Here is a 144,179-nt window from a genome sequence, read left to right on the forward strand (position 1 = left end):
GAGCATAAGAGACTTCTTTTCAAAAACGTAACAAAATAGTAATGTTTCCAAACTCTTGACCGGTACTGCATGTTTATATGTAGGTGCTAATGTAAAATTTTTATAGAAATTGTACTTTTCTCTTTCTTCATAGTCATTGAATTAAAGGGATAGTTCACCCAAAAATGAAAATTTGACATTTATCTGCTTACCCCCAGGCCATCCAAGGTGTAGGTGTCTTTGTTTCTTCAGTAGAACAAAAATGGAGATTTTTAACTTCAACCGTTGCTGTGTGTCAGTCATAGAATGCATGTCAATGGGGTCTAATTCGATTAGGGTAAAAAAAAAAAACATGCACAGACAACTTCAAATTAATCCATGCGGCTCGTGACGACACATTAATGTCTTAAGACACGAAACGATCGGTTTGTGCGATAAACCGAACAGTATTTATATCATTTTTTACCTCAAATACAATACCATGTCCAACAGCTCTGAAAGCGCAGCACTTCCGGAAAGGAAGGTCAATGTACACAATCTAGGGTAGAGACCTCACACACAGGAAGTGAAAAATATGTAAAAAATTATAGAAATACTGTTCGGTTTATCGCACAAACCGATCGTTTCGTGTCTTAAGACATTAATGTGTCGCCACAAGCCATATGGATTAATTTGAAGTTGTCTGTGCATGTTTTTTTTTACCCTGATAGAATTAGACCCCATTGACATGCATTCTATGACTGACACACAGCAATGGTTGAAGTTAAAAATCTCCATTTGTGTTCTACTGAAGAAACAAAGACACCTACACATTGGATGGCCTGGGGGTAAGCAGATAAATGTCAAATTTTCATTTTTGGGTGAACTATCCCTTTAATATAACATAAACGTTATATCCCTTCTCTTTATATCTCACGACATGATGATATTTAAGGATTTCCTATGTGCTTTAAGCTATGGGAATTTTATTTATGTTTGTTTATTATTTTCCTCAGTTGAAGTCATCTGATAAGTGTGTATTGTTAGGTGTAGTGCTATAATAACAATACGGAATTGTTTAACACGGCCAATCAGACATATTTCTTTCTTTAGCCTATATCTTAATATATTATAAGCTTAATAAATTGTAGGGTAGAGCAAACTGATGTAGGCAAACAGATTATAAATCTTGAGAAGTACCATAACATCGCAGATGGAAAAAAAGAGAAAGGCTCGCACTTGTTTTGCGCTCACGCATAGTGTCACGTGAACTCCTGTAACCAATCCATTTCCACCTTTTCCTTCTCTCCTCTAGGGTCAGTCGAGTCGGAGGAGCGGAGAAGTGATGGCGGTGCACACATAAACTGACCGAACAAAGTTTTCGTAACCAAGAAAAAGTCTTTAGATCCACACGAAAGGGAAAAATCCGTCAAGTTTTGGAAAGCTGGCGGATGACTGAAGTGTTCGGGAGCCTGACTGCGGGGAATGTTTACTACTGTGCGCGCGCGACTTGTACTTGGCGACGGAAGAATTTTTGGGAGCCGCGGTTACTAGTTTGTGAACTTCGGAGAGAGAGCTAGCGCGTTAGCACAGCTCTTTAGCCTGCTCGTGTAAGGTGTTTTAACCAGCCGGAGAATGGCTATGTGGGGGTTTTGTACTAGTAGACACGTAAGTTAATAACTAACTTATCTTTGGTAGTGAAATAATCGTGTGTATATTTAGCTTGATTCATTCGCCTAGGATGAGCAGGTACTTTGCACCTGTAGCCTCACGGCTTGAAAACTCTCGACTTTCCTGGTTAGGTATGTTGTTTTACTTGTATATTTACAAAAAATAAATTAGTTTATGCCTTTAGTGGCGAATAAATCGACAGGCTGATGATGTAGTTTTTACTCTCTGAAGTAAACAAAGTTCGTGAAGCAAGTAACTTATTCAGGCTAACGCTGATGTCCGAGCTTCAGAGACACTTCGCATTCCCAGATTGGTTAGCTGGCTTACGTGGAAACAAAGCAATGTGTCTCTTAACCTCTACTAAGCCGGACTTGACCTGACCCACTCTCCATTAATGATATAAAGTGACCAGGCTGGGGTTGTTAGGAACTTTTTGTGTGTGCGTCATTGGGGAATACGAGTACTGGACTAGTTTACTTTGATTTGACATCACGACACCCTATGGTGCTCCTGCAGGCACCGAGACATGGATGTTCCCCAGGCCGTTTTCCCAAACGGCGAGGGGCGCCTGAGCCTCCAAGACCATGTCTGGACGGAGTCTTCCAACTCGAGGGCTTGGGCTCACTCTGCCCCCGTGTGTCCCCGCTCGCTCTGGACGGCGGTGTTTGATTACGAGGCCAGCGGGGAGGACGAGCTCAGCCTGCGGCGAGGAGACGTGGTGGAAGTCCTGTCTAAGGACGCTGCCATCTCGGGAGATGAAGGCTGGTGGACTGGTAAAATTAACCATCGCGTGGGTATCTTCCCATCTAATTATGTTACTTACCAACCAGCAATTTACAGGGCGGTAGGGGCTCGCGAGAGTGACCCGCCCGTCCCCGTTCGGATACCTTTTTCTGAACTCGTTCTACAAGAAATCATCGGCGTCGGAGGGTTTGGCAAAGTCTACCGGGGGACCTGGAATGACCAGGAGGTCGCGGTGAAGGCAGCTCGACAGGACCCCGACGAGGACATTAAAGCTACTGCAGACAGTGTTAAGCAAGAAGCCAAACTTTTCTCGATGCTTCAACATCCCAACATTATCAAATTGGAGGGGGTGTGTTTGGAGGAGCCCAACCTGTGCCTTGTCATGGAATATGCCCGAGGAGGGACTCTGAACCGCGCCTTGACGGGCAGGAGGATCCCCCCTCATATCCTCGTGAACTGGGCCGTCCAGATCGCCAGAGGCATGCAGTATCTCCACGAGGAGGCCGTGGTTCCCATTATCCATCGAGACCTGAAGTCCAGCAATAGTAAGAGAATTACCACACACACACACACACACACACACACACACACACACACACACACACACACACACTCCCACACTTTAATGCCTCCTTATCTTGACCAAGAATTGCTGGTATTTGCTCTACTGTAGAGAAACACACTTGTCACATTGGTATTTCCTTTCGCAATTAGCAGGTTAATCATTAATCCCCACCCTCTTTTACAAAGCTTTATCATTAGCACATCAACCTTTCCCATATAAGCCTGTGTTTGGACCTGAAAGGAGGGGAACAGAACACCACGTGCTCTTAAAAGACCTAGGTCATATAGGAATATCCTGCCAGTCTAACTCTGTTTAATGTAGCCTATATGTAGTCAAAGCAACCATGAACGCTATCTTCTAGATAAAAGCAATGTGATTCTCAAAGGAAGCAACTTGCTTGTGAAATCTAACCCTAGAAGAAAAGCTATAAAATTGATGGATGCTCTAAGATTGAATAGAGCCTTTGTAGTTAATGTTAAAGACACTGGATCCTTCCAAGTCCTTCTGGCAACTTCAGCATTCGCTTATCTCAGAGTACAACATTGGCTGCCAAACTTTTAAATATTTAATTTGTCACAAAAAAAAAAAAAACTTGCTTTCCATATTTCTTAAAACTCCCCCTGTTATTGCCTGTACTATTTTAAACAGTGTTTGAAATCTTGCTTGCATTTCTTGCATCTTTAATTGGGTAAAGCCTGACATATAATTTTTTTTTAAATGAAACTTAAATTTATGTCTAACAAGATGAATGATGATTTCTGATGGTTTGCAATGTAAATCAATGAGATCATTCTAATAGCATAACAGAATATTTTAAATGCAAATACATTTCTGTTGTCAATATATATTTTCCAATAAAATGTCTTTGTAAGATGATATTAAATGCTTTGTTTTTTATCAAATAAGCGTTTAGTATTACCTGCAATATGTCATGTAATGCAATAAAATGATGAATGAGAAATGTATAAATGAACGTTCCCTAAAAGCCTGATGTATCATATTTAAAACTTACATTTTAACACGATTTGAAACAAAATGATAAATATGGATAATCATGTAAACCTAAGCTGGTTCAGACCAGTAAGTGACACTACTAACAATATTAAAGTTATACTTGTTAATATAAAAATCTTTGAGTTCACTGCAAAAAGATTTGTACCAGGACCTGAAGGTGGACATTTTTACTATTTACAATTTTTTACTATTATATTAAAAAGCCTTTTACTTTCTAAAAATGTATAAACTATCAATCAGATGACTTGGACACCATTGTTGATCATTGAAAAATAGAGGCCTTTGTGTATCAAATATAATACAGTAGGCTTTATAGGGTTAAGATGAATCCTTCGTTGTATTGCTCATAAGTTATTGGATAAAAGCATCTGCTAAATGAATAAATGTAAATGTTAAATACTAATTTTTCCTTGAATGCACATTGAGTAGAAAATATGTGGTTAAACCATAATGTGTATGTAGTGAAAATGGTAGTCAACTACTAAACTAAGATGAAATTTCATTTTTAAATGTTGGCCCTACACTCAAGAGATTTTTAAGGTTGCTTTTTTTTTTTCTCCACACCCCAATTGTCCCTGACTGAAGAGAGCAGGATATTTGAAAACTGCACCTGCATTTCCACAGTGGATTTGAATCATGTGCTTCAGCAGAGTCTTGAGTCTAGAGTTGCACAGCCTAGAAGAAAAAAAAAAAAATACTGTCTATCTTCAAGCCTTTCAAAAGAGCTGTAGGAATGACGGCTTCTGAATGAGTGTGACCTTAGGCAGGTTGTGAAGTTAAGAGGTTAGAGTTTGAACAGCTGGTGTGCTCCTTGAGAAACCGGCTAACTGCTAACAAGGGTCAGAACTCTGGTCTGAAATTATGTCTGCATTAAGAAGCACCACGACACATCTGTATATAAATGTTTTTAATGATTAAATCATTTCTGTTATAAAGTCTATTTCACATACACTAGTGGTGTGTATTATTGTGTTGTATTGTTTTAGTTCTGCCAAGGACACATTCAGGACAATTAGACCATTTGAAATGGTGTGTAGTGGTTTTTTTTTTTGCCCTTCATTTTACAGAAGTTTAGGGAAAGAGTATCTTTCATGTAAATGGGGGTGTTTCTTTAAAACACTACTATAGCTGCAGGGGACACTGCATGGCTATGAGATTGTCCTATCGTGTTTCTCAGTCATAGGTGGAGTTGGGAAAGACCCTTACACTTGCCTCAGGTATGCTACTACACATTGTAACCAATACCTAAAAGAGGCATTTCAGATATTGCTTTCTGAAGTTTTTAACAGAATAGTTAAAATACAGTCTTTGTGCTGCTTAGTGGCTTAATTCAATGAATTTATAAACAAGCCGTTTTTATATATGCTACGCTACCATCCAAGTTTGGGGTTTCTCATGCTCACTCTGTTTGCATTTACTATCAAATATTAAATATTATTTATTATGCATTATTATATATCAAAAGTACAGTAAAAAACAGCATTATTGTGAGATTATTATATAAAATAACGGTTTTCTAATTTAATATATTTTAAAATGTAAGTTATTCCTGTGATGGCAAAGCTTCAGCATCATTACTCCAGTCTTCAGTGTCACATGATCCTTCAGAAATCATTCTAATATGCTGATTTGCTGCTCAAGAAACATTTTGTATAATCATTGGTTGAAAACAGTTGTGCGGTTTAGTATTTTTGTTTGAACCATGATATAATTCTTTGATGAATGGAAAGTTCAAAAGAACAGCATTTATTTGATATATATATATTTTTTGCAACATTCTTAGTGACTTTACTGTCACTTTTAATCAATTTAATGCATGAATTGCTGAAAAAATGATTAATTTCTTAAAAGAGATCATACTGACCGACCCCAAACAATAGTGTAGATGATTTCTGTCTGCGAACGCATTGTCATTATTATTACCGTCATTCTCTCTAGCATCCTACCATTTGTTAAATTAGCAGAGCATTTCCAGAGCAATAAAATAGACGGCATTCCACTATCAACAATAGACGCAATGTGGCACCCTGCCCCCGTTCAGCATGGCAGTGCTACTGTTAACGCAACTCAGTTTGTTCATCTCTCCACAGGATTGTGACAAACAACATTGGAAGCTTGCTGACCTTAATTGAAAAAATAACGTGTGTTTGCTCAGTGCTCTCAGAACACCCACCCATCATGAGCCAGACCCTTTCTGCTGTGTTTTTGAGGGGGACTCCTTACCCATTCAGGTTGCGGCGGCACATTGTTTAGCAGGTTAAAGGTGGAGGGTACATTTTTAGGGAGGCACAAACAGCAAAGTCAAATACTAGACTCTCAAAAATAAGAAATGAAATAAGATTTGCTTTGTGCCCAGCCTTGCTTATCTGATCAATGATTATCTTTAAGATGTAGCAAATAGTGAGTGAAATGATGTTTTTGTGCCCTAATCTTTTAATACCTCACTCAAAGGAATGTCGCTAACGAGGGGGCAAAAGCTTAACATAAGTTTGCACAATGGAATGGTCAAGCACTGGTTGCTAGGTGACTGCCAACCCGAGAATGCCCCGACTCCTGGGCCTGAAAGGCTTATTTTCATTATTTTTAATCTCCTCAATGGCTGCTGTTTTCTCTCCAAGACAGGGAGCTTCCCCTGATTGGGGGTAAAGAATATTGCAGAACTGTTGCCAGCAGTCCCTGTGAAACTCGGCACTGTGCCACGCTTCAAAACTCTGTTTTGCAATTTCAGGCACATGAAGCGTAATGTTAAGGAATCTCAAGCATGTGTGCTCTTTAAAAAAATCTCTCTCTCTCTCTCTCTCTCTCTCTCTCTCTCTCTCTCTCTCTCTCTCTCTCTCTCTCTCTCTCTGTCTCTCTCTTTCTCTCTCTCTCTCACACTCTGACTGACAGTGTAGAGAACAATAGGCCTCGTTTACTGATAATTGCGTGGATTATTTCGTATTTGTATGCACAGAACTTCTCACGAAAAATGTCCTAATTCACAACACGTGCGTACGCACATGAATTTGTTTTTAATCTCGGTCTAATGTTAGTGAATTTTAAAGTATTCTAAATGGGCGGCCACGTGTTTTGCATAAAACATGCTCAAACCATCTCCATATAAGGGCTTTCCGCACAACCTTTCCTTTAGTCTTTCTTCACTCTCGTCAAACATATGCCGCTCTCTGCAGACGTGCTCTCGCCCGATCCTCGAGCAATGCCAAGTGTGTCATTCTCAAAACCAGTTCAAACTACTTTTATACAGACCCAGATTACAGACCTCTCATTAGCCAGCTGGACATACCCGTACATACCTTTCACTGTAAATGATGAAATATATTTAAGATGAAATTAAAGTATTATTTATTCATATTAATTATATAATTTTATATAAAAGTTATATACTATAATCATATTCGTTGAAATATATAGATGAAATATAACTTCTTGACATGAGGCTGCACCAAGAAAATGCCTTTTGTGTGTGGTTTCGGTTGTTCCTGCATTTTTTCGTAAATGTAGAATACATTTTAGTATGAACGTTTTTGGCGAATCATGGTTTGTTCGTGAAAACGTTCAAACACAGATTTCACACACAATTTTGTGCATGTGTATGCACATGCTTGGTGAATGAGGCCCAATGGCCTTGTTGGAGAGATAGAGGACCGTGGCAAACATACTACAGGCAGTGGTTATTGTCTCGTGATCTAAAGGTGATTTTCTGCTCCATAAAATGGACACCATAGAAATCTGAGACTAGAAAAGATGTTACAAAAGTGGGAATGAATAAGAGCTAGATTGTAAGAAAAGTACTATTAGTTAAGAAGTTTATAATTAAAAAAAAAATGTTCTTTACTAATAAGACCACATTCATATCCAACTTGGCCTTTTGGTTTGGTAAAATGTATCCAATATTAAAACTGATTGTGTAATAGGTGTGGGCATGCAAAATTGTCTATTATTTGGTAGCTGTTGTTTGGTGTTGTGTTGTTACTTCATGGAAAGGAAACCTTAAAGTGCTAGAAACCTAGCCTGACTCCGGCCTCCTACGTACTTCCGCTCAATTTTCATTTTCCTCCAGTACTCCGTCAGGGTTTACGGTAGATTCTCTGGTTTTCTTCAAATTTTAACCTGTCCAATCAGCGAACAGAGGGAGTGGCTGAGAACGATGACGTTGATGTCGTGCACTAGTTTGAGATGACATAGGCCACGACCGAACGTTAGCGATTGGTTATGGGAGATCCAGAGTGGCTCTGGGCAGATCCAATAGTTTTAAACTTCAACAGAGTACCTGCCTTCAAAGAAGTTAAAGGGTTAGTTCACCCAAAAATTTAAATAATGTAATGTATTACTCACCCTCATGCCGTTCCACACCCGTAAGTCCTCCGTTCATCTTCGGAACACAAATTAAGATATGTTTGATGAAATCCGATGGCTCAGCGAGGCCTGCATAGCCAGCAATGACATTTCCTCTCTCAAGATCCATTAATGTATATTTAAATCAGTTCATGTGAGTACAGCGGTTCAGTAATAATATTCTAAAGCGACGAGAATATATTTGGTGCGCCAAAAAAAAACAGAAATAACAACTTGTATAGTGTGATAACCGATTTCAAAACACTGCTTCATGAAGCTTTGGAGCGTATCGAATCAGCATATCGATTTAGTGGTTCGGAGCGCCAATGTCACGTGATTTCAGCAGTTTGACACGCAATCCGAATCATGATTCAACTCTCTGATTCGATACGCTCCGAGTCTTCATGAAGCAGTGTTTTGAGTTATTTAGGTTTTTTTTTGCCACACCAAAAATGTTCTCGTCGCTTTATAATATTAATATTGAACCAATGTACTCATATGAACTGATTTAAATATGTTTAGTACATTAATGGATCTTGAGAGAGGAAATCAATACATTTCAACACAAATATCTTAATTTGTGTTCCGTAGATAAACGGAGGTCTTACAGGTGTGGAACGGCATGAGGGTGAGTAATAAATGACATTATTTTAATTTTTGGGTGAACTAACCCTTTAACAAATGAAATGTACGAGAGTCTGGTAGGACCACCAGGCTACTAGAAACCAACAGCTGAGATTAACCTGAAAGCGTTAAACAGGTGAAACCTGTTCAAAATGGAATCCCAATCTTCATGTTTGTCCCAAAATGAAAGTTTTGTCAATTTTGCCTGAGACTAGTGCTGGGCGGTATGACCAAAAATGTATATCACGGTATTTTTCTAAATTATATCGGTTTCACGGTATATGACGGTATTTTTTCCCCTATGCATGACAGGGTGTTAATCACATTTTCTACTGATTGAGAGAGGAAATACTGCAGGAGATTGACTAGAATGCCCTGTTTTACTGTCATGACGAGTGAATATTGTAGAAAAATTCTAATAGGTCTACAGGTTAACAAAATGATGCTGTGGAGAGACAACAAACAATAAAACACAGACCTGCAACACGCTCAGAATCATACTTACAGACACCTGAATATTAAAAGTTGAGTTGAGGGCACCTTAAGAATTTTAAAAATCTAACCCTCTATAACAACAAACTGCCAAAACGAAGAGAAATGAGGATATTAGCAATACATTTAACAGGACTCTCGGAACGAATGACACACATCAGTTTAACACAGAAAGAATAAAGAAGTTACTTTTTGGCCCATTCTTCTTTGAATTGTCAGTTTATTTATTAACTTACATCGTCTTTTGAATAATCCATCGTGTCAGCGCGTTCGTGATCAGACATAGGTTATCAGTGTAATCAGTGCATACATTTCATTTTAATAAGACGTGATGAAATATGCGCGCATACACACTTCTGGTTCATGTCTAGAGCACTAGAGTTTTTGAAATATGTCCATAAAAATTTTAAACGCACTCGCTCCGGTCTATTTCAGCGCTATATGATCCATGTGGTGAGCGTTGTTAAACTCATCGCAGCGCTCCGTGCAGAAACCGCGCTCTCTCGCGCGCCGCGTGTAGTTTGAATTCTCAACAATAATCAAGGGCTGAATCCGACATCGCTCCCATAACCTCAAATATAGCATTATTTGGAGGGCACAGAGCTTTGTAGTGGTGTCCGAAACCTTAGTGGACGTTATTGAGTGCACTCATTCTATCCCATTGCACCGCAATAACGAGTGTACAGCCGATGTACACACAACGGTTGTCCGATTTCACGCACGTTTTTATTCAATCCTTCAAATAAAGTGATAACGTAGGGAATAGTGAATGAGAGTATAGGATACAGCCATAGGCTGTGTGCTCTGACTGCTCTTACTACAGTGCATCAATTAAATGGGTCCCCTCTCAAACAATGACGCGCTGCGCCGCGTTCCGAACGTTGTTTATACACATAAGCGACATACACCGGTATTGCGGTATCATCAAAATTCATATCATAAAGAAAATTAATACCGGTATTCGGTATGAACCGGTATACCGCCCAGCACTACCTGAGACCTTGCTAACAAATTAAAAAAAGAGTTTTTTTTTCTTTTTTATTTCCGGTGTCCAGCATGCTTTAATAGAAATTAAGACAATTGTAAAGGATCAATCCTCATTATGGAACTGATAGTTTCGCCTTTCTCTGGTTGGTTGCATTAATAAATAAAAATGAGGATTTTCTTGCACTGAATGAATGAAAATGTTACAGTTATACTAAATGTCTTTAATTGTAACGGGTGCATAAACTGGGAGTGTAGTCAAGGCCAGTATTCTCCAATGAATGCTGGATGAAGCCTGGGAAAGTTAAAAGTGTTTCATGAAATGTGTCCACAAATATCACTACTTAGTTACCCCCCTCAGGTCATCGTGACGGGAAGGGAGTCAAGGTCAGATTAATCAGACATGTAGTTATCAACTGAGAACCTCCCTATTTATTACATACTGATGATGATAAAGGTCTCAAGTTGAAAAAATTGTCAAGGACTGAACCGGTGAGAAATAATACTGCTCCTGACCTCAGGATGTTCCTGACTTCAAAGAGAGCTGGCCTACATTCTCATGTTATTTGTCATTTGGTACGAGACTGTATTGTAAACTAGAGCGACTTGTATGTCGCTCTGAGTTCTTCATGTAGACCTGTGTCCTTGAAGATTCCACTTCATGATAAAAGCGAGGAAATATGATCACCCTCTTAGCATTCCTGTATTGTTGTTTATTGACAAATGCTCAAAGGCTAAGGCTCACGTGTTTAAAACATTCCCATCATATTTTAAAATAGCTGATCTGAATGGCCCAGTCGCCTCTCAATTTGTTTTTACGAGTTCATTATTACTTAATTCATAAGTAATATAGTACAAATGACTAAAACATTTCTCCTGTCTTTGTTCTTTTTTTAGTTTTATTACTTGAAACAATTGAGAATGATGACATTGGTCGAAAAATCCTGAAGATTACTGACTTTGGCCTTGCTCGTGAGTGGCACAAAACGACAAAAATGAGTGCTGCTGGCACTTATTCCTGGATGGCTCCTGAGGTCATCAAGTCCTCTCTGTTTTCCAAAGGGAGTGATGTCTGGAGGTAAGCTGTTATTTTAAGTTAATTGCAATGTTTGGCTCAAAGCCTGTTTTTAAAGCGAATTAGTTACTTGAGGATAGGCATCATTTTAAGCTTTTCCAAAATGCATAATTATACTTCTATGACACACACTTTTGGCCAAATTCTAAGTCAGTGTAACATGTAATATTGTTCATGGATACAGCATAGTTTAATATAATTACAGACTGAATATATGGGTGTGCCATGAATATTCAGAGGCATTAGAATATTTTGTCTATAGCTTGGTAACTCCAAACATTATTGGAATTGTTCCAAATCAGTTACTAAAGAGAAGCAGTTTCAGTTTGGATGCTGCTCCATATGTAGGCGATAGACTGCAAGGCAGCTCACTAGGGCCCTGCTTACACCTGGTGTTAAGATCGGTTTTAGTTGATCGGATGTTGGTGTTTTGATCTTTTGTTCACTTACAACCATTCTGTCCTGATTTCTTCGAGGGGAGGGTCTATGGGTGGGTTTTTTCAGATCTTTTGATCTTATGGACAAAATAAGCTTGCACAATTTTCATATGAACACGCACAGAGACGATAGTAAAACATACAGAGGGCAGCAGCTTTCGTTTCCACCAGACCACTCCAAACGTGTGTATTAGAAACCTTGTGGTTGCTACGTTTTTCGTCTTCAAACCAAACTTTGTTTTTTTAACACAGTAACTTAATCTCATGTTAAGTACCTATAGAGTAGTATTGCATCCTTCATATCTCCAAAGAGTCATCAATTTTATCATATTTATAAAGGACAGATACGTTGTACCGATTCTTTCTGAAAACAGCCGAACTCATAAAGATGTGCAGTGGGCGGAGCTAAAGAGTCACTCACAAGCACCTTTGACACACACACACAATACACCTGGATAACTTTCAATTACGTTTGTGTTGTTGACCATTATATGCACTTGTGTGCCGATTGCCAACAAAACAGACATTTGATGCAGTTTCGCTCACCGCCTCCGGTTTCGACTCATGAGCGGGAACAAACAAACACACTTGCAGAACTCCATTGCTGCTCCGGAAAAACAAACTGCATCCACTGTTTCTTTAACGCTGGGTTATTTGGGAAGCTAAAAAAGGTTATCTTTCCCTCACAACCATAAACACACTTCTTTAGTGACATTGTTGATTTCGCCGTCTAAATGACAGCGCTGCCGATGGCTCCCGTAACCCGAACAAAGCTCGTTGATGGGCGCACGCTCATCCGGAAGGAGTGCCCATACAAGAAATTCCATCCATTTCTTTGAAATTTTGTCCATGTTCAGCATGAGAATCCAACTCTTTAACAGTGTAAATAAGTCAGAACGCATGAAATGGCATTAGACCCTCCCTTTAAATCCCATCTGGCTAGTACACTTCCCATAATGTTTACACATTTGGTCAGTAGGCGGTCTCTTGTGGCTGTTTGAACACATTCAACCACATAAGCGTCTACACTACAAAAGCAATCTGGTCGAATGCATTTTCGACTCCCTCTGGAAATGTGGACAAGCTCAAAGTGCTTTAGACCTCGTTTACACCTGTATGTAGTCTCATCCACTTGGGATCTGATCAGCCAAAACGCATCTTAATATCCATTGTAAACAGGGTCTAGGTTTTTGAACAGAGCTTAAATGTAATGCCTAGTGTTTGATTTTTTTTTAATGAAAGCTAAATGTGAAGACTCATCCTTTTTCGAAATTTCTCATGCCACTTTGCTCAGACATTGCTTACTGCATGCCAACACATGATCGGTTTCACTTCTCACTTCTTTCCTAACATTGCTAAAACATCGTCTTTTCCTTTCTTTGCCTTTTCATTATCATGAGGTTAAGAAGGGAACTCAAGTAATGTTATTTTAGCGATCATAAAATGTTTGCTTTGGGATCGATTAAGAATTTGCCTCTGAGATGCTTGATGTATACATACTTTCATAATTTAAAAGTGCAATCAGTGTACAACCTTTGATTAGGGAAAAAGTTCACCAGAATTGCCTGCCTGGTTGATATTCTACATAAGCACTATTCTTTCAGCCAATTAGTGTGATTATTACCTACCCATACCCCACTGACAACTCCCTGTGTTCTGTTCTCTGTCCAGTTATGGAGTCCTCCTTTGGGAATTACTGACTGGAGAGGTTCCTTACCGTGGCATTGACGGTTTGGCAGTTGCCTATGGAGTTGCCGTCAACAAATTAACCCTTCCCATTCCATCTACCTGCCCCGAGCCTTTTGCCAAGCTCATGGAAGGTAGGTCTGCTAGTAGTGTACTGATATTACTCATTTGTTTATCCCATGGTTCACTATATGATATCAACACTCCATGAGATTGTTTGACATTTAGGCACTGATGTCCCATTCATAACCCAAGCAACTTTGGCGCTGCATGTGGCTTGTCTCCGTACTTCAAGTTGGTCTTGGGCGTTTCTAGTGCTGTCTCTATTGGTAGACTGCACATCTGGACATATCTTTTAAAAAGGCGATCATAGATTATGTATATTAAAGGAAAAACTAAGATATCTTTTCAATTTGACTAGTTTTCTTGCCACTAAAGGAATGTTCTGTAGTTTAATTGTTATATAAACTACAGTGGTGCTAGTGCCTTAAATCATTAACCAGATGAACAAGCTATCAAAATACCATTTAAACACTCATACCACCGGACAATTCCAAAATGTCATTCAAAGTTTTCTTGTCCCTAATAATGAACATTATGCAGTGGAACTGTTTTAATGAACTACATTAGTGCTAAACTAATCGTTACATCATTTCCACCTTATTTTGCAACAAGGAAGTAAGCTGTTTTTTTTTAATGTGCAAGACTTCTGATTCATTAGCAGCTATGGAAGAATAACAAAGTGCAAATCAGCATAATGGACGGTTTTTGTTCTGGTAAAATAACCGCAAGCGAATGACAATGGGAACCTTGCACACTCAAGTTACAAATGGCTACGTCCGCTATATTAACATAAGGCGGATAATCAACAAAAGCTATCAGTGTATGAATTCCCATGCAGTATTTTTTTTTTTTCTATAGAAAAGTGAATTATCTGTCCTGTCTTTACTGCACTCGAAGTGTGTGAATTCTACTGACACAGACCTCACTCCTGAAAGTCATTTTTCATTTGCATAAAGTTAACAATTTCTCAACTTTGTTGCTTTGCTGGACATGTCAACATCATGTCTCACAATGGTCCCTCATGAAAATTGTAAACTCATTGAAGTGAATGTTTAAGTTTAAGTTTAAGTGTGAACCAGTCCCACTGCAATCAGCAATTAATTAAAATGGCCCTGCATGGTCATTGTGATGATAACCTACATGAGTTCCTAAAAAAAAAAACCTTTATTCATAGAATGCTGGGAGCAGGATCCCCATATCCGTCCGACCTTTGCTTCCATTCTGGAGCAGCTGACTGCCATAGAGGAGGCTGTGATGGCCACCATGCCACAGGACTCCTTCCATTCAATGCAGGAGGACTGGAGAGTGGAGATCCAGGAAATGTTTGATGAGCTACGCACAAAAGAAAAGGTCAGTTGATAAAGATTTAATAGACTCGTCCGTTTCATTTCTGAGCTTGTTACACATTGAATTTATAGTTTAGACAGTGGGACTATATTGTTTTGCCATCAAAAAAGGTTCAGATTTTAACAGGTTAGCTGTATTTGGTTGAACTGATCCTCTTAACAAAGCCAGCTGTTAGCAATGAAATGGCTTTAAGTGTTCAGTGAAGTTAATATGATAAGCTGCTTCCGATCTTAGCTGCTTGTTATGTTGAAAAGGGTTTGCCATTGGTTCCTGCAAGTCAGCTAAAACTTCATGTAGAAATCCTGACATTGTGTTCCACGTACATTCTTTCAAGTCATTATTGGTCAGTGAATTTTTCCACTCCTTTAGATACAGTCCTGTCACATAAATATCTTCCTTGTTATGTGATGCACCAAGTTAACTTTTACTCGCTTATAAATAAACAAATAGTTTTTTTCAAGTGTGTTTTTTGGCAGAGTGCCCCAAAGCTTCTTATGGAAGTTATTCATGAGAGATTAGGCCAAACGGCTTTACTCCATGTGGGTGGAAAACTGTTTTGATTAATGCTTAACAATTCTTCGTTTTTTTATATGTGGATTATTCTGTTCAAAAGATATAGAGAATGAGTAAACTAACTATTTCACAAAGATGATTCTTATAAGGCAGGATTCATAGTATTTTGTTTGAAGTGTAAGCCAGAGCAGAAATGAAAAGTAGAGCAAGAGAAAAAAAAAGAAATTTGAGTTTTTATTTACTAGCTTATAAATGGTGCTGCTGTTTTGTGGATCAATCACTCACAGGTCTAGCGTTATTGTCGTGTTTGTGGTGCTCAAGGGTAAAACCAAGAACAGAAGGCTGATCTAAAATGAGCAGTTCATGGCAGAGAGGAATCTGAGCTCTGTTCTCCAAGGCCAAAGGAAGTGAAACTGCCATTCATACTATTGATGTCTTTTTTTTTGCTCATGGACATGGAGGTGTTTCATAAGCATGAGAACTATCCGATTTTGCTTCCTTAGGCTGTGATTCAGTATATCATAATATTTATTTTGTCATTGTTTGGCCATAGTTTAAAGTAATAGTTTATCCCAAAATGTAATTGTATCATCATTCACTCAACATCATGTCGTTTTTTGATAAACTCTTCCAATGTTAGATTTCTTACAAAATGTCCTTGATCTCAAATGTTCTCGACACCAACAGGAGCTTCGTTCTCGTGAGGAGGAGCTGACGCGGGCAGCCCTTCAACAGAAGTCTCATGAAGAGCTGTTGAAGAGGAGGGAACAGCAGCTGGCCGAGCGGGAAATTAACGTACTTGAGCGTGAGCTCAACATCCTCATATTCCAACTGAACAAGGACAAGCCCAATGTTAAGAAACGGAAGGGCAAGTTCAAACGCAGCCGCCTGAAGCTCAAAGATGGCAACCGCATCAGCTTACCCTCAGGTTAGAGATGTACTAGTCAGCTTATACATTTATTTATGAATTTGTAGCGTAGCATGAATATCACATTAATTAATCTCAGTCAAATGTTTATCATGACTGTTTACAGATTATTTTTTCTTGAAGTGTTAAAGTTGTGAAGAAGGTTTATCTGAAAAATGTAATTGTAAAATGTAGAAATATTCAAAGTGTTTTTAGTAAATATTACTTAGTGACCTTATTTGTGTTTAATAGATTTTCAGCATAAAATCACAGTTCAGGCATCTCCAACTATGGACAAGAGAAGAAGCCTCAATAGCACCAACTCCAGCCCTCCCAGCAGCCCTACACTGATCCCTCGCCTCCGAGCCATTCAGTGTAAGTGCCCACTCTCTTACACATCCCATACAGAATCTGAAACATTGTTATTTTACAGTTTACCCGTTTCCCAATATTTTTGGGTAAAAAAATAAACCCATCAGACATACGTTTTGTTTGTAAGTAGGTTTAGAAGTTTAAATATTATATAATTCCACCATTTATCTTCCAATTACAAGACATTTATCTTTAAATAATTAAACAAGGAACTGAAATTCTAACAGACTTCTATTGTGATAAGCTAATCTCAGGATTGGCCCATATCATTTCTGTTTAAATGTTTCAATACAGTAAAAATATTATGTTTCAAGGACAGTCATACTAATAAATCCCTTTGTGAGTAGCTCATCAGTGACAAAAAAATGGCATCCAGGTCATTGCCAATGGTTGCTGAATCCTGTGTCTGTCACACATTTATAACCTATGTTTTTCCCATTAGTGAGCCACCCAGGTGAGACTAGCCGAAGTGGCAGTATGTTTGTGTATCACCAGGATGTGGATATCACAAGCGAGTGTAAACCTCCTAGCGGGTTTAGGAAGAAAGGCAAGGACACTGTGGTCCTGTGAGACCAAAGCCGCCCCATCTAACTGTGTGTTGGTGTGATTGCTGATCACTATGGCTCTTACTTCATAACATCTGTTTGCTTTGATGCCTTTAGGATACAACTGGTTGTCGTAACACATTGCTTGAAGCTTATGAAGTTTTAATTGTTTGTAATGATTTTGCTTTGGGGATCAAGGACATTTTGGTTGACCTTGAGCTGGTGCTGCCAAACGCGGTCTGATGATTGCATCAATAGTAACACTTTTCAATGTATAAAATCTAAAAAGATTTAAAGGCACAGTATGTAAGTTTTAGCCACTAGAGGTCACTTATTCATAACAAAGGCGGAGCTTGATGATGCTGTGAGTGTGGGATCATGGGAGTTGTTGTCTTCAGCTCCACAGCCGATGGAAAGGACTCGGGCAGAAGTCATGTTCATGGATGAGCGAATGTATTAATTTTATTAACATCACGCTGGTATGAAGCAGGGCTGGCCGAGACCTGTGGGAGGGATTGCTAATGAAAGACACCTGCGTCAAACACTGGTCTTGAGACCAGCAGAGCTTTTATTATGCTTCTGCTGAAGTCGGCCGCTACCGCTTTTTTCGTTTGATGGTGAAAGCTCTCTCTGATTATGCTATGTTAGCCACTTGACAAAAATAGTGTTGTCTCTGAGGAATGGTAAAAACATGGTACTCGTGGAAAATCACTTCAGCGATTCAAACAATACATGGATTTCTCGGCGACGTCATCACTGCTTGCGCACGCACCCGAGAGGCAGAAAGAAGAAACCTCTCGTGTTGTAGGTTGGTAGCGGCGTGTCTGTAAGTCAAAATGCTAAGGAGTTGCTGCGTGTTTAATTGTACCAACAGAGCCAGTGCTGGGTGCCTGATGTTTAACATACCTAGGGGGAAGCATGCGTTTGCCAAAAAATTATTACCTAACATGATCATTCATACATGTATCACAGCAACACTGCAAAATTAAAGACAGACAAACAGATCCAACTAAAATCACGTTTTATTGAGTCAGCAGTTATATACAAACAATAAGGAAAGCTTCAATGTTGTTGCAGTAGCGGACCAGCGATCTGTCTTTCTGCCTCCAGGATGCGCACGCACCCTGTAATGTTTGTAAACAGGAAACCCGTGTATAAGACTAGCCATGTTAAGATGTATACCAACAATCAGTTTTCTGTTGATAAATATATTCAAACAGTTGCTCACCTGTCTTTATAAAACACATAATATATTAAAGCGTCTTTGGTGTTTCCATGGTTTCTATGGAAATCAAGGAAGTGCAGATATGATGTTATTGAAAAGCGACGCATGGACACGCTCCGTGTCCTGGTTAAATTAGATGATTTCTCTGGATTTAAACATGGATGGAAACTTTTAGGATACTGTAAGTGCACAAGTCAGCAAAATATATAACATTGTTCTAGTGGTTTTTGGATATTTCGATCCAAAAATCGTACATATTGTGCCTTTAAACCTAATGTTTTCACAATGTTCTTCCTGATGCTCCATGTTTTCTAGAATGATTGTAATGATCTAACACTTGTTCACCAGTGCTGATTGTGTTGCTGGGTGGTGGAGGTTGCCTTAATTGCCTAAAAACGCTGTTTCTGCTCTGCTGTGAAGGACTAATAGATTGAATCTCAGTCTGTGGTGTGGCAGATATTGGGATTGTCAGTCAAGAACGTTTCCATTATTTAAGTTCTATGTATCTTCATCTCTAGTGACCCTGGACGAGAGCAACAGGACATGGGGTCGAAGCACCAATTACAAACCGGAGGAGTTTGAAGATGTTAAGAAAGGGTTCAAGAAGAAGGGCCGCACATGGGGACCAAGCTCTGTGCAGACGAAGGAAAGAGGAAATTGTGCTGAAAGGTTGGAACAGTTTATTTTTGTGTGTCTGTGTGTTCCTTTTCTTAAAATGGAACATAAATGGTGCTTAAAGATAATATTTTTGTCTTGGCATTAATTATTCAACAAATGCATGTAGTTGCTTTAGTATGCATGCTTTAGTGTGTTCTCATGAGAACTGTGGGTGCCACTGTCATTTTGTCTTCAGAGTTCGACCTCTCTCAGATGGAAGCAGTCCCTGGTCCACTAGTCTTATGAAGTCCCAGAAATCTGTTCCATTGGCTGCATTATTTGCAGAGCAGGGTATGTAAAGATGGCTCCTCTTTCATTTACTTTTTCCATGTACTCAGTTTTCATCGCTCTTTGTTGTATCTTTAAATCATTTAACAAAGAAGTTCCCTGAAACCACCTTCTAATCACCTACATTAATCACTGTCTGCCCAGTTCATATTCTAAAGGTTTATTTTTTTATTTTGTTGTCAAATTGCTTATTCACTGCAGTCTTTTAGCATCTTTTATCGCTGCTTTATTTGAAAAAAGTAAAAAGGTTTTGGTCAATAAGAATGTGTTTGAAAGAAGTCTTTTATGCTCACCAAAGCTGCATTTATTTGGCAGTAATGATACATTGTTATATTGAGATATCTGTAAAAGATATGATTTGAGATATGGAGTTAGTTTTATCCAAGGCTTAGCTAACTGTATTTATAAGGTATAATTCACCCAAAAATGTAAATTCTGTCATGTACTCACCCTCATGTTGTTTTAAATCTATAAGATTTTTGTTTAACTTTCAAACACAAATGAATATGCAGGTAATCTGCCCCATTCATTCATTCATTCACACAGAGACAGAAGTACTGGTACTTTTGACATCCCTACTTAACAGGTCATGAAATGACACCATAAAGTGTAATAAAGATGTTTTTCATGGAACCTGAGAGATTTCTGCCCCTCCATTTAAAGTCTTCTAAAACTTAAAAGATCCAAAAAAATGCATCATAAAAAAGGCATCATAAAAATAATAAATCGAGTGGTCTAATCCAAATCCAAGTCTTCTGAAGAAACACAATGGCTTAATGAACAGTGCGAAAACAACATGAGAGTAAATGCAGAATACATTTTTTGGGATGAACTAATTTATTAGTTTTGACATGCTTTCTTGCGATTAGAACGGTGATTGATTGCATTGATCTTCATTGATCATCATGAAAGCGCTAACATCATTTAAATCACCAGATCACATTTAGTTTTAGTAGCATGATTATTCAAAGCATTTTAGATGGTTTATCCTTATATGTAAGCGTGAGAAAAGAAAAGGTTTACAGAGTTTCAGTAACATTACTACATCAAGCTATTATATATAATATTTAATATATAATAATAATAATGCAATGGGGGAATATTTGTGGGCCTTGATAATAATATAATAATAATAATAATAATATTTTAATAATGTAATGAATTCCGTGAACAACTTTAAATTGGACAAGATGCAAAGGAGCACAAATACACAAGCTAGAGCATTATTCCCCAGCTCCCCGGAAATTTCTAGACCGAGTTGCTTCTAAGTATTAATGCTATATGTGATTTTGTAAGTGACTATCTTCAATCAAAGTTTTCTGGTGAGGAAAGAGAGCAAAGTGTGCTTTGGCATAGACACGTGTAACTAATGGAATAGATTGGATTTAGGAATATTGAAACTACTTAACAGATCATGAAATGTCACAATAAATTGTCTAACCTAACATCTGTAGTTATACCTGTCTTGTGGTGTCCCCCCCCAGGAACCAATAAGGATGAAGTATGCTCTGCTGATGGATCTGACAACAAACCAAAGCAACTCAAGTTCCCCAACCAGGTGTATATCGATCTACCTCTGTGGAAAGATGAACAGGGGGAGAGCCAGGGGCCGGCTGGTGGAGGTGAGAGCCAGGAGGACCCAACTACATCCACAAGTTCCACTAGCACCACACCTCAGCACACACCCACCAACAGCCTAAAGCGCAGCTCCACATGCCGGCGCACAGACTCTGTTCTCTATGGCTGTGCCTCCATCCTGGCATCTGTTGCATTCGGCTTTGACCTGCGAGAGGTCTGTAAGGGTTCTATCAATGAGGAACCGGAGCCACGTGAGGAGAAGAAAAAACGGGAGGGCCTGTTTCAGCGTGCTACTCGCTTCCGGCGCAGCACCAGCCCCCCTGGTGGCCGTTCACGCAAGGACGAGGTTACCGCAGGGCCTGTAAACCTGCTCGCCATGTCATCGATTTCTGAGTGCAACTCCACCAAGTGCCTCCTGCAGTCTGATTTTGAGGGGTCTGTGTACAACATAATGAACGAGATACCAGCTAACAGTTCCCGGACACATCAGAAAACAGGCACTAGTGATGTTCTGCCCGCAACCCCTGTACAAGATCTCACTTCTGGATCCAGCTCTCGGCATAGGAGAAAGAAGTCCAGTCCTGCTGTGTGTCAGACCAGTGAGTTATGTGCTGATATTCTTAAGAGCTGATCACGATATTAGGATTTTTTCTGATTACCAATAAATGGATGATTTTAAATATCTATACTTTGTCTAAATAGTAAAAAAAAAAAACTTTTTAAAAACATACTAAAAATATTTAATCGATTATAAAATGTATTGTTTTAAATGCTACAAGTGAATTTATACAGTATGTAAAATGGACATTTTAGATAATTTACTTTAATAACAGTGGGTTTCATTCACTAATAATTGTGTGGATTATTTCATATTTGTACACACCGGAGAAAATCTCAGCCTATTTCGCAACACATGCTTTTCTTGCTCTTTCACTGTATATGATGAAAAATACTTAAGGTTAAATTGTATTATTTATTAATTTATTATATAATTTTATATATGATATAATGTAGGCTGTGATAAGATGAAATATAACCCGAATATAAGGCCACACATAAGGCTTTTTGCGTATATGTGGTTTCAGTCGTTCCTATTTTTTTTGTAAATTTAGAATAAATATGTTTACGTTTTTGGTGAGTCATCATTTGTTTGTGAAAACAATTGTGCGCAGATTTCACTCATAAATTTGTGCGTATGCATGCTTAATGAATGACACCCATTGTTCCTAATTTAGTTTTTTATCAGATGACAGCAAAAGTAATCTAAATGTAAAAATAGATTAGTATGTGTTTACACACAATTATACTCTGAAAAACGGCTGATACAGATACAGGGAGTTCAGAAACGGTGCTTACTGATATTAATAACTCCCTTTGGAGTGGACTTTGTGCTTTGTAACATTGCAGACCTTTTTCATGCTCAAACTGCAACTTTTCACACTAAAGAAAGCTGAAATAAAGCACCTTATGTTAAATGTTATCTGAAATATTCATTTTTCATGCTGTACATTATAGTGAATGTATAACTACTTGTGGCATTTAAAATGGTTTTATATTGATTATATATTTTATATGGGTTTTATCTTAATATAAAAATAGATGGAAACCAGTATGTAAAATTACACACTGGATATCGACCGATACACTTAAAATATCCAATATTTTTTACATATGCTGTCATCTAGGCCTAATAAAAACACTGCTAATTTAATAACACCCTTAACTGTTATCTAAAATATTACCTTTTCATGCTGTACATTATATTGTGAGGTATTTCACTCAGACCATTTAAAATGGCTTTATATCAATTGTATTTTATCTAAATGTAAAAATAGATGGGAATGAGTATATAAAATGAAACTGAATATTGTTTATTAATGATGTTACTCTCTTTGCTTTAGTTAACGGCAGCAGTAACTGCCAGGCCAGTCCAACTGATTCCTCCACCACTACCGCAAAAAAGAAGGCTGAGAGAGAGCCTGCTCAAGAGAAGGAACCAGTATCTAGACCCAGACCGCTTTCTCTAAGAGGCAAATCTCACTCCTGGGGTCTTCTAAAGAGTCGCAATAAGAGCTATTCACTCGGGCACTACTCTGGGGAAAAGAGTGCCCAAAACTTGGACGTGGTCCTCCCCTCAGAGGTCAAAATGGACTGCTCTTTACTGGACATGGACACAGAGGGTCAAAAACGAGACTCCACGGTTCCCCTCTGTCGAATACAGAGCACTCCAAGTCGGCCATCTGTCTTTGAACTGGAGAAAAAGTTTTTATCCTGAAATAAGCTGCATCTGGAACAAAATCTTACCTTCGTCTTAAATCTGCCTGTTCCACATGACATTTATTTAGTTGTTTTGTTTTTTCCAAGATTAACATCATGGCCTTTGATCAATATTTGAGCCATTGCTGCTGGAGATATTCTGTGGTACCTTTATTTATATGCTGTTTACTTTGATATGTAATTTAATATGAAGTGACATATATGAAGTGAATTCACTGAACTTACAGTAGAATTGCTGTTTTTTACGCAGTGATTTGATCAGTACACATGAACAAAATCTCAGATTCTGTTAGAAACTACTGATTTTTTTTTCTTCTCATTTGATTCTGTATCATGTAATGTCATATGAAAGGCATAAACAGGGCCCACAGTGTTTGTATAGTATAATTATTAATAGTTGTACAGATGAAGTTCTATCGCTGATGTGATTGACCAAACTAACAGACCTTATGTTGCTAGCTCAAACAGCGCTTTCAAGGGTCAACTTAGATTTTCCCTACATAGCTCATTATTTTTTCTATACTAATGCATTATATTTGAAAGGTTTTATTTTGAATGACCTTTTGAAATTGATTCCTGAACCATGCAGTGCACAATTTCTTTCTGCTCGTGTTTTTCCAACATTCCTTAAAGCTATATTGGATGCCAACCTCATGGACCCTGTCCTTTTTTAGCTTTAATTCCAATGCATTTGCTCTAATTATGTCTTTTAGTAGTGAATACATGTCTATATCTTTTAGGTTGCATAACAAATGATGGCAGTATTGTTGATCAAACCCAAATGGGAAGCAAAACAGTATATCTATTTATATATAAACATTGCATTATACCGCCAAGTAATGAATGAACTATATTGATTGTGTCTATCAATATTGCTACTGTTTTACAGATCATTCCCTGTCTCCACAAACCCTAAAAATTCAATTGTTAAATATCACATTATAAATTCATGGAAGCACCAGGGTGATATTTAAAACTGTTACCATCTGAGTAACTATTTGAGTTTATGCTGCAGACGGTTCACAGAATGAGTTCTAATTGAAATATACTTCAGCTTTATACTGTATCTGCTGCCACAAAACCCACTTGCTCTCTTAGCTGCTAGTCTTTATATTCCAACTGTTTTCTCAGTCATTGCCCTGTGTAGAAGACTGAATTATTAACTTGTTCATTGCCTATTATGGACTTAAGTAGTTCGGTATCTTGCTTTTCAGTGCTCTCTGTGTGACATTTAAAAATACTGTTTTGTATCTTCAAGATGTGGAGACTGTACCTTGGATGCACTATTGAACAAATTGAAACGTTATTGTGGTTATAGCCTGTCACATGGAAGAGTACTAAACTTTTATTTTGTTGAAAAACGAGATTGAGCAACAACTCGCATACAGTATTGAAAGGCTTTTCCTTGTAGTGTGGATTATTTACTGTATTTATGGTAATTATATCATTCAGAGTAAATGTGCTGTTTGTTCATAAATGATCACAGGTTTACTGGAGATCTTTTAGAGGAAGAACAAAATATGTTGTGTAGCACTGGAATTTTTGAGTCATGTAATGATTGTTCATTACATTTATGCTGTTATTATATTAAGGCGTGATGATTACTACTAGTTTAGATATACAGCTGCACATTAGAATTCATAAGAACAAAGGACTCGAGAGACATTGTGGTGCCTCTTTTTTATGTCTTGCAATGAACATTACTTTTAAGATGAAGTAACAATACGATGCCTGTTTTTGAGGAATTCATTTGGTGTTAATGTCTAAGCACAATCATTTCTCCTGTTATCGGAGAACTGCGGAGATCAACATTTTAAAGCAGTTTCATTCGGACCGATTCCCAATAATGAAGGACACAGACGTGTAAAAGATGGTTTGGAATTAAGCAACAGAATATATTCATGTTTTCACCAAAGTTGAAGTCTTGGATTGTGAAATGGTTTTGAAAGATTGTTACATGGTTCACATGCACTGCAAATAGTTTTACTGGTTTTGCTTTTTAGTGTCTGCACAGTGTATGTTGTATTGAGCTCTGTTTTTATCTAATGTTTTACCCATGTGACCAATTTAATGTTAAAAGCTGTTCAGTTCAGATGTGGACTGTTTTTTTTTGCTCCAGGAGGGCTCAAAAAAAGGGCTGAGCCCAGAATCATCTCATTTATATCAAATTCTACTATTTTACTTTACACAAGTGACCAATAAAAAAACCTTTATACAACATTTACGCATTGTTTTTCTTTCATAATTCCTTTACTTTTTCAATTCTCAGTCATGTGCTGTAAACATTTATTTGTTTTCCAACATTGTGTATCATACTTCTGTCTGGTATTTGTTTCTCAGCCCTAAACATGATTATTAGTTCATGTATGTATTTTCAACAGTCTTTAGTCTTAAAGCTGAAGTGTGTATGTTTTTTAGCGCACCCAAAAATGAATATTCTGTCATTAATTACTCACCTTCATGTTTTAAACCTGTAAGACCTCAGAACACAAATGAAGATATTTTTAATGAAATCTGAGAGCCTTCTGTCCCTCCATTGACAGCCTACGCAACTCCCCCAGAAAGGTAGTAAAGACATCATAAAAGTAATCCATGTGACTCCAGTGGTTTAACCTCAGTTTTATGAAGCGACAAAAAAACTTTGTTTACCAAATATCTCCAACAAGCGTTTATGAGAGCATTCACATGCGTGTTGTGTTGATGCGAGAGCCGGGGGGTATTCCAGAAAGCAGGTTATGTGACCGACCTGGGTATGTTTAAGAGTAAGCGGATAACCTTAGAAATTCATTAACTACGGATGCCTCAAATATATATCTCAACTCAACATTGTTCCACATCTTCTGTATTGCATGTCCAGTTGGTCTCAGGCATGTAAAACATCGTTAAAATTACTTGAATCATTGTATAAAAGGGCCATAAAAATACATGATAAGAAGCCTCGCCAGTACCATCACTGTAAAGTACAAAGTAAATATAACATCTTGAGTTTTGAAAATCTTATTAAATATAATCAAATTTCTGCTTTATTTAAAATTATCCATAACACTGTTGCTCCCCCATTGAGAAAATTTGTCACATTAAATTCGGAGAGAATTTCTAGAACCACACGGTCGACAGTCAGAGGAGAGTGCAGAGTTCCAAAATGTAGAACCACATATGGTCAACAATCGTTCTTTTATAAAGCAGCGAATCTTTGGAATATTCTTCCAAACGAAATTATTTCGTGCACAAACTATAGTACATTTACACGCCTGACCAAACAGTGGTTATTATTGAAGCAAATTTGTACGCACTAAATTGACTATTATATGAATGATGTATATTCTGAGTGAGTGAGTGAGTGATAGATTCCTGAAGTGGAGTGTGTTTTTATGATGTGAGGGAAGTAATGATTTTATGTATTATTCTGTATATGTTTTATGAACTTCTGTACATAGGGCCTATAACATCTACCTATCTATTCAGCTGTGTTAGCCTATATAATTAATAGAGTTATATTAATATAACTAAATGTGTTATATAGTTACAGTTATAATATACAATTATTATAGGCTATATTCATTTTAAAGCACTATTATAAAAAGGTAATGTTTAAATACTAATTAAATTCAAATATATAGTTTTATTGTCATCTCACACATGGATCTGCATTCAATTAATTAGCATCAAACAAACAATATAATACTTATTCTGAGTGAATAAAGATTACTTATTAAACGAAGAGATTGAAAAAATGATTGCACAACCACCAAATAGGTGGCGATGTGCACTAAGTAGGTTATGTAAATCGGCATTAAATAAAAGAAGAAGAAGGAAGTAGTATGCCCGTTTCCATGGTGAGTCATAGATTCGTTGCTCTGTTGAGAATGTCTTGTGTGTGTTAACTGTTAGCATACTCTGAGTTGTCTTGTGTGTATTAACTGTTAGCGTACTCTGAGTTGTCTAAACTTACTCCTGGACACGTTTTTGGAACCAGCATACCTCGAGTAAGCAAGGTTTGGGTAAAGTGGTATTTACGTAGACTGTCAATGGAGGGACCGAACGCTCTCAGAGTTCATTCAAAAGATCTTCATTTGTGTTCCGAAGATGAAAAAAGTCTTACGGGTTTGAAACGACATGAGGGTGAGTTATTAATGACAGAATTTTTTCATTTTTGGGTGAACTAACCCTTTAAAATACTATATAAAATCTTAATACCCTAACGTAATAATAAATAACTTCAAGTAAGCCATTTGTTGATTTCCCTGAGAGAGAGAGAGAGAGAGAGAGAGAGAGAGAGAGAGAGAGAGAGAGAGAGAGAGAGAGAGAGAGAGAGAGAGAGAGAGAGAGAGAGCAAACACTTTCCACACTGCTGTTGGCTAAATCCAGGGTGTGAATTGGGGGCAGGACTATCTGTCCGGCCAATAAAATATGAGTGTACGGGGAAACCCGTATGTAAACAGTCATTATTTTTTACATTCCCATTTGATTGTGCTAGTGACACACTTCAGCTTTAATGTAACCAAAAGCTAGGCCAGGCTTATAGTCTGTTTTATAGTAAATATGACCTTGATGAAAATTTGCAGACATTCCACTATGTAGTGTGCATGTGTGTAATTTTCATGTTGAAGAAAGGTCCAGAAACAGCCTCACCCTGCAGGCAGATAAAACAGAAATGTTATAATCGAAACTGGAACTAATACAAATACTCTAAAAATATTAGTGCATCTTGTATGTGGCAGAAGGGAACACTCAGAATTTAAACTCTTAGGAAAGTAGACAATCGCTCTAATTTATCCTTAGGGGGTTGGAACTTGATCTGAGGGTGTCTCAAGGGTGCAATCTCTGTCTCGAATGACAAGTAGCGTGTATGTGCTCACTTTGTCGTCTTTTTGTCTACCAACTATCAATGCCCTGAAGGCAACTTGGAGAAAGCACAAAGGCGGAAACTTGTCATGGACACCATCATTTATCTCAGGTGTTCCCCTTACTAAAGAAACCATATCACATGTTACGTAAGGCTTACCTGTGGGAGACACTAAAACTTTCAATGAGTGTTGACGCAGGTGCTGGAACTCCGTAAGCTTTTGCGGCCTGAGCGAGGAGTAATGGACAGAGCCTGAAGGCAATAGGTGGTTTTCGGACGTAGCCCCTCAATCACAAGGTCCTTGGAGCAACTGTCTGTTTCATGAATTTCCTATTTGGAAAAGACGTTTTTTGTGAAGGTTTAGCATTCTGAATTTTAAGAGTTTGGAGTCATTTATAAAAATTACAGGGATTATAATAACTGGGCTGTCAGCCAATTATTATTATTATTATCTAAAATAGGCTAAATGATGTGCAATTTGCTCTGCACATGTTCATTTTCCAATGCAGATTTTTCTCTTTTTTATGTAGCAAATTGTAAAAAAAAAATTGAAAGACAAAAGAAAAAAAGCAGCCAACTTAACTTATAACTGTCATTTGCTCTCTCAGAATATTAAATAGTTGTTTGTTTTGTTTAACAGGAAAAAAAATATATTTTGAGGAACCAAAACGTTTGGTGATCATTCCATTTCGACTTCCATTGTATGGACATTTTTTAAAATACCTTGTATGTTCCACAAGAAGAAAACAAGTCGTACAATTTGGGAACTAAACGAGGGTGAGCAAATAAAGAGAATTTTTACAGAATGATGACAATTCTGTTTGAAATGTTAATATTCAACAAGTAGTTCCGGTCCTTGAATCTGATTGGCTGAGAGGCAAAAGCTTTTCACTGCCTGGTTGTATCACTCTGCTTGTCAGTGTTTAAGTGTTCCAGACAAAGTGTCATTTTGTGTATTAGTGGTGAGGATATTACAGTATCTGTTTTTAAGAGTAAGTTATTGAATCGTTTACATAACCGGTTTGTTCATTTACTGTGTTGCTTGGAGAAGCGTGACTGTTTGTACTTTTGGTTACTTTTGGTTTGTTGGTACTGTATAAAATGTTAAGTTATTCAATATTAACATTTAGTTTATTGAACTAAAGTTGTGTATACACTCTAAAAAAAAAAAGGTTCTATATTGCACCAAAAATGGTTCTTGGCTCGTAATCATAGGGGAACCTTTTTAAGTGCTATATAGTGCCATATAGAACCTTTTTTTTTAGAGTGTATAATCTGAACAACACCACTCTTGACTGTGTGATATTGTTTAAATGTATAATTCCTTACCTCTTCTACACCATTGTGCATTAAGAATATCCTGAATGTCAGTTTCTGGAGTTTTGTCACTCGTATTCTAGAGCCCTTCTGTCCTCGCAGGGGTGTTCTCGGAGGTCTGATCTGAACTGTAATGGTCTGTCCTGTCACAGTCGGCTTTATCTGGGGTGGGCTGAAATTGGCTGTAATTTAGAGGAAGTTAGGTGAGAACTTCCACTGAAAAAAAGGCTATGCCACTGCCATCACAAAGTTCATTGTGTAATCTTTCTTCCTCTTTGATCGGCACCTCTAGGGGAGAGTGGGGTAAGTTGACCCACCTCCTTTATCTTGGCAACTGTACAATTTTCTTTCCATGTGACCATATATTTTGAAACCACGCACCATTTCTGACTGTGAAAATGAGAAGCACATGGGAGGAGTGGAAGGCACCCATTTACCAAACTTTTTTGGTTTGTCAAAGTACAATTTTAGCATAACAGATGTAATGTGTAGATGGCTCGCATCAAAGCAAATTTGTCCTGGTCTAAAATATTGATCCATATTAGTGATTTAGCAATGTATTAAACCATACAAATCATTTAGATAAATATTAGCCTGAATTGGTAAGCTAGCTAGTTTTATCCAAAATGGCATCTATGGGGCAAAGTGAGCCAAATGCAGTGGGATAAACTGAGCCAGCGTTTTAACCGACCCCATTATAAGGCACTGTAGTTAAGTTAAATCTCTGAAGTATTAATTTTTAATTTTACTCAACAAACTCTGTTTTTGGGAAGGTTACAACTTTTGTTCAACATATTGTTTCAGAAATGCATACAATTAAAGATATTGATTTGATTTAGTTTTATGCGCTTTAAGAAAATAAATATGAAAATTTATAAAAGGAAATTTGGTGTTTTTAAAATAGGCAAATTATCTTTAGAATTTCACATGGGTTTGATTCAGATTCAATTAGATGATCCGTTTACACCCAGATGGTGCAACTTACCTACTGACTCGGATCAACTTACTGGGGTAAATTGAGCCATAGGAACACTTTTTTTAAAAATGAGAACATATTTTTAGAACCCTTTGTCATAGATGTGTTCTGATCGTTTAAAATGATAGCAAACATCCTGAAATTACTTTAGATACTTTCATTGTACTTCTGCCTTATTTTCTCTTATCTTGAAGACCACATAAGTAAAAAATTGCTCATCTTACCCCACTCTCCCCTATACCAAAATCAACCATATTACGAGTATGGAAGATCATTTTAGATGTATACAATGTTTAAGCTTTTGTAAAATTAAAACAATGTAGCATACTCACTTTCCCACTGAGGGTAAAACCTGGGGCTAAGGACCCATGGTGAGAAGCCTTCAGAGGATAGGGAACGGACCCTGGCATAGTACCATTCTCTGGGATCTGATGTCACCTGGCTCAGGTCACACTCAAGCTTTTGGATGCCTTGACAGTGGTCAGAATCAGTCCACTCTTTGTCTCCGTATCTAAAATCAAGAAAGGTCATCAATATGAAAAGTTTCATTGCTACAAAGATGTGAGGATTCATCCATTTGGGTGGTGCTGATACTACAGAGTTTGCCGTGCATGCTTACATTTTATGCTGAACAAAATATTTCAGGTGTTTGGCAGCTTTGTGTGGCTGTTTCCAGTGTAAGACATTTCGGAAGTTCAAAGAATGGAATTGTACTTCGAGGGGAGCCAAATCATCCTGCTGAGAAGGGCTACCTTAAAAACAGTACAAGAGAAACTTCACATGGATGGTTTATTGTTTACATGCAGCCAATGCCTTAGTACCAATGTAGCCAAAGTAAAAAGCTTGCTTTGAAACAAAATAGTTGTTAAAAAAATGTTAACAGTGTCGTCATCGAATTTCACTGCAAGAGACAAGCTATTGAACTTACAGTCTGCCCAGCAGAGAAAGGCCATCGCAAAAACAAGGTCCATCCATTGAGGTCCAGTCAGGGCAAACATGTTAACAGATGAAAGGCATTTTTGTGGTGCATCTCTGATACCTTTAAACCTTACTGGTTCCTCTTTTTCACATACGTCACGGATGTTCCATTTTGCTAAAGGGGCAACTCTGTTCCCAGAATGTCATAATGTGTGTCATCCTGTACAGTGTATATCGTCATATTATTTTACTCAATATGTAAAATAAATGAATATCTTTTGTACATTATATTCAATATTAGATGTTATATATCATTATAAGAGTTGCCCATTGATCAAATAAGTTTAATGAGGATCCAAACCCACAACAATAGCGTCATAAAACCCTTGAAGAAATGCCTTTTTTTCCCATTTCATTTTAAATAGTTTCTCTGTAGGATGTGGACATCACGCTGAGGTCTTACAGGGAATACCTTACACAACCACTAACCACAGAAACCATGAGTTGACTGGAAACAAAAAATGTGGTTTCATCTTGTCTTGAGATGCACGTCTGTTCTTTAAAATATACATCAGAGCAATGCTGCTTTCACACCAGCTTTCAGCTCTGAACAGGAAAGGGAAATATACATGAACTATAAATTGTAATTAACTAGGATACCAAGACAAGATCAGTTGATACCTATTTTGGACATGGTGCAACCACATTTCCTCTTTCATATATGGTTTGAAAAGTATCCTGATATATAAGACTCTGACCTTTCACTTTGTTCCCTAGCCTTTGTTTTTCACTTTCTCACTTCACTTTTATTGGTAAAAGGGCATTTACATGTTTGATATGATGGGCAGTGTCACGTACCAGCTAAATACCAAATTTAACCTGATGCCATTTTCCACTGAAATTTGACAGTGGAAAATTATATAAATTGGTATGTAATTCCATGTATGTTAATTTCAATTAAATGAAAATGTTCTAGTTTAAATGTATATTAAGTGCAAATTTGTAATGATAAAGTTGCAATTTAGTACATTTAAAATATGTGGGGGGTGGGGGTCCAAAAACCAGTAAGTATCTGGTGTGACCACCATTTGCCTCACACGGTGCAACACATCTCCTTCGCATAGAGTTGATCAGGAATGTTGGTCCACTCCTCTTCAATGGCTGTGCGAAGTTACTGGATATTGGCAGGAACTGAAACACGCTGTCGTATACGCCAATCCAGAGCTTCCCAAACATGCTCAATGGGTGACATGTCTGGTGAGTATGCTGGCCATGCAAGAACTGGGATGTTTGTGATGGTCGTGGATGAATGGCACTACAATGGGGCTCAGGATCTCGTCACGGTATCTCTGTGCATTCAAAATGCCATCAATAAAATGCACCTGATGTGTTCATTGTCCATAACATACACCTGCCCATTCCATAATCCCACCTCCACCATGGGCCATTCAATCCACAACTTTGACATGAGCAAACCGCTCACCCACACAACGCCATACACGCCTGCCATCTGCCCTGTACCGTGAAAACCGGGATTCATCCAGGAAAAGAACACCTCTCAAAATGCCAGACGCCGTCGAATGTGAGCATTTTCCCAGCCAAGTCGGTTACGACGACGAACTGCAGTCAGGTCGAGACCCCGATGAGGACGACGAGCATGCAGATGAGCTTCCCTGAGATGGTTTCTGATAGTTTGAGCAGAAATTCTTTGGTTATGCAAACCGATTGTTGCAGCAGCTGTCCGGATGGGTGGTCTCAGACGATCTTGGAGGTGAAGATGCTGGATGTGGAGGTCCTGGGCTGGTGTGGTTACACGTGGTCTGCGATTGTGAGGCCGGTTGGATGTATTGCCAAATTCTCTGAAACGCCTTTGGAAATGGCATGACGCTCCCTAAAAACTTGCGACATCTGTGGCATTGTGCTGTGCAATAATCATGCTGTCTAATCAGCATCTTGATATGCCACACCTGTGAGGTGGATGGATTATCTTGGCGAAGGAGAAGTGCTCACTAACACAGATTTAGACAGATTTGTGAATGATATTTGAGAGAAATAGGCCTTTTGTGTACATAGAAAAAGTCTTAGATCGTTGAGTTCAGCTCATGAAAAATGGGGGCAAAAACAAAACAGTTGCGTTTATAATTTTGTTCAGTTTGGTATGTGAATTACTGTAAGTGCAATAAAAAATCATGCAAAAATGCAAATAGCAACTCTTTTCCTTACAAATAAGATATATTTGTATTCCAAGTATGCATGGCCTTATGCAATTCCATTACGGTACAACACAGTTTTTTGTAATGTCCTATGATACATTTGATGATAAATCATGTAAAGTTTTTGAAAATACTTCTTTACATACTAGTGAAGGTGATTATTTGGATGAAAATTAGTGACAAAATGCCATTTTCATTGGAGAAAATATGGAGCCATGTGACGTGTGCACGTCATGGGCTGAAAGAGGGAACAAAATGGACCCCTGTGGGGCATGTGACCACTCTTTTGCACTTTTATTGATTAGTATTTGAGTTGTCCTCCTCTGAGGAAAAAAAAGACAAAAACTAAAATAGGCTGTTTCACAACAAAAGATTATTAAAACTGATTTAAAAATGATTTAACATGTTACCCATCACCCCCTTTTTTTGAGCATAGATATGAACTTAAATGGTTGTAATTCATGAAATACAGACCTCAGGTTGGTCTCTTTTTAGAGACACTCAGCAGATTATTGCAGAAGCGAAATCACTTCAGAAAGTGAAAGTGCAAAAAAGTTTAAGTTTGCAAAATTATGTAGAACCTAAAATTACTAGAAAAGCATGCCAAGCGTCCCACTGTACACTGACAGGTAACAGGCTGTACTTTTAAATATTTTTTTTTCATTTGACATGATCACAAAGCACACCTCTTAAAAAGGTATTATAGGCCCGGTTTCACAGACAGGGCTTAGATTAAGCCAGGATTAGACTTTAGTTAAATTGGAACCGTTAAGTAGCTTTTATAAATGTGCCTTAGAAAAAAAAAAAAAACATTACTATTGTGCATCTTGAGACAAAACAATGGCACTGACATATTTTAAGATATGACTGTGCAAGTTTCTTTAAGTTAAAACAGCTCAAACATGCATTTTAGTGTGGGACTAGATTTAAGCCTTCTGTGAAACCGGGGGGAAGTGTAGAAGGAAATACACTTGTCATGAAAGTTCTTATTACACTTAAGTGAAAGTGAAATACACTACAAGTGCACATTCAATACAATAAAACACTGAAATATTAAAAGTTCATAGTATTTAGATTAAGCCATGCAGTACCAAATATGATCAAATAATGTACACCTTGCTGTATGATACTATACTTACTGGGGTAACATTTGCCTTCAAATCTCAGGTGTCTTTCAGCTCCTGTATGTCCACCATGTGCTCATTCACTGCGAATCTAAAGACTTCCAGATGGGAAGGGTCAAGACTCTTTTTGTTGGTCTGTCAAACTACCTTTGACCCAGTTGCCATGGTTTCATTATCATTCCTACAGCTCTTCAGAAGTCCCTGCCCCACGCTGTTGTTCTCCCCATCTGATTTACCCCCTCTCTTGTGAGCTCTGTGTACTCATGGTGAGCAGTTAGGCTTCCCTGACATCATTTCCCAGGAAGAACAAAGGCTATGCCCCCTCACCTTTAGTGAAAGAAAGCTCAAAAGAAAGCTCTTTTCCTGACAAAAAAATGATTTGTACACTGCGTGTGAGTCATTGCATTTTTAAAAAGTATTGCAGTAATGTGAAATCGCTTACACTTTAAGGTGTCATTGTTACAGTGTAATTATATATTAAGGTACTCATTAATAATTAACAACGTGTACTTACTAGGGTTATGGTAGGATTAGGATTGGTTGAGGGCATTAGTTGCATGTAATTATGCATAATTTAATGTTATTACTATGGTAAGTACATGTAACATATGTAAAAATGTAATAAAATAAAGTGTTACCATGAAATCTTTTGTCTCACTTTAGTGTCATGTGTTCTGTTACTTCCCTAACCCATAATCCAAAAATGCAAGTTCACCAAGTTCATTGAGCCAACAGATAATTATGTGATTGTTCATGGGAAATGCATGGATCAAATGAAAGCAAACTGGCTTCCATTTGATTAATTCACACTTTTATGAGTTACATTTACCATATGTGTGGAAATAAGAGTGAACATGTATAACGTAAGCCAATCTTTTCATCTGCATGCATGCATTTATCAACCGTCATGTGAGAACTAGTTAGAAAAGTGATTTTCAAATAATTTTGTCATTTATATTGCGCTATATCTGCATAAACATCCTTTACATCTTCGCATATCATCCTATCTTTAAAAGCCATGTGTTTTTTTTTCCCATGAATAATGAATGTGCAGTTTATAAAAAGGCTTTAGAAGTGCTTGACATTCAGAGACTTTTTTTGTGCTTGAACTTCCTTGTTCCATGGCCTTTCTCGCTGACCGACAGACAGGTGTAAAAAAAACGGACAAAATTAATGATACCTAAAAGAATGATTATATAGTTTCACAAAATACTGACTGTGACTATAGGGCTCGAGGACACACCATTTAAACTGAAATTTGTTCAATTATAAATTTCAGAAGCAAATGGTTTTAGTTAAGATTTGAGTAGTTAAAGACTGATTGTTGATCATGTTCACATCAAGTTTTTCCATCTTCGACAAAGTCTGTAATTAAAATATATAACTTTAGATCCGATTGTGTTGTGATGACTGGGTGAATGTCTCTACAAGGAGAAATGATGAATGAGTTGTGCCTAAAGTTTACAACGGAGTTCAGCTCGCAGTGCAATTTGATCAGATTGTTAGCTTAAAAGAGGAAAGATGACTTGCAACAAATTGTGAAATGGAAATGGAAATGCGTAAGAGTTCAGTATTCGGTTTCAATAGAACTTGAGTCAAGTACTTAATTCTCTAGAATAATACTTAAGCATAATGAAGTAAGTATTTACAACCCTGCTGTTTAGTCTTTTTAAAAAAAGAAATTAAGCAAGACTTCATAAAATGTATCACATTTTTAAATGTTACTAAAGATATATATTTTTTAAATAAATGCTGTTCCTTTAAAAGTTCTATCTATCAAAGAATCCTGAAAGAAATGTTATTTAAATTTGATAATAATAGATGTTTCTTGAGCAGCAAATCAGCATATTATAATGATTTCTGAAGGATCATGTGACTGAAGACTGAAGTAATGATGCTGAACAGTCAGCTTTGCTGTTGCAGAAATTATATTATATTCAAATACAAAAAAAAGTTATTTTAAAATGTAATACTATTTCACAATATTTCTGTTTTTATTGTATTTTTGATCACATAAAAGCAGCCTTGTTGAGCACAGCAGACTTTTAAAAACATTAAAAAAATCTTTAAAAACATTTGATGGTTAGTGTATTCTCAAGTTTCTCACCAGGTCCATGAAAGCTCTGAACATCCTGCTGGATATCTATGTAATCATTGTTGCCATAAACATATTCCAACAATGCCAGTATTCTCTTTTATTTCCTATCTTAATTAATGCTACATTTATTTTTCAAGAGGAGACCGTTTAAAGAAAACACTACTACTCTATAGCCAATGGAGGGCAGTCTAAGCCAAAAGCAACATCCCACTGAGCAAGTGTTCCTGCATGCTATCAAACAACTTGGGCACATGCAGGTATTTTAAGTTGGCTATCATTTATGAGCATACCGATCCATTTGTTTTTGGATCTTCAATAACATTAAAACGTCTAAACAAATAATTTCTGGACATAAACCTGCTGAGGGATCAGTTAATGTGGTTTAGAGCAGGGCCTGCTGGAAGAAAGCATCAAGCCGTTCTGCCTGAGAGGTGAAAGCACAATGAGTTCTCTCACAAGAACCCTTGATAAGATTGATACACTCAGCTGGTTTGGCTAGGTCACATGTTACAGAATGCCGTGTGTGGGTGGGATAAGGAAGTACAGTAAGTATCTCTTTGATCAGAATAAACAATCTGTTGCTAGTGTATTTTAGTGTAGAATTACGTGCTGTTCAAACCTGAAGCAACAAGCAGTAGGCCTATATTTTTTTCAGTGCAATACAATGCTACTCCTGGAATATGCCCAAACTTGATTACAATGATAGCAGACACACCATATGCATCATAAAACGTTGAGCAAAAATACGTCAGAGAGACATGAAGATAAAAAGAGCTAGAAAGAGCTTTGTGACCACAAAAAATAAAAAATAAAAATAAATAAAAAAATACATGAAAATGTCAAATGGATATGACAATTTTAGGCTTAAAACTTACTTAGAAAGTTATTGTGGGAATAAAATGGAACCACATATTATACAAACAAATCATTTTCAAATAGGCTAGCCAGTAGTGGCAACCCATATAGCATACATCCAGGCCTCATCTGGGTCAAATATGGCACATATGGTTCAGTTCTGGCAGCAACAATGTTCATATGGGCTGTATCTGGCCCATACACCGGTTGTAGTGTGAACTATGTCTTGCTGTGTGTGGCAGATGTGGCCCATGTGACCTTTGCTGTTGCCAGAGGTGAGCCATTCTGTATGTGCCTTGGCCCAGATGAGGCCTGGGTATTCTATTGCCAGCCACACTCAGGTTAAGTCTTGCCATCATTCCATGCAGTATGTGAGCCAGAAGAATGTGGGAGATGTGGGCCACAACTGGGCCAGATGTGATTTGCTATCTATCTAGGAAGGTATTCCTTATATAGCTGACATTAGTAGCTAAGAAAATTAAAAATGTATTTAGAACTAGCTTTCATACCAAATAATACATATATGTGTTCATAAAACAGTCATCAAAGTGAAGTTTTTGCTCACAACAAGACGGTAACAGCAAAATTATAGTCATGTAAACTATTACGAATTCAGACTAGGTCTCGGTTTAATGCACGTCTCATTTAATGGGTTCTCAAAAAACGCGTTCTTTTGATTCGAATCTTTTCAATGAATCATTCGAGTTTGTTACCAAAAAGTGATAATCCAAGTGAGTGGACAGTATATATTAGCATTTTGAACAGAGCATTTTACTGTTGGTGCGAAATGTAAGTTACTAACAGTTTTAGCAACACAAAAAGGTTTTAAGCCTAGATGAATTAATTGTATTACTGTTTAATATAATATATCCAAGTTCTAAATGACTAATGAAAAACACAAAACTCAATGAAGGTGCATAAATACGGCTTAATTGGAACGTCAGTGACCACGTGAAAAAGCAATATACCTCACGATAAAGAATTGTTGAAATGCTGGTTTGAGTCGGAATCTGCCACCTCTTTTAGCTAAATTTAGTATTCACAATTGTAAATTTGGGGGAAATAAGCCGTTGTTTTAATTATAAAATTAGAAGTTCTTTAAAAAAATATGAAAGCTGTAAAATGTGTTTCCATTTGTATACCATTTTTAAGTTTGTCACAGTTTTTTTTTATTTATGTATTTATCTTATTATAATTTTTTTTTTATTCAATGTTCCCCCTGACTGTAGTTGTAATTCTTTCAAACAAATAAGAAAAAAGTTTGAGTCGGTTCTCTGAAACGAGCTGTTCGAAAGAACCGATTCAGGGAAATGATTCAGACTTTCCTTCACCGCGAAGCACAGGGCAAAACTGCCCCCGGAAACAGCCTTTCGCGGTACATGATTGGCGAATTTTGAGAGTGACGTCATATACCCGCGCTTTGTTTGGAACGTCAGCTTGTTGGCGGGATTCAGGCTCCGGGAAGAGACAAGCAGCGATTGTTTTGAGATGTGAGTTTGTTATTCCTTGTCAATTATTAGTTTTTCGTAAACAACATCATATTATTGACATGCAAGTGTGTAACGTTAAATACGCATAAGGACTTTGACTGTTGACAGACAATAAATGATATTGCCTGTAAACTATGAACTTTGTTAGCTGGTTAACCTAGCGTGAATCAAGTTATAATTCATTACTCAAGTAAATTATTGTTACAGTTTATAAGCAGTTTATGTAACGCGAGCTGTACTGTAATGTGTGTCTGTTTCTGTGTGTATTTATCGTCGATCTCTTTTCTCATAATGGTTATGCTCAATCATTAATTTTTACATTGATCAGATAATAATAATGTTTATAAAAGACGTCATATTGTTGTCTAGAATTGCAATGCAGTTTTCAGGCAGAAGAAAGAAGCTGATCGGCAGCTCTCAGAATGATCTGTATGATCACTGTCTTCAGTTCTATGGACAGCCTCCACTGGACAACATCTCTCTCACTGAGTTTGAAACCTTTGCAGTGGAGAGGTTGAAATGTGAGTCACCTGCATGGGACAGATGTTTTTAAATGAGACTTATTTTTAATGTTCTACTAATATATTTTATATTATGAATGTGTTTTTCCCAGTGCTCAAGACTGTGGAAAATCTTGGGGTGAGCTATGTGAAAAATACAGATCCATACATCAAGAAATTGGAAGCTGAATTTTCGAGTCTGAACTTCCCACTCAGGGCAGAATTGGTGAGGACATTCTTCATCTACATGTGTATTTATTTATTTACTTACTTACCTATGGAGATACAGTTATGCTGAGATTTTGTGGTGCTGCATATGTCTAATGTTCATTGCATACATATTTGCAACACTACACTGGGCATTCAGCATTTGGCTGTTGTGAAGAAAAAATATTTAAAGAAATGTATTAATTGTGCAGGTATGCCATTGATGTTAGTTTTTAACAAATCTACCATGAAATTATCCCATACCCAATACAATGTTATACCTCCACAACTTAAGAAAAGAGGAAATTTGTTTTATGATGCTTTGGAGTGCACTCCATGTATTTTATATCTCTTTTTTCCCCTCAACAATCTGTCCTTATAATGCAGGATGACCGAAAGGTTCAGGGAGGCACATCTGAATATGAGAAACGAAGAAAAGACCATATCTCCCATTTCATTCTACGCTTGGCTTATTGCCAGACGTAAGTATTCTTAAAGTGCAATTGTCTTTTTTTTTTTTCTGTGTGACTCTAATCTGTCTTTGTTAGTGTGCTAAAATTAAAGCTATGAATATGCGTTTATGTAACATGAATAATCTTAAAGGGATAGTTCACCCAAAAATGAAAATTCTGTCATTTTACTCACCCTCAATTTGTTCCAAACTAGGGATGAAACGGTATGGAAATTTAACATCACGATTATTGTGACCCAAATTATCACGGTTATCAATATTATCACGGTTTTGTTCAAACGAGATGAAAGTATTCAAAAAGAACGAAGTTTTATATTTGAAAATCAACAAACAACAAATAACTAAAGCAGCTCTATGCATTTTTTTAAGCTTGATTCTGTGGGATTTCCTTCCTTAATGGCCGTCGTCAATAGCAACGCATAATGCATAAATAATAATAATTTGTCGTAAATATAATCTCTAATATTATCTCTGTAAATATATTCTCAAGCAATATTTCGCATCAGTGTTCAGCAATGATGCATTTAAATCTAGCATGTTTTGTGTGAAAGGCCAAACAGTATCCTAGTGAAATAATGCATATCCATATTTCCATATGATTTGACAGTTTATTTTATTAAATATCAAAATGTGTGCATCATACCTGACACTTAAATTATCACTTTACAGTCAGTTTGATGACAAAGTCGTTCTCTTCAAATGCTGAACTTTGAAACATGTATAACGTTACCAATGTTGTATGTAACTTTAGAGATGGTCCCTAAATTCGCCAGCGTTGTGCCAGTCATATCAGATATGCTGTGTTTTTTTAAAAACTATTTTCGCTGCTGAAATAGAACAAAAACAGTCGACCACGGCATGGTATGATGAGTGAAGCATACATCGCACGTTTATCTCTGCTCTGAGTGTAGATTACAGCAAGAGAGAGAGCGGCGCACTCTCAACAAAACTCTGGCTAATCTGAACGCCTCTGATTATGAGACATTGCATTCATTAACTCAATATAAACACGTGTGAGTGGTGTTGTGAACTTCAGTTGTTTCTTGAAGTATGGAGACCAGGAGACGTCGGATTTAAGACAGAAGTGATACATTTAATGAGAACTCTCTGTGCTGCAGGTCGTCCGAAAACAGTCTGATTTAACAGTACAAGATAATGCAATTTATCAACATTTCAAGGGGAGTGGTTATACAGCAGAGGAGGAGACATTCAAACAAAGGAATGCATATGTTGTGTAGGTAAAGGACACACCCTACATAACTGTGTCCCTCGTCCAGATTCAATCAGCATAACAGTGCCATTCAAATGCATAGATGCTAATCCAATCACTCAGGCAGTATTGCTTTAAACTTCATGGTAAATAGTCTGGAAATTTTATAGAGACAAAAGACTTAATGTCTCAACCACTTACACAGCCTGACGTCATCTCCTTAGAATTTCCTCAAGTTTACTTCAAAATGTAAAAGACAAATATAGATAATGTTTTCAGTTATATTCTATTACATTTGAACCTAGATATAACAATGTATAAATTTGTAATTCAACAGTGGTTAGAATGCGCAATGCGATTATAACAGACGGCTTTTGAGAAGACTATAATAAGTTCAACAGCCAGAGTGGCTAGTGTGCAGCCGAAATAACGTTACACCCGAAATGGCGGTTGTTAATGTCAAGCCCTGATTATTATCCCTTAAATGTCACCCTAGTCTTGTCTGAATTTGTTTGTTCGCTTCACGTTATAATTTGCCAGACGTAGTTTTGGTATTGAGGTCAAAGTCCACTTGCCTTGTGTTCGTAGTTTTGAAGTGTTTCCCCCTATTACAGTGACTTTCTTCTGGCATGTTCTGCAGACAGGGTGACCATCTTCGATTAAGTTTCCCTCAGGACTTTTGTAAAAGCCAAAATATGACCACACCTTAGATTTGGTCCTTTTAGAGGCTGAACAATCCCCAGAGTGCTGTCACTGCCTTCTTCCATTTCTTCTCATTCAAAAACAGCGGTGCGCTGCGTCAGACTGACGCTGACTGGACAAGATTTACCGCGAGTTTTCACAATCGTTAGCCTGACGTCGTCATACTCAATTCTAGTCAGAATTTGAGTCTGATACTGCTCCGTTGGGCTGTGATTATGGTGTCGTGCTTCAACCGAACCAGGAAAGACCTTAATTGGATAGACCTACAACCAATCAGAGTGACGCATAACGTTAGTTATCAAATGTCAACAGAACTCAACTGCACTTTGTTGCCATGTCCGCGGGTTGAAGCGACCCCAATTATGTGATATACAGACCCAGGAATGCGATTTTTAGCTGCCAGCTCTGCCAAAATAACACATATTTTACCCCCCAAATGCCTTTTTTCCCCGGAGAACCCCACCCGGAAAGCTATTGGGCTTGTTTTTTTGCTAGTTTTGAGGAACGTTAGCAATTGGGCGGGTTTTGTTGTAAAAACTTGGCAACCCTGTCTGCACGCACGCTGGAATAAGTAGTCTAACGTTAGAAGAAAAAGATGAGTGTAAACGATCGTTGCCGTGTTGTAAAAAAAGAATTTAAGGATACACAGAGTACTTACCAACACGATCATCATTTCTGAGAGAAATAGTAAAGGTGAATGCATATACGAACAAGTTCTCCGTTTAGGATTAGAACAAATTCAACCCCAGCGCCTTTGATGACGTGGATGATTACGTTACTGTTTATCATCTGTCCATCATCGTCTAAAGCCCGCCCTGACAATTTCATTGGTCCGAACAGTTTCTGTTCGGGCATAATTACTCCTCTACGGATCAAGTCCAGACCGAACTGCCCAAGTAAAAATGTTGTGGGCGGGGCTAAGTTCGGCTGGCATCCAGGCTACACAATCGTGATAATCATACGCGGTTTTAATGATAATTAAATTTTATACGATATTACTAACCGTCACAAAATTTTATCGTGGTTTTATCGTGAAACCGGTAATCGTTTCATCCCTATTCCAAACCTGTATGATGGTTTTGTCACAGGCCTCGGAAATCTGTCCACGACAGCAAAATCCATCCAAAAGTTATTTAGTGTGAGCTTACCTTTAGTTGAAGCTTAACATAATAAATACTTGCATGCTGGGTTTTTCTCACAAGCCCTATTCATTTCAAATGTAGGCCTATATATTTAAGATAATTTTATAGGCACATTTTTAAATGAACAGTGTCATTTTTTTTATTTTCTATTTTGTATCATGTTGGTTTGTATAAATTGAATTCTTTCCTTTTAGGGAGGACCTTAGGCGATGGTTTATCCAACAAGAAATGGATCTTTTCCGTTACCGGTTCAGTTGCCTTCCTTCAAAGCACAAGACTGACTTTTTGCATAAGAATAATTTGAAGTATGAGACGGTGAGGCTATTTTACATATTAATTTCACTGTTGAAACCTCAGCAATTCCCTTGCCTTTGATGTTATCAGAAAAAAAAATCAGTTCATTTAAAGGGTTACTTCACCCCAAAATGAAAAAATTCTCATCAATTATATCTGTCACCATCATGTCGTTCCAAACCCTTAAGACTTTCGTTCATCTTCGAAAAATGAAGATATTTTAAATGAAATTGAGAGCTTTTTGTTCCTTCATTGAAATTCCACTTTGTCGTTTCAAAAAGTTCACAAAGAGATTGTAAAACTAATCCATATGAATCAAGCAGTTTAGTCCAAATTTTCTGAAGAGACTTTATATGATGAACAGATTTGAATTTAGGCTTTTATTCACAAATAACATTCATCAGCGAACATAAACAGAAGTTTAACTGTACTTGCTTGACATGCAAGAACAAATTGGTCATTGGTTCTTGAGGACGCTCAAAAGCACTGTGTAACACAAGAAATAAACCTCATTGGTCATTTCGTTGATATATGTTTATATGTGAATAAAAGCCTAATTTCAATCTGTTCATATAAAGCACTCAAGTCTCTTCAGAAAGTTTGGACTAAACTGCTCCGTTCATATGGAATAGTTTTACGATCTGTTAATGAACTTTTTGAAATGACAAAGTGGTAGTTGTGTAGGCTGTCAATGGAACTAACTCACTAACTTTATCTATTTTCAGAATTTATACCTTTTAGAGTTGTTAAAGTGTGTATTTTTACAGACACAATATAATAGTTATTTCTCATCTGTAGGTGTTGTTTTCTGCCCTAAACAGATTCAGAATGCTTGTGATATTCCAGCTTCCCAACATATTGCTGACACATCTGTTTTGTAACTGAAACATGGGAATTGTTCAGTGCATGCACTTTCTAATTTGAAAGATGCCACCGTGTTCATTGATGAGACATGTACAGGGCCCAGGGAATGTTAAATGTGTTGTCACATACAGTCCTGTAGGGGGCAGTTGTTCTACACTTAAAACATAGCTCATCTTTCAGTTCCACTCTCTTTAACAATCCTAATATGATTTCAGAGTGGTTCCTGAATGCATGTTTTCTAAACGTAAATAAATGCTAAATGATATATTTTTTCATAACCTTTTTACATAATTTAATTGGCTGTTTTTCTTTCAAGTTGCTCTCTGAATAGTGGTGGGGAAATATTTTTTTTCTTTATCAAACGTTGTCCTTGCTCTATTTCTTATAGTTACTTGAAACTAAATGTCAGCTGTGCTATTTTTACCCTTTCACTTAACAGGTAAGTGCAGAGGAAAAGAAAATCTTGAAAGACAAGCTCATCAACTCCAGTTATGGATTAAGTGGAATCACAGTGGAAGAATATGATTTCTACAAAGTAAGATCATATGACTTTTTAATGATACAGAGTTTTTAATGATACAGAGTTATGAAAGTCTATTTCATGCTTCATTGAACTTTTTAAAAGTACAAAACGATATGCTGAAAGATTCACAGATTCATCATTAAATTAATTTACACCTTGTTAAAGTTTATAATGCATGTTCTATGGTTTGAGTGTCTAAACTAAAATTAACATTATTCATTGACCTGCGAATCCTTTGAAGTAAGCATAAGCTGTAACACTTCAATATTTCTGTGCTGTAGATTTAAAATATCTGTTATTAATAAAGTATTTAACTTTATTATTTTTCTGTGTCAAAGGTTCCATTTCAGGATGCCCTGGATTTAGTGCGCACAAGGAAAGTCTACCTGCTGGCTGGTAATGCCTACATTCCCCACCATGAAATCATCACGATTGTCCTGAATGACTTCCGCACAAGACTGTCCAAAGCACTTGCCGTAAGTAACTTGGTTATTTTGAGGACAATGTTATTGATGCTTCTTAAATGGTGCAATGACACACTGAGAAATTAAGTGATGATGTATGTAGTTACAAAATGTAGACCTTTCAGACAACAATCATTGATCACTAGAGGTTAATTTGTACGTGGCAGTTTGTCTAAGCTGACCGAGATGGATGTTGTAAGCAGGGCCTATGCTATGTTACTTTAAAAGAAGGCATTATTGGTAGGGATGTTACTGTATACCAGATTGGGAATGATTTGAGATTCACTCAATTCAATGATATAAACATCCCCACAATTAGCGTCCATTCCTTCACTAAAATTCAAAGGTTTCTGATTTTTGAAGGGTTCATGGGGAGTTATTGTAAGCTACAGAAATAAAGCTTGTAGCTCACAGTTCAAGTTGATGGGGGAGCTGTGTTAAGGTGATCTTGGATGACTAGAAAGGTAACGCGATGGAGAGGTTGTAGCAGTCATGAGATTGCTTTTTTTTTAAAGGTGTAGAAGAGTGGGCGTCAGAGATGATAGTTTGGAGAGGCTTAGCGTAAAGTGCTTGATGGCACACACTGAGAAGTCATGGGTCATTTCCACCCTCAGACGGAGATTAAAAGGCGGCTAGGAGACGGAGGAGGTCACAGGGAAGGGTTGTTGGGCAGGAAATCAAAAGCAGCTTTTCTGTTAGCTCCTGCCAAGATTGCTGTACCCACCGTGGAGGCGACTCGATTTTATTTATTTCCCCATCCTTGCCAAATGGCAGCAAAATGTGCTTCCCTGTGATATGCTATTATCCTTTGGAAAAACAACCCTTGTTTTTATATTCCTACTATTGAGTCCCCCCCCCCCTGCATCATATTTATAACGCATGTAAATGTAATGTGTGTCAGGAGATTCCCAACAGACGCCACATTGAGGGCTTTTCATGCTTGACGTGGAGCGTGAGCTTTGCTGCTCCCTTGTTGTCTTTAGTTCAGCAGTGCAAACATTAAAAAAATATACAGGGTCATACTGGCTTAATCTTTTCAATAGGAAAATGTTAGGCGCTGTACCTCAAAATGCTACATTTGTATGGATTTTATGTATGGAGTCTGTAAGATATTTTATTCAGCAAGGTTGCTTTAAATTAATCAAATGTGACAGTGAAGGCATTTGTAATGTTACAAAATATTTCTGCTTCAAATAAATGATGTTCTTTTGAACTTTTTTGTATTCATCAAATACAAGGCTTCTATGAGGCTTTCCTCCATTGCCCGTCAGTCATTTTTACCAGATTTGTACTAATTACTTATGTAGTAAGACGGTGATATTAAAAGACCAAATTCAGTGTAACTTTGTGTTTTTCACATCAAGCGTTTTTGAATGTCCACATGCAGCAGGTGCTGTATATGGATCATAAGTGCCTAAAACTTGTTTTTGTTTTTCTTCTTATGAGATGTACTGCAGTTCTATGGATGTTTTGCCTTCCAGGTCTGTGCCAGACACGTGACTGAAAACTATAAATTAGAGTGATTTCTGAAGGAACATGTGACACTTAAGTCTGGAGGAGGAAATCAAAGGAATAAATGCTATATTAAAATATATTAAAATAGAAAAGTTATTTTAAGTTTTAGTAATATTTCACAATATTACTGCTTTACTGTGTACTGTATTTGGCTTGGCTTGCTCAGTTGGGGACACTAAATATTCAACTAAATTTTCAACTAAATTACTCCGCATTGTCACTATATTATAATTGAAATGAGCTGGATGACATCACTGTTTTCTCCAGAGCGGCAGTACAGCCGAATTCAATTCTGTTGCATTATTTTCCTGTTTAACACTGTGAAGCTGCTTTGAAACAATCTGCATTGTAAAAAGCCCTATATAAATAAAGGTGACTTGACTTGGCTTATTTTTTATCATATAAATGTAGCCTTGTTGGGCATAAGAGAAAAAAATAATCTCCCTGAACCCAAATATTTCTATTTCTGTTTGTAAAGCAGTTAAAAGACCTTGAGTGCTCATGCTTATCAAAACCTTGATGGAAAAACAAGAGTTCAGCCATTATCTCATTGAGGTTATGTGTAAAATAACACTCTAAATATGAAGTGCAGTTTAAATATTTCATCCGTTGTGCGGAGCGATGTGGTGGCTGTTAAGGTAATAGTTGCCTGCTTGTCATCTTCACTCCATTAATATCTGAGATTTAAATGAGTGTTTCTGCGATGGTAAACAATGCAGCAGCAGGTTTAATTGCTGCTATAACTGGAGAAATTAAAATGTGCACAGTATATTGGGAACAATAATAAATCGGGCAGCTTTGTGAACTTGGATTACTTAACAACATTAGTCTGCCCAGCTTGGGTTTAATTGGGCATTTTAATTGAAACCGGGGAGCGGTTGTGTTCGGTTGATCACTGGTAAGTGGAGAAGAGACAGGCTTTGTGCATTTAGTGCTGGCGTAGCTTGCATAATTTTTTTTCTTGCACTTCTGGGATTGAACACTCTTTGTGTTAGTTGAAAATGTTTTATAGGAACATTCAGGAGTTTTGTGTCACACCTGAATGTTGGATATTATGATTGTCATAGATGGATGATGCAAAATTAAGAGGCTCTTCTCAGCACGGTAAATTCTTTCAGCTTGGCAGTTTTTTTTTTTTTTTTTTGTCATCTACATGCCATCTCGTCAAGGCTGGCCATCAGAGTGAGTCTGCCAGGCAGTTGGACAGCTGGTAGGATGGGTTTTATTTCAGCAGAACGTTCTCTGAGAAAAGTCATTTGAATTATTATTCGGTAAGCTCTTGTCCGACCGAAGCGGTGAACAGACACAGCTAGTAAACAATCTTCCTCCTGCCAGTATATTGAAGCTCTATAAGCTTGCGCATTAATCCATCCTGGCTAATGAAAACATATGCTGCCTGCACATTTTATTTTTGATGGCGTTCGGGATGGCCACGCTGGAAGAAAATGAAATGTGTCAATCTTCATATTCTCGCCGTCTCCATAAATCAGGCCTGGAATGAGTCTTTTATGATGCTCAAAATAATTTCCAGAGAGACTGTCTGAAATCAATTGCCTGGTTGAAAATCCTTTACCAAGGATCACCAAGTGTAGCACTGAAGGACCATTTTAGTAGAGCTGCCATTGACCAGCAATTGTTACAGGTGAATATTTACAAAAGTGAGAGTGCATTGATTAATTTCCACTTGTTTTTGTTTGTTTGTTTTTTAGTAACCACTTTTTTTCCCAGGTTGTTCTAACTTTGGCTCTAAACCAGAAATTTTGGTAATTACATGGACAAAATGGACAATTGAACCAGTTTCCTGCCCATATATGTTACATTCATTCACATTATACATCCATTTTTATACTTTCCAAACCAAAACGTGTTTTTTATGTTGGTTTGCACATATTGGCAAGATGACGTTATTTAGCAGGCTAACATACAGTAGATGAGGTTTTGTCAAAATTGAAAAAATGTCTTATGATAGTCTTCTAATTATAAGTAGGATTGTATTGAATACTATAAACTAGAGATGCACCGATTTGCAATTTTCTTGGCCGATTCAGATTGATTGATTGATTTATTTTTTGTGTGACTGACCTGTCGATTTTCCGATTTTCTTTTAAAGAACTATAATTGATATACAAACAAAAATCTACTATTCTTCAATGCAAAATTTTATTTTCATAAAAAAACTAGTAAAAAGATGGTAAAAAAAATAAGAACAGATAAACAAATTTCAAATAAATGCAATAGAATGTAGAGAGATATGAAATAAACATGGCTTAAAGTTTTTCGGGTGGGTCTAACAGTATATTCAGGTAAGAAATACTACAGAAATTAAAGTAATCAAATGTAAAATAACACTGGATAGTTTTCATTGTAAAAATTAAATGCAGATTAATGCTTACAATTAGGGCTGCACAATAAATCACAATAAAACTGCACACGATTTGGCAAAGGCTGCAATTATTGCATGCGCACAAAGTTCTCGTGCAGTGTACTCCAAATATGTGCCGCAGAAGTACGATAGTACATGCCATTCATGGAAATCTCTATGAACATCATACTATCGGTGAACTGAATAAACAGATTAAAACGCTTTGATTAAACATGACTAAATGCTTCTCATGTTTGGAAAGATGTTTGACGCATGTTGCTTTTTCAAATGCCATTAAGTGACGCAAACGCTATAAGTGACGCAAACTCGCAGTGCTTTCAGATGGAGCAGCATTTACTACTGATCACAGAGCTGTCCTGCACTGACAAACTGTGCATAAAAGATAATTGTAGCTAGGCCTGTCGCAATAATCAATATATCAATATATCGCACAATATACGTACATAACCTCAATAATTTTTTGTGATGCAATATATCGCCCATTATGTTTACATGATAATGAATGTCACCAACATTTTACTTGTTTGTGCTGTCATCTTTTATGTTTTCCGTGACGGAGGCGAAAGTGGTTCTTGGGCAGTTCCTTCATACACAGAGCAGTTATCGACAGGTGAAAAAAGGCGCCATTTGAGGCGTTATAGTGTTTTTCTGACAACTACTGACAGTTTGGAAGAATAAGCCCAAATGGACTCGATTTCAAAGCCGCAATCCCCTGTTCTGGTGCACATATAAATGTCAACGCAGAATGACGAGTGTTAAAGCCGTTTCACAAGGGAAAATATTTACTATTTATTCTTATTCTTATTTTTATTTTTTTTTATTTAGGATAATATATTTTTTACCATCAATTTCCATGATCTAAAGAGTTAAAAGGTTGTCATTTGAAAGTGTGTAGGTCTACTTTCATTATTATGCTGTTATATTAGGATTATATATTCAGTGGCATGAAATAGTCTTAAAATGACAATAATATCGTTTATCGCAATTATTTCTGGGACGATATATCGCAAAACAAAAAGTGGTTATTGTGATGGGCCTAATCGCAGCCTTTGCGATTACATAATGTAAATTATTATAAAGTAAATTGCGATTCATCGTGCAGCCCTACTTACAGTTCGTTACAAAAGTTATTCAGTCAAGAACGGCGTGATTTTCTTTTTGTTCTTTTATTAACATGACCGACGGCAGCAGGTTTATTAGGCTGCTGTCACTTTAGGAGTTTATGCACGGATCCAATATACTGTTACACAACTTATCTTTCTCAACTAATAAGGTTGCAAAACTGACTACGTTTAACTGAATACTTGCCAAGACGTGCATTTTAACAATTTTGTTTGTATTTGGCCGTTTAAGCGCAGTGAGCCACTCATTTTTGTACTTGCGGCTCACAAGCTGTTTGAGAGGCAGCTTGTGCGCTCCACTTATATAGAGGGGTGGTGTGAGCGTGAAACCAGGAATTGGTAAAATTATGCACAATACAAGCACTATTTAACCGGAGCGAGTGAGTAAGTGGAGGCTGGTGTGTGTCAGAATGTGCAGCTGATGTTATTGCCTGTGCTGCGGGCAAAACAAAATGGACCGGCTTGAAATCGGAAAGACGTGAGACTGGCCAACCAGTTAGGGCTGGGACGGTATGTATTTTTTCTTACCGCGGTTGAAAAGCAAGAAATTCCCGCGGTTCAGCGGTAAACCGCTTTAAATGGCTCCCGCTCGACTTTCGTGCACAGCCGCACACGCACACCCCAGCGCAGGCAATTGAACATAATAAGGAACATGTTTATTTTACATTTATTTTTTCACGTTTAGAACAGGAACAATTAGAACAGAAATGGAATGATATCTGGAAAAAAAAGTGCTGGCAAAACGAAATATAGACTAGGCTATGGTTTACATCCCAGCCTTCATATTTTTTCCTGAGAGAGCAGATCAGATCACGACTGAGAGATTTGATGATGGAACAGCATAAACAAAGACAAACAAACATTTTTATTTATCGGTATTGATCAGTAATAGGCCTATATATTTATTTGTTTATTTATTTCCCATATTTTTACTTTCAGATTACAGTCGTCGTCATTAAACAATCACTTAAACTATAACGACTTTTGCGCACACCCGCCCATATAATATAGCCTAATATATTATTTATATTTATAGTATTTATATTTTTATATTACATATTTTAAAATATTCAGGCTATTAATTTACATTTACAATTTACACCTCGTGTGCGCTTTTGTCTCAGTGGTTAATGAAGACTATAACGAAGGCTCAAGGCTATTTAATTTAACAAAGTGTAGTCACTCGCTGCTCACACTACCTTGATTGTATATTATGCTACTTTTATTATTTATATTTATTTTTTATATTTTATAACATTTACATATTTATATTATTTTACATATCTTGTGTGGTGTGCGCTTTTGTCTCAGTGGTTCAAGGCTATTTAACGAAGACTTTTAGGCTAATGATTGTATATCACATACATATATATTATTTATATTTGTTATTTATATTACATAAATAATTATATATATATATAATATGTATATATATAATTATTTATATTTGTTATTTATATTTCATAAATAATTTTTACATATTATATTATTATATTATATTAGGCCTATTATTACATATTTATATTAATTTATATATAGGCTATATACCTATCTCGTGTGCGCTTTTGTCTCAGTGGTGCTATTTAACGAAGACTATTTAATTTTACAAAGTGTCGCTGCTCACACTACCGTGATTGTATAGCCTATTACTTATTATTTATATTTATTTCATATTTTTACATATTCATATTAATTTATATATCTCGTGTGCGCTTTTGTCTCAGTGGTTCAAATATTTAACGAAGGCTATTTAATTTAGGCTTGCTAATTAAAAATTATGGATTAGTAAAATTAAATTCAAATTATAGGCTAAAAGACATTACACAGGTACAAATGCAATGTTATAATGGAACATTGCGCTCCCCAACTCGCGAAAGGTCGGATTTGCTCCATCTTTTATGTTTTGTTTAGAAAAACTTGAATCCATTTAAGACACACATGTCATTAGACACAGTCCATGTCATTAGAATCAATGAATCCATGGAATTAGACACAACGTGCACACATGGGCAGGCCAATGTTTTTTTTTTTTTTTTTTTTGCGGTGATGGCGGTGACGATCTCAGACCCGCGGTAGACGTCACGTGACCGCGGTATTGCGGTAATGCGGTAACCGTCCCAGCCCTACAACCAGTTACTGGCCCTGGTCGATCCATGCGGAAAATTATCTCATTACGGTCCCTGGCCGGTCGGTCGGTGCATCTTTACTACAAACCATGAATTTATGTAGATGCATCTTAAATTTCAAGCTACTAGAATCTAATAGGCCTAAACAAAGCTCTGTAAATGAATTTGATCTGTGTCTGGATGGTAGACAATGTAGTTTTAGTGTTTGTACCTAATGTTTCATTGACTTGCTGACAAAACTGCTGAAACTTAGTTTCGTCTGAAAGTTTCAAAGGTTCCCCTGGCAGGCAAGCTGCTACTTGCCAATTACAATTTAAAAGCCATGTGTCATGTTCGGTTTTTAAAAGAGCGCTCACCAGCCAGCAAAACGTGGTGAAATACAAAGGTAGTCATGTAGAGTTAATTGTGTCCATGACGAACAAACAGAACGTCTGGCATGGGAATCCATCCTTAATCAAAGCTGAGCTGCGGCTTATGGTCCGACATTTAAAGCGCTATTTCCATCAAAGTCAATGTAATTCCCTCTCGTTGTTCAAAAGTCATCATGGATGAAGCGGTTCGCTTGGCAAATTTTCAACACTTTTTGAAAATAAGACCTCCTAATATAATGAGACTGTCCATTGATTGAAATTATTATTAGCTGGAGCCTTATAAAGCATGTTAAAGACTTCCCCATCTCTCTAATTCTTTTTCTGTCATATTGGTAATGAGGTTTGGTTTAAAGCTTTTTGACTTTCACACTATTCCTATGATTCCTTTTTTCTAGTTTGCTGACTTGATCATGCAGTGTTCTTTTTCTCAATAAACAACTATTTTAATTATAAATCTAAAAATATCATAAGCGCCTCCTCTGTGCTGTCTGATCTTGTGTGTTTACCTTGATTTGCAAGATTTTGAATTCTAAAGCTAAACTTTCACTGAAACAGTGGGAAGTTTCACTAAGGAAGTTTCACATCTCAAAAATAGATACTGGCAATTTGGGGCATGCATAAATCTTTCATTGTTAGAAGTGTTTGTGAGAGGGAAACTTTGACACACAAGTTAGATTTGGGGTTCATTCGAGAGTTATTACTTTAATTAATTTGGCACGAAATAATGCTTGTTTAATTAACTCTGCTTAAATTCCTTGGAAGGGAATCAAATAAGTTCTAAATCATCTTTCCCCTTAAGATCTCAATTTTCTTTTTTTTTGTCTTTTATAAAACAAAGAGAACCTATGCACATACTCAAGACTGCTGGATGAATTCAGTTCTGTCATCTAGGGATGACAGAATGGGATTAACTTTTTTTCCCCCTCATTCAGTCTCTCAGGCTCTCATGTGGGTTGCTTTGTCTGCTGTAGTGTATATACACTACCGTTCAAAAGTTTGGGGTCAGTACGATTTAAAAAGGCACTTTTTTTTAATACTTTTATTTAGCAAGAATGCATTCAATTGACTTTTTTGCAATTTACAAGTAATACGATTGTATATGGCCTCCAAAGATACTCCACTGTTTAGCTGTTTTTCCACACAGAATGACTCTGTTTAAATTAACAAAAGTTTAAACTCTCTTTTATCTCCAGGTTGTGAAATATTACCTTGTCGCGAAGCACTTTTAGAAACTAAAGCTTGACCTAATTGAGTGCCACCAAGGTAGAGTAGAAAAACACAGGCACTTTCACTCTGACTACCAACTATTCAATTGAAGCTGTCAATCTAGAGCCTAATTTTAGCCATTTTGGCTGTTGCTGGCGTGTCTGGCTAGGACTGTGGAGGTGCCGATGGATGGACACATGCTGAAGAACATGGCAATGTCGAACTCTCAATCATGCTGGGTCCTTCCGTAACTGAAAGGCCATCTCGAACAGTTGAAGGTTTATTTTTCCCTTGTCCTCTTGGGTGATTAATGAGCAAGCATGGCTGTTGTGTGTCCAGACGTAGGGCTGATGCATTTCTCGCTTCATTATCTGATCAATTCGGAAGGGACTCTGATAACAACTAGAGTCAATAAAGCTTCGGGGATTGGCTCTGATTTACCTGTGTTTTTGTAGGTGTGTGTGTGTGTTCTTTTTTTAAGCGATTTGCGCTAGCGAGTCATTAGTATCTGTTTCACTCTGAATATACCAATATTTAACTGTATCTTAATTAAGTCAAGTATTTAAATGAAATTCCCTCATGGAAATTAATCAGTTGGCTTGTAAATGAACTTAAATGAACTATGCAGCCATGTGATAATGTTGTCTGCTAGTGCATTAAGCAGTAAATTATAACATGACTGTTAATGGATGGATAAATGCACTTAACGATTTTGAAAGGATACTTCAATGCAAATCAGCTTCAAATATGTAACTATGCATACACAAAAGACATTGCTGGACTATACATTGCTGGAGTGCAGATGTGAAGTGCGTGTGTAAATGTGTGTGCTTGCGTTAGGCTAGCTGCGATAATCGGTGTTACCAGTGTTACACAGTGTTCAGCCGCACACCGATTTCATCACTTGCCCACTGCGGCACCACTGTTTAGATTTTTTTTTTTTAGTAATAAAATAATTTAGTTCAGTTGGAGAACAGACGTTACAATTAAAAACTGAATGCATCTGCTCAAGTCAGCGTGAGCCGAACGAGAGTCGCAGATTTAGGAGTCAGATTTAATTTATCACGTGACAGGAGTGAGGCAAGCTGACTTTCAAGACGATGCCGGAAGATTTGGTTTCAAAGTGAAAAGTAAAAGTGCCTATTTTAGAGAGTTTGTCATTGTACTGGTTCGTTGTTGTGTTTTTCATTAAGAATAATACACAAACCATTCATACCATTAAATGCTGTTCCTGAATTGCCGTTAATTTGAATGTACCACACCAAGCCGATTAACCGGGGAACAAACATTTCCTCACCATCACATTCCTAGTGTGCATTTGTATGATTGTTACCTATAACATTTTTGAGTACTTTGGTCAAAGCCCTGTCATGGTTTCAGATACGAGAGTGAATAACAATGATGCCACCAAGTTCTATAGATGGTCTGGTGTTACAGATGTACAGTGATATTATTATTATTATTGTAATGTACCAGTAAGTGCAATTAACAATAATATTGCATAATGTAGTCCCAAAGAAATGCACATTTGACAGTAAAGAATTAAGTTATTGTTAAATATAGTTTATTATTATTATTATTAATAATAATTAACAAAAATGTATGTAGGGCTGTATATGAAGTCTTTCGTGAGGCTTTAATTTTTCAAATTTCATGAGGCTCTTATCTGTTATTGATTTATTATTTTTTATTTTTTCATCCTTTTGTAGTAATTCTATGGTAACCACAGGTAAAAACATCTGTGATATTTATGAAAAAAAGTATCCTATGCACATGTAGAAACTATAACTAGAACTGCCATAGTTGAAATTATATCACTCTCATGTACTACTGTTCAAAAACGAGTCATTAAGATTTTTTTTAAGTAAAAAATTGATCAAAAGTGGCAGTAAGGACAATTGTAATGTTACTAAAGATTTCCATTTCATAGAAAAGCTGTTCCCTTGAACTTTCTATTCATTGAAGAATCCTTATGAAATGATCACTTTTTCCACAAAATATTAAGCAGCACAATGGTTTTAAACATCGATGATAATAAGAAATGTTTCTTGCAGAGCAAATCAGCATATTATAATGACTTCTGAAGGATCATGTGACACTGAAGACTGGAGGAATTGCTGCTGAAAATTTAGCCAACAGACATCTTCCAAAAACATTCTGTTAGTCCGTGGAGCGCTGTTGTTGACAATTTATTCGTATTGCAGGTAAAAAGTGTACAAATTATATTTGTAAATAACGTTCATGGGGAAACTAGGAAGAAGGTTTTGCGTTTTATAGTGGCATCAAACTGGAAAATCAGCACTTGTATAAATTTAGACATTCCGGCACATTCCACCAAACATCATGAGGCATTGTGGAGGAAATATGTAATTGAAAACGTATCCACTTCTATATTTTTAATTCTTTCACGTTCCACCCACAAGTTCCCAGTCCAGTGGTGCTCTGCTGTTGATTTATGATTGTGTAATGCCAGGCTGGAGATCTCTCCCACTCTGCGCTGTGCCAAATGTCCTGATGAATGCTGGAGGAGAGAGATGACCTCCTCGTGGGATCCAGATAACAAGATTGATTTGGGTTTCTTGTCAGCAAGTCTTGTCTTGGATGTAATGATGTGAGCGCTCCATGCATTTATCAAAGCTCCACTTGTAGCCTTCAGTGTCTCCCCTCTCGCTTAAATGCAGAGCAGGGAGCACTTTAAGTAGTTTCCCATTTTTAGGGAAGAATGGAGACTTCAGGCGTGTTTTGTACAAACAAAAATTCCAAAGTACAAAAACAATTATTTTTTTATAAATATCTCTGGTGCAGTGCATACACGTCAGTGTCAAATCACAGATGTTTATGAGGAGCAGACGTTGACAATTAACAGGATTTTATTTGTGTGATGTATATTTCTTGTTTTGCCTGCACGCCATCGTAGCTGCAAATTAATTGTGAAACAGCATGATGCATTGGAAAGACTTTATTTATACCCATGTTATGTTTGTGCCATTATATACATATAAATGATCATAATTCGAAGATAATGGTAATGTGTGAACCGTGTACTATTAATTTTTTATAGACTGGACTGGACTAACATTTAAGTTTATTGCATACATTTTAAACAGATAATTTCTCAATTTAAGCTTTGAGTTGTTGTTAATGTGACGCATGATGGATGGTTAAAGAATGATGAAGTGGCAGCAAAAGTACAGAGTTGGGTCTTTCTCTTTTTGTGGAGGTGAAATGTTTCCAAGAAGAACGTTTCACACACTCTGCGCGCCTCTCAACACCGCCCACTTGTGAAATGCGGTTGTCGCTTCAATTTTCCAATTTTCCTCTCACAAAAAGCCAGGGCTTCTGAAAGGCACTTGAATATAAATATTTTAGAGTTGTAATTATTTGAGGGAGAAGCATTGATGTTTAAATATTAAAGGCTTCATCTCTCAGTATGCTGTGACAGTATTTAGATGGGCTCTCAAACTATCTTATTGCACAAAGTCTCAGACGTCTGCAGCATCAGATTATAGCTCAAGCATGGATGGGTAATTGTATTTTTAGCTGTTTTATTAGTATCTTTGTTTCTGGTTTGATGCTGGATCTACATTATTTACACTTTAGTAGAAGGATTTTGCAGTTTGTTGATGATAGGATAGTCATGTAATTTAGTTTATTTTTTTCACTCATAGTGATGGATGCAGCCAAGAAGATTGCTTTTAAGAATTGTATGTATCTTTTGCATTTATCTTTCTACTATTTCAGAAAAAGTCTGAATACAGAATATACACACATCAGATTTGGATCGTTCTCGTCTGGCAAAAATGGCAGTATTGGAGCCGATACCCGATCTGAGTATCGGATCGACACATCCCTAGCAAAAACAAATTTTCCCTATAAAAATGGAAATATTCTACTCTTATTAAATGTACCATTGTTGTTCTATAGCACGGGTGGTGAACTCTGGCCCTGGAGAGCCACAGTCCTGCAGAGTTTTGCTTCAACCCTAATCAAACACACCTGAACAAGTTCTGCAAGGTCTGCAGGGGTTACTAAGAAACTACAGGCAGGTGAGTTTTATCAGGGTTGAAACTGAACTCTGCAGGACTGAGGCTCTCCAGTACCGGAGTTCGCCACCCCTGTTCTATAGTATAATTCTGAACTGAATTATACTCGCTCTTTACTTACAATTTGAAGAAAAGTGTTTGTTTTTTTTCATGAGAATTTGTGACATCCTAATTTTTTCCATACATTAGTGAGTGGAAATGGCTAATAAGTCAATAAGTGCTCCTCTGCTGCCACCTACTGGTTATAGTTGTAATTTCATGTCTTTTTGCACTGCAGCGTGACGTGGAGCCATGGTATTAATCCCCGCCCACACTCCCCCAGAATCCCCCAGGGAATACTTCTGTACTTCATTATTTCTGTAACCCCTGTAATAATATACATAACTATGTTTTCAGTGGAGTATAAAGACCTTACATAATGTACTGTTATGTTTTTATTACCTTCGAATGAGCCATTAGGGGCACTGGGGCAGTAGTGGCTCGGCGGGTCCCCTTACTGTGAAATCGCCATTTTGCACCATCATGTTTCTACAGTAGCCCTTAACGGACAAACTGCTCCACAGAGCGCTAGCAACTCTCTGCTCTCTCCAACGACGACATTTTTGTCCTGTGTCGGCCCCGTAGCTTCTCTATGCACTCCGAAAGGGAGGGGTCAGGACTTGTGCAGCAAGCTTGGTCATAAACCGCTTATGCACAGTGATGCACTTGAAGCAACATAGTCACAACTAAATAATTGTATTACTTATTTTTGATAACAAAGGTATATAATAACAAAGATATTTAAATATATATTATTAATATTACTATTTTTTAAAAATCAAAACGACGGTGGGGGCGGTGCAGCGGTGGGCAAGTAATGTAATCGTTGTTGCGCCTGAACACCGGTAACGCCGGCAACACAGACTATTGCAGCAAGACCAGTGTGAAGCACTTAAAAAGTCCCTGAAAAGTGCTTGAATTTCACTCTCAAAAGGTTGTACAAACCCTGAGATGAATAATGTAAAAAAACAAAAACACTGAAAAAACATTTGACTATTTCTGCCACAATACCATGGTTACAGTTAGCGTTACTACATTAAATCCAACATTAAAATGTTGTTGATTTGTGAACTGGAAAGCCTTCTATAACTTGCCGAACTTGAAAGCTTCCCACTAGATCTTGCTGCGATTTGTTATTCATTTAGAGGCAAATTCAAACACTTTCTCACTAGATCTCCCAGCGATGTGTAGTAACGGTGTTACATGCTCGATCGGCCCACAAGTACCTGTTCTGAGCTTGTGCTGTCTTTTATTGCACCAAGCTGACAAATGGTCCGGGCAGCTCAAACGAGTAGTGTGGTTTCATTTCACTTCGTTTCGTTGGCCGTTTGATGTTTCTCATATGTAACCGAAATGGCAGCTCGTATTAGTTGGGCAACGTGTGGTGGCACCTCTAACCAACTTTAGTCACAGGAAAAAGGTTGCAAAATGGAATGGTCGCAGTCTTGAGCTTATGCATGCTGTTCTTAACTTCAGACTTCAGCCTGTCTGTTTTTCCATAAGTGAACAAGTCAGATCATGGCATCATGGGAAATGTAAAATTGACCTCTGGTGAGACATGACCTTAGAGTTTGCTCTGTCTGTTCATCCTTCAAGTACATCATTGCTCTGGTTGCACATTGAGTCAAGGCCACTGAACTGCACAGTGTAAGGAGGCTGGAATTGGATCACTGTTTGCTTTTCATATCACACTGAATATGTTTAAGGACAGAAGATAATGATGATGTTAGATAAATGCTCTGCTCTAACTCACCTCAGTACAAACTCTAGAGTACATGCCAGTGTGTACAAAATGCAGATTTAATTCAGTGGTAACCTTGGTGACCAGCATCACACTTGCTGTGCACTGCGAGTGCAACACCACACGCTTTTAAAATTTAAAAATGAGTTACTCTTAAGTGAAATTTTTTTTTTAAAGACTACAAAACTACGTGTAGTTTCAGAATTTAATTGCAAGGTGATCAACCTAGCCCTACATTCACAAAATCACATGAGCCATGGCGAAAACGGCATCATCATCAGGCTAAAGCATTTTTTTTTTCATAAATGTACATTTATTTTATACTTATAATAATACAATAACAAATTGCTATATTATAATTATAGGCTATATAGATCCGAACAGAACAATCAGTCAAAAAGTAAAAGCAGCTTTATTTCAAACGACTTAACAACTGAACAACAATGAACAAAAAATATTGCACATAGGCCGTTAAGATAAGATTTCTTGTTAAAGTGCAGTGAAATACTTAAATGTCAGTAGACAATGTATTTTTAGAGTAAAAAAAAAGTGGTCATTTGAACTACTTGAACGAACGTTTAAAAAACAATATGAAAAATCTAAATTGAATAGCTCCATAACGGATTGAGAAAAGTGCACGCAATGAGTAATTAGCTTAGAAAAATTAGAAAAATAACGAAATTATTGGGGTTTTTTTTAAGTAGAAAATAATATTTATGTAAAGAGATATATATTAAAATAAAAAGTGCTTAAAGGAACACAACTCTTCTTAAGTGGAAGGAAGCTTTTTTCCCTCACGTGGAATATAGAAAGCGCGGATGCATTAGTTGGGTTAGTAAAATAACGAAATTACAGTGTTTATATCGAGTCTATAAAACACGAAAGAACAACAAATATATCAGTGAGAACACTCGTTTTAAACAGCATACACACCGGGACATTTGACTGCAAATCACATTTTTCACAATATTGATTCTTCTTGCAATCGTAATGCAATGGACTGTGGCCTACATTAAATCTTTAAATAAAAGGTTAACACCGTCATATACAATAAACGAGCTTGTACAGCGACAGGAAATAAAAATTAACGCAAAAAACCTGCCTACCATGAGCTTCACTCATGAACCGCTCAGCGGTAAAATGGCGTGCGCTCAAATCACGCTCCGACATGACATTTCTCTGTAACCTACTATAGCTTACTTGTAGCCATTAAAACACGTAATTAGTTTCAGGTTAAATATGATAATGTTATTTTTTTATTTCATTTACGTTGAAAAGTGAACAGGACACATAAGATGCATGTCAGAAAATGCGGGGGTCTTCAATAAGTTCAATAACACTTTAAAGCCTTTCTTTAAAGTGAATTTCGTTTTGTATAAATTGTATCTTAATTATAATCTATGTTTTATCAACCAAATTGCCCGGATTTAATAAATAATAAGCAAATAGCCAATAACAGACAATGGAGGTGGAGGCGGACGCGCAGCGTGATCAACGGCTTAAATGGACAACTAGTACTAGAAAAAAAAAAACTTTAGTCAGGAGCAGTCCTTACTATTTATTTCAGATAGACCTATATTTGATCCAGCATGTCACAAAGAGTTTTGGGTTGAGCGGCGGTGCTGAGCGGAATGAGCTTCAGAAATGAAGAAAAGGTGCTCTCCACTGGAGAAAATTTTACCGCTCTTTCAACGCACACACCGCAACAGTCACAATATGACCTCATGTATGTTTTAAAAACATAATTCAACTTATAAATAATACTTTTTAATGGGCCACTTAAAATGTTTATTACAAATAAATTATTACATTCTAAAAATGTATCAAATAAACAAAAATTTGCATTGCATTTGCAATCCTTTGAAACCACCCCACTTCCCGCGCCCCTGATGATATCTGTCCTCTGGAACGCTATCGCTTTTCATTTAAAACGGTTTATTTAAAACAATTATTTTTTTCAAATAGATGGAATTCGAAATACAGGCCTGCCCCTAATAAAAGCCTGCCTCAAATAAAAGCCGGTGACCTTCTGCAGTTCAGGTAAATAAAGGCCCCGGCTTTTATTTGAGGGAATACGGTAATTGCTCCGCCCCGACGCGATAAGATCGTGTATCGGCGATCTCACAGGCTGACTATATGGCGATTGGAAAATTAGGCATATCGCCCAACACTAGCGCACACACACACATAAGCTGCCTTGAAGTTGGAAACAGCGTCTCTTGCGTGTATTATTGTGCATTTAATAGCTCTTTTTAGCAATATTCACTCATGTGAGCGAGCACCAATTTGCCTCAGATTTCAGGCTTTTGCCATCGATAGTGTGATCATATACTGTAAATATTTTATGCATTAAACTAAAAAAAAATTATCACAAAATTAAAGCATTAATTTTGACAGCCCTAGTCTTTATACATACATATGTTTATTTTTACGAAAGCGCATCTCCCGCAGAGCAATCATGGTATGCTGGAGATCTTGCCTTTTATAACCGTGGCATCTGTGCATCGTGTCAGCAGTCTTTGATAATTTCACAGTTTTTTATCATGCCTCCATATAAGAGAAATGACCTCTGATCTGAGTGTTCAGATGGCAGTGCTGGTCTCCTCATAAAATGTGAAAAGTTTTGAAAACCTTGAAGTGTCGACAAAGTATCTTTTGTGGTAAAATACTCTGGATCCTTTTTGGAAAGTCAGTCTGTGATCTATGCAGACCAAAGGAAAGTAAATGATCCTGCACCATGCATCAATTCACAGCAGTCAGCCGGCTGTGCGGTCTGCCAAGTTTTAACGCCAACTCTGCAACTCTGCCACTGTCCCTGAGCTCCGGTGAATTTGCATCGGATGACATTTTGCTGTAACGCTAACAAGAGAAGCCGGTGTTTTCAATCAATCAGCTTGTGAAAGGCTCTTGAAGTCAGCACAGGTATTCTGTAGAAAGTGCCTGAGATTATTGTGCTTGCACAGCAAGTGTGATGCTGGTCACCAAGGTTACCTCTGAATTAAATCTGCCTCTGTCTCAAGGACCCTGCAAAGCTTATTAAGATATACAGCTTGTAATTTTGGAGCTTGCCTTTTGGGTTAAAAGTTTCCTAGCTCATTTAAGCCAACTCATTTAATGAACTCATTGGAAAGTAATTCTTTAAAAAAAATAGCCTTTAATGGTCCATCTTTGCAGGCATTGTGAGTTTCCTGTGGTCTTGTGGTTTTATTTCCTTAGACTTTTTTTTTTATTAGGATGGGGAAGCAGAGGGCAAAATTCTCAGCTCACCTGTCAGACCTTGAAGCAAAATTCCCATCCAAATGCTGTTAGAGCTCGACAGGTATGAGTGAGTTCTCCAGACCATGTATTAAGCTGTTTCAAGTATTAATGTTTTGAGAGCTGAAGCAAGCACACAGTAGCAAGCTTTTGGCTTGCTGTTGCAACTTTGCTGCATCTAATGTAATGCTGGAAAAACATGTTTGGGGGTTCCTGCGGGACATTAAAAAGTCTGAAATTTGAAACTCTTGATTTTAAGGCCATTAAAAAGTTTTAAATATTGGTATTTTTTCAAATTTAACTCCCAATAGCTCGAAGATAACCGTTTCGGAGATGGTTGGCAACAACTAATGACTGAAATGAAGCCAAGCGTTTTATGCCGCAAGACATTTAAATTGGGTACTATGGGAATGAAGACGTATTATGAATTATTTTAATTTTTAGAATGCATTTTTATAATAGTTTTCCATCAGCTGGTTAAAATTTACAACATTTGCGTGTGCGATTTCCACATGTTATGACGGGTACATTTGAAATGATTTGAATATGCAAAACTGTTTTTCAAGCATAGCAGTGGGTGTTTACTTCCAAGTCTTTCATGTGTCAGGCCCATCAAAATGAGTGCTTTAAAGAGAGGGTAACAAAAACAGGGTTGAAAATGACTTATTACTTCTAAATTGAAGGTGAAAGATGTGAAAATCTTGATAGCATTGTAAGTTAACATCAGAGAACATTATACAATTTAAAATGAGCAGTACATGACCACTTTAAAAAGGTTTTAAAAAGTCCATGTAAAGTCAAAATTAAATATGTTCTGAGTTTGTCACACCACAGACAAATGTGTTATTAATAGGGCTGTAGCGATACACTTATCTCACGATACGATACGATACACGATATTCAGCTCACGATACGATATATATCACGATATTCAGCCAATGATACGATTCGATATAATTCAATACACTTACATCATTTTCTGAAAGATTTAAAGGGGACAGAGTGATTTTGGTGACATCTTGTGAGTGTTTCATTTACTTGGATTTAATTAACTGAACTGAAAACTAAAATCATCAATTACACAATATGTCTCTGACTGGACAGAGTCTACAGCTTGCAAATGCTGGACAAAATGAATCAAAGATGTGTTGAGAAAATTAGCTCCATTTATTGAAACAGTGCAAACTGTAGCTTACAAGCCTTTGAAAAGCAAATAAAGTGCAGTATTGCAATTAACAATGGAGTTTTAAAAATTGCAGCAAGTGGCCTGTTCTGAACAGTTTCTTTGACAGCTTTTTTAGCTTGACACTGACGTTTGGTAGTATTTCCAGAGTATTTCACGTTTGTGTCACACAGCTTGCAAACCAACCGCGATGCTTTGTCTAAGTCAAGGGTCTTTTTTTCATTTGAGAGCTACTTTTTTAAAAAGAAAGTCAAAGAGAGCTACTCATGTTATATAATACTTAAAACTCTTAAATAATGCATCATAATTCTCATATTAACAGCTATCCAAACTGTTTTACACCTGAAAGAGTATAGTAGTAGTTCCAGTAGTCGGTACAATACCACTATTTTTTTTTTAAATAAATGTTTTATTATATATGATGATAATCATAAGTAAATAATACATAAACATGTAAAGGCTGTATGCTGTTTAAAAGTAAACATTGTTTATAAATGAAAGATCAAGTGAAAAATAAGCAACCATTAATAATTATATAATTAGTATTATTTATTTCATAATTATTATTATTAGTAGAGACGTATTATTATTACATAGAGACGTAGCTTAATGTACTGTAGGTTACAATCTGTAGTCAATCTCTTCACGTTAAACCGAACTTTTATTTTGACGGGTTGCCGTGATTACCAGTGTCTGTGTTCATGATGATATGACAGTGGGTGCGCGTCTCAGTCATTCAGCTCCCTAGTTCAGTCAGGGATCAGATCAGGGATCAGCCCATTGACTCATGTCCTGATCAGTGCCCTGACTACTGAACCAGGAGCAGAATGAGACGCAGCCAGTTTTCTCAAATGAAACGGTAAATTCTCATGAAGTGACGGTTTATGCGTTCGTGTCGGCAGAGACTACAAGAGCGAGTGCGCGCGCGGCGCTCGTCATCCACACAGACGCAGAACATGCAGGAGTAATATTTAAATAGTATTTTGCAGTTTATCATTTACAGATACTAGTATATATTCGGCTTCGGTCTGGAGCCCTGCGCTTAAATGAACACGGAAGCGGCTGAACGCTATGGTGAGCTATTTTTAGAACAGACCCGCGGGCAACTCGTGTGGTCCTTGCGGGCAACTCGTGTTGTTGACCCCTGAGTCTAAGTCGTCGCTTTCCTTCTTCTTTTTAAACCCAAAGTGGTCCAACACATCTGCTTTTAAGCATGAAGGCGCTGGATTTATATTCGCCGCCATTTATTTAAATCTCCTCGCTCTGACTCCGTAAACAACAAGAGGTAGACGTCGGCGTAAAGTTAGTAGTACGAGTAACTTGCTCTACAGCGGTACTAGCGGCTGGCTGACCAAATCGCTCTTCCTGCAACGCAAATGGGGGTAAACACGGGGATTTGAATGGGACTTATGTATGTATCGATACTCGCGGCTTAAACATCGATACTTTCTTGGGAGAAAAAATATCGATTTATATCGCAGAATCGATTAAATTGCCCAGCCCTAGTTATTAACCACCCAGCCAAATTTGAATCATCATAAAATTAAATTTAAAAAAAATGTGCAGCAATTACACATTTGTAATATTTGCTAAAGAATCTATCATGATCATGTTGTTATTTTAGGCCAATGCTATGTTAATTTGTTCTCCCATTTGGGAAAAAATTACCCTTATTACTAGTCTTGAAAGAAACTACCGCTGAGATTCCATTTTAAAACATGTTTTGTGCCAATTCTGTTACATTCAAAATGGTTTGAGGTTGAATGTTCGACATCAAAAATGTCTAATAACATTCTTAGCTAAACAAATCATATTACATTTTAGTGTAGTTGTACTAGTTTCACCTACATTTTGTTTAAAAAAATAATTATATTGATCACTGTTTGAAAATGATAGATTGAACCGAAAGATTCAACCATTATTTATCTTTATTCTAATTTATTAAAGTCACAGCATAAAGGTGCGATTACACTAGCGAAATTAAGTGGGCAAAAAGGTCCCTTGTCTGTCAAATATATATGAAGCACAGCTCACAAAGAAGTCATTTTTAAACAATGCGGAAAAGTTGAACCCATTGCGTAATCTGCATTGGGAAATATTTCAGCTTCACATGAAAATTCCTGAAAGATTGATTCCTATTGAAATGACCCATGAAAATTGACTAAAATTCACTAATGGTAATTTAGACTGTACCTGAAGAGTGCAGGAAATAAAACAAATTCTGCATTTTCTCAAATGCATTTTTAAAGTACTAGACAGCTACAGCATTATATTTCGATACAAGTTACATTTAAGTAGAAATACTAATATATATTGTGTACATGACTTAATAAAATGTAATGGTGATTAATCTGCATTTGTTTTTAATGAATTACTTCGAAAAGATTTAGGCAAATAAAATATACAATTGTTTTATTGTAACAATGCTTAAATTATTTTGTTTTTGTTTGGGTTTTAAATCTTTTTCTAAGCTGCACACTATCTGCCTCATGTTAGACATGCATCCTGCATCTCTGTATCTTTGTTGGGCAGATTCCGCTCAGTGGTTCCAGTTAATCTTGTCAGTTTTGGTATTGCTGATTGCTTATCAAGATCCTGATGTCTCCACCAACAAAGGGGAGAGGACTTTTGTAGCCTTGCTCCAGACTATGCTAATCCAACACTCAATATGTCCAATCTGGGGATTTATGAAAGTAACAGTGGGCTTTCTGATTTACGGCTTTACATGGATCCAGCTTCAGGAACACGCGGAAAGGTCTGCTCAATATGTTATCATCGAATCCAAACATTTAAAGCTCATAGCATGGTTGTTCAGGATTTAAGCAGCTTGCAGGTTGTACAGAGGAGCCTGCCCGTTCACATAAATGTTATTGTTGTTGCGGGTTTATGGGTTTCGAGAGGTTTGTCTTCTCCAAGGTCTTTGACTCTTTCAGCTCTGCCACATAAAGATGTTTAGGACTCGAATTAAGCCATTCTCTCATGTGCTGAACCATGTGATTCCTTCATAAGGTTTGCTCTGAGTTTCTACTCTCAGTAATGTATTTTTGTAAGCTGCTTATAAAATTGTATGAAATGGCAGTTGTCCAATTGCTCCCCTTTAAACCCAAAGCAGAGTAAAATATGAGTACAAAATCTAAAAGTTGTGTGTATATATGTCATTTATATTTATATTTTAGTGCTGGGGAAAAATGAATTGTGATTAATCACATCCAAAATAAAAGTTTGTGTTTACAATATATGTGTGTGTGTGTGCTGTGTATAATTATGTATATATAAATACACACACATGCATGTATATATTTAAGAAATATTTGCACGTGTATATACTGTATAAATAATTTATCTTTAAAATGATCTCTTTTTTTTAATAAAAATATAACACATTTTTAATTATCAAATATATATATATGCATGTGTGTGTATGTATATATATATATATATATATATATATATATATATATATATATATATATATATATACATATATACATAATAATTATACACAGTACACACGCATATATTATGTAAACACAAACTTTTATTTTGGATCTGATTAATCACGATACATTTTTCCCCAGCACATGACATTGTTGGTAAAAAAAAAAGTGTGTGTGTGTGTGTGTGTGTGTGTGTGTGTGTGTGTGTGTGTGTGTGTGTGTATAGATCTTTGAACTCTTTTTTTATTTAAGTGAACTTAAAACAATCTTTACATAAACCCATTATAATAAATGTTATATTTACCCATGGCCTTCCCTGTTAGACATATACAGAAATGTAATAGTTATCAAACAGCTTTCTTTACTGCATAAATAATAAATTAAATCTAGATTAATCATCATTAAAGCTAGAATTTTCTCTGTTCCCGTTGTTCTTTGATGAACATTAATGACAGGCATCATCAGTGCTCCTGTCACTTTAAGAACGGCCGCTGACGAACATGACACGGATCTCACGCGCTGTCCCGCGCATCTCATTTCCTCACAACTCTTTAAGTTCATTTAAGACGTTATTTAACTAATTTAAAACTCCTAATATGAAAATACTCAAAATTCTCTGTGTTGTTGTTATTGTTTGTTCAAGAGCAAAAGAGAACTCGATGTGAGCACCGACGCGAGTCTGTCTGTGCGTTGTGTGTGTGTGTGTGTGTGTCAGAGTGTCCCTCGATTAGCTGACATGAGACGCAGCCACACAGGCAGGACATTGACATACAGCGCATTCTCTTGTGTCTTGTCGTGCTTGGAAGCATTTACATGAATAGGAGTGTGATCATGTAACGCTAGGCAAAAATTTATATAAAAACGGCCGCGGTGTTATTTGAGTTAAATATTTTTAATGCGTTAAGCTGAAAAAAATAATTGCCCGCGTTAACGCATTAATTTGCCCAGCCCTAATACATATACATATATACATACATACATACATACATACATACATACATATACACACACACAATATTAGGTCATAATGTTATGCCTGATCTGTGTGTGTGTGTGTGTGTGTGTCGCAGAGAATAGACTGGGCACGTGAAAAATTGCGGAAAACAACTCCTTGCAGTCTTGCGCTGTCTGACACACACCAGAAGTGCGTGCACAAACCGCCTCAATCGGACAGTGTGCAATTCCTTTCAATTCAAATCACATCAGGTCAAATACAAATCCTCTCTTGGCAAATATTCACGCAAACACAGTAGGGCTGCCAATAATGACTTTTTATAGCGGTTAATCTATCGACTAATTTATCACAATAATTTTCAACTATTTTACTTAACATTTAATTTACTTTGGCATTCAGTAGTGTACTATAAAAAAGTATAAATGTAAACAAGCCCTTTGACAAAATGTAAAACTAAAAGAGTAAAAATGTAAAAGGAAAAAAAAATTGTAAACCAACATAACAAAAAAAAAGAGAATATCAGCAAATACTTTTTATATAGAATAGTGTTGTCACAATACCAAAATTATCGCTTCGATACGCGACTATGCCTCAATACCGATACTGAATCGATACCATGGCAAAAAACTGTAAAAGTAATTGAATAATATGACCGAACTTACTATTCATTGTTTTATCAACAAAAAAAAATGAAACCCTAAAAACTCACTTGGCCAGCATGTTCTGCCCTGCCCTGCTTTACACAGAATATTAGGTCTGGCCCTTTAAGAGCTGCACGGACCAAATTCATTGTAACCTATCCGAGTCTGTATACGTTCACTAAAGACATATCCGACTGTGTTTACTTGAATACTCGGCAGGACGTGCATTTTTTCATATTTTTGACCATTTAAACTCAATACAATTTCATATCGTACCAACTTACCCAGTCGTCTAAAAATATTGACGTCTCAGACAATGTGCTAAAATACTAAATAGAATTCTCTTTCATGGCTTGTGCTTGAACGTACAAATCCACACAAAAATGTCCAAAACATGCCCGTCTTGGTGAGTATCCTAGCAAACATAGTTAGTTATGTCTTAACTGAACTTAAACAGTCGCAACAATGCATGTGTACAGTATTAGCAGGAGTGGAAAGAGTATTGAAAAATATTACTAAAGTAAAAGTACCATTACTTTCTTAAAAATTTTGAAAACTATTACCAAAAAACGACTTAGTTTTTATGTGTCACACACATAACTTGCATTAGAGTTTGTAGTCTAACTTTTGCTTGGGTTTAGAGGGGAGCATTTGGGATGACATTCATACAATTTCATATATGCCATACACAAATCTCTCCCCCATTTCATTTGTACACTTATTCAGTATGTTTAAGCCTGTGACTATCTCATCAGTGGTCTTTACATCGACACAACCTGCTCAGTATGGAGTATCAGTATGCGCTGTACATGCTGCTAATCTTGTTAAATTGGCCTCTTGCGCTCATAATGCAGTGCGGTGACTGTACCTTCCCTCCACTAAAGATCACCAGACTCCTTGTGCATAGAGATAGACTAAGCTGTTGGCGCTTTTGCTAACAAGCAAAATCCAGTGCCTAGGCACTCCTCAGAGTGTCCAACAAGCCTCCGTAGGACCTCAATGATGCCAATTAGCCGCATCGTCTTCTCGCCATTTTGCGTAGCCTCTAGCAGTGTGCACAAGGGCAAGGGAGATAAAGTCTGAAAAGCATGCCTCTCAATTATGTCTTGTATGTTTCATCACAGTTGAATCACCATCTGGACCAGTCCGCTCATTAGCTTTTCCTGTCTGGACAATTTCACATTTTCCTTTGCCAGCTCTAGTGTCAGTACGACATGTTCAGAGAGGAGGCTTGTTTTGATTTTTAAATTTTTTTTTATTTTTATTGGAGAACGTCAATTGATTTTGTGGTTGATACCAATTTTGATTTAACATAATACTTATTTGAGATTCAAAGTCGAGATGTTCAATGCAATTTGAGTTACCTATTTTTTTTGCTTATATTTCATAATATCAGGTAGTACTACACTCAAAAAATTATTTTATGATGCTGTTCACTTTATTTAAGCAATTCATCTTGATTTAACACAATTATATCAGGTTTCTGGTTCAGATGTAATTGATTCATGTTAAACTGACTTAAAACCGTTACTCTTTTACATAACTTGATGTTTTCATTTTGAAATAACATGTTTCAATCAAGTAACCCAATCAAACAAGACTTTCACTTCCCATCATGCTTTGCAAAGGGGCTGAATTCGGAGAGTAGATGTTTAAATAAAGTGCTATTTGATGTATTTTTAACAAGATGAGAAAATGGAGAGACTTTTTAATGCTTAATGTTTTATGTTAGTATTTAAAAGTTTTTGTTATGTTATTGTTTTTGGAGGTTACCATTGTGGTGAAGTGTAGAGCGTGTGCTTATGGTGGGGACCTGCAAATAACGATTAAAGTTGTTTTGATAATAATAAACTACTACTTTGGGCATGGCATGGATTTAAGAAAACCATCTTCTGGCCAGCCAATAAGACCTTGTAAAAGGTTATGTAAATGTTGTAAAATAGTATTTCACTAAATAAAAATAATCAATTAAACTGGATTAGTTGTTTTGATTTGTTTTTTATATTCATTTTAGAATAATTAAATTGAATAGTTTTGGACAAAATTAAGAATGTTAACCTGATTTAATAGCCTGACGTCGTCATACTCAATTCTAGTCAGAATATGAGTCTGATACTGCTCCGTTGGGCTGTGATTATGGGGCGTGTTTCAACCGAACCAGGAAAGACCTTAATTGGATAGACCTACAACCAATCAGAGCAACGGAGCGACGCATAACGTTAGTTGTCAAATATCAACAGAACTCAACTGAACTGTGTTGCCATGTCCGCGGGTTGAAGCCACCCCAATTATGTGACATACAGACCCAGGAATGCGATTTTTAGCTGCCAGCCCTGCCAAAATAACACATTTTATCCCCCAAATGCCCCCCCCCCACCCCCCGTTAGAAGAAAAAGATGAGTGTAAACGATCTTTGCCGTTGTTGTAGAAAAAGAATTAAGGATACACAGAGTACTTACCAACACGATCATCATTTCTGAGAGAAATAGTAAAGGTGAATGCATATACGAACAAGTTCTCCGTTTAGGATTAGAACAAATTCAACCCAAGCGCCTTTGACGTGGATGATTACGTTACTGTTTATCATCTGTCCATCATCATCTAAAGCCCGCCCTGACAATTTCATTGGTCCGAACAGTTTCTGTCCGGGCATAATTACTTCTCTACCGATCAAGTCCAGATCGAACTGCCCGAGTAAAAATTTTGTGGGCGGGGCTAAGTTCGGCTGGCATCCAGGCTACTGATTTAACTAAATGGCATTGAATTAACCTTACATACAAAACTTAAGTTAACTGAAATAAACAATTTTAATTAAATTTAACATAACCCAATTACGTGGAACCTGTTGACATAAAAAAGTTAAGTAAATCGAACGTATAATTTTTTTGAGTGTAATATGAATTGTTTATTAAAGAAAATATTAAATAGTAAAATTAGGTTTTATTTTTTAATGTTTTTGAAAGAATGCCCAATAAAACTACATGTATTTGATGTGTAATCAAATGCAGTAAAAACTTGTAAAAATTGTGAAATTACCATTTAAAATAACTGTTCTATTTGAATATATTTTAAAATATAATTAATTTTCCAGCATCATGTCACATCATGATCCTTCAGAAATAATTCTAATATGCTCAAGAAACATTTCTTCTTATTATCAAGGTTTAAAAAACCTTCCACTTAATATTTTTGTGGAAACTGTGATACTTTTTTCCCTCCATAATTTTTTTTAATAAATGAATGAACTTGAGCTGGTGTCACTTCAGTACGGAGCCACGGAGTAACATAATTGACTTTATCACACAATTCTGACTTCTTTTCTCACAATTGTGAGATAGAATTTCATTTTATAACTTGCAATTTTGCGAGTTTATGAGGGAAAAAAACACTCCCCCAGAATTGCGAGTTTATATCTCATATGTTTGTGACTTTATGATTTTTAATTGTTTGTCAGAATTGCAAAATGTGTACTTCTGAAACAACCAAGCCTGCCGCACCAGAGACCGTAAAAAAATATGGACGACACGACTTCATTCTCTTCCGCTGAAGAAAAGTGAAGCCTCCGGAGGTCTGAATTTGGCTCTGACATCTTGTGCAGATTTGGGACGAGTCTGTGCAGTAGAGAGCAGGAAGTAGAGGCGCGATATCAAAAGCCCGCCCATGCTCTCGCAGATGCAGAACAATTCATTATGTTGGTGTGAAATAAACAGTTGTGGAAATGTAGAAATTAAAGCTAAAGCTCCAATCTCCTCCCGAAAATCCCCCAAAAAGTTTGTTGGTGCATCAGTGACAACTTCACTCAGAGAAGCTGTCAATCATGACGTCACACCCCCCGTTTTTATAGCATCACATAACTAATACCAAACTTGTTTAAAAAACGAATTCTTGAAATGAAATCAACGTGATAAAAACTGCCTAAAATGAGAGAAACCAACTTTGGGGAAAAATTATATGAAGTGTAATTTGATTGTTTAGTTTATCTCCAGTCCATTAGAATTCAGGTTTTGAGCTATACTGGGACCAACCACCTGGGGGCGATCGAGGCGCGTAGGCTTCAGTTTGAGTGCCACACTCGTGTTAAAAACTGAAGCCAAAACGTCTCGATCGCATAATGAAGTCGTGCCGTTCATATTTTTTACGGCCTATGGAGACAACTTCTTCAAAAGAATTGTGAGATAAAAAGTCGCAATTACTTAAAAAAAAAAATATATATGTTTTACCCCGTGGCGGAAATAAGCTTCCATACTGAAGTGACACCAGCTCAAATTATAATTTTGCATATCAAGCTTAAAGCTTCAAGTTTAAACATGCTTCAAGCATGTTTGGTAAGGTTTTTTTCTTTTTTTTTTCTCCTGTCTCAGCAGCCTGTCAGATGACGATGCTGTATGGAGATAGAAAGTTAACAGATATGCTCTGTTTCTGTATGAATGGACACACTGTACTGTGTTTGCTCAGCTGGAGTTTGTTGTAAGGATGTCCTTGCATTACTTGCTTTCACCGGATGGGGGAGTTGTCTTTCCAGTTGTCCCATATTTGTCTCAGCAAGCATATTTTATTGCGACATCTGTTCCCTAGTAATGTGTCTTAAGCAACCAACATGATAATCAGTTAAAAAAGAAGTCTCGCCATACTCCCCACAAAGTGTTTAATTTGTACACATTGTGTTTCTGATTTGCTAGTCAAGTAACAGAAAATGAACAAATTAGGTTCTTGTTTTAAGGGGACTGACATTCATTTTATTCTTCGAGATGGTGTCCTGATTTCCTTGTAATGGTTAAGAATTCCCTTCAAAGAAGATGGAGATTTTGCAATTATCTCTCTGTGGAGGAATGTCTGCGCTTTTTTTTTTGTCATAGAATAATATCTTTATCCAGTATAGCAACACCATAACAAATGATGTGTTTAATCCAGACAGAAAGATGGTAAGCATATGTTTAGTCTGTTTCCTTTTAGTACCAAGAATATTCATAAACCACATGTTAGTCATCTCTGTTCATTATGGCCTCATCATTCATGTTATTGTATATATGGAATTGTTTTGCATCTGTTATTGTCCCCCCCCCCCCCCCCCAAAAAAAAGCAAAATTTCATATTTATTAATTTACACAATCTGCGTATCAATTAGCATTATGTGTGAGAAGTGTTGTTTACTAAATTATCAGAATTTCTTTATAAGGCTTTATAAGTATTTGTACAGTTAAGTACCAAGCTAATACTAAAAGTAAAAAAATACATAACCAATTGGCTTTTTTAAATTCATTTTTTTGTTGGATTATATTACATTAAGTTGTCCACTGTCAAAAAGACAATACATTTTTTTTTTCAAGTTCACAAGTTTAATTAAGTGGATGAGTAATCGTGTTAAATAATCATGATCTCAATATTAATCAAAGTAATCGTGCCATAACCGAGCGGCCCTACTATTGGTCATACATATTATTGGCTGACAGGCGGCTTTCAACCTTTCAAACACTCATGCTTGTGTGGTCTTTCTCTAATGCAGCAGCGTGTGTGAATAGTCAAAGGCACCTTTGGTGAACAATGAATGTAAACAGTCTTATGTGAATGTAAACTGGTGGGACTAAAACATTTGTGTCAAATATCATATCTGTTCAAACCTTGCATTGTGAATACAACTGAACAGCCTGCTTTTAAGACTGGCTAACAGACCTGTTAATTCATTTTTCTTTTTTTTTTGTTCTTTATTACTGAAAGTTTACTTGAATAATTTCCGTGAGAAATGAATGCAATAGCATTTAATTGGAAACTACTTAAAGGCTACACGCCAGTGTTACTTTCATTTGTTAATCTTTATGTAGATATTTCACTGAATATATACAGGAATGAGTTCATTAACATATGTTTTTGCTGTGGTATTACAATTTCAGGGTCATGATCTTAATAGTAATTATTTTAAACTACTGAATTTATGACTGCCGACACGGCAGCCATTTGTTTGCGTCATTTATTGCTGATGCGGTTTATTTTATGGGATACAGCAAGTTTACTTCAAGTTTAATTCAGTTGCTATGGAGTCAAGTCTTTGTTAGTGACCATGTGGCAGTGTATTCCACAGTACCATATGTTCAGGAACACGATTTAAAAAGATGTATTGTTTACATGAACTTTAGGATACAGAATTGGTTGCACGGCATGTATTTTAGCAACAAGTACAAGTTTTATATGCTTGCCTTTCTTTCATTGCTTTGCACTGCAGTAGTGAAGTGATGGGAACGACCTTGTGAAAATCACATCAGGCTCCAATCTAGCGTTCTATCAGCGTCTTGTATACCTGACAGGCTCAACTGAAAGTGATTGTCATGCTCAGAAATGGACAAAAGGGATCTGGCTCAGGGCTACCAACACCATGTTTCTCATCTCTCAGTTGGCTCTCTACAGTGCTGCACACTGACCCTCAGCACGGCGGCCCTCTACGCCACTTTCCTGCTTCTGACTTCTATTTCCTGCCAATTATCTGAATCACCAACATGGCTGTTGTGGAGTAATGACTGTGCCTCATTCTCTCTGCCGTTAGTGAGCTGTCGTGGCCGACGTGTGTTGCTGTATTGGCTTCTCATGGCCATGGAGGACAGAGAGGAGACATTACTGGGAGGGTCTCATTAAATGAGCATGAAATTGAAAGCTGCTTCCCATCTGACAAAGAGTTTGCCCTGAGCTTTTATCTCCAATTACATGTGTTTTGGATTTCACTTGATAATACAAAAGGACAAAATGATTCCTCAAAGTCTCTCTTATGGAGTTTGTATGTTCAATCGATTTGATTTTCAGAAGTGTCAGAATTGCACTAAAAAACTAAGATAATTGAGTACTTTCCTGGTTGTTTCATAATATTATTCCACAGTGTTTCCCCTAGAAATTTTTCCAGCAGCGGTGCTGTTACGTGCTGGAGGAGGTTACCAAGCCGCGCATGGGGGGGTCCGGGGGCATGCACCTCCGGAAGACATTTAAAAAAAAAAAATCCTTAAACCATTACTTCTGGCAAGTTTTTTGGATAGAAATGGACTTTTTGAACATTAAAATCCAAATTAAACTTTTAATTTGTTTAAAAGGTGAGCTTACATAGCCTATTTTACTATTAACCTCCAGGGACGTGCGGAAAGTTTGGATACTATTTTATGTTTTTGCAAAAAGTCTCTTATGCTTATCAAGCCTGCATTTATTTAATCAAAAATACAGAAAAAAAACTGTAGCCTAATATTGTGAAGTATTGTTACATAATGTTCTTTTTATAATTTTATTAATCAAATTTATATATATATATATATATATATATATATATTATATTATTATATTTTAAGAGCATCACATTATCATAAAAGAGCTGCAAGTAATTTTCTTTTTGCCTTGTGTTGTTTTATTCACATTAATGGCTCAATCGTCAGCAGCAGGTTTATTAGATGCTGCCCCTTTTAAGACCGAATGCAGATCTAATAATATCATTCTCCTATTGATTTCTCCTAACTATTTACACCCATTTAAGATAAACTGTGTGAATACCCATCAAGCCGGTCATTTTGAGATATAGGCTATTTGTCGTCCTGCAATTTAGCCAAAGTGGAGAGTGCATTTGACAACAATCACAGATTGTGCTGAATCTGACGTTAAAGGCATGTTTGGGGAGAAATGACAGCGCGCGCTGTGAAGGGAAGGAAGTCGTGCTAGACGGAACGTGGGTATAGTTTATAATAGTTTTACCTCATATCTTCTTTTTATAATCCTTGGGGAAAATAAAAATAAAGCGAATATAAAATAAGATTAATATTACATTGTAATATAAGTGTAAGCAGACAAAACTCTCCTCTCTCTCTCTCTCTCTCTCTCTCTCTCTTTCTCTAGTCTAGAGACTATTTTTAGAATCACTTTAGCTTATCTTCCTTACGCCGTTTAAAATTTACTACATTTGAATTTTTTTTATAACTCAATCGTTTACATTATATAAAGCATTAAAGTTCTGCATAATTAAGGGCGTGGCCACTTCTCATCTCGTCCCTACTTTGCACTTCAGAACGGCTCATAAGAATCCGATGGGTGACGTCACGGACACTACGTCCATATTTTTTTACAGTCTATGATTTTAACCCATCCAAGTTAGGGCACTCACATTAGGAGTAGTGAGTAGAGAACACACTCACTGCAAACCGTGGACACTCACACCTGGAGCAGTGGGCAGCCATTTTAATGCGGCGATTGTGGGTTAGGTGCCTTGCTCAAGTGTTTCATGTGTTTTTTGTGTTAACCGCAATTAACTTTTTTCATTTTACTTGTTTTTTGCATTACCTGTACATAGGTAATCATCACAAAAAAAAGGAAAATAAATTAAATGGTCAAGCTACCCCCGTTGGTCGCTTGAGATGGATTGAGCCACTTGACAGTTCTGAAAACCCTTGAAGTCTTGGTGCTTTTTCAGGGTTTTTACTTACTTTTTTCTCTACCCTGAGCTATTATCATTTTTATTCCTCTAAATCCATGAATGTCGTCCTTTGATATTTGATACATCTGTTTTAATGAAAGAGTGTTGTGGAGTTGGATGGTAGACAATCTAGTTTTAAAGGTTGTGTGTCAGTGGTCATTGGACTGGAAAGTTTGCTGCCTATGCTGCAGTTTCGCTGCAGTCTCAATAGCTTGATCATTCTCAGACCTCTACGTCTCTTCATCATTGTCTTCGTTTTGCTTCAGTTAACAGATATCCTGCCACTTTAGTGGCAAAGATGATTTATGATCTTGTGGTAAACATGTTTAAAAACATTATTTACTGAAAAAAACAGAGATTTGTTTTGACACAATTTCAACTAATAAAGACAACTTTTTTCACTTTTTTTCTTTTGTGTTCATTGTTAGTAATATTTTTCATGTATTTTTTGGGCATCTAAAAGACTTTCTGGTCATTGGGTGCTTTTTATTACACTAGGAATATTATTTATTATGCTATTATAATTTCATGTTATAACTATAATAAATTCAATATAATTATTATAAATTCATAGTTCATGCTCCAGTTATTGACCTTTTTTGAGTTTACTTTACTGCACTGCTGTAAAAATTACTTTAACCGCTGACCCTTAATTTATTTTTAATTGAAATTTTTTTTTCTTGTAGATGACTGCACGGTCCTTGCCAGCGGTACAGTCTGATGAACGACTCCAGCCTCTTTTGAGCCACCTCAGGTAATTGATGTCGTTAGAAATTGTTCATCTCTTCTGGCATAAAACTATATTCTTTATGGCATTGTGATTATTACTCCTGCTACATGAAAAGCAGCAACTTTATTCAAACATATCCACATGGGGCTTTTTTTTTGTTTTTTTGAAAAATTATTTAATTGAAAACATTCCCACAATAATCCTTATTTGTTGTTTTGCAATTTCCTTGGCCTACTGAGGACCGATCAAACCGGTCCACTCAAGTCTAGCCAGCACCGAAAGTGACTCCGACTGCTTTCCTTTATCTCTTGCTCGCTTCCATTCAGCCTATTTCATTAATGGTCTTGGCACAGGCCCATTATGATGCACCAAGTGTTTTCCACGAGTGAACCTGCGCTTGCATTTTGGCTGCAGCCAAGCGGGGATACCAATGTAGATAAAAGCTGGGACTCTCAGTCATTGGCCATGTTGCCTGCACGGACGACTGTGTCCCTCCACTTGCTCGCAGTGAAGGGAAACAATGGCAGCATTCCCAGCAGTCCATTCATTTGCTTTTTGATGGACTCTGAATGAGAGCATTTAATTGGATGTGTCTTTAGAGGCGACAGTTGTGGCTGCTGAGGATTGGCTAGTAGACTCTTTTAATTTTTGTCAACACTGGGCAGGCCAGATAAGAGGGTGTGAAGGGCTGGCGTGGAGCTGAACAGTAAGGGAATGTAGAGGAATAAGAAAGCAGGGCCTGGAAATGCTCAATTATTCATACCATCACACACAGCCTCAGCGGATGCGGCACTGTGGTAGGACCGAAAGGAATCTGTTTCTTTGCATCAGTCCCATTTCTTTATGTGCTTCTCATGTAAATGTCAAATGTTGTGTAGTATTTGCCATCATCATGATTTCAACATATCTGTTACTGGATTTCAGTGGATTCAGCTGAACAGTCTGTGACTTTATGAAATGACTGGGTGGCAAAATTATTTACTTTTTTCTATTTACATTTTCAAAGAGTCACTGAGAATTAATGAAAGTAATGTAATTTCTATTTTTGTCCCCAGTATTAAGATAAATACTATTGTTCAAAAGTGGTGTTGGTAAGATCTCTTGCTTACCAAAGCTGCCTTTATGCCATCAAAATACAGTAAAACAGTAATACTCTGAAATATTATAACTCTTTTTTTATATTAGAATATATTTTAAATTGGTTTACCGATATTTTTCCATTTTCTGATATCTGTTCAATTTGCAATAAACTTTTTTCAGTTGAACACAATATAAATATTAAACGCAATTATTAACGCAGCATCCATTGTTTTTTTTTCTGTCATCCTTTGGCTGCGCTACAGTATATGATCACTCTATCATTCACTCAATTGCTATTAAACCATTCAAGAGCGAAAAGACGCAAAAAAAAAACATTTGAAAATGTTGTATCCTCGTAAGAACAGTCTTAAATGAGTTGTTAAATGAATGTAAAGTATTGTGAGAAAATAGGATGTGTGTCAGTTCCACGTCATGTACGTCAGATCTTAAAGTGACAGCAGCCTAATAAACCTGCTGCTGTGTCATTGTCAATCAAAGAACAAAAGACATTGAATATAGATGAATCAAAATAGTGATTCATCTATATTCAATGTATAATTTATTCAGTGAATACTGTGTAGTGTTTGATTTATTCATTTTATGGATATTTACCTGTATTTACCTTTTAAGACCTACCTGAAAATCTTAAAGCACTGTTTACATGGTTCAAAAACTTTTTTGATCATTTTAGCAGAGCAGGTAAAAATCTGAACTGGCCAGCTTTCAAATATACTGTAATGTTGAATGGCTGTAATGAATGGCTAAAATTGATGCACATGTAAATAATTACAGCTATGGAAATCAATTATCTCCGCTTTATAAAAACGGCGTTCTGTCAGCACATATTTAATAATCTAGACCAAAAAAAACATTAATAATTCTGATAACATGCCAGATTAAATCTCTTCACTCTTTAGCCTATTAAACAACTCCTAAACCTTTTATGCTTGTATTTATGCAACATTGATAGAGTTCCTTGTCATTTTGAAAACATTAGATTTTGTACTTATTTTGCTTGTTGTTAATATTACTTCTGTTGTTATAAATAAGACTCATCTGGAAGTACTAAGTTTCACTAAAGTAGCAATGTTTTTTTTATTTAGAATGTTTGTGCTTTTAAAAAAAATTTAGAATAATTTTTACATGCTTTACCTGTTTTTTTACCTGATCAAAGCTTTTATTTTAAAAAAGACACTTTAGTGACCGTGCACTATATATATTTTTGTACTCTTTCAGACTCTATTTATTGATGTAGAAGTGTTCGGTTTTTGTGTGCAAGGAAGGAGTGAAATTAAATATAACTTTGTTTAGTTCAGTGCTGTTGTTATAATTTTCAAAATATAAATAAAACAATAAACAAATAAAGATGCATTAATTTCTTAAAAAAACAACAACTTTTGAGCGGTATAGTGTAGAGCCCGACCGATATGGGTTTTTGGGGGCCAATACCGATATTAGGGAGTAAAAAAGTTGTGATATCGATATATGTGTATTGTGTGTATATTATAGTACAGTACCAGTCAAAGGTTTGGACACATTTTCCCACTGATGTGTCCAAACGTTTGACTGGTACTGTATATACATAATATACATACATTGGGCCTCATTCATGAAACACGAGCAGAACAAATTTGTATGTAAATCGTTCGTAAAGTAGCTCTGACAGAAATTTTCGGATTCATGAAAATGTTCGTATTTTCAAAATGTTTGTTGGTACGAAAGAAATTTACACCTGCTCCCTACCACGGGTAAATGGTGCGTACAACATTTGAACATTCTATGTTCCAATTTAGGCAAACTGATGACAATGCATTTTGATGCACTATGTACCATAATAATATTTCAAGGGTTGATTTGCCCTGTCTTCTTTTTTTTTTTTTTTACTGTTCAATGTTGGGTAATAGGCAGCGCTCGTTACTCACTTTTTACCAGGCCGTCCAATCACAGTGGATGAGGGGTGGGACAAAAACTACACCGACCAATCATCCCACTTGTACACCGACTGAACAACAATAATGGAGAAGTTAATACTGCTTTTTACTGCATTTTTTATATTCAGTAATATTCTTCCAAATGAGACAACTGGTAGCACATTACTGCCATGGATATTCTGTATCATGGCAACCAAAGAATCTCAGCTGGAAAAACGCTGCGCTTGCAAAGCGCTTTCAAGCGCCACTAGCTGGCCGTTTTCAGAAGAGCACCAGACGTTTTTTAGCTGGCTAAAATGCTTTGGTGGACATATAATTTAATATTTATTGCTAGGCAATTGGTCAATTAGTCTCTTTAGCATTTATGCAAAGTACAGGAGCCAAACCTGAGAGAGAATTCCAGAAGATTCCACAGCGTTCCTGGCCACATTATTTGCAGTTGTAACTCATGGGCGGGGATAATGCTAATTATGAATGAATCCGTGGAATACGGAGCGTTTTTGAAATCTGGGGGAGAGTTTTCGTAAAGGTCCATTTTAAATTACTCAGAATTTGCTCATATATTTACGAAAGTTTAATGAATGAGGCCCATTGTACATAAATACAACAGAACAAACACGCAAATGAAAAAGTTATTTTCAGGTTTTTCATGTGGGTCTAAACTAGATTTTCTAGTAGGCTACAGAAATGGTAATCAAATATCACTTCATAGTCTTTACTGTATAAATATAGATTAACCCTTATTCAAATTATTCAGTCAAGAGCAGGGAGTGAATATTTTTTTTCCCTGTCTTTTGTTATCTCGTCTTTTATGAGAAAATGCTTCCCTGCCATTAACAAGATGTTCCTGCTTTCCATGTTTTCATTATACGGTAGGCGGCGCTATTACACATTTTCTGAACGAGTACTGAATCTACTGATCAAAACACAGGCGAAGAAGAAGCAGAAACAGCAGATGCATATGTAAAATAACGCTATTATCAACATTAAACAGCATATAAATCAAAACGGCTTTATTATTTAATGAAATGTTGACCCAAGACTGTGGAGCTTTGGTGGAGCTGATGAACTCAATCTACTCCATCTGTGTTTTGATCATCATTCTGAATCTCATCTCTATGTAGTCTTTGACAAAAAAATTATTTTTCTCAGCTTTTTGCTCAAAATGTTGATTAAAAAAAGAATGCATGAAGCTAGAATAAAACAGAGGGTTTGTTCTTTCTTTTGATATATTGCATGTTCAGATATTCACAATACATTCTGTGGGCCATGAAACTTGTGAAAATGACAAAAAACGCTGGAGGTGATGGCAAATTTCATGTTTACGTTCACTTGAGACATAACTGACTATGTTTATGATGATACGACAAGACAGGCATTTTGACATAATTTTGTGTGAATATTCATGCATTGTGAGACGCTGGACGCGCGTTCATATTGGTGCCATATCTGCGGCATATACACCGATGCCGATATATCTGCGACAGGCTCGTATTCGGCCGATAAAATCGGCAGACCGATAAATCAGTCGGGCTCTAGTATAGTGTATGTGTTCCAGTTAAAAAACATTTCTCCATTTGCTAAAATATATTTTGCAACATTCTTGTACACTTATACTTTGGGCCATATTAATTTCTTTATAGTTTTTTATTCCACAGCCAACAGCCTTCTAAATAAATATTTGTGTTTTGGTCCTAAATAGAGGATCTTAAATCTGTTGGGAATACAAAGGTCTAGGATTTATTTTTCTTCATAAATGTGTATGTTCCTTCAACAAAGTTGCCTCCAAAGTAGATTCATCGATTTTATAGCATTGTTAAGCAGACCTCGGGTCTGTGCCTTGCAGACTCTGTATTGTTTCGAGGTATGCCTTTTGCTTTGCAGTGTTCCTTCACCAGATTTATATCCCTTCACCTGAAAACAGGAATCCATTTGAATAATGTGCTTGTTAGTCAGTTTTCTACATTGACCTTGTGATTTCCACTGTGATTGGCTCTCATCATTCGTTCCCTTATTTTATTTTTTGTAGCCATGCCTATGTGGGTCAGGACTATAGCATTCAGAAGAACATTGGGAAAATTTCTCTGGAGCAGATTGATGCAGTAAGTACTAAAGTTATTGATATACTTAATATATTTAGCTATGTATATGTGTGTGTGTAGGCATGTATATGTATGCAAAGCAATATTTAGCAAACTTTTCCTATATAATTTTTATTGGGTAGCGTGTCCCGTTGCTTGCTTTATATTTGGCACTTGAGACTTGTGCTGATGTTAAAGTTTTCCTTTTCCTAAATTCTCAAGTTACTAGGACATTTAGCATGTCCTACTTTGGTGGTTGGAGTGCATGTACACAGATGTTTCTAAGGAAGAGAGCTGTCTGTGGAAAGATCTACTGTGTGTGTGTGTGTGTGTTTCTGTATTGTTAATGTCATCTCAGGGCCAGTTGCTGTTCCAATTAAGTGGCTCATCAGCACATGCAAATTTTGTCCTTCATTTTTTGCTTTTATTTGAACATTAACAAATTCATTGAAATCTCTTGTAATTAAAGCCTTTGCATTAAAACAAAGGCTTTTTTAATCAGTGCCTCTTTTTTGAATCCTCATATCAGTATTTTACCACTCCTAACCAGGTGCGATAAAGCTATTTCATGTAAATGTGAGTTTTTGTCCTTATCACTTGTGACACATAATTGTACATTTAAAATTTCTCTTGATTGACTGTGATTGTGTCATGGTCGTTTCGTGTTCACAGTGGACCTGTGATCTCTGTTTTTTGTATTTGAAGTGCATACAGCTATCAATCACCTAAAAGTTGGCTAATTTATAAAACAAACCATTTTCAATAGCCACTCTTCTTTTCTTCTCTTCCACCAGCTCTCGGGCAAGTCCTTTCCTCTGTGTATGAGGCATCTCCACAAGGCACTGAGAGAAAACCACCACCTCCGGCATGGTGGGCGCATGCAGTATGGCCTCTTCCTCAAGGGCATTGGTCTTTCTTTGGAACAGGCCCTGCAGTTCTGGAGATCAGAGTTTGTCAAAGGGAAAGTCGATGCAGACAAGGTAACTCTTCAACTTCAGCTCATACTTCACATTGTACTGGTTTTTCACAGGCTTTTATTTTACTTGAATATTTTTGTGTTTGTAGCAATTCTTTGGTATTGTACTTTTGATTCTGCTGATGTCATTCTCTTCTTCATCCCTCAACAACTCTTGAGAGGGTTACCCAAATGAACGAGAGATGATATTAGAAGGCCAAGTTATTCAGCTCTCTTATTCTGATACAGGAGATAATGTGCCACCCTTCCATCTAGTCTTTAATTACAATTCTAGAGGAACACGCCCGATCTTATTTTTTGCGCATGGTACATTAAACAAGAAAATTACATTCCCAATCTTAAACCGATGTTTCCCCCCCTCCTTGTGCTCTGCAAATGAATGCTTATTCCCAACTAATGCTCAATCAAGGAGAAACAAATGAATTTCATGTCCTTACCTGAGAATGGCTGTCCTGTCGGGCAAGCTTTTGATGCAATCATCACTCATGAGAGCTCCGTACCAGCTCAGAATTACTTATTACTAGGGCTGCACGATATATCGTTTTAGCATTGATATCGCAATGTGTGCATCTGCAGTAGTCACATCGCTGGATGTGCGATGTCAAGTATAGGGATCGTAGTTGATTCATTCAGACCTGAAAAGAATGTGATTCTTGGATTAATTGCAAAGTTTAACCATCATAGAGCAAAAGTTAATAATTTGCACGTGAGGTTTTAGGTCCTTTCAGTTCAAACATTCAAGCGATTTAAAAACATTGTAGTGCAAAAAGACGCAAAAGAAAACTCAATTTGGAACATGCATGCTGTTTTCTGTGGGCACGCACGGAGCAGTCAGAGCGCGAACTAGTGTTGTTTGTGGGGGCCTGTTTTAATTTTAGTTTAAGTCTAGTCTTTGTGTCAAGCTATCATTTTAGTTTTTATTAGTTTGTCACGTTCATACTCTTTAGTCTAGTCAAGTTTCAGTCGACTAAAAGTCGGAGCATTTTAGTCTTATTTTAGTCAGAATTATCCATGACTATTTTCGTCTAGTTTTAGTCAGTGAAAATTGTGTTTTAGTCTATTTTAGGGATGCAATTCTTTTTAACCCTTTCAATATAGTATAAGTACCTAGTAGTATAGACAAAACCAAAATTTTATTTTAACCAAACCCATTTCAAAAAAGGCTATTTTATCATATTATTGCTACCTCAAGAATACATAAATTCGGAAGACGCTCTGATTTGAATTTACAACATATTTATTTGACCAACTAAACATGTTAGAAGTACACACACATAAAATTTAAATAAAAACATTGAGATGTCTCTTAAGGTTCGTGGTGTTTTTATCTGTGATTTTGTGGCCGCATTTCTCCCGAACTTTTTCCACAGCACATTCAGTTTTCTTTTCCACTTCTATGTAATGAAAGTTTTTCCAAATGTCGGAACTTCTTTTTCTCCCTTACGAACCCCGGCTGGCCGGCCATCTGTCCCTTTCCCTGTGTCAGACTTAACTTTGTTGCCGTTTACGCTAACTCACTGCTGCTGCATCTTCTAAATAATGCCACGAGTAGGGCTTGAGGAAGTGAAGTGACTTCGCCTGCGTCTGCACAGTGCGACCTGATGCAGCCTCTGAAGTGAGACACACAGAAATACTGCAAAATAATAACAATAACGCGACAAAATAACGTTATAACATTTTGTCTCGTCTCGTTTTGGTCAGCGAAAATTAAGAGACATTTTATCATCGTTTTTATTTTGTAAACAACATTTAGTCTCGTTTTTATTCGTCAACAATATTGCATTATACATTTAATTCTAGTTATCATCACATGACCAGCATTTACATTGCGTCTCGTCTCGCTTTCGTCACATGATAAAGGTTCGTTGATGACGATATTTAGTCATAATTTTGGTTGACGAAAGCAACACTTAACGTGAACAAAGAATTCCATTCTTTTCTGCATCTATTTGTGCTTGAACGGACACATACACGCACAATTATGTCAAAATGCCCTTCTCAGTGAATATCCTTGTAAACACAGTCGCTTATGGCTTACGTGAACATAAACAATTGAGAAAGATAACCAATGCGTATTATATTGGATGCGTGCATTCTGTCTTTAAGTGACAGTAGCCTAATATTCCTGCTGCTGTGTCTGTATTTTGTTGTCTGATTAACATTAATGACAAAGAGAAAATCACGTTTGTAGCTTTAACAAAGATTAATTATATTTAATTTATACAGTAAATGCGATGCAGTGTTAATATACATTTGATTATTCAATTTCTGTCCCTGAATACTGTTAGACATACCTGAAAAACATAAAGCACTGTTTATTTCATTTGTATCTTTGTTCTATTGCATTTATCAATGCTTGCAATTCATTTTCTATGCAGATTCAATCCCTTACAAAATCACCCCAATCATTCTAGAATGATTCATTCTTTTCAAATAGAGCTCTTCAAGACATCTAGTGAAATTGTTTTTATCTCAATGTCAGTTTTTTCCAAAATCGTGCAGCCCTACTTATTACACACTCACTGGCTTCTTCTGCTGTTCTGGACCTCCTATAAAAAAGGTCTTAAATTTGTTTTTAAAAATTCTGGAGATACCTGGATTTATCTTCTGAAGATATATTTGTGAACATTTCAATATTATGGTTCATCTTTGTTTCTTATTTAGCATATTGATTCTTATTTATTTTCCTCTGAGAATAAGGAATATCTTATTTCTGTTATTGAGTTGATGAAATGCTTACCATTTGAGAATTTGTGCCTAACCATTGAGAATTTGTAGCCCCCCCCCAGCGTAGTAGGATTTATTAGACTGTATTTGTGTCAGCAGCTCCAATGTCGAATACGCAATTGATCTACTTTTGTGCACGTGTATGACTGTCCAAGAAATTTCAAATGGCGGAGCGTTGCTAAGCACTGACATATTTTTTGTGTCAATGACAGAACTTCAAGGGAAATTTCCTGATACTCCCTGAAGCTCTGCCTGTTTGGATGCTTTGGAAAGATGTAAAGTGTTCATGACTGTTACAGGACAGCATTTTGTTATGAATATAGTTCAGTTATACAGATTATACCATACATCTATACTTTTAATATTAGTTAGCAGTTAAAATTCAGTAAATATTTGGACTAAGGCATCATGATTCAATTGTAACACTACAATGAGTGCAAACAAATACCCTGAAATGGTTTTTGCCATGTTCTGATGAATGTATTATTCACAGCGGGTGAAGTACAGCCCATCCTGTGTGTTGAACAATACAGTACTTGCGACAACATGATAGTTTTTGATTCGTCTGCAATTGAGGTGAATATCAGGTTCTGAAGTAATCTAAAACTATTAAGCCGCACAATGGATTTGTCCCTTTCCGCATTCACTTGGTCACAGATGAATGGTGGGCAATATTCTGTGGCATCATTGTATAGCAGAGCAAGAGAAAAAATGTAGGTAATTTTCAATAGAGTGGAGCTTTTTGCATTTTGGAGGAAATAAGATGTTAAAGTTTACCTCGAAAAAGCAATGAAAGAAGATCTAGAGGGACAGACAAGATGGGAAATGTATTACCAAGCACCTCTACAAAGCCAAGTCCACAAATAACCACAAAGAATATAACCACATAGCTGTACTATCGTAATTTAGAGTGAAATTCTTACATTTTTCAGTCATGTTGACTTTTGACATTTATTGAAACATTTAATTTTTTCTGTGAAATTGTGAAAGTGTTCCTACCATCACCAAATAAAAACTTAATATAGTGACTAATTTTAAAATGAAAATGAGTAAGTTTCTTCAAATATTTATTCTATTGGCAAGATGTAATTGAGTACAACAGTTCCCATCCGCTTTTTACCAGCCTTGGTCCTGGAAATATTTTTCCCATAGAGATTTTAAACAATTTTTTGTTAAAGCCATTGGCGTACAGGGGTGTTCTGAAATGAGGAGACAAAGTCCTCACTGATTCACAGATCATGTTTTCAAGTAATTTCAAGTTTGAATGTGATGCGACCAAAAAGCAGTGATATCTAAGTGGGTAAGTTATTTAAGTACTTTTTTAATTAGTCTTTCCATTAACACCCTTTTCAATTAGACTGATTCGTGGATGCGGAACGCTCATGAAAACGAGGTGTTTTTTCCTATCCTAGTCCAATGGAGGCATTACCTCTTCTCGATTGACTTTTCCCCATTCATTCTCAGTTACCCCCCACCAAACCCACGGATGGGGTCTGTTAAAACTCAGGGAAGACTTTAATAAAAAAATAAAAATTTGAAAATCAAACACGAGAGAAAAGTACTTGACTGTGTAACAGCTTTAATAAAAGAAAGAACTACAATCAAATCAAAATGACATGCAATTGACTTGATCAAATGAAAAACAATGGAGAAATATATAACGGTTCATTTAAGATGTTGATTTTTAGATGTAGAGACATATTTTACATATACAAGGAATTCCGCTGTTAATCAATTATTAAATAAAAAAAAGTAGAAATAGAGAAGTAGATTGATGGCTTCAACAAAAGCATATGACACTGATTAACAACCTCAAAGCTCACAGCAGGTTTATCTTTGGTATTGTTAAAAATCAATTCCCCTATGGAGAATATGAAAGGGATTTTTACTTCCAGAACCCGACTGCTGCATATACCCACTGTATTGCATATATACTGTCTAAATTCATTATATTTTTTTAATTCATTTTTCTGACCTCTACACACCCTTTTTTTGGTCCCATTCCAGTATGTAGATTAAGTTAGTGGACACATGCCACCCTACATGTAAAGACCAGTGCCCCCATGCAAAGCAATTACATTTTCTTTTGATATAATGCCCTGGAGCTGTGTATTCAAGCGCCATCCCAGTTCTTGCTGCTTCGCTTCCACACTTGCCTCCACAGCTGTAGCTTAAAATAGGACTCGCAGGACAAGAATGGTTAGCACTGGCCGGCCTTCAGAAAATAAAATCCAGGCCAATTTTGTTATATTAAAAGTACTGTGGCACAAGACCATCTGAAATTTCTGTGCTCAGTAGAGCGGGAAAATCTAATATTCATATCCTTTGTGCCTTGTTCTTTGTTTTTGTCCTTGCTCTTAACATACTGCCTAATACAGCTATAGTGAGCATGGAAATTAGTAAATGTGGATGGGCCAAAGTAGTTGAACCCTGCGATGGGCCTGCCATCCGTCCGTTTCGCTTTCTGTGGCCAGTAGATTTGTATTTATTTATTTATTAAATAAATTGTTTCCACAAAAATATTAAGCAGCACAATCATTTTCAACATTGATAATAATAAAAATGTGTCTTGAGCACCAAATCAGCAGATTCGAATGATTTCTAAAGGATCATGTGACACTGAAGACTGGAGTAATGATGCTGAAAACTGAGCTTTGCCATCACTGGAATAATTTGTATTTTCTTATATATATATATATATATATATATATATATATATATATATATATATATATATATATATATATATATATATATATATATATATATATATATATATATATATATATATATATATATATATATATATATATATATATATATATATATATATATATATGTGTATGTATGTGTGTATGTATGTATGTGTGTGTGTATGTATATGTGTGTGTATGTATGTGTATGTATGTGTATGTATATGTGTGTGTATGTATGTGTATGTATATATGTATGTATATATGTATGTATATATGTATGTATGTATGTATGTATGTATGTATATATGTATGTATATATGTATATATATATATGTATGTATGTATGTATGTATGTGTATATGTATATGTACAAAGTATTAAGTATAAAAACTATAAAGTAGTTTATTATAATAATATTTCACATAAATACTGTTTTTGATTAAATAGTTTTACTGTTTTAAAACGGAAAACAATATATTGGGACTATTTTTTTTTATTAGTTGATATTTAAAAAAATGTATATTGGATATTTAATTGTGCATGCGTTTTTCTCCTTATTTCTTCATTTAGATTACTATTTATGTCATTTAACGTTCACTTAAGCTTTCGGAGATTCCAAAATATAATTCTTTTTTTACATTATTTTGTGATGCCTAAATTCACTCAGCATTTTAAATGGTTTTTAGTGCTTTATTTATTTATTTGAAAAAAAAATGGTATAGAATTTTTCAATGTATTACTTGGTGCAAATTGTTAAAATCTTTTTGGAAACAGTTCTTGTCGTTTAAGAAAGAGGCTTTCACAGTGTGCTGCCTCTGCTTAAAGATGAAGCAGCTCTCTTAAGCACCGAACATTTTGCCATGCTGCACTCTCAGACCAAACATGCTCGAGTTCAAAGAGGTGCTTTTACTTTTACTACAGCTAAGCCACTTTCACAGACTCAAAAGCAGTCAGAGGGTGTCCATTTACAAATATTCCTTCTCTTAGCCGCCAACCATTTCTCTGGAAGAAGTCAGGAGGTGGAAAAAATAAAAAATAAATAAAAGAACACATCCAGACAAACGCATTCTCTGGTGGTCACGCACCGCCACTCGCAAAAGTGCCCCATTTCCAGGGTGGCTGCGTCCCCCTCAGTCTGCCCTCTCAGGTGGAACTCAGTCCACCCACTCACAACGAACGCAGCCTTCCTTACGAACCAGAGGATGGCAGAGTCGGTGGGATGCAGGTCGCGGCTCTGTGAGTGATGTATGCAAGGTGTCAAGGATATCAGACTGCACAAAGCCCCCATTAGCATTTCACTTTCACTAGCAAATAAACAACCGTGGCAACATCTCAGTCTGGGCCACTTGTTTTGATTTGGTAGTTGGTGTGGGTGGTTGCAGATAACATCCAGAAGACTAATCTATGCGTTTCTTTATGAAGGAGTTGGTCCAATGATGTTTTGCCTTCCACAGCTTTCTGTTCCTTTCTGCTTTGGCATGCGTGAAGGAATGCTGCCATTTAGTACCTAATGTTCAGATACACTTCTTGTTAATGGTAGTTGTGCACTGTATATCCAGTTCAGCTTTTATGCACCCTGATGAGTAAAAAAGCACTGGTGGTTTGATTAAAAACTTGTATTTTTTTGCCTGATGATTTTTTTTTGTTGGCAAAAATAATCTCCTTTGGTCCAGGGTTAATAATACGCTGTATGTTGCTTTGCTCTTCAGTTGACAGTAAAGCAATAGTAATCATAATAAATAATGATGATAATTATAGTACAAGCGACTGCGCATTCACCTGTCAGTATTCTGCATGCAGCACCAAAATGGTTTACATGCAAAATATTGTCACGAGTCATTGATTTTTGGATGAATAAATTACTGTTTACCCCGTGGCTGATCCGTCTGATTGCTCCATGGAGCGAGGAACCCTGATGGCACCTGCTACATATCAGTGGCATGGACCTTGTTTGGTGTCTCATTCGTGCAGAGGGCAAGGACCAGCTGAGGACAGGCAGCCTTGGCCTTCCTTGCTCCTCTCTGGCTAAATGGTTGCTGTTAACACTCATTTTGATTGAGTGAGCACAATGTGAGGTGCACCAGGGTGACGCTCATTATACTTGCTCACACAGATCCACTCTCCACTGCCGAGGGACTTTTCTTGGGCACAAGATATTCTCCTGTTCAGCCATAAGGAAGAGTCTGGACACATGTATGTGGCTTTACAGGCTTATAATGTGTGTATTCAGCTATATTTGTCATATTTAAAGTCTGTTCACACCAACACATGATGTTCAGCATGTGCTTTTGTCTGTTCATAAAACGGCAGATGACCTGAATGCAATTCACTCTAACAGTACATGTTTTTAAACAGCTGTGCAGATTGTTGTATATCAATCAACACCAAATACAATAGTACAGAGAAAAGAGAGCCGGATTCTGGATTCTTTCTCTGCTATTTACTGTCCCTTGGAAAAAGTCATGGTTTTATTGTGGATCTTATTGGTTAGGCAGTTTTCTTTACGTGCGACTGTAAAATAGATAGGAATCATTGCATTAACAGCTGTTTATTCGAATTAAAATGTTTACTGCACTGAACATTTGTCTTAGTGGGAAAAATGTTGTGAATGGTTACCAGAGCATTGCTAAGAAGTTTCTGGGGTATTTTGCCAGGAGGCGGCTCGTGTTTGGCTGTGGAGTTGATTGACAGGCCATCGGGAGCACCTGAACTTCGCCCAAACTGATGCTTTTGCCACTCTATTGAAGCGATAACCAGCCTAAGTCGCTGGTCTAAATTGAATTTGACACAAGCACAACATCATATATGAACATTTAAAGGCTCTATGGGGAACCTAGCTGAAACCAGATCGAATAGCTCCATGTAAACTGAAGTGTAGAGGTAAACTGTACACCGCTTTTCAATATAGAGAGGCATTACTCAAATTACTCTATGCCTCTAGTTACTCAAGTTACTAATATAGTCCTATGTCGGAACTCATGGACGCACGTTACCGGAAGCTAGTGATTACAGTTTATATCGTTATAATTTATAGATTTGTACAGAAAATGTTTAAAAAATTTTTTTTTTTTACCAAAATGCATCACTTCGCTTCAGAAGGCCTTTTAGGCTATTAACCCCCACCAGCAGTATGGATTATGGTTGGATGAATGCGCTTTGGCTGAAAGAAGAATGTCATATACACCTAGGAAGGCTTGAGGATGAGTAAATTATGGGATAATTTTAATTTTGGGACCTTTAAGAGCTTTATAGCCTGGATGAATTATGGACAAAGCTATGATTTTTCTTCTTCTGTGTAGATCTGTTCAGTTCTAACAAACTTTAAAGGGTAACTTCAGTGATTTAGCATTAAGCTTTGTATCAGTAGAAACCCTGTAGTATATTTGAATTATGATACTTTCCCCTCTCATATCCCCCTGAGACGAGAGAATTATGCATTTTATTTCTGGAAAAAATCCTCCGGTGACGCAAATATCATAATTTTGCGTCATCGGAGGATTTTTTGGTCAGAGCCTAAAAACTACAGCCAGTAGAAGGAGCTGTTCCGCATGTTTTCAACCCGCCCTCTGGGGAGAGATCTCACGCACAGAATGTTAATGCGCTCGGCTCGGCCTTGGGCATCCATAACGGAGCGGTGTGGAGCAAAGTGAGTGTTTCAACTTTTCAATGAATTCCTATGAATGTTTAGCTTCCATATGCGATCAGAAAACTCGCCAGACTGTACACGCGCTGAGAATGACAGCCGCGCTTACCTCAGCTCTGCTCAGCGCTTACTTCCCTCTCGTGATGAGTGCAATCTGACTCCTGCTGCGTTTGTCCTGTGACTTTCGTTCGGCTCACTCACATCACGTTCAGTTTTTAATTGTAGTGTTTATTCTGTAACTGAACGAAATTATTGTATTACTATGAAGATCAAAACAATGTTGGGGGCGGTGTAGGGAGTGGCCTCGTAGGGCAGCTAAGCAAGTGCATTCTGGGAGTTGTTGTCTTTCATCCACATGACAAAAATGCATTTTCTGTCTTTTCTCAGTCTAGAAGGCACCAAATTCAAACATAATTTCACATTTCTACTACATAAATGACAGTTTAAATACACTTTCATCTTCCCAGCGCTGAAGTGCCCCTTTAACTTTAAAATATGAATTCAACAATTAAGAGCCCTGCAATATAATGCATTTATCTTTTATTAATATTGTTAAGCCGATTTGCAGTATATTTAAAAATATTTTTTTATTTGCTCATTCATTTATTTTGTTATTCTAATTTAAAGGACTTACCCCATCAAAACATTATTGGGAAAACCCATTTGAGCCCCCGTCCAGCCCTGATGATTCTCCTCTTCTAGGGCCAGAAAGAAGACATTCTAATGATAAAATTATTTTAAATAAACACCTGTTTGCTTTGACCTGATATTTGGTGTTTATGCATTTAAATCTGTTGTAGCCTGGGATATTTTCATATTTTATGTAGAGATACAATATATTGTATTTCTGTGTTGAAAATACAGAGAAAATAAAGACTTTTTTAAAATACAAATTATTTCTGCTGTAGAAAACATTGTTGCACCAGTGCTACCATGCAGGGGGCCCTTGGGTTTGCTATAGCCTCCAAGGGCCCTATGTGCCACAGAAATAGTCTAAACTTAACAAAATGTCCTGCCAAGGCTTGTTAGGACAGAAACTCAGATTTACTTGCAAAAATCTTTAACTCATAGCTTTACTGCATTGAACCTGGTTAGGATACACTATTATTATAAGGGTGTTGTTGTTGTTTTGCTCCCCTAAGTATGATTAAAGAACCTCATATTATATTTATTTATTTAATTAATTAAGTAACCTAATTGAAATATTCATCCCCTCACTAATTAGCAAGTTTCAAGTAGGTTTGTTTGTATTTTATTCTACAAACTTCAAAAAAGAAGGACAAAAGTGAGAAACATTTTAAGATTTAAAACAGGCTTTTGTTTTTCTCCAGAGATCTTCTGTCTTCTGATTATAGACTTTAATCAATAACAAAAAGCTTTTGCTGTGAATAATGCAGCCATGAGTTGCTTTAAGCATGCGTAACATTTAAAATAATTACATAGCAGGTCATCTCGATTCTCTCTAAAGTATGTCTAGTCATTTTTAGTCTTTACGCAGCACTGAATCATTTAACATTCGCATGGGGTGAATAATCTTCTTTAAAAGAGCATTAGAATGCAATATATTCTACGAAAAGACAAAGGTAATTACAATACGTTTGAGCATTTTGCCAGTAACCTTTAATGCGCATGAATCACTGTTTGACTTATTCACCCATGCTGAGGGGGCTTAAAGGATGGATGCTGGGAGCGGGGCATCTCACACCTCCCTATTTCTCTTTAATTGAACCATGATGCCTTTTTATTATTATTCTCCACCAGTGGCCTCCACCAGAAAGTCCAGCTTGTGGATTTGCAACACATGGGAACAATATCAAAGCGGCAGATTGGTTCTGACACTTGTGGGTTATTTCTATCCTGCAAACATTTGATTGTATTTTTTTCGAGTTAAACCCGTTTATTGTAATCGTAAAACAAAAGAAATCCTGTGGCCGGAAGTATCATTTAGTCTCAGATTGTGGTTTGCATCAAGGTGTTTTGTCAGGGAATAATGAGAATCTTTCTCAACCCTGTCTCAGTGCCTTTTTATGTGCTCACATTCTTTTCCTTACCTCCGTCTCTTAATGTTTCCCTCAGGGAGACTGAGCAGCATAATTTATGGAAAAAATTTGATTCCCCTTCCTAGTGTCAAAAAGGTAACTGCTCTACAAGGAACTATGATAGTGACAAAAGTGGCTGCGTTGTTTACCGGTCTGGCTGTCTGAAACATCCCCCACGCCCCCCTACAGCAGCTGCCTGTTTAATTAGAGTGCTAGGCCCCCGGGGGACCCGCAACTCCTCCTGCGCGCTGTATGGAGAAAACCAGACCCTCTCAATCACTCAGGCCCCTAAATGTTCACGCTGTTTATTCGGCCAAGTCTGCACGTGCCACAATAGCTTAAGTGCGCTAATTGACACAGAAAAAAAGCCAGTGAGTAACAGAGGAACATGCAGGACAGGAACTGTGAAAAGACATCATTATGCATGCATTCAAATGGTAGAGGACAGTAGGACTGGACCAGAATATTCGAATATTTGTTCGATGGGTTGGTATTCGATTTTCAAATTTGTGATTTGAATATTCGTTGTTGTTTTTTCCGTGAACACCTGGCATCCCGCTCAAATCGGGCTTGCATATGTTTACACTATAAAATCACTATAAAATACAAAACTTTTTTCAATTCTCTTATAGCCAAGCCATTTTTAATAGCCTCGTTATACTTAATAAATATATTTCCTTCTTCTTAGTAATCCCTGCAGCAGAGCGCACAACTGCATGAGCTCATATGGCAGAAGCCATGTCTGAGCTTGCATTTTGGGTTAAACTGCGTTCGTTTGACATTGTGGAAAATAGAATATTAGAATCAAAATGTATTATCCTTTTTACACGTTAGGGATGTGATGGTGAAAACATGTTCCCTCATTGTTGTGCTTGTGCACTGAGCGGCTGAATGCATGCAGCTGTGCGCAGTTTACTTTTGGTTTGTCAATTCAGGGGCGGGTCGCTTGAATTGTGGGTTCATTAGCTATTATTCTTAATGAAAAACATAGCAACAAAAGAGTACAATGACAAACTCCCTTAAATAGGCGCTTTTACATCGCTTTGAAACCAAATATTCCGTGATCATCTTGTAATTTAGCTCCTCGCTCTCATGAAGAATATGATCTGACTGCTGCTGATGTGCTGAGACGCCCATTAGTTTGGCTCAAGTGGCACGTTCAGTTTTTAAATTGTAGTTAGACTTAGAGCCCTGCACGGGCCTCACATCTAGGCCCTAGCCCGGCCGTGTCCGACAGCTTACCAAAACTATCGGCCCGAGTCCCGATTTTATTATTTTTTATTTTATTTTTTTGATCCTCCCCATTAGGTCTACACATCGTTGCAGCCATTAAAATAGTTCAGTTTTGTTTTTAATGTCAAAGTAGTTATATTTCGTTTCGTTTCTTTATTAAGTTAATTTAGAAAAATGTTTAAAGCATTTTTTTGTTTGTTAAATTAAAGTTTTTAATTTAATTTGTCGACCAAGCGGCCGACTGTGAGTTAACAACACATGTTTGATCCATTTATCCACTTAAATCAACACTTGACTTGTCTTGCTTATAATAAAATCCATAGATATAAAACACTTCAAGCATCACAATGTTGGTTTAAACGTTTAGCCTATACTATCACTTTTTTTAACCACTTTTAGTGCCATATAGAACCTTTTTTTTTTTTTTTTGGAGTGTTCAAAAATAAATAAATAAAAAACAGGCAGGTTGTCTTAACTTACTGCTCTCCACAAAATTAATATAAATCCGATCCTCAATTCTTGCGCTAGCCTGTGCACATTTAACAGAGTTCACGTCAACGCAATATCAGAACGAGTGACCTAAGCACTGTAAGAGCATTTAGTTTCATTGGTTTTAATGAAGATGATTGTGTTTTTGAGCATCTAAGACGTTCAGCAGTTTGCGTGTTGGCTTCCTTTACTCATTCGCGGCGCAACTCTTAACACTGTGCGAGTCGTCTTGATAGTCGTGGTGTCATGGTCTCATGTTGTTTCCACCAGCGCAGCACACCTCATTGTTTCTTTTTATTAATGAATGTCTAAAATATAAAATGAAGGAAAGCCCGCGTTTGAGGTATGACGTGAAAATTGGCCCAAAGCCCGGCCCCAGGGGCAGAAATGCAGGGCTCTAGTTAGTCTGTTCTATAACTGAACATAATTATTTTTACTAGCTACTATAATATATCAAAACTGGGATGTAACAGATCTGTGTGTTCTGTATCACTAGTTCATTGCCCGTTCGCGGAGCATATAAGCCCTGCCCGCGTGAGGCGCACCACTTCTCCAGATTCCAGCCTTTATTATACCCCTTTTCCACCAAGGCATTGCTAGAGCTAATTCAGAGCCAGTGCTAGTCCCAGTTCATAGTTGGTTCGACTAAGGAGCCTTCTAAGAACCGTTTGCTTTTCCACATGCTGAGAGCCACAACAGAGCCATGTCTTACGTCACTGTATACGTCTCATCTTTCTCAGCAACGCTAGCGAGGCAGCGGCAGTGTTGCCAAGTCTGTGGTTTTGCCGCGGACTGTTTTTTCATGTCCGCGGGTTGAAGCGACCCCAATTATGTGATATTTAGCCCCCCGGGAATGCGAGTAGGCAACCTTTTAGTAGGCAACCATGCCAAAAAACACATATTTTACCCCCAAATGTGATTTTTACTGGGGAATCCCCCCTGGAACTCGATTGGGCTTGTTTTGAGAAGCAATTGGGCGGGTTTCGTTGTGAAAACCTGGCAACCCTGGGCAGCGGGAAACACACACACACCAGGCTTGTTCGAGACGTATGATATATATAAAAAAAACCGCATGAGTGAATCAAAAGCATAAGGAGTTGTATGCTCTCGCTGGACTCGTTATCATAGGGCGATCGGTCTCTGCACAGCACCGCTGCGAAAAAGCCCTCCATCAACAAAGCAAACGTTGCGTTACTATTGACTCACGTGGCTTTACGATCCTACATCGGCATCAAAACACAACGAAAACACAGCGAATCCAACGCATTCATGCAGTTCGCCGTAATTTGTATAGACGGAGATTACAAACGAGCAGCAGCTGTTAGCTCCATCAGCTGCTATTTCAAAAATGGCGGATCTCAAGTTTGTGTTGGCCTTGTTGACCCCGCCCCCAGCGCCTGACGTAATCGGTTCTTACTTCTAGCTCTGTTCTAGCCCAGCAATGTTTTGGTGCTACTTAAGAACCACTTTTCCTGGCTCGGAGCTGGGGCTTTGGGTGTGGAAACACAAAGAACCGATTTGAAACTAGGCTCTGGCTCCGATCTAGCTCTAGCTCTAGCTCTGCTTTGGTGGAAAAGGGGTATTAGAGAGAAGGATATGTTCAGCTCCTTCCCTCCGAAGCTTTGAATATTCGATGTTGATTACTACCAAAGCTTCAAAGCTCAAAAAATGGTATTCGGACCAGCCCTAGAGGACCGTTATTATTTAGGATGTCACTCTGGTCCTTCTCTGCAAGATATCGCAGACATTGACACTATTGAGAAGTTCATGAGAAGTAAGAGTTTTTTTATTATGGGTAGGGCTACAATATGACAAAAAAATGTTATTTTTGATTATTGCTCTTGATATTGTTGTAGCGAATTAGCTCTGAGGGGAAATATTAATAATTATTCATAACTCATTATGATTATTCATTATGATTTAATTATGAATATTCAAATCAGTTAAATAGATTAACTTGATGTAGCTACATTAACATTACAATCAATCAATCAGTTCCTCCTATGAACGTTCAGTATTGATTATTCATTAATTCTAAGAAAATAATATTTTTCAGTGGAGCTCTAGAGTCTTTACTACAATTGTAATAAAACCAGCAGAACGGTAATGCACAATGCATCTTAAACGTAGGTCAAATTTCAGTCTTTATGGTCTTAAAATGTCTTAAAAAGGTCTTTAAATTTGACTCACTGAAACCTGCACGAACCCTGATTATAAAAATTTAAATCGTATTTTTTTCAGACAAACAGCTGTTGATGACTTGTCATGTTATACATTTCATGTAGACTTGATTTGGATGTCTACAGTGGTAATTTACATAGAGCCAACAACAAATTTCCTAACAAAAAAATTGTGGCCAGTGAAAATTCTGAGTGGCTGGTGAGCAAAAAAGTTAATGTCAAGCCCCCATAATATCGTACTATACAACAATTGTATGGGACAGCAAAAATTTTCAATCGTGCACTTTGTCAAGTGCATGTTAAAAGTACAGCAACAGTAAATCTATGGCATTTTAGTCATGGTTGTCATTGAGATTCAGAGCAAGTCCCAACCTCTCTTTTCATCTGGGTTTGTGCCTAATGCCTCTGCCAAGACATCCATCATTTGAACTCGCATTTTGTCTTCCTGTTCCTTTTACAGAGCAATCTTAAGAAATTGTAGGGGTTTTCACTCCCTTCCACACTCCATTCCTTAAGAATATAAAGTATTGCCTTTTGTCAGGGATATGAAATTCTGATTGTATCACCCTGAACAGTGATTTTGTACTTCAATAGGTTTATGTACATTTTTCACTGTTGTCAGATTCTCATTTTAGCAAGTCAGTTATTTGTATCATTCTTGCCACTCTTTGGCGTTAATGGTGTCAATTTAACATGGACTTTTACTGCAGTCACAAAAAAACGCCTTGCCGATGGCCCTGCATCTGTCTGCGGCCTATACATCTGTGTACTTGTGACAAAAAGAGAGAGAGAATTCCTGTGATGTTATCTGTAGTCCCGCAGGACACGATATGAATTCGGTGAGCTGTTTTTAGCAGCTTTGCCAGACTGTCTTTTTTTAATATAATCACCTACTCGACACTCTCCCTGAGCTCTTCAATACAGTGGGTGGACTGTCGCAGCTTAAATCGAGTTTTACTAGCCTTTTGTCGCAAAGTGCTTAAACTCCTTTTGGTTGGCCAGTTCATCTTTTTGTTGCTGATCCACTATAGAATAATGGCCGCAATAACTGCCCTTGGTGTGAGAGAACTGAAAAATTGTTAGACCATAAACATATATATATATTTTTTTTATTACAAAATCTAAATATATTATGTTTACATATACTATTGTTAATATAATTTGTAACATGTAATTAAAAAAGTAAACATTTTTGGATCAACCAAAATAATAACAATTGATTGACAGAGTCAGGAACTTTACTGTTTTAAATCCACTGGTAACACTTCAATGTTTCAAATGTTAGTATTAGTTAATGTATTAACTAACATGAACTAACAATGAACAAAACATTTGTTACAGTATTTATTCATCTTTGTTAATGTAGTTTACAAAGGAATTTCATTGACTTCATTGTTCATGTTAGCTCACATTGCATTAACTAATATTAATAAATACACATTTGATTTTAATAATGTATTTAGATTAATTTAGATTAATAAATGCCGTAGAAGTATTATTTATTCTCAATTCATGCTAACTAATGATACCTTATGTTACTAATTTACTTAATACATATCAATGTGAGAGGTACAATGAAACATTGGCTTGAACCTTTTGTATTTATAATATATTTTATTCATATTTAGCAAGAAAATGCAGGACAGACGCATTTCAAATTCCTCTTCCTGTTGCATCCAGTAAACAGCATTATGAAGCACCAGAGCTTTCAAGTGTAATAATGTTGCAGTCAATTTCCAGAAAAACATCTGGAATGAGATGAGCCTGAAACCATTGAGGAACAGGTCACACCAGGAGCCTGTTTTATAATCTGCAGCAAATGATGACTGATTAACTCACTGTTTATTTTAGCACCGATTTTTCTCCAGGTTTACTTTGGAACGGATATGAAATGGCTCAGATGCACATTTGCATACATTAATGAAGAGGCAGTTGACATTAATACAGTAATTAGTTGCATTCTAATGAGCTGACGGTGCAGCCAACAGCAGCGTCTGTCTGTTTACTGTAAGTGGGTTCTGTTAGGTGGGGGACCCTATATGATGATTGTTTTGTGTTCCGGTGTGTGAACATTTAAAGCGTGAAATCAAAACTGACCCCATTTAGGCCTACTTTAATGCACATTCATTACAACATTTCCGCTGACATCACTTAGGCCAGTGGTACTCAATCCTGGTCCTGACACCCCCTCTCCCTCCACTCTGCATATTTTGTATGTCTCTATTATTATCATTATTATTAATGCACCTGATTAGAAGCCCGTTAGAAGAGCATTTCAGTTGACACAGCATCGTTTTGGATGTTTGTGTTTTAAATGACAAGTGTATTTAAAAAACGTGCAGATCGCCAAATTGATTGTGCGCACCAAAAACAGCGCAGACATTTTGACTTAATTTTCTTTTGAGACACATGCACGCAAAAGTAAGTCAAAATGCCCATCTCGGTGATCATCCTCGCAAACACAGTCGGTTATATGAAATTGAAAACAATTGAGAAAGGAAACAGATTGCTTGTCATTTATAACAGGTCTGTGCATTTGTCTTAAAGGGACAGCAGACCAATGGTGATCAAACAATAAAAGAGAAAATTACTTTTGTAGCTTTAACAAAGATAAAAATGTATGAATAATTTAGTTATTTAATCACTAGTCAAAGAGCTATTCAGGGATTATTTGTTTTAGCAAACTCCAATTTAGCCCCATTCCTGTGTATGAGACAACAAAATTTTTTTTTTTTACTTTAGTGGTACTAATATGTACCTTTTAAAGGGTAGATAAGGTGCAAAGTTTTCCCTTTAAGGGTACTCCCCCAGTGACGATCTATTGTACCCATAAAGGTAAATGAAAAAAAATTAAAAAAATTCTGACAATGTAACAGCCACTTTTCACCACCAAATCCGTTCCCAAAAGATAAAATCAAGTCCCGCTCTACACCCCCCCCACCCCCCACCCCAATCACATATCCTGTTTTGCTCGAAAATACGTCACATTATATAAGTAAAGCAGGCTTCAAACTGCAATTCACATTGATTTTTTTTTTTTAAGTAAAACTATTTAACTTTAAGTGCAAATAGGGAGTATTTCCCCTCTGTAAAGGCAGATTAGATTTAGAGCTCACATTCAAAGCAGATCAAGCATGGCTCAGACTGTAGAGAGATTGAAATGTAAACCTGGATGGGATCTCAGTCAACCAAGACAAAAATAAATTTCATTTTGGACAATATGGATCACAAGAAGAGTTGTGGGTTACGGATATGATATCAAAACTGGAGGGGCTTCCTCAATCTATAGACCCATCATGTCATTAATTTGTGATTGGGTAAGTTGATTTTATGGCCTGTTTAATTGCAGCCTTGTAGATAGTCACCTTGTCAAGTTCACAGGTTTTATTACCATGGTAATGGCATCTGAGTGCTGTGGATAATTATTACTTGCTCTCTCTCTTTGTCTCCACATCCTCTCTTGCTCTCTTTACTCTCTCTCCTTCTATAAGCTGAGACATAACCAGCTCAGGAGGCTAGGTTACCCTTTTGGATAGTTACCAGAGTGTAGATGATTGGTGTATTGAGTTTAGCCCTAAGATTGAAAGCACTGACCCTCATCAAATGCAAACAGTGTAATGGTTTCCTAAGCATACGGCATATTTCTCAAGGTGGACGGTGATGTACACTGCAGCTCTCGCACAGAAAGAGCTGTGCAAAGCACAAATAGCATCCGGTAATGCTCTAAGGAGATTTCACGTCACTTTTAATTTGTATGATAATAGCCACATGAGATGATGTACATACAGTGCATACGGAAAGTATTCACAGCGCTTCACTTTTTCCACATTTTTGTTATTTTACAGCCTTATTCTAAAAATTAAATTCATTATTTTCCTCAAAATTGAAAAGAAGTTTGTTTGAAATCTTTGCAAATTTATTAAAAACGAAAAATCGCATGTACATAAGATATTCACAGACTTTGCTCAATACTTTGTTAAAGCCTACTTGGCACCAATTACAGCCTCAAGTCTTTTTGAGTATGATGCTACAAGCTTGGCACACCTATTTTTGGGATGTTTCTCCCATTGTTCTTTGCAGGACCTCTCAAGCTTCAACAAGTTGGATGAGGAGCATTGGTGCACAGCCATTTTCTCCAAAGATGTACAATCAGGGTTCAAGTCTGGGCTCTGGCTGGGCCACTCAAGGACATTCACAGAGTTGGAAGATGAACCTTCGCCACAGTCTGAGGTCCTGCCACTGAAAAACAGCCCCACAGCATGATGCTGCCACCATGCTTCACTGTAGGGATGGGATTGGCCAAGTGATGAGCTGTGCCTGGTTTCCTCCAGACATGACACTTGCCATTCAGGCCAAAGAGTTCAATCTTTGTTTCATCAGACCAGAGAATATTGTTTCTCATGGTCTGAGATTACTTCAGGTGCCTTTTGGCAAACTTCAGGCGGGCTGTCATGTGCCTTTTACTGACTGCCTTCCTGCCACTCTACCAAACAGGCTTGATTGGTGGAGTGCTGCAGAGATGGATGGTCTTCTGGAAGGTTCTCCTCTCTCCACAGAGAAACGCTGGAGCTCAGTCACTGACCATCGGGTTCTGGGTCACCTCCCTGAATAAAACAGTTGCATTTGCGACCAAAAATTATTAATTTGCAAGTGATATTTTTGCTGAGATTGCCACTGGCGACAATATAAATTGGCATGTTATGATTTAATAATTACGTGCATTGTTTCCTGCGTGTTCTGTGATGAGTAGCCCATCACATCTTCTGTTGTGTTCACAAAATGAAATGAGACGAAGCGCTGAAAAGTTGCAGTGGGGAAAAAAGCTGAGCGCCAAAATTACTAGAGGATCAGCTTTCTGTGTCAGAAATGCATGTCAAAACGAAACATTTTAGGCTTTTTCAAAGCCCTCGTCTTTATCGAGCAACAACACTGGTGGCTGTGCCAGCATGAGAGATATAAAAAGACGGACATGTGAACATCCAAGTACTGTAAAAGTTCAGGAAGGCAAGTGTCTATTTCCTGCACACAACGTGGATAAACTACAACCGATAAACATGTCAGCTGTGTGGACACGAACTAATCGTTAACAATTCTCGTTTTTAATTGATACTGATATGGATTCTTATTCTCAATATCTTTTCATCTTTGCTGTTTTCTGTTACTGCCTGAACTTCACGTTATTGTAGCGCAGCCATCCATAATTGCAGGAGGATTTGTACTTAACCGTCACCTTTAATATGTCATTTTAAATGTGTTTGTTTATTTTAATAAATAATTAATACAACTTTCAGCCTTCAAATTCTGTCGATTTTATCACAAAATACAAGCAATAAATGTTGTTTTGGCTCTTTAATGTTGCCTGACAGATCACTCAATCAGCATTTCGACCTTGAAAAGAGCTTGTATAAAACAGCTTGAGAACAATCATGTCAAATTTACCACAGAAAAGCCATTCAATTCTCATAAACTAGAAAAATAACTTTAAAAGGGGCATTTTGCTAAATAAATGCACTATCACATAATCCTTATATTTTTTTTAACCTGTTGTCTACTCGTGAAAGAATGGAAGGAGATAAAAATGAAATTCAACTCTGCCCATCTAACTGCATGTGTAGAGCTGCCTTTCACCAAATTTACCTCAAATATTACTAATAAAGAAAAATAGGCTTGGTGTGTGCAATATATACAACGTTTATAGGATGCATTAGGAGGCGGCCAAGCTAAAGTCATTGGCCAAGTGATACTGACAGACATTATGGTCTGTGACACTGGTGTGTAAAGAACAATTCTTTGTGACTGTATGTAGTTCTCAAGTTGGTAAAGCAATTCAATTCCAACTTTAAGTGAATCTTAGTTCCCAGGACATCCAAGATGGATGAAAATGCTGATGCTGTAAAAGGAGGGCTGGTGTTACAACACATGACAAAGTTGAAACCTGTTTATATGACCAATGGCTCCTGAAGTGAATTTTTTTGTTTTGTTTTTTTTTGTCTGGAGCCCTGCTTTAGTGCTGAAGAAGAACAAATATTATAATTCTTAAATCAACTTATTTTTTGTTTATTTTTTCAATAAAATGTTTCACTCATTGTTATACTCGTATAAACGACCATCTATTTTTATTCAGCACATTAAATTGATCAAATGTAACAGTAAAGACATTTTATAATGTTGTAAAGTTTTTTATTTCAAATAAATAGTTATTTTGAACTTTCTATTCATCAAACAATCCTGAGAAAAAGTGTATCACGGTTTCTCCAAATATTAAGCTGCACAACTGTTTTCAAAATTTATATGACATGTTTCTTGAGCACCAAATCAGCTAATAAGAATGATTTCTGAGGATCATGTGACACTGAAGACTGCTTTGCTATAAAATTTGTCTTTTAAATACACGTGTATACATCAGTGGTGAGCTGTGACTTTTTCACCCGGGTATGCTGGGTGACGTCTTCGGTCAAAAATGCAACTGCACGTTGGATGGGTTTATAATAAGCGCATTTGCTATAGACAGTGTTAGCTGCTCAGTTGTTTACTCTCATGACACATAGCAACACAGCTAAAAGTTTCCTAATATATTTGACCATTTATTGAAAGTAGCCTACATTTACCAGTTGATGCCTTCGCAAGCACCCATAAAAGCTGTTGAGTTGTGTTTGAGTTGAGTCAGGTGCAATGCGCGGAAGGTGCGTTTGCAAAATATGCAGTATTTTTGTAATTTTGCTAGGTGATGGCACTAATGTTGCTGAAATGGCATACTTCACTTTTAAATGGTACAGCACAATGGCTGAGGACACGCAACAAATATGCAAATTGATGACTTTAACAAACACATAGACAGACTACGATTAACAGCCTAGGATAGTTACAGTAGGCCTGCTTACAGTAGGTCTGTCTTTTATATGTTTTCGCTAAAAATAAATTTCCCTATGGAGAAAATAAAATACTATGGAAAAAAGTTTCAGTTATGGCTTGATTTAGTTTTGTATAAATTTTTTTCGTTGATCAAGGTCTAGCAGTGACAGCACATTTTTCCTCCTGGGCAAGCGCACAGCTTACCCTGCACATTCAATTCCTCATATGCCAGCAAACCAATGAGAACGCGGGACAGTGATGACGATACATAACAGAGCGTAGTGCCAAAGCTGCTGTGGAGGCGCTCGCCCGGAACTCTCAGTGAGTGGAATATTTGAAGAACATTACCGTTGTTTGGCAAATAAATAAATGACGAAGAGTTACATACGTATTACTAACATGTCGTCATGTAAGCTTTATGGTACACCTCAAACAAGGTAATATATTGTAATTTATAGAGTTAATACTAATCAGCGAGTCCACGAATGGCTTGGGTATGCACCGCGTTCTCCGCTTAAATGGACCGCACGCCACTGGTATATATTAATATTTCATGATACCACTGTTTTTACTGTATTAAATTAATTCAGCCTGGGTTAGTGCAACAGATTCAAAAACATACAAAATTTCCTGACCCCAAACATTTGAACGGTAGTTTAAATAAGAATTGTATATATTGAAATTCATTGTTGTTATTATAAATGTTAATTCCTTTGCTCTGTGAACATTTTAAACTGTTATTTTTATTTCTGCTTGAGGTAGTAGCTCTTCAACAGAATGGCTTTCCTTTGCATGTGTTAATTTTTTAATTTGGTTTGATGGCGATGCCTCAGAGACATGAGATTTGTGTGTAGAGAGTGAAATGGAGACTGGGGAGGGGAGAGGGAGAGAGCAGCCACATTATCCATAATCCAGTCACAGCTGTCTGCGGTTTGGCGACACTGCTACAGCAGGTCCCTGCTAATAGCTCTATATTTCATAGCGGAAAACGCCCTGCCACAACCCACTTGATGTACGACAATGTCTTAGTTTCACCCACAACCTCCCCACCGTTCCTACCCCTCTTCTCGCGCGCTTTACGGTCCTCTCCCTCAAACTCACAGTCTCTCTCTTTCTCTCTTGTCTTTGTCTTGCTCTGCAGTTTGATAAAGCATATGCCTACAGCGTCCGCCACATGTTTGGGAAGGAAGGCAAACGCACTGACTACACCCCCTACAGTTGCATGAAGGTGATTTTGTCAAACCCACCCAGCCAAGGCGACTACCATGGTGAGTCATACTGAGCCAGACTGTTGGTTTTATATGCGATCGGTCCCCCGAGGCCCGTGTTTAGTTCTGTAGTGAAGAGAATTAAAAGGCTGCTTAGTACGCAGGTGGTCTTGAATTAGTTATAAAACAATACCCAAGTCCATGCTGCCTAATTGATATCACCTGCTTTTCGCAATGCACATAATGGGTGAAATCCATTCAAAATTAAGCATCACTGTTCTGCTCACTATGAAGGCCTTAGAGCTTAAAGTTGAGTATGCCAAATGGTAGGGCATTACTGTCTAGTATGTGCGGGGTCAGTACACCGTCACAAAGCTATACCTCACTGGCACTTTATTCAAAAGTTAAATGTTACATTTTGATGTAGCATCAAAAGTTTTGTTATAAAAAGAATTTGTTTATAGCTGTTAAAGGGTTAGTTCACCCAAAAATGAAAATAATGTAATTTATTACACACCCTCATTCCGTTCCACACCCGTAAGACCTCCGTTCATCTTCGGAACACAAATGAAGATATTTTTGTTGAAATCTGAAGGCTCAGTGAGGCCTCCATAGAGAGCAAAGCAATTTCCTCTCTCAAGATCCATTAATGTACTAAAAACATATTTAAATCAGTCCATGTGAGTACAGTGGTTCAATATTAATATTATAAAGCGACAAGAATATTTTTGGTGCACCAAAAAAAAACTAAATAACGACTTATATAGTGATAACCGATTTCAAAACACTGCTTCATGAAGCTTCGGAGCTTATCGAATCCGCATATCGATTCAGAGCGCCAAAGTCACTTGATTTTAGCAGTTTTGCGGTTTGACACACGTTCCGAATCCTAATTCGACTCGCTGATTCGATACACTCCGAAGCTTCATGCAGCAGTGTTTTGAAATCCGTTATCACTATATGTCGTTATTTTTTTTAATAATATTAATTTTGAACCACTGTACTCACATGAACTGCTATAAATATGTTTTTAGTACATTAATGGATCTTGAGAGAGGAAATTGCTTTGCTTTACTTTATTCTATAAAATCTATTTAGTTTGAATTCATTTTTAGTACATTTAAATAATACATATTATTTTCACTTCACTACATGATTTTGATCAAGAACTATGCACTCTGGCTTTAATTCAGCATGAGCAGCGCTTCTGCTCCTGCGATGCGCCGCCTCTGCATGCAGTGTGAATGCTCTAATCTGTTAACATGGGCGCAGAAACACCTTTTTGAAGCTTTATTTGTCAATGACCTATATATATGTATTTAGAAAGATGTTAATACTTTTAGTCAACAAAGATTCAATAAATTGATCAAAAGTGACAGTGAAGACATTTAAACATTTATAATTTTACATAAGATTTCCATTTCAAATAAATGCTGTTGAACTTGAACATTAACATTTTATATATATATATATATATATATATATATATATATATATATATATATATATATATATATATAATATAATATAATATAATATAATATAATATAATATAATATAATATAATATAATATAATATAATATAATATAATAATGCAAATACCTGCTGTTAATCTTTGGGTGCATGAATTCAATTCAATTGATGGTTTTGTGAAAGGGCACTTGGTTAGATTTTGCTCCCTTTTTTTGGAAACAACCCCAAAAGTAGTACCCCCATCCTGCAGTGGCCTTCAAGGACACAAAAACATGTGGGTCGTGTTCCTACTGTCCAGTAGAACATATTGGTTTGTACCGTTTGTGATGCTTGTAAAATAATTTTCTCCATCTCTTCGCCTTCTTCCTCACAGGGTGTCCATTCCGCCACAGCGACCCTGAGCTACTGAAACAGAAGTTGCAGTCCTATAAAATCTCCCCTACTGGGATCAATCAGGTTTGTCCGACGACTAAAACACACACTTTAGCAGGCTCAGCACAATGTGCAAAGACAGAGGGGTGTGTCAACTGGGTTAAGGGGGGTCTGTTTTAAGCAAGGTGTCATTATTTGCATATATTCACCTCGACATAACCACAGACCAAACGAAATCTACCAAATATTGTGTAGAAAGGACATTAGCATGACAATTAAAATGATACGATTGTATAATAATCATAGAAAAATGATGCAATTCATTTTTAACATGGCATCCCTGAAAGCTCCATCCTGAAGTACTTTTGGAATATTAATGAATCTGATGTACTTCTGGAATATTAATGACAAAAAGAAATAACGCTCTGGATTCTCCAGTGTAATGACAGCTTCAGCTCTCTGTGTTGATTACTTTGACCTTTGCTGTATCCAGTGATTTGATGCGTTCTTTAAAGTACTCTTAAAAGTCATTTCAGCTGACTTAAATTTTTTTCACACATTAAAGCAGCTACAACGGGCCAGGCAGTGAAATGAGATAGACCAGCCTTGCTGTAATGTTCTCATGGAGTTATAATCTTTGGACGCTAATGTAATTAACGGGCTGGTTTTAATAAGGCCATTAATTTCAATGTTAAAAGGCTCTTAAAAAGAATATATTCATGAAGTCAAATGTTGCGCACTGTCTCTCTCTGGTTGTACTCTAAAGATTTCTAGCGGATATGACTGAAGGTAGCTATCAAAAATTAATATTTCATTTAAATACAATCGAAATATATATATATATATTTTTTTTTTTTTTGAAGGGGGTGGGGTGTTTGAACAGACAAATTATTATAATAATAGTTACTGAACATAATGTTGATGTACTTCTGAAAAATTATTTTCAACTTCAGGTATGTAAAGCATATATTTTGAAGTTCATGAAAATCATTCTTAACATGCTCCCACTGTAAAGGTGTGCTGGATTTTTCTCTCTCACATGGCTCATCCACTACCACCCATCGTGCGGTTGAGGGAAATGGCTGATGGCTGCCTAATGCAGTCCGACATGCCAGCCCAAGGGTAGCACATTTCCAATCCAATTAAATTCATAATTTCTTTGGAGACCCCAAGCAGTGTCCTTATACACTCTCAGTGTTCAGAGTCTTAGACCTGTGGGCGTGTGAAGCAACAGCTTGATGTTCACCCCAGGAGCTCTCGCAGCACGTGGCCCTTTCGCTGCAGAGCCAGCCCAGTGCGCTGGATAATTAAAAACCTCAGAAAATGTGGAAAGCCTGGGCAGTAGGGTGATTAAAATGCAGAACGTCAACCTTCTCAGTCAACCTGTCTATTGACAAAGTGACATTACAGTCAAAAGGGCGAGACTCCAGTCTGGAGGAGAGCTACAGTAGAAAACTCAGCTCACCTCTTTCACTCACAGTTAGAGCCCTTCACGGCATGGCTCATACCTCAGGAAGTGCAGATTAAAGGATTGCATGTTTGGTTCACAGTTCCAACAGTTCTAACAGTGCAAAAAACAGCGAGAACATGTAGAGTTCATGCGTTGCATGCATGTTATGAATTTAATCCCAATATTTTTTATGCCACCTCTTAATACTTAAAAATCCCCTAAGATTATAGTCTTATGTTGTGGCTGTCTGATCGTTTGGTATTAAGTTACTAAGTGACAGGTATGATAAAGCCGTCAGAACAAATTCAATGCGTGTTTATGATGCAGCTTCAAGTTCCAAGATTTACATTCAAGGAATTACATTTGTAGTGTGATGATTATTTGCATAGGTAGTAGGACGATACATAGGCGATGTATTGAATATTCATGTTATATCAACAATGATTTTACTAGAAATAATAAATTAAGTAACATCATGATTATTGCAATTTTAATGTGCTTTTTTGACCATTGAAAAGCCATTCATTATCTTTCCTTGACACACCAAGTGTTAAAATGTTTCTTTTCAAGAAAACTTAATTTTCAAGGAGGGTGCTCTAAGTTCAAGTCATTTATGAGAATCAATTCAATAAAACGTTTCAAAACTCTGATTCAGCGACTCATTTGTATTATCGCTAAGAAATATTCAAGGATGCCGTGTGCCATTTTTTTATAATATAATGTTTCTCCCACGATTCTGAAGAGAAAAAAAAGACAATTAAACAAAATAACATGCTATCTAGAGGTTCTGACAAAATTTTATATCTATTTATTATTAATTTGAACAAAATAAAAAATTATTTCAATGGACTCGATGTCTCATTCATCACGACTTTTTTCGTTATTGGATGAATCTGTTTGTGAATAATTTTTTTAAATGAATGATTCAATGACGAACACTTTTTTTTTAAAAACACTCACTGGTCGCCATTTCCTGGCATTACAATAAGCAATACCCATTCAAGTGTCAAAATACTTAAAAAAAAAAATATTTACTCTTATTTTGATCAAAACCATGTTTTATCCCCTGTTATTTAAATGTTTGTAACATAAATTTGTTAATTACAATTCATTTATTTAAATTAATTTGATGCCAATTTTAGTGGAAAACATTCCCCGATAAATTATTTTATTAAAAATTTTAAATCTATTTGGCAACGTGCTCTGTTTTTTTAAATTGTTTATTTTGATATTTTAAATTTAGATTTTGAACTGAAAAAAATTTAGTTTTTTATTGTCAGCCAATCATAGCAGCTAGCTAAATATGCAAAACTTATCTTTAGCTACCTGGGAAAAAAAAATGTTTTAAGACAAACTCACAAATTGCCACTAGTCAAAAGAGTGCTTTTTTAAATGTGCAATGCATGTTATTAGCTGTTCTTGGCTCTGTTATCCGCGGGCAATATGTAAACCAGTGATTTTATGTTTTTCACAGCATGCGTTGAACCCCTAGCTGGTGTCTTGCTGTATATTTTACCATTGCTTCCCAGTAGCGTTCGTCTCCAGAGCTTCGAGTTAGGTGTTGGATGGTGTTGTCTCTCACCTTTAAATCCATGTATTATGTATTTCTGCTCTTGCCGATGTTAGCTAAGGTGGAATGCCACACTTTACTACAGGGAATACACAGTGTTAAAAGCATCACCTGAGGGCGAGGTCTGAGCAAAAGGGAAGGAAAGAGAAGCAGACTAACCACCTCTCTCTTTGATGGCATTTTGCCTCGGTCTCTCACCTGAAACCTCATAAACGTGTGCTATCTCAGCGAAAATATCACAATGCATTGTTAACAGTCTTATTCATCTTTATTGCTCATCAAAGACTGCTTAGATATTGATTTGACATTTTGGCCCCCTTTGTCGCGCAGTCGGATGACACATGACCACATTAAAAGCCTGTTGTGAATGGCGTTTTCCATTTTGTGCTGATCTGGATCTAATCATGCTAGAGACACATTAGAATGAAGGTGTAAATAAAATGTACTCTCTGGATATGAAACGCACGTTAATAGCAGATGCTTTTCCCTGCTTTGTGGAGCCAAGTATATACTGAATATTTTGTCTTTAATAATGTAAGCAGATACCTTTTTGGAGTATACATGTAAATGTATTATTAATAACTAAGACTCTTTTGTTTCATTATCACTGTGGCCTTTTCCCACTTTTTTCCTATTGCTTTCAAACTCCCAATCACTCACCAATTTCCTCTCTTTCTCTCTGTTTTTTCACAGGTTCTGGAGCTGGTCAAGGGAATGCACTATCAGCTGGCCTGCCAGAAGTACTTTGAGCTGACACACAGTGTAAGGATGCTTTTCATTTTGGCCTGTTGTAATTGGACCTGCTTTTGTCAGCTCAGGGACAGCCCTGAAAAGTCTTTACCGAGCCCGACCATTGTAATCACATCTGCCATTAGCTGACCTCTAATAAAATATTAATTATTTATGTTTTGCAAAGCGATTTTAAGATTCATTATCCCTCTGATTCATGGTGTCCACCACTACAATGGATAGACCTTCTTTTTTTTTTTTCTTAAACTATTTATGAACAACATGGGTGATTACATTTGATCCTTAGCCATAATTCTGTATGACGGTCTGTTTTGGCTCTGTCCCAAATGGGGCACTTGATGTGAATTTGCACAATCCCGTAGGTTGTCCCATTTGACATTTGAGGGCTTAGGGTGGCATTTTGGACAGGGCCTTTATGTCATAGTGTTCCTTTATTTATAACATCAATTCAGCATTGCTGATAAGTGCTGATGCACCAACAAGGCTTGAAATTGCCTCCATTTTAGTCGCATATGCTCCCGAAATGTAGTCTGCGACCTCAAAATATATTTGGGAGGATTTGTGCGAGTGCAAATAATTATTGTGGTGTGACCTGTTTTCTAGAGATGCACCGTCAACAGTCATAAATCGTAACCGGACTCTTTTTTTCTACAAACACACAATCAGCTAACGGTTTTTAGTTTTATTTTGGGCGATCTCTGTTCCGGACTTGCACACAAACTGTATTGCAATAATTTCCTGTAAGGTCATTTGTGTGAAAATATTACAAAGTCTGTAAACAGTACATTTATAGGCCAGAGACAGAATGTGCTTCAAGCCAAAACTTCGGCCGTCTGCGTTCCGCAGCAGTCCGCGCACTGTCCATGTGATGTAATTTTCGTTATCAAGAGGGTCAACTGTCCATGTGCAGCCCAATTTTTGTGTCCCCGCGGACAGTGCATGTACGACAGCACATGTGCGAGTGAATGTGCGCTTAAAAACAAAGTCCACTAGATACGAGTCTTCCTGCAAACGCGCCTTTCTGCACTCACTGGATAAGGAGTATACTTTGAAAGGCTTGCGCACTCAACTGTGTGTGAGACGGAGCGGAACACAGAAAATTAAGTATACTCAGGCCTTCAAGCAAAGAGGACAACTCTAGCTGTGTCTCATTTCAAAGGCTGCATCCTCCGGAGGTTGCATTTGTCGCCCGCATAAAGGATATCTTATTTCAGTACAGTAACCATGATGAAATGGACTGTTATTCCTAGTGAAGCATAAATTGTTGTAATTTATTAATGACTTTGAGGCTGCTTTGAGGTACCCAAAGAAACGCTATATCGCTGTTGTTCCATGAACAATGGAACAACTCTATTGCAGGGTTCCCGCAGGGTCTTAAAATGTCTAAAATTTATATTCTTTTATTTAAGGCCTTAAAATGTCTTCAAAACGGCCAGATTTTCATCCGAGGTCTTAAATTTCATTCAGTTAGGTCTAAAAAAATAAAAGGTTTTATCCTTGTTCATTTCCAGAAACGCTGGCCGCAGAAAGTTATTAACGTTACACAGTAGTGAAATGGTATCGAATCGTAAAACTACAAAGCGGCGCTCTAGAGTCTTTGCTGCGCCGCCCTCAGAGCGTTCGTTCGGTGTGTTGTAGTTCTTTCTGGGGGATATTGGTGTTGGTACACGTATGCGGTGATAAAACTACAAATCCCGTGATAAAGGCAATTACCTGCCCGCAAAGTACGTCTACGTTTAATAGCGTTGTATTTTGTTGGACAGAATGAGGCAGACATGCGTTGTTTTATATTATTCTATACAGTGATAAAGTCTGCACTCAATCAGCAGTGGATACCTTATTATTATGAAAAAAGTGAAGGCTTGAAGAACTCAAATACACCAAATCTTGATGCAGTCGTGTTTTTTGTCTTCGTTTCATCAGTCAAAGCGTTTCTATCTTCTGTTTATCCTACATCGCTAGCTTCACTTTAGGGCTAACGATTACTTCTCTGAGGCAAATGTGGAGTTTCTGCTCAATGGCGCCCTCTGGCTTCCAGTATGAATGTAACGTTTCGGTAACAAATAAGAAAAATAATACTTCTCTCTAAATAAATTTATATGACAATCCATGTTTTTCTCCAATGTACAGTTTTTTCCCCACAGTGGATGCATAAGAGGCTCATATTTCATGTTAAATACATAGACTTTAAGAAATTGACAGATGAAAAGCACAATTTCATTTATTTTTTATTTTTTACAATAAATCCTTAGACCTTTCTAATGATTTTTAGTCATATGCTGTCTGCATATTAACAGGTAACCCAGCAGTTTTCTGTGAAATATAAATGTTATTATTATTAATATTATTATATTGTTATATTTATTCTTAAATACTCTATTAAAATGTTTTATGAAATTAACATGTTATTGTAATATTTCAAATTTTGTTAAATATTTGTTTTTATCGAATATAATAATTATTATTAGTCTCATTAATATATAAACATTAATATATAAAATATTATATGCCTACATTTTTCATTTGTAAAAAAACAACAACAACAAAAAACGCATTTTAACCAGAATAATCACAGTTTGGGGTAGCCTGTTCAATCTCTATTTGGCTATTAATATGCTGTTTTGTCTATATCTATTCTATTCGAGGGCAAGTTTGTTTTTGCCTGTTTTCATTTTGGGCCTAAGGTTTTGGGCATTTGGCACGTTGTTGGCTGTGGAGGGTTACCAATGTCATTGCTTTATCTGTAAATTAAATTAATGCTTTTTCAATGATTTAATTCATTGAAATAAAATTATTATTATTTTTTTTTAATTTCTGTGATTTAAATAATTTTGGTAATGCGTCGTATAGGTCTTAAATTTCAATCTTTATGGTCTTAAAATGTCTTAAAAAGGTCTTAAATTTGACTTACTGAAACCTGCAAGAACCCTGTATTGTCATAGAGTGAATTTGCATTTTCATTCAGTCCGTCTGCTGTTTTTGTTTTGTGCAGGTGTCTTATGTAGAATAATTTCACAAATCCAAAGTCAGACCATTCTGTTTTTACTTTAAATCCTATAATTATATCTAATTTAAATTTAAAAAAAAAACTGCTTATGCTATGTGTGTAGCATCTTTGTTTGGATCATAATTAAAATGCACTGGTGCCTCTAATTTCAAATAGCTACAGATATTTTTGGTTTAAGAAAGACCAGTTTGGCCTGTTGCTGGTGCTCCTAACTTTTTGAAGTAATTTCGAGCCCTGACCAAGAATCTCCGGAGTATCTACAGTTGTCTTTTATTGCATTGGACAAATGTGTAATTCTATCAAATAGTTACAGAAGTAACTGAGAATTATTGAAGACTGAGAATTATTTTTATTTTTTTGTAAGTAAGAAGAAAAGGCCCCACTTAATATGAGGTGGTCTTAACTAATATGTACTTACATCAAAAATTAAGTACAATGTAAGGTAAGGTGTATGGGAAGTGTCAACAGTGTAATTCTAAATGTAACTACAGAAACTAATTACAGATGTAATTACATGCAGATATTTTTAAAAATGTAAGTACAATGTTAAAAGATGCATGTACACAATAAGTGCATTGTCTCAAATGATTAATTAAAATGTTAGTACATAGTAGTTAAGGCCACCTAATATAAAGTGCGTCCGCAGAAACATACAAAAACGTTGCTTTTCTGATTTAATAAATCACGCATCAAAGAGTTAAGACTTCAAAACATGTACAAATGATATCATCTAAAGCTTTTTGGTGAAGGCTAGATTAACATTGTCCATTCAAGGTCATTAATATTTTCCCAGCGTGTTTGAGGCTAATATTATAGTCAAGGTAAGGGAGAAAACTCGTATATAAAATCAAATGATAAATGTGCTGAATCTTTGCTTTTTTCTATTTGGATTGCCCTTTAAGATTGGACTTTGGGATTTGCAGTTTTAATATGCTTTCTTTTGACAGGGGCATAATAGCGGTGGATTTGTGTGTCAGAGCTGGTTGAGAAAGCAAATGATTACAGCTCTATTTAAATGGTTATCTAATAGATTTCTTCTTATTTCTTCTTCCTATTTTTAAATTGGAGGGGGTGGATATGACTCTGGCAGCAACCTTTCTGTATTTTATTTATTTTTTTGCCAGGCAGATAGAAATATTTCAGAGCTATGTCAGTCAAGATTACCTGTGTGACACCTGTGCCCTGTCCGTGGGCTAAAAAAGCAGCCCAGCTGTCAGGTTGAGAATGAAAATGTGCACACACCAATGCCATGCAAACAGACGCTATCTGCTAGGTGACAGGTTAATATGAAGAGGGGGAAGAGACAGTCTTGGATATGAGAAAGATTGGTAAACCTTTCAGATGTTTGTCAGCAATGTGTTACTATGGATTTTAAACTGGGAAGCTTTATTAACAAGTAAATTCATGATGAAGCCTTTTCTAACTATCTAAGGTTTTTATTTATTTTTTTAGGTTTTATTAAAAAAAATTTTACTTTTCACTAATTTTAGGTTATTTATTTTCATTAATTTATTGTTAGTTTATTTATTTTTTATTTTATTTTAGTTTTTTGTTTTTAGTATAGATATTTTAGGGCTTCCAAAATTAATGCACTACTAGATGGTATCATAGAATTTTTTTGAATGGCATTACATTTCAAATAACAGTCCAGTGTTATCTAGTGCCAAACTAAAATTAATTATTGGCCAAATAATATATTGGAATGCAAAAATGCAACAAAAAATGCTTTTTTTTAAGCTTCCCTTTGAAGCTAAACACAGACATTTATAGTTGAAAGCAGCAGACTGGACTGATGAAAGTTGTGATGATTAGTCTACTATTAAAGCATCAATTTGATGTAATCAATAGATCTAGATAATATTCATATATGCAGTTCAAACGGGGCATAATGTATTAGTCTTACAGTTACAGCATGAAATAAAATTTAAACCTCTAACATTTACATCGATAACATTTATACGTATAACATCTATAAATTCAGACTTTACTGTATAACTCTAAATTGCCGAGGGGGGGGGGGGGGTGACTTTTCTTTTCAGAATTGTGAGGTTTTTTTTTTATTTTTTTATTCCGTGGCTTCCATGCAGAATTGTCATTTTTTGCCACGAGGTAGACTCCGCCCACAAAACAGCTTTTTGCGAACACCCAAATGGTCTATTAAGATTTAAAATAGCTGTTTTCTATTTTAATATATTTTAACATTACATTTATTCCTGTGACGGCAAAGCTGCATTTTTTTTTGTGGAAAATGTGAAAATCTTTCCCCAGATTTTTTTTATGAATAAAAATGTTAAAAGAACAGCATTTGTTTGAAATGGAAATCTTTTGTAAACTTATAAATGTACTTACTCTCACTTTTGATCAATTTAATCCTTGCTGAATAAAAGATTTCTTTAAAAAAAAAAAAAGTTTGAACAGTAGTAAACGAGTTAATTTGAGTCAGTTATGTCAGATTTCATTATTTTAGTTTTAGTTTTCTTTAATAATAACACTGTGTGGTAAAAGTCACACACCTCCGTAAGCACTTGCTGTTGATGCTTTAGCTCAATGTCGAGATGAGTAAATCAAAGAGCGTGTGTATAAATTTCTAATCTCTTGCACCTCTAGATTTATTCCTTCAATAAGAAAGCTTTATAACAGTGTTTGTGTCTGCGCCACCCCTCTTTTAATGCCGTAATGCACTCAAAGTGTCATTGATAGGATATAATGGCTTTTAATGGCTCCCGGTGAAACGGCAGCGCCTTTGCAGTCCAAGGGCATCATTTAGCTCGTGGCCCCGGGGCGCTCGGGACTAGGGTCATTGCTGATGACTAATAGCCCCGAGCCAAACAGTGCGAACGGCTTATGATGCGGGAAAATGAATAAGATGGCCTTCCTGATGAACAGCCTGCAATAACAGGATTTGAAAGATAAACTGCCCCCCACCCCCCCACCCCAATGAAAATCACATCTCTGAAATTGATGACTCATATTTTAGGGTAGGTGAATGAAGAAACCTCTGACGTTAACAGGCACAATAAAACATTCTTGTTGGGGCATCCGTGGATCCGCACCACCTCGCCTTCTCTGCATCTGATACGCGATGCCGCAAAAACACGCTTGTTGGACTCAAGCGTAGGAGACTTTAATCACTGCCATATGTGCCCTCCTCTTTCACATCCGCGACACATAACAAATAGACGCTCGCATTCCTCCCTCCCTGGCAGCATTTATTTAAAGGTCAAAATGTAATACTTCTCTGATGAAATATTTACACAAACGCAATAAATCAAACAATAGAGAGAATAATGAAAAGGAGGAGGGGAGCCGAGAGAGGCTTTGGACTTTGGATGGAGGAGAGCTTGTTGCGCATCCGCCGGATTGATCCGTCTCTAGGCCTCGGCTGGGATTGTTTCATGTTTATGCATATTTCATTTGGCACAGAGTCGCTGGGCGAGGGTAGTCCACTGTAATGTGTTAACTCTGAGATGGATCCGTGTAATGGATCTTTCTGTCCACAGCTTAACTACCGCAGGGACCCCTGTGCACTCGATTCAGAGAGATGGGTTTGAAACTTTGATTCATGAGGAGTATCAGGGGCGTGCTGTGATTGAGGCATAATTAAACAGCCATATCCTCTGCACTTAGAAACAAATGGATTGTGCAGCGTTCTGAATGCAGTGCAGCTTTCAGGGATCCATCAGTGAGAGGCTTTGCCATAAACAAGGCTGAAAGAAAGGAGCAATTAAAAAAGCTACCTGCCTAAATTTCCCTCTGTACCCCTTTAAATGTTCCAGGTTCAATGCAGTTATTTAAACTTGGCTTAAAAAAACAAATGCACATTATTACACAAAAGCAACTCTAGTCATTTGCTTACTGAACTCTGTTGCTTGTTACAGGTGGAGGATGCTGGGTTTTCTCTTAATCACCCGAACCAGTACTTCACTGAGAGTCAGAAACTTCTGGGCGGAGGCCGGGACGTCAAGAAAGAAGTTGAGGTGTCACAAAGAAGCCAAGAAAATCCACCAAACGTATCCCGTCCATCTCAGGCAAACTCCAAAGAGGCCCATGAGGAGATGGGGGATTTAGATTCCTTCTTCCAGGATGAATGATTTTGTAAAACTTTCAAATCTGAGACGAATAGACCATATAGAGCCCTTACTGGCATTCACTGTATTTGATACAAATTGTTTCCAATGTTCAAAAACTTTGCTCTGGTTGTTCTTTTCGATGATGAATTACACGTTTTTATAAAAATTAATAAAATACATTTTCACTTTTCATAAAAGCATTTTATGTCTTTACTTTTTATTTTAGTTATAACCAGCTCTGATAACTCGTCTCAACCTATTTAGTCTCTTTCGTCCCGCTGGTACAGTGATGACGTGACACATTATTGTTCAAAAGTTTGGGAGTCAGAAGATTTTTGTGTTTAATAAATTAATACATTTATTTATAAAGGATGTATCATGTTAATTAAAAGTCATGGTAAAGACAATTATATAATAAATAAATGCTGTTCTTTTTAACTTTCAATAAAAATGAAAAAAATCCTTAAAGTACCATGGCTTCCACAAAACTATTAAGCAGCACAACTGTGATTGATAATAATTAGAAAATGTTTCTTCAGCAACAAATCACCATATCTAAAAGATTTCTGGAGGAACATGTGACACTGAAGACTATGATGCTGAAAATTCAGCTTTGCCGTCACAAGAAGAAATTATATTTGAAAAAATATAAAATGGAAAACGGTTCACAATAATGCTATTCTACCATATTTTTGACTGAATAAATGCAGCCTTGGTGAGCATAATAGACTAAAATGTACAGGTCCCATGCCTTTCAATGGTAATGTATTTCTCCAAAAGGGAATCTAAGAATGTACTTTTCCATTTCGTTTGCAGATGCTTTAATCAGGTGTTACTTTTTATATACAAGCTGTACATTTTATCATGATGCATTCCCTGAGAATCAAACCCATGACCTTGGGGGTGTTAGCGCTATGCTGTACCAGTTGAACAACAGAGACAAAAATGAATCTAGTGTCAAAAGTATGCCGCCGCTCAATTGGCCACAATGTACTGCTGCATTTGATCGTCCGTGTAGAAAATAAAAACAATACAGTAGACAGATGAGATGAGGTGGGTGAAATTTAGGGACCAAATACTTGTTTTTCAGACTGAACCAGCTGCACTTTTCTCATTTAAATGACAAATCTGAATGTGAAATGGATTATTTGGGAAATGAAAAACCTTGATTCCTCTTTCTTGCTCATCACGCTGAAGGAGGAAGCAAAGCGGAGTTATATTCTATTACAGCAAAATCCTCAAGGACATGAAGGATGTTGATTTTGGCCTCACAGGAGGTGCTTTCCATTCAGCGCTCGCATTAAAGCTATCTGTAAACCCTTCATCCTCACTTCTGACTCTTAAACATAATTGCGCTTGAAATGAACATTTATTTTGAATGTCAAGCGTCATTAAGTGGAGCAGCATTTGTTCTTTGCATGGCGCAAAAATGTTTCGAAATGTCTGTTGTGGCGGTGCCGTTGCTATGCAGTGTCACATTGTTTTCTTCTAAAAACGTCCTTGAACATTGAAATATGCCCTTTGAATGATCAAAACCCTCCTCCTCATATTGCCTTACTTCTTGCTCCCTCCGTAATGGTTTCGTTCTTGCCTTCTCTTTCTTACCGTGTACCCTGGACAAACCAACATGCTAAATTTAGAGGCAATTAGAGGCACCGTGGAGTTAGACCTGCATTGTGAATGCAAATGCGTCCCCTTGGTAGGGCAAAGACAAGTAATAGTACCATTAAGGGACAAATTTAATGAATGCTCTTACCTTTGAGTGTGCATATGGTTTCAGCCCCATTGTTATTCTCCAAATGTGTGAGCACTTCTTTATTATGGGTTGTTAATATATATATATATATATATATATATATATATATATATATATATATATATATATATATATATATATATATATATATATATATATATATATATACTGTGTATATATATGAATCCCTAAAGCGTCCCGTGGTTTCTCCATCCTGAAGTAATGGTCTCTTAGGTGAAACCAACAATCTGCTTTTAAAAGAATAGTTCAGTGTTTCTCGAAATGTAACTATTAATAGTGTAACATCTCTACCCCTTTCATTTTGAATTGCAGGCAATATAACATCTCAAGCTTTGAAACGTTAGTATTGCTGCATTCACAGTCTTAAACAATAATAATGATGTTGAATGAAGGAAGCAAAAGAAATTTCATTTCCATGCTTGATGACAGACTGACTGGATATGAGGTTCATTTTATCTAACCTCAGGCCATAGTGTTGGGCTACGAAGCATGTTGTGACAGTGGAGCTGCACTGCCGGCTTTGCTTCAATCCTTCACCACGTCACACTAGCGGAATTAAATTAGCTTCGGAGTTTAAAAATGGAGCTTGACAGACAAGGGATTAGTGCAAAATAATATGCATCTGGATATAAGCAGTGCACAGCTGGGGTATTGACAGCAAGAGACCATCATGTTTTATATTTGGTAGAGCTTGACTGCATTTGCCAAAGCGATACCCTCCTTACACCAGTGCACTGATGCTGCTTTCGATTGCTGTCATTAGCCTTATTATAGCAAGTTTGACCTAAATTCCAAATTGTTCATTGTTGTGTTGGAATTTTCCACGGGATGTTGAATTCAACAATCACGCAGCAAAAGAAAGAAATAAAATTGTGTCATTAATTCTGACTAATTATTGCCTATTTATTTTCTAATATATAGAATCCTTTTTTTTTCTCTGCTTATTAGATGCATTAAAGGGTTAGTTCACCCAAACTAAAAACAAATTAAAAGTCTGTCATTAATTACTCACCCTCATGTCGTTCGACACCCGTAAGGCCTCATATTCGGAACACAAATGAAGATATTTTTGTTGAAAGCTGATGGCTGAGAAAGGCTTCAGATAGGCCTCCATTGGCATTCAGTACATTTACACTCCCAAGACCCATAAAAGGCACTTAAAATGTCGTTACAAAGTCCATCTCACCACAGTGACTCTACAATAATTTTACGATGCGACGACAATAGTTTTTATGCGCAAAAAAAAATCTAAATAACACCTTTATCCAACTTGTTATTGTCTTCCGTGTGTGCCTCCACGACGCATGCGCGAGAATATGACGTAGCGCCAGCGTTCGGGAATCCATGAAATGCACACTTTAGCCTGATTTTGAGACTACGCCGAGACCTAAAGCACGATCAATGTAGAATTCAACAGCTTAGATACGCGCGTCTTCCTCTGCTTGTAAACAAATCGCTTCTGGGTCATGTGTCCGAACGCTGGATCTGCGTAATATTGTCGCGCATGCGTCGTGGAGGCACAAACGGAAGACAAGAACAAGTTGGATAAAGGTGTTAATTTGATTTTTTTTTTGCGCACAAAAACTATTGTCGTCGCATCGTAAAATTATTGTAGAGTCACTGTGGTGAGATGGACTTTGTAACGACGTTTTAAGTGCCTTTTATGCGTCTTGGGAGTGTAAATGTACTGAATGCCAATGGAGGCCTATCTGAAGCCTTTCTCAGCCATCAGCTTTCAACAAAAATATCTTCATTTGTGTTCCGAATATGAACGGAGGTCTTACGGGTGTCGAACGACATGAGGGTGAGTAATTAATGACATAATTTTCATTTTTGGGTGAACTAACCCTTTAATACTGTCAAAACAATTAATTCAAAAATATATTTTCATTTTGCTGCAAAACTGTCCACCATAGTTGTCTGGATATCACCAGACCAAGCTCAATTTAAGATTGAACATTGGTCTGGGGAGTCTGCTCTGTATTTTCTACTGCACATGCGAGCATAAACGTGCATAAATTAAATGACTCTGTATGCAATTGGATAGTCCTTCAACCAATCAGACCACAAGAGGCGTGATCAACAGGCAACGACCCATCGCTTCTCTATCCGTCATCGTGATAATCCCTCCAATAGTGGGCCAGGTGGATAAGACAGTCTGTGATTGGTTCCTGCAAAAGTGTAACAGGAGCAGTAGAAGTGAATGTACGGGTTTCCAGACTGAGTTGCCGAGCTGAATCAAATCGCTGGCAGATCAGGCTGGGTTTACCCAGTCTAATGTTTGGGGTCAATAAGATTTTTCAATTTTTTTTAAAAGTTTCTTTCAGTTAATCTAACAATATAAATGTCTTTACTGTCAATTTATAGGGATAGTTCACTCAAAAAGGAAAATTGTCATCATTTACTCTCCCTCAAGTTGTTCCAAACATGTATGAATTTCTTTCTTCTACTGAACACAAAATTATATATTTTGAAGAATTTCGGGATAACCAGATAGTTGATGGGCCCCATTGACTTCCATAGTATATATATATATTTCCATTTTATGGAAGTCAATGGGGCCCATCAACTGTTTGGTTACCCATGTTCTTCAAAGTTTATTCAGCAGAAGAAAGCATTTCATACAGGTTTGGACAACTTGAGGTTGAGCAAATGATGATAGAATTTAATTTTTGGGTGAACTATCCCTTTAATACATCCTTGCTGAATTAAAAATAAATAAATCTTACTGACCCCAAATTTCTGAATAGTATATAACATGTTTGTATATGGTGTTTAACGGGGTCATGAATTGAGAAATCAACTTTTCATTCAGCCTTTGATATATAAAAGTTCATCGTGATATAATAATATCCTGTAAGTTTCGGAGCTGAAAACGTCCTTGTTAGTAAAAGAAAAGCTTTTATTGACACCAGGCCCAGCAAACGCTCAATCTCAATGTGCCAAGCTGTGACGTCAGAATGTGGTAAAACACCGCCTCAATAGAAGAAGTACGCCTGATTAGTTCCTTCATTTCACCACGGATTCGTTTGTAAACAAGAGACTGGATTTGCAGACAGGATGAGATTACATGAATGATTGAAGCAAGTAATATGATTAAAAATTTTTTTTTGTTTTTTAATATACTGTATGTGACAGCATTGCATTGTTACAGATCGTTTGATATCTATTGATTATGTGTCTAACTGAACATACCTTAGCACGCTGTCACAGGCTAGAGAATCCTTTATTTGAGGTGTTGTTGGTTCATTGTGCTGCGTTTCGTGATCAGACTTGGCCAGGGCTCGCTAAGCCCAACGTCCTGGGGCTATGTGTTTTCCAGATGGGCTACCAAAATGTATGGCCTGCCCAATGGGCTTAAATAGTGAAATAACATTCCTTTCTTGGTGTGCACTGTTCACTTTCTTGACTTGATATTTGAAGGAAAAATACTTATTGCGTGAGTTTTGATCATGTTTTGATTTGTCTGACTCTGCAGTGAGGCTCGTGTGTGTGTTAGTGATGCACGGTTTACTGTTATATTCACCGATCGGGTGGGCCAAGTAATCAAAAATAACATTCCAATTAATTTCGGGTGGACGAGATAAATCATTGTGTTTGTTTGATAAAGACATTTTGCGAGCCCTGTGGGTGAATCATTCCGGTTGCCGTTTTCCCACACGCTTTCAAAACAATTCCTCACGTGTTCTCACAGGGGAGCCGTAATATTATGCAAAGCTTATCCAATCATAGCAGTGGGTGTTTACGTCCAAGCCTTTAGTGAGGCAAGCCCATAAAAACTGAGCGTTCAATGAGAGAGGCTCAAAACCAGGGTAGAAAATAGCCTATTACTTATTCATTATGATGTTTTTTAATGTAAAAACCACACAAACGTCATAAGTTGACCTCAGACAACAGTATAAGAAAATTAAAAAGTCAGTTCATGACCCCTTTAATATGTTTATAGAAAAGAAAATAGTTACAGCAGTGTATATGAATACATTTTTACATCCTGTTTGCAACCTCATTTCAACTTTACATTTAAAAGACATTTTTAGTTTTAATTCCGAATGGTGAATGTACCCAAGTATATATTCTGCACATAATATGCTTCAATTGCTTTATGGAAGTGAGGCCAGTTGAGGATAGTGCATTTGGTGGAGGAAGAGAAAGCCTAATGTATTCAGTGACATGCCTGTCCGTCCTTAAAGCGATGATGCTTTTTACCCGCCTGCATGTAAGGATCATTTCTGTCCATTTATCTAGGGAAAGTGAGATAAATGGTTTAAATGCTATTTACTATGTAGTGTAGTGTATAGGATGAAATGTAATTTTTATGCAAATTTTTTTGAAGCACATTCTTTCTCCTATGCTTTTGCATTTTTAGGTAGGTATTTAAGTGAATTGTCACTCATGTGGGTGCATTAGCGACAGACGTGCTGTATTTGATAGGGAACGTTCTGTAATGAGCCCTGCCCAGTGGTTTATATAAAACATGACCTTGATGAGTTGAAGGGTGCAGAGCGTGCGGTCCTTCTCTGTGGACACCAAGAGGTCTCATGCCACAGGATGGTAATTAGTTCCATTTGTCAGTCTTTCATGAGGTTAATATCTGAGAATGGCCAGCTTGAGACTGGGACAGATGCAGTTGGCTGCATGGGGTAACAGAAGTTCCCTAGCTTTACACATTTGGAACACAAGTAAAAAATCTACTGAATCTTTTACAAATGTTTCTTTAACCTTTATCTCAATAGCTTTAAAGGGATAATTTACCCCAAAATAAAAATTCTGCCATCATTTACCCACCCTTATGTCATTCCAAACCTGTGAAGGTGTGGATTCTGAAATCCACTGCCTCTTCAATATACACAAATGATTTATTCTAGTTTGATTGTTTATTCTTCTTTTCATATGTTCTCTAAAGTGTGTATTTGGTTTCATTCCTTTTTACTGTAACACTAGATTTATATAATTATTCGCATTTATTTATTAGGGGCCAAGCACCGAAAGTTATGAAATTTGGCACACAGATAGAGGATAGTCCCAACTGTCACTTTAGCAAATTTTGAGTCTCTAACTCAATCCCTCTAGCGCCACCACCTGTCCAAAGTTGCACTCATGTTTATGCTAATAACTTTTGAACCATAAAATTGATATTTTTGCTTATACCTTATACCTAAAAGTTGTCTTGTTAGATTCGGGATGTCATGCCGAGTCGACTGATATCAAATTTTACCATGTCGGCCATTTTGGCTGTCGGACATTTTGAATTATGTGCTAAAATGCTGTATTTTATGAAGGCATGAATGGATTGTTACGAAACTCGGTATGGGTCATCAGCACGATGCCCTGAAGGAGCCCAAGAAGTTTAGAAACAGCGCCACCCAGTGGAAAAATATTTTCCCCCAAATGCTTATAACTTTGGGTGTGATTGACTTATTTTCATGGGAGTAACTTTTTTTGTCTCCTGAATCGTTGCCGAGTCCAACGATACCATACTTGCCAGGCTTCGGGCTATGGTTTTTGCAGCATTGTAATTTAGCGCTTTAAAAATATTCGCTGATATCTTCGAAACCGCAAGTCCGATCGAGACGAAACCAGCGTCAGAAGTTTGGAAACATAGGTCGATAGTGTAATATTAATACCCAAATGTCAAGATATTGATAGTAAGTGGGAGTAAAATCCAATCAAAGTCAGGTGTTAGTCATTTTTTACATGTTTTTTTTTCATATAAATGTCTATAACTCCAAAACAAAATGAGATATTTTCACCAAAGTTGACACACACATGTATGGGCTCACTCCGAGGGCACATAAAAAGGATGTAGGATTGTGCCTCTTGGTGGCGCTATAATAGAGCAAAACATGAAATTCCCATATACTACAATGCATTTTTCAGCATTTTTTCCTAAAATCATCTCATTGCTGCCGTTTATCTGGCACTCCCAGCCATTTTGGCATGTCTTGTCTTCTAATTTGCACTTGGCCCCGGTATTGCTTCTTGCAACTATATTATTTATATATTTTTTTTATTATATTTTATATTTATTAGCTTCTATTTTTCTTTGCATCTTCCAACCCTAGAGTATAAGATGAATATTGTCTGTACCTCTTACTGAGAGAAAGTACATGTTATCAGTATGTTTTGGGAAAGTTTCTGGTCAGAGCTAGAGCTCGACCAACTCCAACGTTGAAGAAGCTGTGTATCTATGTATGTGCGCTAGTATTCTTTGTTACAGATCAGTAGGTGGACAATGGGCATCCTAGGGAGATTGACGGACTAGTTGTTCCAGATAAGCTGGCGCCTATTCACAACCTGGAAAGTCACAACGGGTCTAATTCCTGGGTTCCAGCATCTACAGTTGATCAATGGAAATATGACTATTTTCTCTTAGCCAATCAGAATCATTCAACCTGCAGTGATGACGTAGCTAAACCTTGAAAAGAGTATAATTGTGTTGAGAAATTGTATATGCAGAGAGCGCGGCCTACAAACCCCTTGTAAGACTTGAAGCTGGCTTCTGCTGATGAAACTGCGAACCTTTCAATATATTTTTCTTTAATTAATCGCATTTCTGACTCTTGGTCTTCATTCTTCACAACTGGTCTTGGGTCCTAAACTGTTGTCCCCAACACCTGTATGACTTTCTTACTCCAGTAGAAAACGGACATTAAATATAAATGATGACAGATATTTGGGTGCACTGTCCCATTAATATCCAAAAGTTGTGGCGGTACTTACCAAGAATTTTGTTTCGCTTTTCTGAACAGAAATTACTGTAAATAAATTCACTGTCTTTCTTTCTTGAAAAAGTTTATCCCTGCATCCAAAACTGTCAAAACTTGTGATTAGACAAACTAGTTCTGGTGTTTTATTAAAAGGAAAAGAATGTACTTGGTGAGTCACCGCTGTGCTTGTTTTGTTTAAATCAATCAAAATGAATAAAATATAATATTGAGCATGATATCAGTTAAGAGATGTTTCTGTTGATGACGGGGTACTTGAGCCATACTGACAGGACTGTGGTGTTACGTGAGACGAAAAGGTTGGAAAACACATCTCTCTTTAAGCCTCAGGGGTTTTGTCAAGTGTAGAAATATTTAAATATTAATGTAGATTTAGTGGAATCTCATGTTGTGTTATATCATTTGAAAAGGCTTTTTTTTTTTTTTTTTTAAATACCTTTTTCTTTTCTCCTGCTCAAGAAGGCTGTAACACTGTAATGATAACCTTCAGTCTGTGCAGCCGTTTACTTTGACCTCATGACCTCGAAGCCTCTAACTGTGGCTCCATCATTTAAAATATTATTTTGTATTCTGTTGTTTTCATGGACAAAGCCCTCTATGGTTTCCTGAGATCTGTCTGCAGCAGCCTCCCTTATCTTGATGTGTAGGACTCTTTGTGGTAGCTTTTATCGACTCAAAGTGTAATTTCTCTACCTCTAATCTTGCGGAAAGTAAGCTTGAAATGTCATAGATAAGCACTTTTTGGAAGTTGTTTGTGGCCTAGAGGGAATAATTTGGTATTCTCAGGCATTCTACCTTGGTGTTAAAGATGAAGTGTAGAGATCGGTATTTGTACAGAAGTGTTTTGAGTCACTGTGCTTTAGTATAGGATATTCGGAAAAGGGTACAGCAGTTTATCATGTAGGTTTTTGTGTTTTTGTCGTTCGAGAGAAACCGTCCTAGATCTATGAATAATAAATATGGGTGTGTAAACATTTCCAGAATGGGCTGGAAGGTATTTGGCACTGTTTTCCTTATCTACAGTTTCTGGGTATGGAAGGAGAAACCCCCCCCCACGAACAAACACAGAAATTTTCAGATGACAGATTCAGGCCCATTTTTTGTCCTCATTACATTGGTGTATTTTCACAGCTAAATTGCTTTTACTAGTGCATGAAATTTATAGACGAATCCTGCCTTGTCGGATCTGAGGCCAAATATATCCATATATGCTGTATATGTGTTAGATTTGTGAGGGGGGGTGGGGATCTATTAAACTGATGTGAAATATCCTGCAGCCATTTCTACACTCCAACTTGTACCTAATCTGTCTGGACATTGACTAATTAGCACGGGCCTCTGGTGCATTTTCCGGTCTTGAATGTATTGTACGCATCCTGCTGATGTTCTTTCTCTTCTTGTGGTTCCCCATAAATTTATTCACCTTTTTCTCTGCTCAGAATCCATGCATAACAATGTGTGCTGTGAGTTGCATCTACTAATCTTTGGTTCTTTGACAGTTTGTCTCAATGTATGTGGGAGCTGGGAAGAGGGGTGTGTGTGTGTGTGTGTGTGTGTGTGTGTGTGTGTGTGTGTGTGTGTGTGTGTGTGTGTGTGTGTGTGTGTGTGTGTGTGTGTGTGTGTGTGTGTGTGTGTGTGTGTGTGTGTGTGTGTGTGTGTGTGTGTGTGTGTGTGTGTGTGTGTGTGTTTCAGGCAGCAGAGTGGAAGAGTATTTGATCATGTCTTTGACAATGCCTGTGACAGTGACAGCCTGCACTGCTGGTGGAAAGCCAGTCTGTCTAGAGCCTCTGCCAGCAGTTCTCGTTGCTGGCGTTGGGGGTGGTGGGTTAGGTGTGATGCTCTGATCTGCACAGCACATGGATGATGATTCTAAATCTTTGGAACGAGCTTAAATGTATTGTAGCCCATTTCCTCATCCGTAATGATGTCTTAACCATTCATAGAGTCTAGGCATTAAAGGGCTGAAGGTTACATCAGAACCACTGTAGATGCCTTGAGCAAGTTACAGTTATTGCGCGTAAATACAAATGATGGTTACTTTATTTTGATGGTCCCTTTAACACATTCACGTTGCACCTACATGTCTACTAACTCTCATTACAGTGTTAGTAGAGTATGAGTAGACTGGTAGGGTTTGGCTTATAATAACTTCACATGTACTTATGTGAGTGTCAATGTACATGTACTCACAAAGTTACTTATAGTCGGTAGAATGTCTGTTGAAGGACCATCACCATAAAGAGTTAGCAGATATTAAGCAGACAGTCTACTAATACTCTTTGACAAGTTAACAGAATTTGCAAAAGGGACCATCAAAATACATTTTTATGAAATGACAGTGCTGCAGTCCAAAATTGTTCATCTTTTCTTATTTTAGAACATCATATTTACAGTACAACCACTAGAGTATGACCAAATTTCATATTTTTGCATGCTATAAAGCAATAAAATGTAAGTCGTCATTATTGCAAAATAAATTCAGACCCTGAAGTGAATCTCACTTAATATGTCTACTTGTGAAATAAATAAATTCATGGACATAAAATATGAATTGCCGTGAGTGTCAGCATCTGACCGCGAATGTCACACTTGGTCAGTCGGTATTCCAGAGAGCTGTGGAATAAACAAGTGATATCAAAGTCCGGCAATAGAGGAATCCATTCAAAGTCGGAAAACTTTCCAGCTACGTGACTACAATGGAGCGGTTTAAATTACATGGTCTTACTAAGCTGCATATTACACGCTTCTCTCTAATCTGTTTCCTCCTGAAGAGTGATCAGTGCATGGCCTTCTCTTTCTTTCAATCATCTCACTGCCTCAAAACAAACACATGCCCAAAGAATATCCATTTACTTTGATTTACTGTATGTAGCGCATTATGAATTTTAATGTAGTGGTGTTTGATGTCATTATCCTTGGATGCAAATGTATTTCCATTACAGTTATTGGGCAGAGATGCAGGTATTGTAATAAGCAGCTGTGTACAGTAGCTGAAAAACACTAACTTGATCAATGTGTACTTGTGAAATAAGAACGCACATTTAGAATTGAATGAAATGCAAGCATGGCAGCCGTGTCATATTAGGATCTTTTCCGTCATTACTCATTCGTTCGTGATTCCTGCTGTCCTGCTATATAAAACTGATTGTACATTTAATGTTAAGATGGTGTGATGAAAACATTGTAAATCAATGTCAAAGAGGAGCAACTGGTTCTCTACTTATCATATCAGCTTATTCCATCTGAGGTCTTAAAGAAACAACGTTAGATTGCAAAATCCATGCATGGAGATTAATGGGTTCCTTCAAGCACAAAATGTGTGATCTTCCCATTAGAAAACTGGAGAAGTGATAACATTCTGTTTACAAGCATGTAGATTTCAGAAGGTATTGTTCTGCTTAACAAAATCCAAACAGAAGGTGAATCAAAACCCATTTATTCATTTCGAAGTCTCAGTCTTCCGTGAAGACAAGCTATAGTGATTTCCTTTGGATTTCTAATGCTGAATAGCAGCCCAGAGGGGGTCATTTTTCATCAAGTCTATAATATGGACAAGGCTTTACAGCGGCTTCTGAAAATTCCTGCTTTCGACCGTACGTATTGGTTTTATTTTCATGTGCGTTGTTTTAAAATTGCATTGACTGACTGACTAGTCTTACACAAATTAAATGGTCCCCGAAGTTTGCTTGACGCCTCTGACCCAAAGACATTTATCAGACCCCCGTATCGCATGGGAGATGGTCTACTAAATATAGTGCATTGAGATGCTCTTCATAAATTGATTTTGTCAGGCTGGAGCTTTGGGACTTGATTCTCTTGCATGCCAACTAGCTCTCAAACATGCTTTGCAATCATTGTCCAAGTCCCTGTCCAAGAATGTCAACAAATGCATGATTGCGTTTACCCGTATTTAAACATTCCATTTAAAATGAGCACCAAGACGTTGGCGAGAGGTTTGTTTTTTCTCTCTCTCAAATACCACGTCTCTCAAAACCACAGTGCCGTGGCCATCCATACTCATTAATCACACTAGCTCGTGCTAATGTGGCGCCATCCCACCGGATGGGCAGTTCAAACCCTCATGAGGGAGAAAAGTGCAAATTTACAGTCGCCCCAATTTATTAATTGTACAATGTCATGACCTTTTCCCTTCAAAGCGCACTTCAGCTCAACGGACAAATAGCAGACAAACTTTAGCGCTGCGCAAACAGATTATGCATCTCTATTTGGAGCCCAACTGTGTCTGAAAATTAGTTTTTGACCTTGTCATGTGTTTCTTTTTTTAATCTAGGCCTGGACTGATAGATTATTGCACTGCCTGCCAAGAAAGGGGGTGAAAGTGTGTTTGTTTAGAAGGGCGGAGATACGTGGAATGGCAAAGTTCACCATCTCCCATGGCACTCCTTGTCTTTGAAAAATATTACTGAAATTATAATGAATTATGGAGTAAAGGAGGAGTAGAATTCACAAGGCCAGACTTCAAGATGTGTGACCTCCATCAAATGAAGCGCAACTGAAGGTTTCGCACAAAACCAACCATCCTTAGATGCATCTCCTTTTCCTCTTGTTATTTGAAGTGCATTTTTTACAAATAGTGTAAAAGAATATTTAGCCATTTCTTTAACTTTGTGCACTTATTAGGAGTTGACTTTTTTTTTTTTTTATACGATCACATTAAATCGGTCTTAGAAATGTTTTACCATACCTTTATTGGTTATTTAGCTACTTTTCAAATGCCTTTTATGTATAGATTTTGTTTTACCATAGAAAAACAGACCCAGACTTTAATCTTAAACTTAATTTATTAATATATTATTAATTCGTTTATATTATATTTTTAGCAGAGTGCTTAATTTTAGGTGTTGTATAAAGACTTTCAGAAAAAATTTAAATCGCAGCTACAGTACATTATGGTCGTCCAAACTTCAGCAAAATCCTTCTCCAACTGCAAACAACTGTACTAAATCAAACAAAATGATTTAACAATACACCAGCAATTCTGGTCATCGTCAACCTGAGGATTTCTTGACTCTCAGCTGCTCTTGTTTCTATTTCTTCAAAATAGAAACATGCATGTAGTCATATAGGAATGCATGTAGTCATGTAGGAAGTAGGCCATTATGGTGGCTCGCTTTTTTCCCTGACAAAGAAAAACCAGTGGGAGTTTGAAGCCTTGGTAATACTTCAGTCCTCTTTGTGTATCACAGGGGGTTTTTTTTCTTTTTTTTCTCGTTCCAAAAATGCAAATGAACTTGGGAGACAGGGGCATTGGGAACTTATTAACGGCCTGGATTTTTTTTCTCCCCTTTTATGTCTCAGAGGATACAAATGAGTGGTCGAGACAGAAGAGGAGAGTGTCAGTAACCTGTACTGCTGTAAATGAGTCACTTATACGTCTAATGGGAGAGCTCTGAGCTACTGCCTCGTTCCTTCCAACTCCCTCCCGGCACCTCCAAGTAACACACTCAATTTTTCATGACATCCGGGACGATGAGTTCATCAGTTTTAAATGGGACATTTTCTCAATATTACTTTTAACCAGGCTGTTTTTGGCACTTTCGCCTTTTGTGAAGAGAATGTTTGAAGAAAAAAAGTCAACATTTCTCAATGAATATTCATTGTTATAATAACTTGTGCTAAAAATTCACTGAGTTTCACTGTGTTTCAGAAACAAGAATATACCAATTTGAGAAGGCAATCTCTTACCTCTCCTGCTCAGACATTTAAGTAATGGTGCCGTTGGACAAGAAGTGATCATCCTGTTCAGAAGGGGTCATGGGCTTCTGGGCTAGTGTGATAATTTTTTAGACTCGTTTGTTGGTCTAGGTTCGTGGTGTTCTTTTTATATGTCTATCATTTTTCCTGATTCGGTTTATTTTTAACTATGGAGACCTTTGAAATTACCTTTTATTGCATGCAGCCTCAGCAGTCAATTTGAAAATGTATTTATCTGAATAGACTCACAGAGTGTGTCATTACATGCATACACTACTGTATATTAGCTTGCATACTAAACAGAATGTCTTGTTACTCTATGTCTTATTGCTTTAATTGTATTTATTATATTTTATTTATATCTCCGAATATAAGATTAATTAGAAATGAAGGTTATCTGATAGGCTCATGTCACAAAAGCTTATGTAAAATGTGCTTTTATATAACGTGGCATTTAGGTCTGAAACTGTCTGCAGTGTTATGATGTACAGTGACAAATTTACATTCTATAGCTTGTGTTTAGAATTGTTAATTGCGTTAATTATCATTGTAATTTATTGTTGTTCACATACTGAACAGGCATTCCTGATGACGAGCAGCATAAAAATTTGAAATTATTTTGGGCAATGAGTGACGAAGGATATTTAGCCGTTATTTTTCATCACAGATAATGTTCATGTGCAACATTTAATAGACAGCTAACGGCCAATTATAGGCTCAGATATGCTAATGATGAAATAATTAGTTTCAAAATGACAGGGAAGTCGTAAATTGAGTTGAACGGAACGATTGGGATTCTGACGGTAGTTTGTTTCTTAATGGTAGTGCAGATTTCAGAAACCTCAGAGGTGCATTTCAAAGTTTTCCAATGAGATTTATGGCTGAAATTACTCCTGCAATAAAATAATCAGGGGATGTAATTAGATTCCCTCATCCATAAGCCTTTATGTTCTGCGGATTTTGTGCAGAGTGGCGTGAGCAGAGGTCAATAGGGCGCAGCGTGTATTCTTAGGAAAGAAAACAAACAGCCAAGCATCCACCACAACCCCTGACACCCACGATGCATCAGGCTGGCAGTGGTCTCCTCTCTCTATCCTCCCACACGTTTCTTTCTAAATTTGTCTTGCAGGCTCAGAGATAGACACTGGTAATTCATTGCAGACTAGCATCATTATGCCAGTTGTATATGCCTCAAATACCTCTAATAAGTTGTGTGCCAGTAGCACTGTGACGTTACGTTGAGAGAGTTGGGGGTTTCTGCCACGGGCCTGAATCCCCAAAGATGGCCTGCTGTAGCTGCAGGAACAAGAAAACAAATGAGCTACTCCGTGTTTCCCCATTCATCAGGAGCATGTGCTTTTCCTTTCTCTCGCTGTGTTTGTCTTTCTTTCCCTCATCTTTCTTTCTCATGGGGTTTAGTTTACGCGTCATCTCAAAACCAGCCCTGCACAAGACACACTTCTCCCATGGGAGTCTTGGTTTTAACTATTTTTCATTCGGTGCCGCACAAACAAACAGGTTTTTGCATGTTTCCTGCAGTTCTAGTCCAATAAACCAAACATTAGCTTGCTTTAAACTGAAATTACAATCTATATGCTTTAAAGGGGTACTTCAGCGCTGGGAAGATGAATGTGTATTTAAACTGGGTCATTTATGTAGTAGAAATGTGAAATACGAGGCCACTCCCAAAGCCACGGCTACTGGTTATGTCACTTGCCCACCATGGCCCCGCCCCTACCGTCGTTTTGATATTCATAGTAATAACAATAATTACATTCAGAGAACAGACGCTACAATTAAAAACTGAACGTGTCTTTTCAATAAAGTGTGAGTGAGCCGAACGAAAGGCACAGCAGAAATGCAGCAGGAGTCAGATTTCATTCATCACAAGAGCGAAGAGCTGAGGTAAGCGTGGCAGTCATTCACAGCTCGTGTCCAGTGTGGCGCGTTTTCAGATCATGCCTATGGAAGCTTAACTTTCATAGGAATTCATTGAAAAGTTGAAACACTCACTTTGCTCCACACCGCTCCGTTATTAATGCCCGATCCGAGCGGTCGTGCGCATTTACATTCTGTGAGTGAGATCCCACCCCTATGGGCAGGTTGAAAACATGCGGAACAGCTCCTTCTACAGGCTGTAGTCTCCAGCCTCTGGCCAAAAAATCCTCCGATGATGCAAAATGACGATATTGGTGTCATCAAAGGATTTTTTCCAGAAATAAAATGCATAATTCTCTCGTCTCAGGGGGATATGAGGGGGAAAAGTACCATAATTTGAATATACTACCGGGTTTCTACTGATACAAAGCTTAAAGCTAAATCGCTGAAGTAACCCTTTAAAGTGCCCCTATTATGCTATTGTATTGGTTCCTAATTTTATTTTGGCCTCTTACAATAAGTTTACATGAATACAAGGTCAAAATATTTTTTTATTTTCTCATAATATACACTACAGCATCACTGATTTTCTTGCAGTATATCTGAAACAGCTCAATAAAGAATTTACCCCCCCCCCCCCTTCCGAGAGACGACTCTGCTCTGATTGGTCATATGGCTCAGTCTGCTGTGATTGGTCTACCTCTTATAGCACGTGTTGGACACAAAACATCCATTACCATAATCTTCATCTCCGGAGGCTTCCTCACCACTTGTATACACAGTGATACGAACAGTAACAATGGCGGTTTACTGTATCCATTATCATTCATCCATTATCATTTATGTAGTCCCCTTTAAAGTAGGTTTCAGAGATGTGACACTAGCTTGTGACCAAATGGGTAAACAATAAGTCATATGTCAGAAGATCATAGAGTGCATGTACATTTTTGCTGCCTGTGTGGACATTTGATGGCGAATGTGTCTAAAGTTACTGAGGTTGAATTTGGTCTGTAATCGAATCAAATTCAACCTCAGTAACTTTAGACACATTCGCCATCAAATGTCCACACAGGCAGCAAAAATGTACATGCACTCTATGATCTTCTGACATATGACTTATTGTTTACCCATTTGGTCACAAGCTAGTGTCACATCTCAGAAACCTCTTCAATCACTTTACAAACAAACTGTAAAAATATTGGATAAGAAACCATGCATTTCTCATCATTGTCCAATATTACAAAAACACAAATTTGCAGATTTATGTCTTTTCTATAAAATTATTCATGGTCTATCATCCCCTCCTCCACGCCAGTTTGTCAATATTCGAACAGCTGATTATAGCAGAACCAGACGTGCAGCGAGGGGAGATTGCATTATTCCTTTTAGGAAAAGTGTATTTGGCCAAACCGCTTTTTTTGTTCGAGCTGCTACTGAGTGGAACCTAACCCCCATATACTTTAGAAACGTAACCACATATAGTACATTTAAGATTCAGTTAAAGAAATGGTTAATTGAAAATCAGAGCTGTCAAAATTAGCCCAATACTAGACCTGTTTCGCTGCCTCCTGTTTGATTCTTGCGTTGTGTGTATGTGCTCATGTATTTTTCTGCTGTTTGTCTGTTGTTGGTCGGATGTGTTTTTATTGTACATCTTAACTTAGTGCTTTTTAAAATTGTATTGTAATTGTTATATTGTTATGTAAAATGTAACTTTTTTACTCTCTTTTAGGATGACATCTGTCTAGGGACTGCAGGTGAGAAATAGCCTTTTGGCTAACTCTGGCATATTGACAGAAATGTTCATTAATATGCACTGTCCCTGTAAATAAATAAATACATTTTTTACTGTATAAATTCTCATTATATTTCAGAAGTGCATACAAAGTGGATTTGCTTTCGAGGCACAGAAAACAGTGTCTTCTCGACATGTCGACAACACAAACCAAACTCCACCTTATCTCTGCTACAACAACAGTGTTTGAGGGAGGGAGTAGACGTTGTTCGCAAGCAGCCAATTAAGACCACAGGCTGCCATTATGCAAATGTGTTACAAAACATACATAGGTTTGTAACAGGAACTGAAACTGGAATTACTCTCCAACTTTCGGTTTTGCATGCATTAATGTGACAATGCCTTGTCTGTTCTCTGCATCAAATCAAAGGTTGGCCTCAGGTGAAGTGTAATGTCTGAAAAAAAAAAAGAATTCTGAAAGTTCTCTGCAATAACAGAGACGGTTGTGCTTATTCATTACTTACATATTACTTCAAGGATATTCCAGGCGAAATCAGACCCAGCTACTAAAAATGCAATTTTGGGAACAAAGTCATCACTTTAAAACCAATACGATTCAGGCCTCAAAAAAGCATATTTTTTAAGCTTTAAATTGAAACAACATGTTAAAAAATTGCCAGCTGTATCGCATGTTGCATGGCCTGAAATGTGAGTAGGCCTACCTTTAATTTGGTTTAATTACTAAATTTGAAGCAAACAGAAGCAGAATTGCATTTCAAATTTGAATGTAGCCTCATTAAAATGAGATGAAATTCATATGACTGTGGTCTTCAACTTGTAAATCAAATTCGAATGTGATGTCAGGGGGCTTGATAGGGGGCTGCCAATTTATATATATATAGCCTATATACAGGGCTTGTAACAGTCACTCCCACTAGCTCCTTTGGTGGTTGAACTTATTATAGTCTTCTCAAAAGCCATCTGTTATAATCACGTTGCTCATAATCAATCACACGTGTTTCTATTGAGTTTATGAATGCAATGTCTAATAATCAGAGGCGTTCAGATCAGCCAGAGTTTTGTTCAGAGTGCTCTCTCACTCGCTGAAATCTGCACTAAAGCAGAGATGAACGTGCGATGTACAGGAGATTCATTCATCAAACAGTGGTTGACTGTCCCCCCCCCCCCCCCCCCAGCGAAAATAGTTTCAAACAAACAGCAGAACCATAGGGCATCTGATATGACTGGGATAAAGTTGGTTTGACGTTCGATATTTGCCAATTTAGGGACCATTGGTACTATATACATTTAACACATTTCTAAAACAGACTTTAAAGTGTTCATCTGGGTGTCAGGTATGATGCACACCTTTTGGATTTTTGATATTTAATAAAATAAACAGTCAAATCATATGAAAATATGGATATGCATTTCACTAGGATACTGTTTGGGCTCATACACAAAATATGATTTAAATGTGTCATAGCTGATAGAACACTGATGAGAGAATATTGCTTGAGAATACATTTACAGAGATAATATTTGAGATTATATTTACACCAACAAAAAAAATAATAATTCAGACAAGCAACTGTTAGTGTTTCTCTGTCTAGATTAAGGAGCTCTACCTTATCAGAGCTGAGTGTACAGTGCTCATTTACATATAGACAACAACACATTTCCCAACAACATTTTGGTCAGTGAAAATTCTGACAGTGGCTGTTGAGCAAAAAAAGTTAATGTCAAGCCCTGTATGTATATAATATACATTTTCCATCCCTATTCAGAATGCTCATCCCTATACAATACCTATGCACAATACGTGCATCTACAATTCCAATAAAGTCCAATTGAATAAAAGACAATAGCTTTTTCAATGGAGGAAATCATTTTTGCAGTTGTCCTATAGCCTGAAAAAGCCCATAGTGGCATATTTCAACTTGAGGCTGTTCCTCTATTATGAAGAAGAGCATTGAACAGTACCAGAGGAGCAGGGCACCAATTCTCGCTATTAACTCGTTGCTTATTAGCTTGCTTGCATATTGGCTGTTTATTAGTACTCATAAAGCAAATATTAATGCCTTATTCTGCATGACCTTATACATCCCTTCATCCTACGCCATACCTAAATTTAACCTTACTCACTATTAATAAGCAGTAAATTAGGAGTTTATTGAGGCAAAAGTCTTAGTTAATTGTGAATATGTGTTACCCAAACTAAAGAGTGTGACCCAGCACAATTTCCAGTGTCTCCAAAATTTCAGGCAAGGCAGAGAGGATGTTGCAAAAAATAGATCAAGCTGTCAGTATATATTGCAAAGAACATACTGCATGTCAGTAGTTGAGAAGCAACGTAAGAGGAGGTCACGAAAGAAGAAGCATTCTAAGAACTAAGTAAAGGCAAAAGCCATTTTTGGTTAATAGCAACTAGCAGGGACTTTTAAAACGCAAGTAATAAACACACAGCAATGGCCCATGCTTGATTTGATAGTGTTTTACTCAAATAAAGTGTTTTACTAGCATCAGCAACTGCATGCATAACTAAGGCAGTGAAACCCTTCAGTGACCCAGAGTAAACAGTGCCTGTGAGCCGCTCTGAAGACGATCACTTCAAGCCCAATGGACCAATAACATTTCTCATACATTCTGCTCACCTTTAGACTCTGCTCTGGGCTGTAGAGACACACTGCTGTGATTTAACACAGAGGATAAAGAAATGAAGAACTGCTCCAGCCAAAGAGCACAGCCTTAATCCTCACTACCAAAACAGATGTTTGTGCTCCTGCATTCAGATTAATGACTCGTACTGTGTGTCCTACTGCAAGATCATCTGCTGCTGCTGCTTCACCTGATGACAAATCAACCCTGCTCTCTTTCTTTTAATCAGCTTTCTTTCTTTTTGTCTTTTTCTTTTAATCATTTTACACTTTCTAAAATGTCTTTCTTTCTGTCTGTCTGTCTTTCTTTCTTTCTTTCTTTTAATCATTTTACACTTTTCTAAAATGTCTTTCTTTCTTTTAATAATTTTACACTTTCTAAAATGTCTATCTTTCTGTCTGTGTCTTTCTTTCTTTCGTTCTTTCTTTCTTTTTATCATTTTACACTTTCTAAAATGTCTCTTTCTGTTTCTTTCTGTCTTTCGTTCTTTCTTTCTTTTGTTCTTTCTTCTTTTTAATCATTAATTCATTCATATACTTAAATTAATTATATAATTTATTTTCTCTTGTTCTATAAATTATTTCTGTTTTCTCTAATTGTCTTTCAATCATTTTACACTTTCCAAAATGTCTTTCTTTCTTTCTTTCTTTCTTTCTTTCTTTCTTTCTTTCTTTCTTTCTTTCTTTCTTTCTTTCTTTCTTTCTTTCTTTCTTTCTTTCTTTCTTTTAATCATTTTACACTTTTTTAAAATGTCTTTCTTTCTGTCTGTCTTTCTTTCTTTTAATAATTTTGCTCTTTCTAAAATGTCTTTCTTTCTTTTAATTCTTTTACTTTCTAAAAATGTCTTTCTTTCTTTCTTTTAATCATTTTACACTTTCTAAAATGTATTTATTTCTTTATTTCTTTTAATAATTTTACACTTTCTAAAATGTCTTTCTTTTAATCATTTTACTTTCTAAAAATGTATTTCTTTCTTTTAATAATTTTACACTTTCTAAACTGTCTTCCGTTCTCTCTTTTAATCATTTAATTTCTAAAATGTATTTCTTTCTTGCCTTCTTTTAATCATTTTACACTTTCTAAAATGTCTTTCTTTCTTGCTTTCTTTTAATTATTTTACACTTTCTAAAATGTCTTTCTTTCTTGCTTTCTTTTAATCATTTTATACTTTATAAAATGTATTTCTTTCTGTCTGCCTGTCTCTTTTTTTCTTTTAATCATTTTAATTTCTAAAATATCTTTCTTTCTTTTAATCATTTTGCCCTTTCTAAAATGTCTTTCTTTCTTTTAATCATTTTACACTTTCTAAAATGTTTATCTTTCTGTCTGTGTCTTTCTTTCTTTCGTTCTTTCTTTCTTTTTATCATTTTACACTTTCTAAAATGTCTTTCTTTCTGTTTCTTTCTGTCTTTCGTTCTTTGTTTCTTTTGTTCTTTCTTTCTTCTTTTAATCATTCATTCATTCATATACTTAAATTAATTATATAATTTATTTTCTTTTGTTCTATAAATTATTTCTGTTTTCTTTAATTGTCTTTCAATCATTTTACACTTTCCAAAATGTCTTTCTTTCTTTCTTTCTTTCTTTCTTTCTTTCTTTCTTTCTTTCTTTCTTTCTTTCTTTCTTTCTTTCTTTCTTTCTTTCTTTCTTTCTTTCTTTCTTTCTTTCTTTCTTTCTTTTAATCTACATTCATTTATTCATTCATCCATTCATTCATACTTAAATCTAACATTTCTTTTATTTTGTTCTATAAATTATTTTTGTTTTCTATAATTTTCTTTCAATCATTTTACACTTTCTAAAATGTCTTCCTTCCTTCCTTCTGTCCTTCCTTTCTTCCTTATACTTATACTTATTCTTACACACTACCGTTCAACCGTACCAGAATCTGTAAGATTTCTTATAATGAAGTCTTTACTGTCACTTCGGATCAATTTAACGTGTCCTTGCTGAATAAAAGTATACAGGATACTTATATACAGGACTGCAGGAGCATCTTCATGTAGCCCATGTCTGCCCACAGTGCAGTGCTGCTGTCTTCCTCTTCTGCCTGCTAAATTGAGCAAAGTGCTAATTGATTGAGAACAGTCCAAGGACCAAAAATGTCATTGTCACTCTCAAATTGCATGAAACGCTGATAGCACTGAAGTCCTCTTGACAAAATTAGAGCGGGCAGCACGGCGCTTTAAAAAAATGCCTGGTAGTAAAAGTGGGAGTGGACTTCTCGAGGCTGTATGTAAACTGTTCATTATTCCGCCGGGGTTCGCTTCATTAACCTCTCAACCATATGACCTACCCAGCACATTTGATTAACTTCACTCCCTAACTCTCTCATTTCAGTAAGCCTCACCTGCAGCGCTGCTGTCAGAACCCATTAAACCTGCAGAAGGAGACGACATCTGGAACAGAGATTGGAGAGGAATCAAAAGGTTCGGTTTGTTTTCATTATTGGGGAAAGCACAACCGGTTATATTTACTATATCCACCTTATTTTTAATGTACTCTAAAAAAGGCTGGCAATTGGGTTGTTTTAACCCAGCAAATGGGTTGTTTTAACTCAGCAATTGGGTTGTTTTAAGCAAACATTTAACCCAACCGCTGGGTTAAAACAACCCATTTGCTGGGTTAAAACAACCCAATTGCTGGGTTAGTCCATTTTCAAGCCAACTTGGGTTGTTTTTAACCCAGCACTTTTTAGAGTGTAAGAGTGAATGTCCCCACAAAGACGGCAAAATCCTAAATCCTTGACCTTGTGGGGACATTTTTTGGTCCCCATGAGGAAACTAGTGATTTTTTTTTTGTTGAAAATGTAAAAATGCAGAAAGTTTTCTGTGATGGGTTCAGGGGTAGGGTTAGTGTAGGGGATATAATATACAGTTTGAACAGTATAAAAATCATCATGTCTATGGAACGTCCCCATAAAACATGAAAACACAATGCGTGTTGTCACAATTATTTTTTTCCTATGTTCAGTCTTAGTGGGTTGCACTCTAAAAAATGCTGGGTAAAAAATAACCCAAGTTGGGTTGAAATTGGACTAACCCAGCAATGGGGTTGTTTTAACCCAGCAATTGGGTTGTTTTAAGCAAACATTTAACCCATTAAACAACCCAA

General features: G+C 36.9%; 3 protein-coding genes across 4 annotated transcripts; 2 read left to right on the forward strand and 1 right to left on the reverse strand.

Annotated features, from left to right (window-relative positions):
- Positions 1 to 1,271: 1,271 nt before the first annotated feature.
- On the forward strand, positions 1,272 to 25,579 carry map3k21 (mitogen-activated protein kinase kinase kinase 21). 2 transcript variants are annotated; one of them, XM_079843207.1, is made up of 11 exons: positions 1,272 to 2,918; positions 11,285 to 11,465; positions 13,571 to 13,719; positions 14,823 to 14,998; positions 16,196 to 16,436; positions 16,668 to 16,790; positions 17,230 to 17,334; positions 19,076 to 19,226; positions 19,411 to 19,505; positions 20,987 to 21,679; positions 22,982 to 25,579. In XM_079843207.1, the coding sequence occupies exons 1-11, from the start codon at positions 2,156 to 2,158 to the stop codon at positions 23,353 to 23,355; spliced, it is 3,051 nt and encodes a 1,016-aa protein (XP_079699333.1). In that variant the 5' UTR covers positions 1,272 to 2,155; the 3' UTR covers positions 23,356 to 25,579. The 2 variants fall into 2 exon arrangements, with proteins under 2 accessions (XP_079699333.1, XP_079699334.1); XM_079843208.1 differs by lacking the exon at positions 17,230 to 17,334 and having other exon boundaries at positions 22,982 to 25,576.
- A 2,804-nt stretch (positions 25,580 to 28,383) lies between these two features.
- il22ra2 (interleukin 22 receptor, alpha 2) lies at positions 28,384 to 31,494 on the reverse strand (the record flags this gene model as incomplete). Its single annotated transcript, XM_079842267.1, has 5 exons — positions 28,384 to 28,533; positions 29,533 to 29,702; positions 30,829 to 31,007; positions 31,116 to 31,244; positions 31,421 to 31,494. 5 exons carry the CDS (start codon positions 31,492 to 31,494, stop codon positions 28,384 to 28,386), a joined length of 702 nt encoding a protein of 233 aa, XP_079698393.1.
- Positions 31,495 to 39,135: 7,641 nt separating this feature from the next.
- On the forward strand, positions 39,136 to 121,020 carry prim2 (DNA primase subunit 2). The gene is made up of 14 exons (XM_079842572.1): positions 39,136 to 39,194; positions 39,564 to 39,715; positions 39,808 to 39,920; positions 40,289 to 40,383; positions 43,622 to 43,742; positions 45,025 to 45,120; positions 45,447 to 45,584; positions 78,706 to 78,773; positions 83,790 to 83,862; positions 84,636 to 84,821; positions 107,818 to 107,944; positions 109,732 to 109,814; positions 113,444 to 113,512; positions 120,386 to 121,020. Exons 2-14 carry the CDS (start codon positions 39,571 to 39,573, stop codon positions 120,596 to 120,598), a joined length of 1,527 nt encoding a protein of 508 aa, XP_079698698.1. The 5' UTR covers positions 39,136 to 39,194; positions 39,564 to 39,570; the 3' UTR covers positions 120,599 to 121,020.
- Positions 121,021 to 144,179: the final 23,159 nt, after the last annotated feature.

Source organism: Gobio gobio (genome assembly GCF_949357685.1).
Source record: "Gobio gobio genome assembly, chromosome: 18".
Lineage (NCBI taxonomy): Eukaryota > Metazoa > Chordata > Actinopteri > Cypriniformes > Gobionidae > Gobio > Gobio gobio.

Bases quoted from the DNA above. Each gene is read 5' to 3' on its own strand.
- map3k21 (XM_079843207.1), top strand. From the start codon at position 2,156: ATGGATGTTCCCCAGGCCGTTTTCCCAAACGGCGAGGGGCGCCTGAGC. The intron at 14,999-16,195 runs GTCAGTTGATAA...CGACACCAACAG, and splicing joins AGCTACGCACAAAAGAAAAG to GAGCTTCGTTCTCGTGAGGA. The intron at 16,791-17,229 runs GTAAGTGCCCAC...TTTTCCCATTAG, and splicing joins TCGCCTCCGAGCCATTCAGT to TGAGCCACCCAGGTGAGACT.
- prim2 (XM_079842572.1), top strand. From the start codon at position 39,571: ATGCAGTTTTCAGGCAGAAGAAAGAAGCTGATCGGCAGCTCTCAGAAT. The intron at 39,716-39,807 runs GTGAGTCACCTG...TGTTTTTCCCAG, and splicing joins TGCAGTGGAGAGGTTGAAAT to TGCTCAAGACTGTGGAAAAT. The intron at 40,384-43,621 runs GTAAGTATTCTT...CTTTCCTTTTAG, and splicing joins CGCTTGGCTTATTGCCAGAC to GGAGGACCTTAGGCGATGGT.